The 144,179-nt window shown below is 45.5% G+C and overlaps 1 protein-coding gene across 11 annotated transcripts; it reads left to right on the top strand.

Annotated features, from left to right (window-relative positions):
- Positions 1–39,397: 39,397 nt before the first annotated feature.
- Positions 39,398–141,313, top strand: PAX2 (paired box 2). Of its 11 annotated transcripts, none has more exons than XM_038140487.1 (13): positions 39,398–39,607; positions 39,827–39,975; positions 52,443–52,553; positions 56,720–56,885; positions 58,197–58,394; positions 87,072–87,157; positions 89,191–89,310; positions 110,455–110,630; positions 112,419–112,545; positions 123,672–123,881; positions 127,524–127,625; positions 133,492–133,578; positions 135,524–141,312. In XM_038140487.1, exons 2-13 carry the CDS (start codon positions 39,951–39,953, stop codon positions 135,643–135,645), a joined length of 1,530 nt encoding a protein of 509 aa, XP_037996415.1. In that variant the 5' UTR covers positions 39,398–39,607; positions 39,827–39,950; the 3' UTR covers positions 135,646–141,312. The 11 variants fall into 11 exon arrangements, with proteins under 11 accessions (XP_037996415.1, XP_037996419.1, XP_037996425.1 ...); XM_038140497.1 differs by having other exon boundaries at positions 39,399–39,607; positions 135,505–141,312; XM_038140491.1 differs by lacking the exon at positions 52,443–52,553.
- Positions 141,314–144,179: the final 2,866 nt, after the last annotated feature.

Below are 144,179 nucleotides of genomic sequence, written 5' to 3'. Positions count from 1 at the left end.
TCTGCAGTACAGGATCCAGGCTGCTTTTCAGCTGTACAGTAACTACAGCAACAACATCCCACCCTGAGCTGAAACTATAATCTGCCTCAGCAATAACGTTTCCAAAAATTCCTATCTACCAGGACCCAGCATATTCCTGCCTTGTTGCCAATATGTCAGAAGCCATAAGCCAAAGTTACTCAGGGAAAGCAAAAACACCAGCTATCAGATTATCACTGCCCCTCTGCAGTGCAGTTCAGATCCATTTGAAGCTTTTATGAGCACCACCACCATTATTCCCTTGATTACCATATCCTTCACAGATATTGTGCTGCCCTAAGGGAGGGAGCTGAGAAACCTAGAGATACCCTTTGCTGGAGGGGGTCTCTAGTTGCTCAGTTTTGTCAATTAACTATTTCGAGCCCAGGAGGCATAAACTTGCAATTCTCCTACTCACTCAATGACACCTGTGTCAGCAATCCCATGCCACCTCAGATTGTTAGTTCTTTGGGCAAGGGAAAGCTTTGTACAAAGCCTACCACATGCCCAGGCCCCTATACCCCCACAGGAAGCAGCAGCAGCCCATACAGGTCCAGCACACTCACAGAGATGCCAGAGATCCCTCTGTGCCTTCTGTGGGTGGTGGAAGCAAAGTCAGCTGACATTATTCTGTCTCCCTCCACTTCCCAAATTCTAGAAACCTCTTGCTGAAGCAACATGGGGTTTTTTTTACTGACTTACACCCAGTCAACATCTTGCACTCTCTGCAAGGTGATGGAATTGCACAGGCCAGTGATCAGCAGGAAAGCCAGTTCCCGCTGGCCTGCAGAGGAACACCAGCCCCACTGCTATTTGTACACGTCCTCTGGAATCTCCACATTCAGCACTATTCTTGCCAAAGCCACCACAAAAATGTGCACATCATTCCCTAACCTCACTGTTCCCAGAGCTGGCACTGGCTGCTTGTTCTGCCTGCCTGCTCAGACAGCTAAATAGTTATGCAGAGCACTGCAGTGCTGGGGGGATCCCAGGCCTTTGGCACATGCTTTGGAGGTCCCCTTGTGGACATCCATCCTGAGCTGGTAGCCCAACTTGGCTGCAGCAGAACGTCTCTTGTAGCCTTTCTGGAGCAGGGGAGTCACTGCAGACTCTTTCTGGAAAGGGAAAAAGAGGCACCCAAACAGCTTAGTGGACCCTGTCAACCAGGAAAAGAACAAAATGCCAAAGGCCAATTGGCTTACAGCTGCTGCCTTCTCCTGAGCAATGCTATTTCAGTTTCTATACCTCCATTCTGCAGGCAGTTGTGACAATACAGAACCTGCTTCTGCAGGCAGAGGCCTCTTTTCAGGGCCTGCACATCCAACACCAATGTTACCAGTAACATGTCAGAGCAAAACTTTAGCAGTGAGAGGAAGCAAGATACCAAGATTTGATGAACTAATCTAGACCAACAGAGACTTTATTACAACTAACTCAAGACCTCCAAAACCTCCCCTCAAGCTCAGTCAGTCCTAAGCTTCCAGAAAAGTGACTTTCCATCACAGTAATATATTCCCCACAAGACACTCCATTTGTCATAGCTACCAGGTTCCAGCTTCTAGCAGAAAAAAATGCCAAAGCATCTCACTGCTGTAAGGCTTCCTGTTCTGATTTTTGTTCCCAGAAAAGGATTTGGCAAAATTTTCAATGATACTTTCCCAGTGATACTTTCCCAGTTTCTTACACCAATCTGGCATGTCTGTTTAGTCTGATCCCCCCAGTGACTGTCATTCACCTTCCAGTTGCCACCTGTAACATGACTCACACTACTGTCACGTGCAACACAATCTTCACATGCAGGTAGAGCAACGGTGAGCATTAAAATCCTTGGATATGTTTGTACAGTCAGGTACAAGACTCCAAGGTCACTCCTTGAAAGTGCATAGTCTGCAGCACATCTTTTTGAGCATAGGGTACTCAAGAGCACCAGGCACAGGAGCTGATGGCCAAGCAGACCAAGACAAGCTAAATGCAGCCCACACATGAGGCATTAGAAGGAGGGTCAGGAGGTGGTCTGTCCTTTTAGACCGGCACAGAGCCTCTATTCTCACCATGAGAACACAGAACCAAAAGCAGACCCATGATCTGAGAGCTCTGTTCTGACATGTACCCAAACAGCAATCATACCTGGTGCTGACAAGTTTTGATCCATTCATGGTCCTCCCCTCTCTAAGCTATGACAGTTGGGCCAAGCAGGATCCAAAACCTCCTCCAACCTGCCTTTGTCCCCACTCTGATCTGTGAAGTAATAAATAGTGATAAATCTTGACAGAGAGCATCCAAGTGTCTGGCACACTGTGGAGGGTGAGGGCAAGGCAGCTTCTGCTATAGGAGATGATCTCTGGCCTGCCTTTCTTGATGACCCCAGAGAATTCACACCACCCTGCTCCCTCCTCTTGAAAGGTGATAACAAAGGTGTGAGTTTCTAAGCCTGACTGGCTCATGGAGTTAAAACCCAGTGAACCTGACCAGATCAGTGATAAAGCCAGAGCTCTGCTGAATTGGTCATTCTCTTGCTCTCTCCTTCTCTTGCCTGACCCCTCTTTTGCATGGTTCATAGAATCGGCAAAACTCCCTGACACAGAAACTGGAAGACACTCGATCTGTCGGTAACAATTTCCAGCAGCTCTGACAGGAACAGGCAGAGCACAGGAAGAATAAAAAAAGGGAAAGGAAAAAAAAAAAAAGATAATTCCATCTGCCCTGTATTCTCCCTTTTGTTTTTCCTTTGGCTGCCTCTCTTTCCTTGCACTGTGTGTCTCCTTTCCTTTGTCTGCTGCTGGACAGATGAAGACAGTCCATGGGCCGCAGGAGGCATTCCAACTTGAGCCATGAAAGAAACTAAATCATCCCAGAGGATAGACTACACAGAGACTGGTAGATTAAACACCTTACTTTAAAGTCCCCACATCACCTGCAGCATGCTGGTTCCCTGTCCTGGTTGCCCACACTGGAAGTGAGGCTTGGAACATGTAAGGAAGATGAGGCTGGCAATGATTTATATCCACATAATATTTAGATTTTTTTAGATCACCTTTGCTGTGGCTCAGGAGGTGCTTTCATTCATTTCATTTTGTAGAGTTAAGTGTGGCCTGGAACCATCAGTGTGTTTTTACCCACTAGATGAGTGGCTCAGTCTTTGATCCTTCCTTCTCTCATCACTGTGGCTTCAAGCCTGATGCACAGTAGGCTTCAAAGGGTATTGGGAGTCTGTGAGAAGGCATACAGACTAAGATTTCTGCAGCCCTTTCTGAGCTGTACATCTGACTCACAGAGTGACACTGTCACTAAGGAGACTGGACTCTGAAACTCAGGTAGTTCCTGCTCATCCTGAAGTTCTGACGCCCTTCACTAAGCAAAAGTCATCCTGTCTAAGTGTCTAGGGAGAGGCAAGTACACAGTATGATGCCTACCTTTTCAGGCAGCACCCACCTTTCTAGCCAGAGTTATGGATACTGGAATCTGTGTTGTATCTTCAGAGCTGCATTTTCCCCATCTCCTTCTCCCACTGAGAAATAGGCTTTTCAGAACAGGCGATCTTTTGAAGGAGATATGTGAGATGATAGGAAGGAGAAGCCATTGCTCTGATGGGCCAAAGGCCAAGAAACAACAGCATTTATTACACAGAGCTAGCTTCCACCGTGACAGAACCAGATCAGCATATAATCATACAACCTGCACCTGCAGAAAATACACACCCTTGGAAGAGTCCAGCTTGAAAATTCAAACTTACATGATACAAGTCACCTGTATAGAGGAAGGAAGGGAGAGCACTGGAGGAGAAATAGAACAGGTGACGAGCAAAAACACACAGAACATACTTGATTACCAAAAGTCACAGCAAATCAGGATTTTACATTTAGCCCAGGCACCACTTGTGACATATCAGCAGGACACGATGCAGGGTGATATCACCAGCAGGGTGTTATCCACCATAAAGCCTTTTCCTTTAAAAGACAAAGCACATCTAGCTCAGAACTCACACCGTATTTTGTGTCCTAGATGACACTGGGCCCATGAGTCCAAGACACACAGATTGATTTATTCTTAACTCCTGACACAGGCAGAAATTCAAAATAAAAAGCTTTTACTCCTTCCTGTCTGGTAGGAACATCATCAGCGTCTATTTAAAGCAGGAATTGGTCTCAGAGTTGTAGAGAAGACTGAAATCTAACTTTGGAAATTATCAGGGAAGTAGCAAAAACTCCACAGCTTTTGGTGTTTACTTTCCCGCAGCTAGCCAGAGAAGCTACCATAACCTGGCTGGCGAGGCAGGTGGTGTGTGGTGCTGCAGACTGGCTGAGTGCTCCAGCAACTGCTAACAGGGGCAATGGTGAAATCTGGAGCAGGAGGGACAAGGGCTGGATGTTACTACAAGCTAGAAATGTGTGCTGTCTGCTGCTGTGACGAGGGGAATCCCAGAAGCAGGATACGCAGATTCAACAGCTCGATGAAAGAAAGACAAAGGGAGAGGCAAATTAGACATCTCATAGGAGCAAGCAGGAAGAGGCTGTAACAGGCCCCCACTTGAGAAAACTGGAACCTTTCTTGGAAATGCGGCAGCCATGTCATTTTAGACTAAACAGCCTTCAGAACACCTATTGCCTCCCATCACACTTTACACAGCACTCACCACCACAAACCCCAGCTGAGATGGGGCCACCAGGCCATGAAGAGCAGCAATGAAAATAGAACAGACAAACTCAGTTCATGGAACATCCCTCAAGCAGAAAGCACACACAGTGAGGCACAAATGCTTCTAGTGAATCTGAAAGCAAGTCCTCTTTAAGGCCAGAATTGGCCCAAATCACCTATAATAGCACAAACTGATGAAAAGCCTGAGTAACTCAAAACCTAGGGAGTCTTAGCCATGAAAAATCAGGGCAGGGAAAGTGAGGAAGCAAATCAAGCCCTCCTGGTACAGCTGCAACCTCTTGCAAATCAGCAGTGGGTGCTTTAAGATTCTATCCACCACAACCATACCATATTCAGACTGTGCCATCTTGGCAGTTTGTGAACACCAAGTGAAACAGTCAAGTAGCTGGATACCAAGGATAAATAAGATTTCTGCTAATCCTGCTTTCACAGCAGGATACTAGAAAATTTAGCTGACCTTTGTTAAATAAGCTCAATGGGTCCCTTGAGAGATGGTGAATTACTGTGAGTGAGCAAAGAATGTCTGCCCTGGGCTATAGCCTGCAGAGAGAGGTTTTTTTCTTACACAAGAGGCTGCAATCCACCCCATTTCACTGGACAATGTATTTCTTTTATTCTACAGGGAATAGGCCACCCCCAAGCTACTGCAAGGCAAGTCAGTTGTATCACATCTGTAGAACACCTCTCAGCAGCATAGGAGACACTCCGCACCACGCAGCTTTTCAGCTGTGGCACTGGAAACTCTCACCAGGAAAGCTGAGCTGCCAACAGAGCACTTCTTGCCCCAGGATGTCACTGCCATGGCTGCCTGTTTCCCTGCTCCCAGGTTTGCTCTCTGGACTGCCAGCATGTGCACCTGTGCAGGGTCTTCAGGGGATAATGGAGGACAGGCAACAACTTGGAGACAAGCCCATCATAGACTTCGAGGGCACAGGGTCCCTTTACTAACATACTGTGAATCCATTCAAAACATGGGCCAAAACAGTACCACAGCCAGATGTAGTCAGACCAAAATTTCATTGCTACACACACATCTCCTTTGGGAAATAAAAAATAATTTAACACCTGTCCACCTGTTCCAGTTTGACTAGCTGGAATTTAGACCACCTCATCTGATTGGCTGAGGAAGCAGATAAGACAGAGCAAGGTAACATGAAGCCTTTTCATCTGTGTTCTGGCTGAAGTGGATTTGATGAGACACAGAGGTCACAAAGGGTGACATCAGTTGAGACATTACCATGCTGCAGCAGAAACTGCAGACTATTTCCTTTCCAGTGTAATAAGACACAAACAGCATTACAAAGCTGCATCTAAGATCTTCCATTCAGCATCTAACAAGCTGGATCAGAAAGTCTGGGCCAACTTTTTTAGAGTGAACCGAGCTAGGACAAATCCCACCTGGAAAAGATATGTCCAGAACTACGTTTATGGGTATTCACAATTGCTCTAGGCGCCACTATATTTTCCTTTTACAACCTCAAGTAATAAGAAGGAGTAGAGATGGGAGAATTGCAATCAAACTATTTTTTTTCTGTTTCTCATTCTTTAAGAAACCCCTGAGTACCTGGATAGACAAATAGACCTGGGCTGCCCACTCATGGTGAATTAAAAACAAAAAGTATGCTTCAGACTGTTGACCTCCCTTTATTTCTCTCTCTCTCATCTCCCCAACTCTGACCTCTCCAAAGTTCTCAACTGAAACAGATCACAGATTCCAGTGTCCATAAAAACAGGAACATTTTTATTTTTGTTTTGAAGCCTATTTCAATGACCCTGCTGAGGTGGGGGTGGGTAAGGAAACAAGATCATTCATCGTGGCTGAGCAGTACAATTCCATTTGCCAGACTCTGAAATGAGAGACACTGCTGATGAAGTCAAAAAAGGAAAATGCTCCTCTGTGTCATTTTTCTCCTTTTCCTCACCCCAAGTCTTTTTTATGTCTTCCCCCCACTCTACCTCCTCAGTCTCCCAGCAGGCTCTCTGGAGATAAAGGGGGAGAGAAGCAGAAAGACTGGTATCTCAAGGGAAACCCACACCTCTCAATATTCAGAATATTGAATATGAAATGTCAGAGGAGTTATCAATCTTACTTTGAAAGCACAAGGAGCTTTATTTGTTAGTGCAGGATGCAAAAGGGGCCTTCCAGAGCCATTCACTGACTCTACAAAGCCCATTTCACCACTGGAGGTTTGTGATTGCTCATTCTACCTTGTGTCCAAGTAGGAAAGGAAGACACATTCAATCCTGCCAATCTGTCCTGGGCAGCAAAGGAGGGTGTAGACAAGTAGAAGAATATACAATGGCAGCAGAGTTGTGCAGAGAAGCAACATGAGGTGAGGGTCAATTCTTAGTTGGTGGAAAGTCATATGCTGCTTCAATTAGCTTCTAAGACATGATGATGCAGCTCAAAACATGTAAGGAAATTAAGCAACCTCTCTGCTGACACCAATGACCACAGTGGCTGTGAAACCAGTTGAGCCTAAACCTTTCCCTCAAGCTTAGGCTCATCCCTTGTCATCATCAAGATATCAACATTCTTCCTTACCTCTTCCTTAACTTTAGTGCATGCAGACTGAAGCCACAGTGAGGACCAGAGAGCAGCCTGAGATGTGACAAATAGCCCCAGCTCAATAATCACATACTACAAAGCAAAATGGAGAACTGGATCCTGGCTGACAGCAGAGCAGAGGGAGAGTGGGGATTAAGCTCCAGAGAGATCAGTGGAAAACACTACTGGTAGGGCATCTGCAAAAAAAGAGATACATATTTACACACACAAACTGTCAGTACAAAGTTTCCAAGTGAAAGACGGGCCAGCTCTACAACAAGCAAAGAGAGGGGGCAGGACTGCTCACTGGTGAAGAAAGATAGCTCTGGACCATAGGCTGCAGGTATGCCTGGTCTGTCTGGCTCCCTGCCTCCTTGTCAGCCCCACAGTTCAGGTAGCTGACATTCCTAACCATCACCTATTTTCTGCATTATGCAATCCACAGCCTTCAAGTTTGCACACCATCCCTCTCCAGGGCAGCCAGCAGGGAGAGGTTTCAGTCTTCCCCTAACTCATCCCTCTGACTGCTCCCTGACTTTACACCTAAACATTAGGGGTTGTATATGAACCAGACAGTATGCCAGCCAGTTCTCTCATCACTTGCCACCAAACTGCAGACAAACCACATATGTGCTAATTCCAAGGACCTTCAAGAGATCATGTGTGTTATTCTCCGACCAACATTTTCAAGCCTTGAAAATAAAGATTTGATTCTTAGTTGTACATTCTCTACTACTAAGAATATTCTGCTGCTCAAAAGTTAAAGTAGCACACCCATTCAGGGGATGGGATAGGAAACCTGGGCACCCCACAGTATTCAGTGCATCCTGTTTAAGAACCAACTTGAGGAGACAAGTACAACTCACTTATTCCCAGGCAGCTGCACTGATTCAAGCTGATTAGGACCTTAAGTTCTATGCAGAAAAGTTTGAAAATGCTGGACTGCTGCTGTTTCCTGCAGAGCCAGCATGTGGAAATTAGGTGCTGTTGTTTATGACAGACTACTGTGCAGAAAAAAATCTCCTGGTCTCAAACGTGACCTTTCCATCAGAGGTCACCAAAAAGTCATCAGTGATTTCATCAGATATCAACCAACTCAATTGCCCTTACGTGCACACACAGCAGTAGCAACGTACAGGTCACACTCATTTCCTTGTGTGAGTCAGTCGCTCTGAGCCCAAGGCCACCAGTTAGAAGAAAGAACGATCGTCTGAGATGCTGAATTAGATTTCTGCTCTTGGCTCAGATCTCCTTCTCAGAAATATGCCTACTGAGTGATTAAAGGAATAATACACCCAGTTTAGTGTTACAGGAGGATGTCCTAGGGACAAGGGGGCTGCACAATGGCATCTACCAACACCCCAACTCAGCTGTACTTGTGCTCTGGCATATTTACCCTGTGAATTTGTATGGCTGTTGCCCAATGTTAGCTTGGGAAAGACAATAAAGAGATGAAAGAATAATACAGACATGAGGGTGACTATTTTCCGAAGAGGAAACACTTGCTCTGGCTGCCAATGATTTACAGGGTCACGTTGTTCACTGTTGACATATTTTATTGTCATTATTTATCACACTCACTCCAGGAGCCCTAAGGAGCCCTGCACAGGAACTTGGGCCATGTAGCGCAAGGTGATGTACAAATACAGAGAGCTGTCAGGGGGGTAAAGGCACCGGAGTCCTGCCAGCTGCTGCCACTGCAGAAGATACTGCAGATTCACAGCAGGACATAAAAAGGCAGTAGGGGGAAGATGGCAGGTGTCCAGAGTGCCAGAGTATTTCTCAGCTCAGCATAGAATGAAAAGATTCTCTTCACTCCATCAAGTTTATAGAGTTAAGTTCACAAATGCTAAATGCTTGCATCATTTTTAATGTGTTCTTGCTGGCCACAAGGCTGTCAAAATGCAGAGTAACTGCCTGCGCAGTGAGAATCCTGAACAGGAGATTACCCAATAATAATAATTATTATTATTGGTATTATTAATAGAGATTTATATCTCTATCATGATCTCTCTATCAAGAGACACGTTGCACTCTCCTTGTGAAATAACATTTGCTTTGCTCTTCACAGAAGAATTAGAGGCTTTACAGGCAAAAATATACTGGCAAGTTACTCCAAAAGCACTCCAAGAAGGCAGAGGTCTACATCAAATATGTACATTTGCACCTGCTTAGTCTATGATCACTTTCGTAGTGGTGTAAATCAGGAGCAATGCTCCAGACACTGCACTAATACACATCAGTGCAGTTCACTGATTTCATATAAAAACCCTGCAGACATTAGACAGGGAGAGAGTGCAATCAGACCCTGTCCGAGATCACCCCGTGTCCATATGCTGTTATTCATTACAAAGTATGATCTCAGTGCCTAGGGGCTCCTAGGAAGGCCAAAGCCCCCTCCACTACATTCTGCACTGATCAGTAATGACATACAGCACCTGCTTCAACAATTTACAATGAAAGGAGACAGAAACCAGGTATATTCTGGATACATTCTCAGATGATGAAAATACTGCCAAGTCTTGCAATTACATGGTAAGCCCTTACAAGTCACAATTTTTCTTCAAGTCTCAGCTCCCAGTCTAGTGAGCTGATGAGATCTTGGAGAAAAAGGCTAATTTTCACCTAGAGAAGCCTCACAACTCAGACCTCCAGGCTGGCCTTTCTACCCATTTCTGATTTCCAGCTGCATCTTCAGTACATGGGTGAGTTGGCTCTCAGTTCTATCTAAGCTAAAGCAGTCTAGAAGGAATGAGAAGTCCAAAGAACAAAACAATGGGAAAGAAAGAATGGGTAACAAATGCCACTGCAACCCTTGTGAGTCAAAAACTAACACAAACTTTCCAAACTGAATTTTCAGTGTGCCTGAACTTGTCAGAATTTCCAGTTCAACCTGCATATTGATTTTACTTAATTGTTATTCACATCTAAAGAAATCATTTATGTCTGTCAAAAAAAGAAAGAAAGAAAAAAAAATACCAAAACACACTAGGAAAGAGAAGAAACACACCACTGCTCCAAGACAGTGGTGGGAGCTATGCAGAGCTGGCAGCCACAACCCTCCCTGCTCTGGTGGTACAGTGCCTGTACCAGAAGAAGGATCCCCTTCAGGACCTTTTTGCACCTCAGCATGAAATCACTGGATGAGGTCAGAAGGAGTTACGGAGACTGTCATATTCGACCATCCTGTCCAAACTAAGACCAACAAGAGGAAGTTGCTCAGGGCTGTGTCCAGTCAGTTTTTAAATATCTCCACAGATGCCCCACAAGCTCTCTGTAAAACCTATTCTACTGTTTGAGCACTCTATAGCAATTATTGGTACATGGCTCACATGTGGAGATATTCAGCCATCTCTTAGCCTGATTTGTTCGCCATGTGTCAGAAATTAAATAACTCCACTGTCCCTAGTCAGCATGTTACAGTAGTGCAAGAAACCTACTGCAATAACACTTGGAGCCCAGCTGGAGCTCAGGAGCCCATATGTTACATCTGTCACACCATGAACAGACCAGACACAGAAAGAGAGAAGAAACATGATACAGAGAAGTGGCATGGTTCAGCTCAGCTCATACAACAGACAGGTCTAAACCCAGGGTCTCTGAATCCTCTGTTCACCTCACAGCATCAGGAGAACCATACTAACACATCCACATTGAAGCATTTATGTTCTGCTTCGCCACCAACAATGGTGACATTTTTCATAGTAAGTATACAAGTTTAGCCTTTACCTTTTCCTGTTCATAGATCCAAAAAAGGCCATCTAGAAGATAGTTTCTTGTTTGAGTATTCCATACATAAGGAACGTGCTCAAGTCTCAATTGCAGCAATTCCCCTTCAGAAGAATTTTCATTCCTATATAAGGCATCTGAGGTCACTAAAGATATCTGCCCTTACTACTGCAACACGGATTAACCATGCAAAAAGCTAATAGCCACAAAGCAGGAATGTTCTGATGGACCAAGAGCCACATATGTCTACAGGCCTCTTAGAGGGCCATGGGTTATCTTCTCATTAGAACTGCCAGGTGCAAACACATTCCCCCTATGGTCTGTGATCTCACTGTCGGGCTGCGCAACCTCTCTGTCCAGGGCAGGGATATAGCTGCTCTGAGAAGTTCCACTTTTTGCATTTGTTGCCTTCTACCAGCACTTTTCTGGTTAAAGGCAAAGCTGAGGGAAAGTTAAAGAGCAGCAACAGCTGCTCCGGTGCCTTCCCCAGATGTTCAGCTATGTTCAGCCGGTTAACAGTTTGAGAAATCATTCGTCAGCAAAGGTTTTGCTGCCTTGCAGGCTTATCTCTGAAACAATATGGTACTTACAGAAAAACTCATTCTCACCCTGCCACATTTAGCACCTAAAAACCCCTTGTCATTTCTTAACCCACCACACTCCCTATTCTCTCTTTGGGTTGTAGAAATTATTTGGTGTCTTGATGAACAGAGATGTGAAGAGGCACCCAACCAGTAAAGACTATCTGCAGGCACTCACAAAGGTTAATCTGAATGTTTCATGAATTTAAAAACTTGACCCAGTTTTTCTGAATCCTGTGCTTCAGCATGTCTCCCTGCTAGAGCACTTTCTTCTGCTGATTACCATTCAATTACTGTTATGATTCTCTGTTACAGGGATTGATTGCAGAGATCAGTGAAAGGAAGATTACAAGGAGTGTTAATGTTGGGATTAGGGTATGGTGGAGATCAGGGTGGAGCAGAGCAGCTCATGTCCAAAGTTACAGCCAGCCAAATTACAAACAGCAAAGGGCAGTTTAAGAAGGCCAGAGTTAGGACCCCTTAACACCAGGTATCAAGGACTTGGAAGTGAACCACAGTGACAAGAGCTAATTGCCGGCGGGATACAGTCAGGACAAATTACAAGTGTTAACTGCCAATTAAAATGACAGGGCCACTATCAGGGCCACTACAAAGATCAATTATGGGATTACAGCAAAGGTCTACAAGTACATAAGAACAAAGCCCACCTGCAGCCACATGAAGAAATTCAGATGAGGAGCTTCCAAAAGTAGGAGAAGACTATTTTTGCCTTGAGGCAGCTGAAATACAGAGGCTCAGTCTTTCACAGCTGGCACAACTGAGGTTCAGGGAAGTTCAGGAAACAACACTGCTTTACTCCAGCTGGGGTTTCAGCTGTGAGGCCTTTACTGGTGGTAGGAGTAAGATATGACTTACCTTATGGTTGTAAAGACCTACCAAGAGGGGCAGGAGACAAATGTCTTTACAAAGGGCACACTGGAAAAAGAGCACAGAGCACAGCTCTATCAGCCTGAGGAACCAGCCAGGTGTGAAAACCAGACCTCCTGTACTGCTTCTTTGCTAATGTTGACACCAATGAATCTGGAATCAGAGGTTTTGGACTCAGCCTTCTCTTTCTGTGCTTAATTAGCTGTCCATCCATAAGCACATCATGTAGTGTGTGAAAAGGCTCCTCAGACTTCTGCTGAGCACTCCAGTCACTTCAGAGCAACAGACAGAGCTTTATGAATAACTTCAGAGAATTTTTCCTCTGTTTGCAGAGTGCTCACATTACAATTAGGACCTGACCCATATTCTGAGCTCACATAGACATTTTCACCCCCTTTGAAGGCATCTAGACGTAGCTATTGCACAATCAGGACAGGGGTATAAAAATGACAGCTCTCTTTTGTCCTCCAAAGCCATCTAGGTGAGGACTGAGGCCAGAGGTTAAGGTGGGCAGGTAGAGAAGCCACACTAGGCTGGAGAAACATATGTGTAGATTTCCCTAGAGCCTAAACTTTTATTTGTTCAAAGAAAGATGCCCTTGTTCAGGCATATTCCAATTGTAAAACTCGGTTCCAGGTTTGCTCTCCCCTTGTATCAACCCACCAATACCTCAGTGATCCCAGCTTGGAACAAAATTGCTTAGTGCCCACAGACACTGACCACATCCACCTTTGGAGCAGAACGCATCACTCCAGAATCTTTCACACATGGAGGAGACAGTGATTCTCTGCATGCCAATCCTAGAAAGATCAAATTACACAGTCCTAAACACCACAGAAGCTGCACAGATTTCTTTGCAGCTGCAGAACCCACACTGAAGTTAACTGCAATCCAACAGCACACCTGTCTCAGCAGCATAACAGAGATGACACCAAAAAGCCTGGGATTCTTACCCAAGCCTTGCACCTGCCCTTACACTGCCCAGCTCCCAAGTTATACTGGAGCACCATTTGCCCAGGCTACCAAACAATCTCCCTTTTACTGGCTGGACAAGATCCCCTCAGCCCTGTGCTGTGCAGAGGCAGCCAGTCAGAACAGCACTGCCTCCTCAGCTCACCTCCAAGATGCTGCTCTAAATCCAGAGAGAGATTATCTTACCTGCCACAGTGTTACCTCCTTGACTGCCAGCAACGGCAAAGGGACTGGTGAAAAATGCTGTAAATTAATTAACATCAGACCTCTTGTAGCTGTTTGTTACTGTAAACAAACATTTTAATATGCAGTAATTAATTAAATCTGCCATGCTGTCCCCCTCCTCCCATTGATCTTTCTTCAGCTTTTCTTCTGCTCTGCCTCATCTTTTTCGCTTGGTGAAACAGATCACTTGCAAACAGAGATACAGCTTTCCCAGTGGTCCAACAGCAGCGACCCAATTCAAAGAGATCACTTTCCTCTTCTCAATCAAATGTTGGACTCTTTTTTTCCCACACATCTGGGTTTTTTTTCCTCCTCCTGTGCACATTCTTTTCTCTCTCTGACACTTTCCTTCCCACTTACCAAATGCAAATGCTAAATTAATATTTTTATTAAAATTTAAACAACATCCCAATGCTTACCAGTTGTTCCCCACACACAAAAAACCAAACAAACAAACAAAACAAAACAAGAAAGCCACCATATATCAAATTACATATCTTGGTGCAATCCATTTCCCTTCATCAGAATCTTTCCAGCCCCCTCCTATTTCAGCTCATTTATTCTCTCAACTCCAAACTGAGCCCTAACTTTCCTCTTAAGCTGTAGGCAAGCTGTACCAGGCACTCAGAAAAAACACATCTTCCAGTTAAGTGTTCCAGTTAGCTCCAGCTAACACTGTTACAACGAGTAGAAAGTACAAGCCTAGCATTCCAGTCAGAAAGGGTGGAAAAGCATCAAGAAGCAGGAAGAGTAGTGTTGTTCTGTGACAGACTATAAACCAAGACGCAGAGGTGGCTGAGCAGCAGCAACACTCACCAGTTAGAGTGCAGTTTCACAATATCTAGACAGGACTGCCAGAACAGCAGCCATGAGCATTCCCTTGCCCCACCACCCAAGGTGTGTCTTCACACTTTACAAAGACCTGGGTATTGGCTGTGAAACAATCTGTTTACTGTGGGTTGACATGGGGCTATTTTAGGGGCCCACTAAGCCCAGGCACCAACATGGCATGGGGAGGTGGCAGCTAAGGTAGGGACATGGAAACACAATAAAGGTGGGATGGGAGGAACTCCAAGGACACTTAGGCCAGTGCCCTTTGCCACAATCACAGCAAATAACATTTGAACTGTGCCCTGCCCAGTCTAAGTTTGATTTGGCATGTTCACATCACTGCTGTGACCCAAAAATTATGGTAATATTTGAACAGTCAAAGTGCATAGATTTGTTGGACAAGGATCAGGATTTAGGAGCATCTCTGTATGTGCATACAGATGGAGGTAAGCATATGACAATGAATTTACAGAAAGATGTGCTCATATAATAAATGCTATGGCAATGGAATGAACAGTTTCATTGATAGGTTGTAGCAGCTTCATGTTTGTACATTTCCAAAGGTACTCAACAAAATTTTATTCCCATGGGGGAAAAAAACTCGTTGGTGTGTGTGGAGTTAAGCCAGCACTATTTGAAGTGGGAGGCAGATGGAGCAGAAAGGAACTGCAGCTCCTCACCAAGACTGGGTTATACTGCTGCAGGGAGAAGTTGCCCTTCCTGGCAACCACAACTACCTAAAGAACAGAGCCAGGGCCAGGAGCAGAGTGAACTGTGTCCCTTTGTGCTATCCTGGTCATTTGATGTAACCCCTATTCCTTCCAGAGAACAGAATTTCTGCAGACCAGGCACATCTGCCAGGCAGGAGACCACCAGCTCTGTTCCATCTCAGGGGGAGAGTGCCCTAACCGCCTTAAGGCTGCCGGGGTGTGCTAGTCTGCCTTATACTTTTCAAATTGTGGGCTTCACCACAAAAGCTGGCTCCAGTGAAGCCAACCACAGTCATGAGTACCCAGCCCCTCTAAGGAGCAGGCCTTGTATTTGCAGTTTTATTATCCATTTTTCTTTTAATGTCCTGCACACTTGAGAAACCCTGTGTGAGAGTCAGAATGAGAGAGGGAGAAAGAGAGAGAGCTCATCATGCCCATAAAAGGGACAGATTCTGATTAGCTGAAGTTATAAAAATGATTTATACTTGCAAACATTATTTCTACTTGTATTGTTTGCCTGCAAGCGTTAACATCACGTCATGGACACTGTAGCCAGGCTCAGTCATCCCTTGAGACAGGACAGATGGCTAACGTCCCCTTCCTATCAAAGAAACCCCAGAATGCAGAATTGGGGTGACCAGAAGAAAGACTTTGCTCTGGCTCTTGGCACTTCCGAGCCTCATGGGAACATTCATCCTCACGCAGCCAAAACAGAGTCCCAGGCATCAAGAAGAGCAATCCTGATGTCAGCTCCTTCTCTGTGCTTGGCATTTCTCGAACAGGAGAAGCATGCTGAGTCCTGCCTATATTGTGTGCTTTCCCCGCCTCCTGCCAGCCCAGATCTGGGTTTATTTCCTCATCCGTGATTATTGTAAAGAGGAGCAGAATGAAATGCAGATGCAAAACATGCTCGTAAGAATTTCCTCTCTCTCTCTCCCCCATCTGCCAGAGAATAGATTTTAATCTTTAATCCATGAGCAATCAGCGAACACTAGCGAATTGCAAATTACAGATGTTTTACTGTCTTTGGCATTTTTAGCTTCCTCGCTTCCCCACTGCCACTCAGTGTCTTTCTCACATCCTCCCCTCTTCTGCATTCATCGAATGCCACGCGCCATCACCAAAACCATATGACACTGTCATCATTTGGTAATTAAACCTTTACTCACTTTAAATACGCAAAGCTGGCTGGGGTAAGCAGCACTTAACCCCTTCCTGACAGGCTCTATGCATATCTGGAATGAAGGGAAGGGGGAGATGTTGGACAGTAAGTGAGAGGAAGCCCGAAGTTTGAAACCGTGTCCTAGTGCTGATGGCTTTCTCTGAAAGCACCCCTGCTCTAAGAGAGTCCAAAAGAGATGGCAAAGGTCTCTGCTTGTTTCCATTTACCTTCCATCAGGACTGTCTGGTGCCACTGACAGAGGGGAGCACAGGCTCCGGTCTTAAACAAACCCCATGGGCTGCTTGAAGAGGTTCCTGGTAAAGGACCTGCTCACCACAACTATAACCCTGCTTTCATACTAAGTAACTTTCATACTAAGTAACAACAGCCTCAGCATTGGCTGCTTCATTTATTAGCACAAACTGTCCCAGTCTGAGGACCAGTCTGGTTTGATTCTTTGCTGCTCCAATGGAGATCTCCAAAGAAAATCAAGTGCGAGGACAACAGGAAGATATAGGATAGATATAGAAGCACAGAGGTACCTCAAGAGGGGTAAAGAGTAGCTGTGTAATCACCCTTCCTGGAAGTAGATTTCAGCTGTGAAGGACAAGGAAGAACTTTTAGATTGTCTCCATAAGTTGCAAGCTTATGGAGAAAAGACAAAATACAGCATAAATGCTTTCAGCACGATCTGCTGCGCTGGCCTGGGTCTCTTATCTTAGGGTGGCTTCCAGCAGGGCTCACAGCAGGGTCCCCAGCACAAATGAGCACTCAACCCTACTAGTCTGAGAGAGATCTAAAATCTCAGTGGAAGTTAAATCACAATTCATTATCAAAGGAGTCCAAGGTAAATCAGAGCTGGAGAGAGTAAGACGTGGCAAGAAGGGAGGGAGGGAGGAAGGGAGGAAAACGTTGCTGCAATTATTTTGCCATAGATTGGCAGGGCCTGCTTTCCCTGTAAGAAGACTGCAACATTTGGGGAAACATAAATAACAGTTGACAAGAGACTGCGCCGTAGAGACAGGCAGTAATTGTTTCACCTCCCTGTGTGCCCTGTCCACTGTAGGCTCCCAAGGAACTACCTTTGTATCTTAGCTTGAGGCAGCAGCTCAGGGCCCCTCTGGACTAGGAACAGCCAGAGCCTTAATCATTTTCTACAAGTTTGTCAATTTAACAAGTGTTTGCCCAAGGGGCATCTGTCTTCCTGCCTTCCTTTATTTCTCTCTCTGCTTGCTTGTTTGTGAGCTGGTGCATTCTGGCTGCTATCACCAGCTTCACACAAGTCTGGCTCTAAGCAGGATGTGGCCCTCACTGGAAGCAATATGGTTAACCCCAGTTTCAGAGGTTACTAAATGGTATCCTCTCCACTTTCTGCCTTCACTTATTTTTTCCCTCTATCTTTCCTTTCTGTATATGTTGGCTGCAGCAGTCACACAGTGATCCTTCTCTCCTGCCTCCCTGCACCAGACTACCCCAAGGCAGCTGGAATTAAATTCATCCAAAAGCTGAGCACTGACTGTTCTTGAAAACAACATCTTTTAGCAAGTCCCCACAGGACCTGGGGCAGCACCGGGGAGCTCTGGTTCATCAAGGCATTTTAGCATGGCATCCAGCTGATGGGTGTCTAAGCTGAAGGTACAGCTGTGTCGGGTGAGGAAGAGGAGGAAGGTAGGAGTGAAGACTGCTGATGGGAAGGGGCTGCACTCCCCTCCCAGTGCCAGGTTCCCGGGCCCTCCCAAAGCATGACAGATTGAAACACAGAACTTGGGAATTTTCACAGTGCTTCAGACAACTGAAAACCAGGAACAGAATCATCTCTCTTCTTTCTCTTTGAATGAAGCAAATAGAAAAAAAATACCGTAAGAAAGTTTTCAGTGCCTGATTTTAAATGCATTAATTTGTTTCAGATTTCTCAGGTGGGGTTACTTTCAGAGACACTGTTCCTATTACCCATAATCCTCAATATCATTGTAATATGCCATTAGAACCACTCGGCACTATATCAAGAAAACAAATTACTCCCTCTCACATTACTCTAAGCTTCTGTTCTCAGAGAGTGTTCAACTGTGGTGCCCATGATTACCAAGACCTGGTCTTAACCCTAGCCCAAATCCTAAGCTTCAGGGTCAAGTCACCCATCTCTACAGTAAAGTAGAATGAAGGACACAAGTCCAAAAGCACCAGATCTCTTCCTTGTTGTAAAGGCCCAGCAGACTCTGATTAAAAAAAAAAAAAAAGAGTGTCCAATTAAACAAGTGATATCCAGCACTGTCATTCTGTAGTAAGAGAGAACAAAGCCCTGATGAGAACCAAACATCTCCCAAAGGATGACAACACTAAAGAACACATTTTGTCTTCCTCAACCTAAAACTTCACTTGAATTATAATGGACAGCTCATCCTTGCAGTCAAGAAAAATTTAAGACTCAGTAGCTGTGAGAGTTCTATAATGTCCGCATCAAACTTTGTTCTAGTCATTTGGATTGAGATGATTCTCCAGGCTACATTTCTGGCTGCAATCAGACTTTCATTCTAGTTTGGCTGTGGTACTACAAAGATTGAATCTTCTAGTTCAAAGCCCCATAGGACTGCTAACTACATCTATATAGTGCCATTCTCTCTTCAAGATAGGGCTGTGCTTGTCTGGAAGCTTTACAATATTTTTTCCTGAATCACTTTTATGGATTTGTTCTAGTATTGCAGCACCAAGACATTTTGGAGATCCTTACACAGTATCTCCAGGACAGTTATTGCTGTCTTAAAAACAGGGTAAAAAGCACAGAATAAATTCAGTCAGTTTCTTCTACAACACTCAGTGAAACCACAAACAGGAATATGCAGGAGGTTTAGATCCAATCCTAGATTTGATTTAGGTCTAAATATTAAATATGTGACCAAATTGTTTAAAGGAGTCAATAAAGATGGGAGTGAAAGGAAACTGCTGGCAATTACTCTGCTGTGAGATAGAACAGGGAAGAAAGGATTGATTGCAAAACACATGTGTTCCAGACTTGGCTTTTAAAATAGAACTGGGTGATAAGAGCTCAGGCAACATGACATCATTGCAGGCAAGCAGTACAGCAGTCCCAGGAAACCTCCCTGCCGCTCATCTGTCAGTATTTATATTTTTTTACAGGGGGGCTGGCCTTGAGCTTTGTACTTAGGTCAGACTTACTGATTACAAGGGAAGACATGACCATGATCCCTTTGAGAAAGGTGAGCAAAAGAACATCCACTTAAACACTTAGATTCATGACACATTGCATCTCACATAAACCATGAGAGGCAAAAAGTCTCAAGGCCAATGAGAAATCTACCAGGATGCTCACTTGTTGGCTTTTCTTGATATTTGAGACAGCAAAGAAATGCTTCACAAGAGCCACAAGTACCAAAGAAATGCTTTGTAAGTACCACAATCCCAATTGTTGGGATTGTCACCTCTGAGAATGTATCAGTGTGGATAATTATGAACCACAGATTTCAGTGTTTCATTTCAGCTACAAGAAACCTACAGTTGACAGCAGAATTTCTCTCTGTAAGTTGCCCTGTGTTCTCTATATGCTTGGAACTGCACCACAGCTTCTCCAAGACTTGCTGCCCTCAGGCCCTTCACATGCCAGTAGTGGCTTATTATCTCAGTCTCCTTACCACTGGCAGGCAAGTCTTGGAGAAAAATGGGTGAAAAACCCAGGAAATGTGTGTCCTTATTAATCACTGTTAGGGCTGACAAGGAAGAAGCAAGTCCTGGATCATATCTGGATACAGGAAGGAGAACTGGAAAGACCACTTCCCAAACAGTAAACAAGGCCCCAGAGGCAGAGCCCACAATTACTCAGATGCAATTAGAGAAGCTGGAATATGTTTACAGCTTCCCTTCAATCTGACATAAAGATGGACAGGGCCAAAGCAGCCATACCAGGGCATTTTCCACCTGTCACTTTGATCAAGAAACGTCTCTTCTGCCTTCCCCACCCACTTCTTGGTGATGAATATCTCCCTAGGTCATTTATAATGAAGATGATGGGTTTAAGAAGAGATGAGCAAACCACAACACATGGAGCCTTTGCCAAGTCCTGATAATAGGCTAGAGAGACAGAAACACAGCCACCCTCCCCATCAGTGGCAGCCCCTTCTCCAATGGTTATGGCCACAGCCTATTAGGTGTCAGAATGTTTTCCTCTGTGGCAAACTTATCTGCATGGCACCGTTTAATATTGGAGACCCCAGACAAGACAGAACAGGGATGGGATATGCACTTGCTCAGCACTGACCACTGTAGAATTAACAGGGAGATCAGTGACAAGTTTCTGGGAAAGAGATCTGATTATCCATGCTCTGTCCTCCCCACCTCCCTTCTACAACTTTGTCTGATTCACTGACATGTCTCCCTTAAGTCTTCTCCAGCCCTTCCACTCATCTAGCCTGGGCACTTTACTGGCACACAGTCAGCCTGTAAGAACAAGAACTGCTCCAGAATGTAACTTGAATCTTGGTTACATCTTGGGTTTCCTGACTATAGCTCTGGCTCTGTTAGCAATAGAAAGAATCTCAAATATCCAGCATTCTAGGTGAAAAGATCCAACAAGACATTTTGCCGGGGCAGGGCAAAGAGCTGCAAATGGGCAAGGAGAATAAAAAAGGAGTGGGAGTGCTGCAGAACATCAAGGCCCTGTACTTAGAGGGATAAATGATGATGTAGGTGAGGTGAAACTGAAATTCTGCCAAACTTCAGAGAGTCAGTAACTGACACACACCAGTCACAGTGCTGGGGCTTCATCTGTACTGCCATCAGTCTCCCAAAGCCAAACTGGAAAGTATGTCATATCCTGTTCAATACTGGGAGATAACTGGAGTCCTTCAGACTTGCAGGTCACTGTGCATCTATACCCTTCCCTCTAGCACACAAAAAGATCACATGAAATAATGCAGCCCCCTCTTAGCACACTGCCCAATAATACTCACCAAGCAGTTTCCACTGTGAACTGCAAGGAGAGATGGAGACTTCAGGATATTGCATGGACATGCAGTCCAGATGACTGCCATGGAAACAACTTGGCTAGCCTGGCTCCATCAGGAGGAATACCTGCCCAAGGCCAGCAACCCAGCAGGAATACTGCTCCATTGAAGAGAATAGGAGCCCATTTCAGATAATTTCTTCCATTCCTCCTGCCAACATCAGCTGTTCCCCTATTGTCAGGCTTTGGCCAGGTGCTTTCCATCAAAGTATTCTCGCAGTCTGCTTTCCATTTTCCCTAGGCCAAAGAAGCTGAAGTTACATAGGAAGATCCTGGAATATACAACTTATTGTTAAAGAGCTTCAGAAAGCAATGGAGATATTTGATTCTGGAGTACTTGATTAAAAAGAAGGTAGGAAAATGTTCTGAAGTATTTAACCTGACCTTCTAGCAAACAGAGATTAAGAACTCCTAATCAGAGTGTGTTAGGGGAAGCAATACAAACCACTTCCATTCTCAGTGCCTGTTTTTATCTCTTCTCAACTTTCCCCCTCCAGCCACACTTACCTCAGTGCTTTTAGACACATCTGTTCTGTCTCTACAGCACCTTGCACACAGCTGCAGCTTTACAGTAGTAACAGTGACAAACTCCATTGGCAGACAGTCTACTGGGGAAGTTGGGAAAGATCTGGGACACAAGTGACCTCGTATCAGTACAGGAAAGCAAAGTGGGAAGTCCAGCAGTATTGTCGTAGCCTTGAAGAAAGGGCCTGGCAAAACCCTAGTAGGAAAGCAGCACCAGATGGGCTTGCACAGAACACCATCCTGTGGACTGAAACCTGGCTGATGGCCCGTAACACAAAGGTAAGGCAACATAGCAATGATCAGCATGGGGAAGGGAACAGCTGAGTATCGTGTCAGGCCAACTCTCAGGTTTATTTACGACATACAGCAAAGGATATCAAACACTTTAGTAGATGATACCAAATTTTCTCCTTTGTCAGCTCAGCAATGAAGACAGGGCCAAGTGAATGCTCTTGTTTTATGCCTATGGTCTAGCACAAGTTCTTGTGCCACAGTTATGGTCACAGCACCCACTCTGTGATGATCACTTCCCTTGTAAGAATGAAATAAACCCCATCCTGCTCAGCATCCAAAAGGAAAAGAGATCAGTCTTCCTAGCAAAGCTGGAGGCAAGCTGGTGTGCTGGGGGTTACCTGAATGCTTGATGGTTGAATCACACTATACTTCATCATGATAAAAACCCAATATGAAAACAGAAAGGACACCAGCTGTATAAAACAACCACCCATGGGTGCTTTTCAAGACCTAGGAAATTCATAGTACCTTAGTTTTTTGGGTTTTTTTTTCTTTTATTATTTTTCTTTTTTTTTTTTTTTTCTGCAGGAAGCATTAAAAAATAAGGAATGTTTGCCCTGGATGACTTTGCCCTCATATAGAGTGCTGCAGGACAAGGACATGCACAGAACCTGCCTGAAATAACCAACGGTCAAGGCGTTCCCAAGGTCATTTCACCCCATGGTAACCAGTTTGGCTGAATCTCAACCAGCCACAGATGAGAATTTCCTGTTTCCTGTTATAATCGGAGGACATTTGAACGCCATGGCAGTAGCTCCCAGAAAGTAACCATCAGGCTGGTGGCCAGGATCTGCAATCAGCACTTTAATTAGTTTGGCTATAGGTCTGTGGTAAACACACACCAGTCACAGAGCAGGCAGATACCCTCCCACACCACTTTGGTGGCATTAGAGAAACCAGCTATAAAGAAAAAAAGGACAAAGGTGGTTTTCAGCAAAGTAGATGGGAAAGTCCCATTAGAAAAGACCGTGAGCTGGCCCTCAGCTGCAATGTACAAAGCTTATGAGCAAAGGAGGAGTTTTGTTCATTAATGGGGGAAGGAAGAAGCAGTATATCTATAGAACACCACGACAGAGGAAGATCTCACTAAATGTAATGGAAATGAAGCAAGCAAAAGTCAACTTGCAGGTTACATGGAAGTGCCCCAAGAGAGAGGATGAAAGCCTTGAGATTATTTAGGCCACTTGAAACTTTCCTGGATAAGGTATCTAATTACACATAGTGAAGAAAAACTTCTGCTCACCACTTGAGGAGGGATACCCAAAGGACAAACCCGTGCTCCCTGTGCGGGAGTGGTTTCCACCAGAACACGACTGGTGAAGCATTCAGCTATCCCAGAGCATTACCCAGTGGTTAGCAATGTAGCCAAGTGCAGGCAGAGCAATACTGAGGGCTCCTTGCAGGCTCCCGAAATAGTATTGGGAAGTTTGGCTCATCATCAGCCCCTGATGCGAGTTCCTTCCTTTGCCCAAGCAGACTGCTGATTAACTAGGAATTAAGCTGGCATGAGACAAGAGCTTGTTGATGTCTCTATAAAGCTTCAGCTGATAGACAAAAATAACTTTCATGTTGTCTATTCTGCTTCATCTTCTGCAAACATGCCTGGTTCTGCCAGACTGCCAGCCAAGGTCCCCCCCATACTACAGTTTTCTGCCCGTACTCAAAAGGAGGAGATGTGCAGCTTACTTGTGTTCCCTTACCCACACATCCTGTTCACCCATGTGCAGGCTCACATCCACATGTACCCCACTCATGACTCAGACACCTGCACGTATGTTCACATGTAAGAATCCCCAGGCTGCCTGCATATGGGTATCCACCACATGTTTGAGGATACACAGGGGAACTTACATTGTCACGTAGGCACACACAACTTCTCACCACACCCTCAGGCATAATTGTCTCCATATAAATGTGTGAGCATGTGTGATGGTGCCTTCACTTGCAGACATACACTCCATCTCCTATTCATTCACCATCCAAGCATTCACAGGCGCCACAGCACAGATTCCATATGCAAAGCCCATACCCTTTAGACATAAGAAAAATTAATACTCACACACAAGACATGCATGCAACATGCATATTTGAACATGCTTGCAGAGACTGCAAATACACTGCAAACCTACAGAAAGAAATAGTTTTAGGTCATGTTCATTTATGTATGTGCAAAGCAACCTCACTGAGAAATTAATTGCTGACATTTCTATAAGGGGAAGAGTTGCTCTTTACTAAAGATTAAGTTCTTTTTCTCTTTGCAGTTCATCGCCAGGGTAGAAACATGGAGCAGTCCTAAACTGCAAATATTTGTTACCATAATTAACATTAAGATTCCTCACAAACCAGTTCAAGAGAAAAAAAAAATCTGCCCTATTCCCTGTGCCCACCACTGCTACTTGTACTACAGCAGTACCAGGTGAGGGTCAGGAGCCCACAGTGAGCTGTACAGAGTGGCCTTACAGCCAGTATCTGAATTCCTTCCCGTGCAGCACGATAGGTGATGACAGTAGTAGGGCCTGGGTGAGCAGTACCTGCTTGCACTCTCTCCCTTTCCCACTGCACAGCTCTGTGCCTCCAGCGGCCCAGCAGACACCCACAGCTTTCCTCTCTGGACTCCCCAGCGGGCAGCCAGCTCTCGCCAGCCTCCGCAGAGTGATGGCGCAGATCTGCACGAGCGGCCAGGCAGCTGGGCCAGGGTGAAGATATAATGGTCTCTGACACACACATTTACGTCGTCAACACAATCACTGATGTGAATTTGAATCCTCAATTGCATAGAAGAATATTTTCCTCTCTCCAAAGGTGTTAGTTCCTCACTGATCTTTCCAAAGGGAATTTTTCATACTTTTTTGAAAGTATATATTCTTCACCAGGCAGTGATCTGCTAGTAACAGAAAAGCTACATGTATGCACTTACTTATTTCAGAATTATGTCTTCTCTTCTCTTTTCCCAAACTCTGCCCCCAAGAAGTATGAGGTGCTAAGTCCAAAACTGCTAGCACTTACACAGAAGATACTTCGCTAGATCTCTCTCTAAACCCCTTCAGCAGTCATAAGCTAGCTTCAAACTGCATATATATTTTTTTCAGAAGACAAGCAGTGAGCTTAAGGAAAAATAAAAAAATTATGAGGAAAAACTGCTGTATTTTTGTTGTTAAAATTAAGAAATTCAAGTTAACTTTGTTTCACATGGCAAAGCAAATACATGGGGGCTACTGTCCCAGAATAAAAGAACAACAAATTTAAGTCAAGGCTCGCAAATTTTCGTATGGTTTTTGGCCATAAGGGCTCATACAAGAGCAAACATGGTCATATTAGAAAAGCACCTAGCAATGCGTTCTTGGAGTATTCTCAGAAGCTTCAGGAAAAAAAGGTACTGGCACTAAAATATCCTAACACAGATGTTAAGTGGAGAAGAGGTAGTAAAAAGAAGTTTAAAGTCCCTATAAGGAATAATGAGAGACTACAAAGGTTTTGATCTGAAAAAGTATCCAAACTGTAAAGGGAAGTAGAAGGGGAAAAGGATTGTTCTTAGTACCTCCATCAAATTTTGTCTGACCAAGAATCCTTCACTGATCCTAGGAAAAGGTTTTGAATATTGATTTCACAGACAACAGAAGAGGGACATGTCTTAAGTGCCAACACTTCACAAAATATTACTCTCTTAACTTGCAAGTATTTATTGAGCTCTCATGGTGAAAAGCACTGAGGAGTATAGGCTTTTAGGTAATCTTTCTAATTCTTGACTGCTGCCAGGATAAAAACAAACAGTATCAAGAACCTCAAGTAATCCCTTGATGAAGCCTTCAGGCCTCTGTTTGCAACATCAACTCTCGAAAAAAAAAACAAAAAGCAAACCTCAAGAGGAAGCATAGAGAGCTGCAGTAGCTCTGTGGGATAAGCAAAGACACCTGTGAGGGAAGAACAAGGCCCAGCAAACCAGGGGCCAAGGGCAGCCCCAGTAGAGGCACACAGGGGTGGGGCAGGATTGCACAGTGCCTGAGCACTGCAGGCACAGCCAGGAGCTGCCAGCAGGCTCCATCAGCAGGGTCAGACAGGACTGGAAAAAACACTGCAACATGGGCCTGAAGACTAGGCAAAAGTCACAGCTAACAGACATAACTGGAGGTAAACTGTAAGATGTGTGTGAGGGGGGCAGCCAGGAAACCAGTACTTACAATGTAAGGCCTAAGTCTAGCCAAAAGGCCAGGAAAACAGACCCACCTACTGTATAAACAAAGCAAGGCCCAGGTCTGAGCTTAAACAGACCTCCTGGGCCCCAGCCCATGGGCCAGAGGGTGTGGGGCGTGTGAAGGCTACAGGTGAGGCTGTAGAATTAAAGTCCAGAGAATTAAAGTCCACTGAGACATTTGACACCATTTCTCAGGAGAAGGTACTTTGTCCCAGTAGGATGCAAGCAGCCTAACATGCCAGCCCTGCTCAGAACAGAGTGTTCCATAGGCCGTGCCACCTCATGGACATCCCAAGAAGGAGCACCCAAGAACTGCCAGGTGCTCCTGCAAGAGGAGCTGCTTCCCTGTGGGACTGAGGAAACCTGGTGTGACCTGCTGGTCTCTAGGCAAGAGAAGATCAAAGCTTCTCTTGATTTTGCCCAAGCCTGAGGAGGCAACTTAAAAATTTTGTTAAGTAGTTCTTCACCATATTAGCAACAACCTGGTTCCCAGATCTGCTACTCTTCTTCTCTGTGCCTTCCTTCTCTCGCCTTTGCTTCTCCCCAATAACACAGAAACACTGTATCTGTTTTTCCTACCAATCTGCTCTGTGCTAACTTCAAAAAACACTTCTGAAAGGCATCCCATAAGGTTCTCAGAGAGGTGTTTTGAAGAAAAATTCTTTCCTAAATGAAGACTTTATAGTGAAAACTAGTCTTTGCCTTCCAAGGTGACTCCAGAGTATTAACTAGCTAAATAATGACATTTCTGTTTAAATAATCTAGCCTACCTGCACCACTTTACTTTTTAAGAGAAACTTGCATCGTGTTCAGCTTCAAACAAATACATTTAAAAAATAATAGTATAAATGAAAAATATTTTTTTAAAATTAGGTTGTTTTTTATTTGCGTGTTCTGGTTTCAGGTTATTCTTCAACACTAACATACGAATTTATGTGATTACCCAGCTGTAGACTTCTAAGAGAAAAATTACACTCAGAAATTACTAGTAATCTTGTTGTGTGTTTTTAAAGAAGAAAAATGTTTTGATTCATTAAATACACAAGATTCCCATTGTCATCCCCAAACTCTGTATCAGTCATGAGTCAGTTATAGCTTGAGATATGAACAAATTTAGAAACTTTACATCCTTCTCATTTTATTGCTAAGGTTTGAGCTAGGCTTTTCCTCACAACTGTACTAGCTGAAAATACACTAAAGCTGAGAGTTGCATTTAATCACTCGACTCCGGGAGATGGGACTGAGACAGGGCAGCTTCTAAAGGCAGCTGGTAGGTAAGGCGGACAGGCAGCTCACACATATGCCATGCAATGAGTACAGAAACCCCTCCAGTATTTAACTGACACAAGACTCAGGCTAAGCCTGAGACAAAGTTCCTAAAATCTAGCGACCAAGGGAAATAACAGCATCCAATCCCTGTTCAAAATGCAGCCCCTCAGTTCACTGCTACTGCATGATTCCTTTTTCTGCTGGTTGATGATCATTTCTGCTTGCAAGTCTGATTAATTTTTAAGGGCATCTAGAAGTTGGGGAGCTTGTGGAGTGGGGGGGAGGGAGGGTGATTTCCAGCTTTATTTACATCCAAAGGGATTTATTTCATTAGGAGTCCAAGTGCATTTTCTGAACATGAACCTCTTATAGATGCATCTCAGACTACTCAGCAAAACAAACAGCTAGGACTTGGGCACCTCCAGCCCAGCTGAGGTCAACAGAAACCAGAGAGCCAGTCGAGCTCGACTGACTGACACCAGCAGGACTTGTTCTAAAGCTGCTGCTGCTCTGTGGAGCATCTCAATCAACCCACAGACAGAAAAAGGGAAGAAGAGGGAAAATAAGTGCCTAACTTTCCCTTCTTGTGGGCAGCCCTGAGAAGGCCTCCTGCTCATACCTGCAGCACAGCCAGCTTCCAGGCTGTCAGCAGAACACAGCAGCAAAGGAGGGGGTGGGGGGCAGAGGGACGAGAGCTGGACAGGCTATAGCCCCCATCCTCAGTGAAGTGACCAGGGCTGGGCGATCACCTCCCCTGGCCCACTTCCAGCGCTGCCAGAGGCACACCCAAGGGGCACAGCAGGGGGCAGGGGCTGGAGACTCCCAAGGCATCACCCCTCCCCGAAAAGGGAAACTGAAATAAAAGGCAGAGGGAGCCTTGTGTGTGTTTTTATTATTATTATTTCTGATTAAAGAGGAATTCATTTCATCTTTGCCTCCTGCCAGGGGCTGAGGTGCCGCCATTGAGGTTAACGGTGCGGAAGAATACAAAAAAATTTCATTGAGGAGGATTATAAAAGTTACTAGCTGGAACATTAACAGAAGAGTAACTTGTAAAAAATGCAATATTACAATATTCACAAGGACGGTAGAGCGTGGTAAAGCTATAAAATTCAACATTAAAATCTTCTACAGCCTAGATAACCTAGTTAACAAACATTGTATTGGAACTACTTTTTTCCGCGGTGCTGAGGTGCGCGGGGCCGGGGGCGGCGGGGCCGGGGGCCCGGGGCCGGGGCAGAGCCGCTCCGGCTGCCGCTCCCTCGGCGAGAGCAGCGCATCTGCGGAGGGGATGCATGAAGGCGTGGAGCCGGCGCGGCTCCAGCCCCTGATTCAGCACTGATGAACTTTATGTCATTAGCAAAGCGTGGGAAGTGATTTGTCTCATCCAAACCCGCAAACAGGAAGCACGGATTCGTGTCATTTGTCACCAGCACCTAGTGCCCACAAGAATAACAGCCAATATCTTCCCCTGCGCTGATGGAATTCAAGGGGAAAAACCAAACAAACAAGCCAAAAAAACAAACAAAAAAACCCAAACAAAAAACCCCACCAACCACACAAAAAAAAAAAAATCCAAAAAACACAAAAACCCCCACAAAACCCCAAATAACCCAAGCCCAGGGGAAAAAAAAAAAAAAAAAGGAAAGAAAAAAAACCTGAACTGGCAAGGATCAGATATTATTATCGCTATTACTATTGCTATTATTATTACTATTATTATTATTACTAATATTCTGCTCCCAATAATGGTCTCATGCAAAGACATCAACCTCAAAAATAAACCGATGCCATTCTCCCCAAATCGGCAGAGTTTTAATCTTTAGAGTCTCCTACATCAGGCGAAACTTATTTCTCTTGCGAGAAGCAGGTACGCATTTCCCCCTGTTGTGTGTTATTTTAATGCTGTTTGTCGCCGCATCCTTCTCCCCCCACCCCGTTCCCTCTGCGTCCTCGCTCCCTCTGTTCTGGGGGCTGCGGAGTCGCGAGAAGCAGAGAGTGTGAAAGGGCCGGGAGAGAGGGAGAGGGAGCGAGAACTGCTCTGAGCGACTGCGGAGTGGAATTCAGTTCCCTGGGGAGTTAGCAGACAGTTTGTGGAGATGTTACTCCAGAGTTTCAGACTATGATAAATATGATAATTTGTATAAAATTTGAATGGGTTCTTGTTTTCAGGGAGAATGCCTCCGATGATGAATGTTCATGATTTTCAGATAGATGGCTGATAAAAAGTGTATTGAATTGTTGAAAGCGATTTTAATTTTAATTCTCTACCTGCAGATGTCTGATAATAATAATGTCTCCTAATAAAATAGGAAGGTGTCAGTTTAAGCAGCAGTATATCGCTTCACTTCATCCTTCCCATCCCCAGACTGTGGCAACATTAACCTCTTCTTATAAAAAGGCACATAAAATTATTATAATTACAGAGTTATTAATTTTAAAAAGAGGGTTAGCAGGATTTTTTATTATTATTAATAGAGCTCGCAGAGAACCCCTGCAAGTAAATCCCCGTGTGAAATGATGGATCCGATTGCTAATTCTATTATTAGGTATTGCCTAGGAATTGCCTTTCGGGTTTTTAATTAGAGTAATTGAAACTGGAAGAGGCGGGGCTGATTATTTTTTATTTTTCCCCCTTTGTTATTATTTAAAAGTCATTGATAATGTTCCCTGCATTCAGATATCGTCTTCAGGAGACTTACAACAAAGCAACAAAGGGAAAACAGACGGATCCGCGGGTCTGGAGCTTGAAACTCCCAAGCCAGCAGTGTGCGTGTATTAGGTTAATTGGGTTTTGTGGGTCTGGGGGATCTCTGAGACTGTCCCCAACCCCGCTCTTACTGCCTCTGAGCTGGGCTGATGCTTCATGCGTGAGGGAAAAAAAAAAAAGAAAAAATAAAAAAACCAAACAACAACAACAACAACAACTCTGGTAACATGAAATCAATGACCTGGCAGTTACACTCTAATTAGCGCCTCCTGCGAAGCAGCCCAAAGCCAGCCCAGGATAACCGCGCACAGGCACCGCACGCCGGGGAGCGGAGGCAGGCGCGTCCTCGGCGGGCTGTGACTCTCCGAGCCGGGGGCAGCCTGGCTCCCGTCCGAGCCTTCCCCGCTGCGTCTCCCACCCGCGGCCGCAGCCGCCCCTCCGGCTCGCCCACGCGCGGCGCGGAGAGGCGCGGAGCGGGCTCGGCCGAGAAGGGGGCACCGGCCCCACCCGGCTCCCTGTGGGGCAGCCGCCGAGAAGCCCCCGGCTTCGCTCTCGTTTGCCCGAGCTATTTTTCTCTCGCCCTGAAAAGAGCAGACAATATTGTCCATTCATCAGAAAGGCAGGAATTTGGTGCTTCTGGTTGACTCCGAGACGGGTAATTCAGAGAGAAATGAAAGCTGGATAAATGACTCGGTAGTGTGAATTAGTACGGAGGGTGCGAGCCGCCTGGCAGAGAAGTGCGATTTTATAAACAACGGCATCATCTGGCAAAAGGGTAAAGAACTGCGCAGAGCTCACAGCTTTTCTAAAGCATCACATTGATATTTTATAAATGGAGAAGAGGGGGGGAGAGAGATACATGTGATATATGTTCATGAGCACAGGCTATGCAAGCACAAGGGAACATTCCCGTTCAGATCCCCACACAGGTGCATCTCGCCACGTACTAAATGCTCCCTAGCTGTCTCCAAAAGAAATAGCTATATGCAATAAAATACAGATAAATTAAAGTCTCTTCATTTTGATATAAAGATGCGGGTTTGTATTATACATTTCTTATATATTGCCACGTATTCCTCTCCACAGACGAATCTATTTTGGGTATATGTGCATAGTTGTGAACATAACATATATACTTATAGTTACACAGGGAATCTGAGAGTTGGCAATACGTCTAGCAACGAGAGCACTCGTTATATATATGGTTGCATAAAGGATCGTGCACAGTTACATTAAGTCCCATTAAGACAGTGAATGTCGGTCCGCACCGTTTCGCACACGAAATTACAATTACAAGTTCCTGACTAAAGACCACGAGGAAATTGTCAGAAGCTGGGGTGGTCCGGTCCCCCGGCCTGGTGCCTGCCACCTCCTTCTCACTGGGGTGCCATTGGACTTAGGAAACTGGAGATGGGGAAAGGTATTTATTCAGGGCAATTAGAAAGCAGGTACCGCTTCAAAAAATGGATTTATTAAGGGGAAAAGGAGTCGAAATTATTGTAAAAAAATGCGCATAAACGAGTCTAACAAAGTAGGGAAGCAGAAGCATATTGGCGTGTAAGGTATCACACTGGAACTGCTTCCACTTCAGACCTCGGGATTAATCAAAGAAATCGGTGCGGCTGATGAGGAGTTATTCAGCAGCTGAGCTCTGGAAAACTGCATCCCTGCTTTCTTTATACATTTTATTATTTTCAATTGGTTTGAAAAATTAGAAGTGTTTAGAAAAAAAGAAATACACATTTCTTCTTCCAGCGGGCTGGAAAGCTTTGATTTTATCCCCCATCCCCTTTCTCTCATCTTTCCTTCCCTTTCTATTTTTTCTTCCTCTCAAGTTTGTGACGGGGACCGCAGGGAAGGATGCTTTTGAGAAAGAAATTGAAGCACCTTTTTGGAGGGCACTGCTCTCCTTCGCCCCACCTTCAGCATTCCGAACTCCTGTTTTTACCGACAATGCCAGCCTGGAAGTCAGCAGCCCGGGCGTTCTGTAACCTCCGACGCCAGGCAGGGAAGAGACAGATCAGGGCTCTCCCTGACAGTTTCCCTTCATTGTGCTTTTAAACCTCCCCCGGCAGGGCTCAGCAAACGCTTCTTTGTCCGCTTAGGAGTGGCCGTGGCAGGGGGAGGCCAGTTCTTCCTCTTTACATGGACATCCGTCGATGCCAAAACTTTCTTAGGAAACTTGGAGAAAGACTCGACTTCTGACAATCGGGTAGAGATAACAACTGCCAGGGATGACCGTGGCCATTAGCTTTAACTTTCTCTCCTTTCAAAACAGATGGGAAAACGCCTCTTTTCAGAATGGCCATCTCTTCCATCGAGTGCAAATCTTTAATGCTGTTGAATCAGAACCTCTGTCTCTTGGCCGGTGCGCAGACAAAGTTGACAAGCTAAGGAGATGGTGGGGAGCGAAAGTTAGTGACACTAGTGAGTGGGACAAGGCAGGAGTGGCCGCACCCCTTCGCACTCACTCGCTGGGGTGTCACGCCTGGCCCTGTCCAGGCACATGGACCGCTCGGGAAATAATCCCCCGAGAGCGATTCCTATTGATCGCCGGGCGAAGAGCAGCGGATTGCATCTCTCCCCTGACGGTCGACGACGTGTGACGGTGGAGGGTATAGGGCGGGGAGGGGACTGGAGGGGATTGGGAGGGAAGGAGAGAGGGCAAGAGGGAGTTCTTGGGCCAATTTATCAGTTATTAAAGGACCCTTCCTGGACCTACAGAGCTCAGGGGCATTTCTCATCTCAACTCCAATAGAAAAAAAAAAAAAATGTAGTCAGCTATCTTTAATCATTGACTCGAGGGCACATTTCACATCATCTCTCAAATCTGCATTTTTTATGAAGTGGCCAAAACGTGTGCTGTGTGCCTAATTTTCTCTCCCTTACAGGCGTTAAGAAGAGTAATGAGAAATCGGCTGGAAATTAACTTGCTTCTGCCCCTGCAGCCTTCTCCCCTCATGAGAGACTGGAACTTTTATCCCCCTCACACACACTTTTATATCAACTGGTTCAGAGCCCGGGGGGTGCCGGGGTTGCAGGCAAGGGGGGCAGGCGGAGGGAGCTGCCTGCAGCAGAGTTAGGAGCCAGACCTGCAAAGTTCCCTTTTCTCTACAGCTCCCAGACCATAACAGAGATTCTTGTCAAAAGGACAATGGTTGTGTTCCCGGGAAAAGGTGAAAGGCACACGAGTTACGTCTCCCCCGGATTTTACTCTTCCACTCAATGTTCCCCTCTCAAACCTACTCCAGCCTCCAAAATACTGAAAACTCAGCGCGTTCAAGAGATCCGGGGAGCAGGGAGGCAGCGGATATAGGAGGATATTTATTTTCTATGCTTTAATATACGGAAACACATTATCATTGTTGTCATTATTGTTCCTCTTATCATTACTAGTGCCTGGAGTATTGGAGTTTTCCACCGAGGTTTGGAGTTTTCCACCGACGTGGAGATGGCGTGTAAGGACAGGCAGTCTGGGAAAGGAGAACCACTGCTTCCTCACTTCTTGCGCCTTGAGATCTATTTTTTGTTGTTCTCGTAGCCCTTCCCCAACACTCGCCCCCGCGCCCGGCAAGAGCCGCGCAGCAAGGCAGCCCAGCCGTGTCGCCGCTTGCTCCATCCCGGGGAAAGCCGTGCCGGGGGAAAAGCAGGTTCTTCCCTTCCCTCGACGTGCCGGGGAACTGTTGCTTCTGTGCACCGGCCCACACCGGCGCCTCCGAGGCAGCTGCGAGCCGCTCCCGCTGATACCCCCGGGACCCCCGGGCTACCGAGGGTGGCCACGGCTGCAGAGCCGGGAGCTGCCGCATCCCCCCCGGTGCGGAGGGGCCAGCGCCCGCTGCCCGCTGCCCGTCGGCCCGACGGGAGCCGCTTGTTTGGGGGGCAGCCGCTCCACCTGCTCCGGGGCACTCGCAATGAAAACTGGAAGTGAACCTAAAAAAGAAAAGTGCGGCGGGAAATAATTCTTACAGCTCAAAACAGCGTAAAGCTGAGATTTAGGAGCTCCATAAAATGCCAATGGGGAAATCACCTCGGCACAGGCTGCCATAAATGTTTCAGCTTTTCTGTTCTAATTCTCATGTCTACCAAGTGTTTGACGGCTCTTAAAAACTTCTTTACTTATTTTCCTTTTATCCCTTCCTCTCTTATCCTTTCTCTTCCTCTACCCCCTCATTCACTTCTTTCCGTCCACAAGCGCTAGAAAGGTGGGGGGTTGTTTTCCTCTTCTCATATTTTTTATTTTTTCTCCCATTCTGTTCATTTATCCATCCATCCATCCATCCATCCATCCATCCATCCATCCATCCCCCTTTTATCATCAAATTAAACGTTCCCTTCTTTATTTAGACCTTTTCTCCTAATATTGTTAAAGATCAATGTCTGTCTCTCTGTCTACCCATTCATGCTGCTTTCCATCTTTTCACTTAGTTCTATGCTTCTTTTATTTTCTCTCGTGGTTTTTATGTGATCTTCCATTTTTCCTTTCCTTTTCTCCAATTCTGGCAACGGCCAGTGGCAGCCTTCCTCCTACGTGTCCACCTCCCTCATTCCTATCCTAATCCACGCTGGGATTCTCCAGATTCCGGGCCCGTCCAGATTCCCCGGGCGCTGGGGACCCAGGCTGTCCCTAAGAACAGGATGTCCGTAGGCCGTATGGCTGCCTATGGCTGCCTTCCTTGAGATAGAAACTTGTGTTGAACTACTTGGAGAAGGAATAAGAGACTCATAGCGACGTCTCCCCAGCTCTCGGGAGAGTATTGCCACCCGTCCGCCCACAGCCCCGCGCAGGAGGCGCTGTAGCCCCGACCCCATGAGACTCCGCCGGGTTTTGCCAGCCGCCCCCTCCAACGGGGACCACCAGCCGGGGCCGTAGAAACATTCTGGGAAGCGCTTTTGAATTTAAACGTCACCACAGGGCAGCGAGGGATTAAGAGTGCCCGGCTCCGGGGCTGGGGCAGCCCCCCCTGGCCGGGCCGAGGCCGGGGCTCCGTGCCCGGCTCCGCCGATCTGCACTGCCCCCTCTGGCGGGACGCGCGGCCGAACCGGCCCGAGGCCGCCCTGCCGCTGGGGCCTCGGGAGCCCTGAGCCAGGGAAACGGCACTCTCCTCCCGGCTGGAGCTCCCGGCCTGATCTTGGCGGGGGACCTGGCTTCCCGCAGCCGGCCTGGTTTCGTGCCCCGGGGCGCCACCGGCACGCCCGCCCAGCCCACTCGTCCCTGCGCCACGTCCCGGTCGGCAACTTCATGCCAAGGCCCCTGCACCGACGTCGCCTGGCTCAGCTACCCTGGCTCCATCCCTCCCGCCCACCTCCCACCCCCGCCAGCACCCAGGCACCCCGCCGGAGAGACCCGAAAGGCAACGACCGCCCCTGCGGCTGCATCCCGCGGGCGGCCGGGAGGGTTCCATTCCACGGCAACACTAACCCACCGCCCCCAGGCATTCACCCCACCCACCCCAAAGTTGTCACAAAGCCACTCCGCTGCTCTGACACCAGCTCAGCTGCGGGAAAGGCAGCCTTTTCCCGTGCCAGAAACATCCCTGCAACTTTGGTAGCTCAGAGTACTCCTGCTCATCTCACAGCCTCTACGGACAGCCCCGGAACGGGCGAGAGGCTCACTCCTTGCCCTGCTCCTCTCACTTCTCCCTTTGTCCTCCCCCGTTCCGCCATCACCACGAAAAAGCACCAGGTGGTCAGCCCAACACTAAGGCAACAGTGCGGGGCAGAGCGGCAGCGGCACGGACATCCCGCACCTCTGAAGTCATCTCGAAACTCTCGGGAAAGGGCTGGATCTGCCCCTGCACGGCTGCCGGCCGGACGAACCGCTGGGAGCGGCCTCCGAGTGCCGAAGACCCCGGCCGGGGTCCAGCCTCGCCTCTGTCCTTGCCCATTCCTCCGCAGCTCATCTTTTTAATATCCTCTCCACCCTTCAAAGCACACCCAGGGAGAGTTGGACGAAGGGAAAGGCGCCCATTTCCTTACAATGCTCTCAAGCCAAACAGCCAAGCAATGTGAATTTCCTCCCGCCATTGGAAATCGTCCCTGCTCCCTGTGTCGCTACTGTCTGCCCTATTACCTGTTGCACCACTTTCTGTCTCGGATTATGGGGAAAGAGCCTGTCAGCCTCCCTTTTGCACACCACAGCCCCGTCAGGAGTTTATTCCTTGAAACACTCCGTCCTGGCTTCCTTGCTAAAAGGTGCAGGCAGCCAGAGCCCGAGCCCGCAGCGGAGGAACGGGGGGATTTTCCCGAGTGCTACGAGCGGCCGGGGGGAAGCGGCGGCCGGTGCTGGCTGGGAGCAGGGAGAGCCGCGCTCCCTCTGCCTCCGTATTTCCCTGGGAACTTTCTATTGCGGAGTTAACTATTAACTGCAGCAAAGCAGGCAATTTTCTTCGGAATGCGAACTATTTCCTTTATCCAGCAGATAGATGTTTGAGGTGATTGATTAATATGGAAACTGATATTAAAATATGTGTCGTAGAACACTTTCCCCGTAGTCACAGTCTCACGGCTACTGCCGCACGGAGGAACAGGCGTCCAGGGCAGGCAACGCTCCGAGCTGCTGCCGAGGGTTTTTCTGGTTCGCCAAGAAATGTTTTAATTGTGAAATACATGCAGATATAGTTATAATAGCTCGCATTAATATATCTGAACAGTGCTGAGCGAAAGGGCACACTGAAGGTGCACAGCAGGACTCACGCGGGGGAAGAAACGCCGGGGGTCCCGCCACAGAAGGGGAAGGTGTTGGGAGAATGCTTGGCGCTCCCCTCGGGAGCAAAGGCGAGGGTGGGTGTCCAACGTGTCGGCAGGGTAAAAAGCAGAGATTCACGTATACAAACAGGTACGCTATAACCATTCGTGGGGCACAAGTTTGCTGCAAGGGGAGAAACAAGAAATTTTACCGGGAAGTCTGTAATTCTAGACTCTCGTTAGATTATACTTTAGCACAGCTTTAAGGTAGGAAGAGTCGTGTGTCCATGAAGGTACCCATAGTCGTTCACTCCTGTTATCTGTAGCAGCACCTGCGCTTCTTGGTTATGGGTCGCAGTCTGACACCGAAGAGGACTGTTACACACTGGGAAACCGGGAAAAGTCCGGTTCCCGTTTATCCCGGCCCCACCATGTGTTGCTGTTCTCCCTCGGCTAGCTTCGTGCTAATTAACCTGTGCCCCTTTTAATTAAGAGAGGACTCTCTTGGCGGTGCCCCCCGCTCTGCCCGACGGCGCACAGCCGCACGTCGCCCCTGCCGCCCCCCAGGTGCTGAACCCCCGGGCAGCCCCAGCCCGGTCGCCCAGCACGCCCCAAACCCCCGGGCCGCCCGCCGACCCGCCCCATGGCCCGCAGAGGGGGCTGGCATGGGCACCTGCCCTGCTCGGCTCACTCGGCTCAGCCTCCTGACGATATTTTTCATGTTTCCCCCCCCTCCCTCCCCATTCCCTTCTCTGCCGATTCACACGAACATTTTATACAGGGAAGGGGGAATTTTCCAGTTTCTTTTGCTGCTTTCCCCCTCTTTCCCGGGTTTACCCCTCTCTCCCTTGCTCCCTTCCCTTCCGTTTCCTTGCCCCTCGCCCCCCCGCCGCCGTTTGTTTGTCCCAATGCCCGGCCGATCATCGCGGTGTATGAAGTTCTAACTGGTTTGTGTCAGGCAGCTCTCTCTAAGCAGTCTGGCGTGACGGATTAAACATCAACTAGTTAAATAAAAATTAATATCAACTGCCTCCTAACTTCTAATGTCATGTTGTTTATAACTAATGAACTGATTAGGGGATAAACACATCAGGAAGACATTTCTGCTTCCCTGCTCTTTCGAGAGAGATTTGCAGAATTCAGAGTAAATCTCCCAGAGTCCCTTCTGGGTTTCTCCCACACCAGTCTGGGGAGGGAGGACGGGGATTCCGTGGGGTTTGTTGGGGTAAAGTCGGAGGAATCTGGTGCATGTGTCAGGGTTAGCTGGACTTATTTAAACATCTCACCGAGGAAGCATTTCAGCGCGGCTGCGAGCAGGGCTCGGGCTGCAGGAGGTGAGGAACCACTCCAGGCAGATCCAGCGGCTGCTGCAAACCGGGCTGGAGACGGCGTCTGAGGCAAACACTCGTTGCTGCAATTATTGACTTTTGGTGCCCCATTTTAATATTTAAAATGAAACTTTTTTTTTCTTTGCTTGAAGAGGCAATCGATGATTTTTAAGTGATATGAAGGAAAGCGTTCCCTCCAGCTTCCTTATTTTTACAATTCTCCACTTGTCTGGGGCGTGCTTTTCGCCAGTCCGCGTTGTTAACATTTTCCTAAACACTTTAGAAAAAGAAACACATGCACACACATAACCCCCAACAGCCTCATCTTGGAGAGGTCCCAAGCTTTTAAATACTGTTTGCCCAGCACCGCCGGCTTTGACAAGACAATAATAACAGGGGAAGCTTTTTAAAACCAATTTAGCAAATGCAGAAATGTAATTTTAATGAAGAATCGATAGCAGAATGGTTCATTTTTCCTGGGACTCCTTGTTGGAGCTGAGAGAGACTTTCAATCAATGGGGAGATAGAAGGGGGGGAGTAGAAAGAGAGAAAGAAAAATATTCGTTCAGTGATGTCTTTAGCACAGGGAATTTTTCTTCTTTTCTTTGGAGCTTTGTTCTTTTTATTATTTATTTATTTTCAGTCGCAAAGCCTTTACCAAAACGTGGTCGTAAGAGCAAGACAAGAGACGAGTGGACAGATAAATGGATGGATGGATGGATGGATGGATGGATGGATGGATGGATGGATGGATGGATGGATGGACGGACGGATAAATAATCTCTCAGAGGCAAAAAGCTAGGAGCTCACAGAAGTAGACTTCGCAGGAGTGTCTTCTGTCTCCTCCAAACTAAACGGCGGAATCCCCATCCCCCGCCACCCCGACTGGAGTCTGCCCGGACCCCGAGCCGAGAGCTACCGGCTCCCGGGTGGGCTGCGCCACCATCCAGACCAATTCCCCGCCCGTCCCCGACGCGCTCCCCCCCTCAGCCTGAGCCCACCGCCTCCCTTTTCAACTTGGAGGAAGTTCCTCCTCTGTCCCGCGTCCCCCTCTCTCTTGCCAGCCCCTCTCCGAGCACATTTTTATGGTAATAAGACAACAAATTAATCTGCTGTTGCAACAAGACTTCCCTACAGGTAGCCAGCTTGAAGGAGGGGGGCAAGGGGAAGCAGATTCAAAGTCCAGGCGTTGTCCCCCCTCCCGCAGGATCCCCGCGGGACCCCCCCAGCCCTTTCCTCCCTGGCTGCACAGCCCTGGTAGACTGGAGCAGGTGAGCCCCTCTCCAATTTTATAAGCAGCAGCGCTGCATTTGCTTTGATTGTTATTTATTTTCCCCTCCTTTTAGCCTGCCCCGGCTCAGTAGAGCGGCGTTTCTTTCTCTGTGGCTGGCTTTTTTTTTTTTTTTTTTTTTTTTTTTGGTGGTGGTGGTGGTGCTCTGGTGTGTGTGTGTTGTTATCTAAACCGTTTAGTTTTGGGTGGTTGCGCCTAGATCTCGAAAGTCAGCGGGGGAAAGCAAGACACCCAAGCGGGGAGGAGAGAAGCGAAGAAAAGGCCGCGGCGGATCTACTGGCTTGCAGCCGTCCCGGGGAGACGGGCCATTAGGCAGAGGAGCCATGGCTCAGAGCTCAGGGAGAGCAGGTAAGGCGGGGGGGGCGCTGAATATTCAGCAGGGAGGGATGAGACCGTCACCCCCAACTCCCTCCTTTGGCAGGAGGCAGCCTGCTTCTGCTCTCCTCCACGCACACCCTCCTCACCTTGCCAGATCTCCCTCTAATATTTGCTATCTCACCTGAAAAACACCCCTTTCCCTTACGGGTGTCCGCTCCAGCACCCCTTAAAAGGGCTGGGTTCCCACCGTATTTATGGTGGCAGCTCGGCAAGGACCCGCAGCGGAGCCCCCCGACGCGAGCGAGAGCCGGGCCGCGCCCCGGTCCCTTCCCTCCCAACCCGGTCCGACCGCCAGCGGCCCCGGGCGCTGTGCCTCGCCGCCCTCCAGGCACCCCGGGAGGCCGAGCCTGCCCCCTCCGCCGGCCTTTGTCTATTTGCCCCAGTCCTGGAGGTGTCTCCCGTCCGCAGACAGTTCAGGGCATTGCTTAAACTCTTCCTTCACCGACTCCCTCCCCACCTCGGGAAACTTTGCTCGCCGTGCTGGCTCTGGATCTGCGTGGTTCCCGCCTCGGGCCCCTCGGGCAGCCCAGCGCCTTGCCCGGGCTCTGCGGGGGCGAAGCGCGGGGCTGAGGCGGTCGGGGCCGGCACTGCCTCGCCCCCGAGCGGGGGCTGCCTCTGAGCCCCCCAAACCTGCTCCGCCGACGGACGCGTCTCCGGATCGCCCCCGTCTCCCAGTCAGTATTTTTATGATTTGCAAACAAAGCTTCAAACAAACCCCGCCGGAGAGGTTTTCCTCGGCGCTGCCGCTCGCGGTAAAAGCACAATTACGCGGTTTGGTTCCCTCAAATTAAGTATATAAACAGAGCTTTTAATTAAGGGATTTTTTTTTTGGGGGGGGGGTGGGGAAGAACATTGAGGTTTAAAATACAAACCTCACGGACTGTCAGCACAGAGCCGAGCTGCTGTCCCGGCTGCCAGTCGTTTGCTGCAGGGTAGGCTTGGAAAAGAAAGGCTGCGGCGAGCGCTGGGAACCGAGGCTAGGAACCGGAGCTAACAGCGCTGGCTTTCTTTTGTCATTTCTGATGGAGTCGGAGGGTGAAATATCCCCCACCTAGAGAGGGATTCAAGTGCACAGAGAGACACGTACGGGAGGCAAATAAAAATATTCGCCCTTCAGAAAACCACATCTCTTCAATCGATAGTTTCCCCACATATAAATGTGTGTACACCACCTCTGTAAATCTCAATTTTAAACACGTTGTGTGTGAATATATATATATATGCATATACACGTGCAAGCTTATGTTTTCATAATCGAACCAATTAAATCTATTATATATGCTGTATACTATATATAAATATGACAAAGAATCACCAAACATGAAAGAAAATTACAAAGGCAACGAAAAGGGCCTCCTAAAAGAAAAGGCCACATAGGCAGATTTTTGCTATTCTGCACCGAAAATCTTCTAAGTCAAAACTGGAAAAAACCTTCAGAAAGTTTGCAAACCCCTCTGTTCCTTTTCCCTTCTGTGTTTTTAAAGGATCTGCCGAAGTCCCTTTGCATCTGAGGTTTAAATAGGGAGATCAATAGAAAACAGTTGTAATGATCTAATTAATTATGGCAAAATTAAAAGCGAGTAGAAAATCAATCTCTGATGGTGTTGAAGATGGAATTAAATTGATAGTCCATCTGTTCACCTCCTAGACCGTATAAATATGCAACCCAAGGACGGAGCTAATGGGATCGAGCTGCCTGGGAGACTCTCTCATTCTGTCTCTCTCTTCTTTTTACTTTATTCCTTCCCGAAGTTCAGCCCCGTAGCCCCCGTGTTCCCGCTCGCAGCCCTCTGTTCACCCAGAGTTCCCCCTCTCGCAGGAGACACGCAAAACGCAGCTAGTGTCGAGGAACTCAAACCGGCAGCAGTAGCCCGCAAATCTGAGGGTACAAAGCCGTGTGATTGGGAGGAAAAAAAGAAAGCTGAGGAGACAACGTTCAGTGAGAGCGTGCTCCCTATCGTGCTGTTTTTAAATCAAACGGACATGATGATGATGACGATGACAACGGAGTAGTTTGAGGATGTTCTCCTCCTTCTGAGCATCTTATTTACATTGGTCGTGGGTTCAGGAAAGTCAGCCCTCTCTGTAGCCGGATGTCTATAAAATACTGTGTGTGTTCTGTCAGGGAGAGGCGACACATTGAATTAGTTTCGTTGTCCGGTTTTCCTGACTGCGAAGCTCTAATAGCAGAGACCCAACGGGAGACCCTCGGTGCCGCCCTGTCCTGGCGCTGTCCCCCTTCCCCACACCTGCCCTGTCCCTGCCAGGCCAACTTTCCCCAAGTGGGCTCCGGCATTCCTGCGCCGGGCTGTCCTCGGGCTTCTACCCGCCTGCCCACCACAGTGACATTCTGCTGAACGACCAGCGCCACTTGAAAATAAAGGAGAATCGGTGTAATTGCTAAATTAGAGGCATAACTGCATTTGCCCGTAAAAAAAAAAAAAAAAAAAAAAAAAAAAAAAAAAAAAAAAAAAAAAAAGAGTAATAAATACCCCCTTTCCCCAATTCCGCGGTTATTTGTAGGTGTGGAGCATACGCTAACAGCAGGGAGAGCTAGGGCGAGCTGTCAGGCTGGAGGAGTTCCCCGCCATCCCGGCCGCTTTTTAATTGTGAAAAATTAAAGCAAGGGGCTGCGGTTCCATTGAAAAATAACCAATGAAACCGATGATACCATTGCCCGGGTTAGAGCTGCGTGGGCTGGGACGGTGGGGGAGGGCCGCCTAAATAAGTGAAGCCTAAATATAAATCAACTAAGACGGGGGGTCCCGGGCCCAGATCTAACCGCGTGTGCACACCCCCGCTATCAGGGCGAAAAAATTGACCGTATCTCACCAAGTTGTGTCAATTTAGTTCTGCCAAACCCCGAGAGCCGACGGAGGGAGTCCCGCCGGCTTCGCCTGCCGCCCCCAGCGCCGCGCCGAGGCTGGAGCCGGTCCCGGAGCCCCGCGCAGGGCCGGAGCGGGGGAGAAGGGGAGGGGGGAGGGCGGGTCGGGTCGGGCTCTGCCTGCGGGGACTTCCCTGCCAAAGTTTGTCTTCCCCTCACACTTCCCCATCCGGCCAAAAAAGAGTGCCTCGGGGGCGGGGGGGGAGCAGCCAGCAGCACCAATCGGATTTATTAATTGATGTATTGAAAAGAAAGATTGATTGACATCTCCTAATGGAAATTGCAGCCTCACTTTCCCGCTGCACGCTGCCCTCCCGGCTATCCCTTCATAAAGAAACCCTTGAGGCGAAAGGTAGATTTTCATTTAAAGTGCCCCAGTCCTCAATTTCACAGATTAGATACATTTTAAACACAGACGCACATATTGCAAATTAGAAGCTAATTTAATTATAAATCAAAACTGGGCATAAATCTGCACTCACCACAAAGGATCCATTTAGCAGAATGCAACCACCTCCCCTAACCCTGGAAAACTGCCTTGCAGAAATAACACTACATATACATTGCCAAAGTTATGGATTGTGCACAGTTTAAAGACGTCCACGGGAGATATTTTTCCCCACGCTGGGGGAGGGGGTAAAGAAAAATGTGTCAGAAATCAGCCGTTCACACGGTGACAATTTCTCCTAGAGAAAGGATTTCTCCGACAAATAAAAGTTTGCAGAGATGTAGAAGGTTGTAATTCTGAACTTACAGGCTAGGAGGGAGTCAGAAGAGGCAGATTTTTGAAGTCCAGCAGGTCAGGATCAACAACCACGCTCACACACGCACACGCACGCACACATGCACCCACAGAGCCAGGGTTCGTATTGATTGGTGACGTTTGGTTTGCAAACCTCAGAGAAGAGAGGAAGGAGGGAAGTACCGGGGTCCGAGTGAGGAGAAGGAAAGGCAGGCACCCGGGAACAACGCTCCGCGCTCGGAAAACCTCCCTCCCTCTGTCCGTCCCTCCATCCCGGATCCGCTCGTCCTCTCTCCTCTCTGCGTGCCACTCTCCCGCGCCCGCAGAGTTGCTCCCTGACTCCTCATCCCGCAGGAGCTGCCCAGATGAGGCAGCCAGGGAAACTGGAGGGATTTAGTGTCGGCTCACAGTTCAGTTCTTCCCCGCCCCCTCCACCTTCCAGTTCCTTTTCATAAGTTAGAATTCTCTATTTCCCCCACCCTTCCTTTAATCTCTCTTTCTCTTCCTCCACTACGCTGAGAGACCCCCCCACTTCTTTCAGCCCCTCCGTTTCCCCGCACACTTCATCCCTCTGCCTGTCCCTCTGTGTCTTCCTCCTCAGAGGCAGTAAACTCCGAGGCCATTAACAGCTGATGTTAAAGAGGCATGAGTCTTCCTGCCACTTTTTTTAATTAGGCGCCTAACTTGAGCTTTGGCGGCCCGAGGGGAAGGGAAGGAGCGAGCCCGTCTTTGCCAATGGCACAGGAGGAGAGAGAGCTAAATTCGCCCGTTTTCCCGGCTTTCCCACAAAGAGGGGTAGGGGGAAGAAAGTTTCCCCACCAACTTACGACCAGTTTCTCCTGAAGCCCTGCAGACTCGCATCTTTCCCCCCGCCGCCGATTCAAGCACTGCTCCGCAAGCAGGACCCCCCGCGCCCGGCCGGGCAAGCCCCAGCCCTCACCTGCGGCTCTCGCACGGGGCGGAGGGGCCGCGCCAGGTCCTTTGTTGGTGCGTTTCCAGCCTTTGTTTAGCGGTGGAAATGAGCCTGCCTTCCCCGACCCAGCTCCCGGCGCATCCCATCCGACCGGAGAGCCGTCCGTGGCGGAGGGAAGCGGGGGCAGAAGCAGGGCTCACAACAGGGCTTGGGAACCACTGCCAGAAACGCAACGGCGGCAACTTTCTCTGGGGAGGTGGATTTGTGTGTGTACAGAAATTGTTCGGGCTCAGCTTGGCAGGAAAGGAAAGGAAAGGAAAGGAAAGGAAAGGAAAGGAAAGGAAAGGAAAGGAAAGGAAAGGAAAGGAAAGGAAAGGAAAGGAAAGGAAAGGAAAGGAAAGGAAAGGAAAGGAAAGGAAAGGAAAGGAAAGGAAAGGAAAGGAAAGGAAAGGAAAGGAAAAGGAAAGGAAAAAGGAAAGGAAAGGAAAGGAAAGGAAAGGAAAGGAAAGGAAAGGAAAGGAAAGGAAAGGAAAGGAAAGGAAAGGAAAGGAAAGGAAAGGAAAGGTGGAGGGAAGGAAAGGAAGGAAGGAAGGAAGGAAGGAAGGAAGGAAGGAAGGAAGGAAGGAAGGAAGGAAGGAAGGAAGGAAGGAAGGAAGGAAGGAAGGAAGGAAGGAAGGAAGGAAGGAAGGAAGGAAGGAAGGAAGGAAGGAAGGAAGGAAGGAAGGAAGGAAGGAAGGAAGGAAGGAAGGAAGGAAGGAAGGAAGGAAGGAAGGAAGGAAGGAAGGAAGGAAGGAAGGAAGGAAGTCACTCTCGAGGCATATCTATCACTTCAGTGCATGTGTGAAGAAGTCTGCTTCCAACTTCCCCCGTCGGCCCTGCGGAGGGAGTGGAGCGAAGCAGTCGCCCCTCTCCCCGGCGGGTCTTTCTGTGCGATCATTTTTGGAGATGCGAATCCCAGGCAGTCATTACCACACTTTGGCCCCTCTGACTGCTGGAATTACCCTTTCCGGGGACTTTAATGGGCAAGCCATAGGGTTTTTCGCTGATCCGCAGCAGTTTTCGCTGCCTCCCCGTTTTTATGGGTGTATTATAGTTAGGGGTTATATAAATGTTTTTGCGTGTGATAACTGTAAATCCTAACATTTGCAAATCGCCCTGAGGCAAACTAACCTTGGACGGGCAGATAGAGGGAGGGAGGATCTCCCACTACTGCTGATTAAAAGGAGACTTTAATAAGCGTCTAATTCACTCATCGGGAGTTTTATGGAGAAATTACAGGACAAAAAAAAAAAAAAAAAAAAAAAAGACATCTCCAGCGTGGTGGGGGAGAAGGCAGTAGAGGGGGCTCCCACGCCTCTACCCCAGAGGCAGCCCAGGGCAAAGGCAAGAGACAGCTGGGCCTTGCCGGTGGCTCAGTCTCCTGTCACGAAAGAGGCAGGGTTCACATCTGGGCCAGTTCGTTTTTGGGTCAGAGGAGCAACACGAAACCCCCTTCCCTCTCCCCCGCTCCGCCGCTCCGGGGCAAAGAAATGATCAGGCAGACGACCAAAGAGGCTCTGGGGCAGCGGGACAGACAAACGGAGAGATCGGTGGCAGGAGTTTTGTAGTGAGCGAGCGCAGTCGGCCGTGGAGGCCGCCTCGACGGGAAACAGGTCTGGGGACCCCACTTGCAGCGGGGGCTCCTCCAGCCCGCACTGGGCGCGATGTTCGGGAGGAGGAATGGACCGAGAGCCCAGTTCGGTGCTGGGAGACGTGTGCCCACTCCCTGCCTGCCTGCTTAGGGTGGGAAGGGGCAGGCTGGGGCGAGCTGTGATGAGGCCGCCCCTGTCTCCATATGTCTGTGGCCCGGGAGGCTTGGAGACTCGCCCCAGCTCCGGCCGTCCCGGTGCGCTGAGAGGCGGCTTTGTTGCAGAAGTGTCTCTTCACATTGTTGGCTCTCCCCGCCCCCCCCCCTTTCTTTTTTTTTTTTCTTTTTTTTTTTTTTTCCCCTTTCCTTTTTATTCCCTTTTTTCCCCTCAATGAGGCTGCAAAAGGTCTTCGGCTTGTCTCGTTTTTGTGGCAAACGCTCTCTTGTAAAGAGGAGAGGTTAAAGTGTCGGTGACTGAATAAAGAGCAGCACACGTGGGCTATTACCATTCAGGGCAAACAAATGCAGAGAAGGGAAAAGCCAGCAGCAGGCAGGGCGAGGGGGGAGCGCAGCCCCCCCGGTACACACGCACCCGCCCCGCTGGCAGGGCCCGGCCGCCGGCCTCCTCGCGGCCCCGGCGTCCCCCAGACATGCAACCCACCCATGGCTCACAAAAGAGCTAGAGAAAGAGAGAGGGGGAGACATGAGGGGGTCTTAGATGGGAAAAAAAAGAAAGTAGCTTTAGGGGGAATGTGCTGTGGAGTGTGAAATTGCAGCCCGTGGTGCTCCATATTGTACCAGAAGCTCTCCAAAAACTCATCCTCCAACGTGACCAGAGGTGCTTAGAGGGGGAGAAAGAGAGAGAGGGGAAGAGGGGCTCGGAGACACAGGGGGAGGGGAAGGATGGGGCTCTTTTATTCTTTTCGCGCCCTCTTTCTTATTAATTGTTCGTTTAAAACATAACTTCATGTTTATTTGTTAAACTCGGCCACCAAGAGCAATCTCGGGTCTTCTGGGCAGAGCGGCTGGGGGCACAGGGAGGAGCAGCTGGACGCTGGCTGCCTCCCCCCACCCTGCTCGGCTCTGCCCGGCCCTGCCCGGCCCTAGCACCCTTCGGAAATTTCCCACAACTTCGGTCCTGTTTCCATGTCTCCACGCACCTCCGCCCTGCCCCATGAGCCGCTCCCCTCCGGTACGATCAGACACAGCGCCCATACAGCGAAGATGTGGATACCCCTCTCATCTGGGGGCTCGTTGGCGAGAGGCAGCAAGAAATCTCAGGCCAGAAATCATCTTGTCCTCAGACAAAGCACCCAAAAAGTCATCCAGGAATGTTTTATCAAAGCGTCCCCTTCCTTGAAGATCCCTCTGACACACACATATCGACTCCTTCCCTTAAATGCTCACATCTTTGGGTGGGGGGGTGTGTTATTTTTTTCCTCTATCTTTTCTCAGACAGGGATTATGCCACCGACTTTCTCAGGGTGAAAGTTAACTTAGTTGAGGCAGAAGCTATGTGTCAGAAAAACACACCTAGACAGTCAGCGTAGATTTATTCTGTGAATTCTTAAATATGGTGCTGAGAATATTAAGGGTTGCACTAAATCACCTCCAAACTACCAACGTTTAGGCTGTGTTTGTGCACTTGACAAGAGGAAGAAGACAGGCAGGGTGTGGAGCCCAGAACTTAGCAGCATCTCCATGGTGTACAAATCCAAAACTTCTACCTCTGCAGCACACGGTCCTGCATCCTATGGCCATAGGTCGCGTTTAGCTGTGTTCCAGCATAACTGGCTACAGACAACCCGTAGAAAATAGGGAACCATCGTGGGCGCAAGTCCTGGCTCTGGAGCCAGCTGCGATTGCAGGCACAACCGTTTGCTCCAGGCCTGAGCCCTCCGAGGGGCTCCCCGCTCCGCCCGACCCCTATTGTTCCTGGGCACAGCGCCCTTCCCGAGCGGAGAGAGGAGCAGGGGGAGCAGTTTCCGAGAGCAGTGTCTGTAGAACCTGGCTCCCAGGGACAAGGCGAGGCGGCAAGCTAGGGAAGCCAAGGCGGCTCGGGAGAACTTAAATGACTTCGAAGGGAAGCTGACAGGACCCTCGAGGTTATGTGTATTGGAACCAAGGGTGGGAAACAGGATCAATGGAGAAGATTTCGACTTGATCAGATGGAGAAAGCCGGCTAATGAAGCAGATCGAAAGATAGCTATCATTGCAACTCCCCCAAAAGTTTATTTTTCTTGAAATTTCCGCAGAGAGGCGGCCGTCTCTTTTGAAGTGTAAATGTTTCTAGCTTGGGGGAAGGCGGGGGGGGGGGGGGGGGGGAAGGCTGGGTTAGAGAAGAAGGGGGAGATCCTCAGATTCTCTTTGAGAAGAAGAAATAAAAGCAGGAGATAAAAAAGGAAAAGCAAGGCAAAGCAAAGCAAAGAGATTAGAAAAAAAGAAAATATTAATCTAAAGTGGGAGAGGGAAATAAGCACACAGGGCTCGTGAAGTGGAATAGATGGGAAGCTATGGGAATGGAAAGAGGCCCGTGGTCTTGGCCTCGCCCGGTCCCTCAGGGCACACGGCAGTGCCCGGGGACGCACAGACAGCCCGGTCTTTTTAATTTTGGTTGGCAGAAACTGTTCAGTGGATTTAAATGTTGACAAAGCAATACTTCTAGGAAGTCCAGTGTGGGAAGGGGCACCAGGTGATATTGTGGTACGTGTGGTGGGGGAAGGGGACAGCAAACGGAGAACCTTCCCTTCCCTTCCCTTCCCTTCCCTTCCCTTCCCTTCCCTTCCCTTCCCTTCCCTTCCCTTCCCTTCCCTTCCCTTCCCTTCCCTTCCCTTCCCTTCCCTTCCCTTCCCTTCCCTTCCCTTCCCTTCCCTTCCCTTCCCTTCCCTTCCCTTCCTTCCCTTCCTCTCCTCAGGAAGCTGTCTTGTTCTACCAGGCTCAGGGCTCCCCGGTTTACTCGGGGTACCTCCGTGCATGGGATTCAGGCTTCATGTTGCAGTGTGCTGGTTTTTTTGTATTTCTCGAGCCTGCTACTCCTGTCTTTCTTCTCGGTGATATGGGGAAATAGTGAAGGAACTAAGGCAAAAAACATTATCGGGAAGAGGTTTGGGACTCGCCGGCTGCCCCAGACCACCACCGAGCTGTTATCTCCTCACCGTACAATCGTCAGTTACAAAGGCTCAGAGCATCTCTGAGACAGGGTCCATGAACTAGCCAAGTATTAGTGCAGGCGCAGGGAGCTCCCTTGCACCCGGCATTGCCAGGGGCTCCTGCCCGCACCACCCGCTCCGCCTTCGGGCTCGGCTGTGTGCCTGAGCACGGCCCCGAGCGCGCGGGGCAATCGGGGGGCCTGGGGCGGAAGGGAGTAAGGCCGGGGGCGACTGCTGGAAGACCAAAAGCGACCGAGACCGGTCGGTGACGCAGAGTTATGAAAGGGCCGTTTCCAGCCACGGGCAGCGCGGGAGGCGCCGAGTGGCGGGAGGGGTTCCCGGCAGCGGCGATAAGCGGGCTCCCGGCCCCGCCGTGAACAGGAGACTCTGCTGCCGGTGGGACTCGACAGCCACTGTTGTCCCACCGATAGATGCGCACGGACCGTGCCGTGCCGTGCCGTGCCGTGCCGTGCCGTGCCGGGCCGTGCCGTGCCGTGCCGTGCCGTGCCGTGCCGTGCCGGGCCGGGCCGGGCCGGGCCGTGCCGGGCCGTGCCGTGCCGTGCCGTGCCGTGCCGTGCCGTGCCGTGCCGTGCCGTGCCGGGCCGTGCCGGGCCGGGCCGTGCCGTGCCGTGCCTTGCCGGGCCGGGCCGTGCCGTACCGTACCGGGCCGTGCCGTGCCGTGCCGTGCCGTGCCGTGCCGTGCCGTGCCGTGCCGTGCCGGGCCGGGCCGGGCCGGGCCGTGCCTTGCCGGGCATCCTGCCGGGCCCGCCGCCGGCTCCTGTCGGCCCTGCCAAGCGACCGGAGGGCTCCATCTAGAGGCCGCGGCGGGGAGCGCCGCCGCGCCGCACCTGAGCCCGGCCGCCCCCTCAGACGCTGCGCGGGGCGGTCCCGCCGCGGCCGGGCCGGGGCCGGGGCCGGGAGGGCTGATGCGGGACCTGGCGGGTGGGCGAGCTGCGGCCGGCGGGTCAGAGCCACGGCGCGTCCACGGTGAGCAGGGCACCCTGGCCCGGCAGCGGGGCAGCCCGCGGGAAGCAGCGGCCGCCCTTAGTTTGGCGTGCGGCGGGAGTTCCCTGGGAGAGACGGAGCGGTGCCTTTGCCTTCGCCAGGCGGGCGGCAGCGCAGATCCTGAGCGGGCAGCGCAGAGCCCCCCAGTCCCGTGGAAAATTCGCCCTGTGCAGGTGCTGCCGCGGGAAGGAGCTGCTGGCAGGGGCGGGCAGGGCCGCCTCAGCCGCGCCTGTCCGCAGCTCAGCCCCGCAGTCACCGAGGACTCACTTCTATGTAATCCCCGTGGTGTAACAAAAAAATTTTCTTTACCAGATCATCCCTTTTTTTGCACACAAGGGAAAGAGAGAGAGGAGAGAGAAAGATAAAACATCAGCTGAAGTGACAAAATGATTTATGAGACAATGGAAAATATTTCATAAAGATCTCTCAGACATTCTTTACTTAAAGCGGTTAGGGAAAAAAAGGGGGGGCTGTTTTGTGACAGATAAGCAGAGGGATGGGGAAGAATGAAGGAAGAAAAGAGAAGGAAGTATATTTCAGGTGATGGTTAACTCTCAAGTCTGAAAATCAAAATTGAGCTCACAGCAATTTCCGTCTTGCATTTTTGCGCCTAGTTATTACCCTAAGAAGGTGCTTCTTACTTGCTCTGTATTTCTCTGCTAGGTCAAAGCCATGTCTATTTAAGCAGTAGACTTATTTGTAAAATAATTTTAAAATCCCACTCTAACATTAAAAAAAAAAAAAGAAAAAAAAAGAAAAAAAAAAAAAAAAGAAGAGAGAGTGAGAGAGCGAGAGGGAGAATCAGCAGAGATGTGGAAAGTGTGAGAGTGTGGGTTTGGATTTGCTGTTATTTCCCCAATGCATGTGAGGGAAAACTTTGCAATGACTGAAATAGGCCTAATCTCTTAGTTTAAAGAAGTGCAAGAAGCTTGCTTGCTCTTTCGTTCTCCTGTCTCGTTCTTTCTTTCTCTCTGTCTGGCTTCTATTCTTTTTTTTTCCCTTCTTCATACATTCCTCTCTTTCTGTCTCTCTCCTTTTTCTTTTCCTTCTTCTCTCCCCCTCACCTCCTTTCTTTCTTTCTCCCACACTAAGCCGCCCACCACGGAAGCCTTGATGTGTATCGAATCCCCCTCCTGTCCCGCTTTACACCGAGTAAAGTCTCCGGTAAAAAACCCGGAGCGTGACAAGGGAGGTGAAACTAGCAAGGCGTGTGTGCTTGTGTTAAATAAGGGAGTTAAGGATCCTGGGCCGCAAGTGACAACAAAGCGGGGCTCACGTCCGTTCCCGCGGGCCGGGCAGCGGCGCCTCTGCCCCGCACACGCACGGCCCGGGGCGCTCCGGAGAGCGCGGCCGGGGCTCCCCCGCCGCCGGTCCCGCAGGCAGCGGCCCCCCCCCGCGCCGAGCGCCGCCGGCCCGGCCCTCCTCTCTCTCCTCTCCTCTCCCCTCTCCTCTCCTGGCCGCGCTCGGCTCGGCGCGCTGGCGAATCAGAGAGTGTCGGAATCTATTGCCTTTGTCTGACAAGTCATCCATCTCCGGGGAGGCGGGCGGGGGGCTGAGGGCGCTGCGGCTTTTAGAGAGACACACACCGGGAGCGGAGGCTCCAGTCTCCGGCCCCGGCTTCTCGCAAGCACTTCCCACCTCGGGCGAAAGTCCGCCGGGCGCCGGATCCGCCGCCCGGCCGAGAGGAGGGGTCGCGCCCGCCCGCCGCTCGCCGCTTTCCCGGGGATTGCTACTCTGCTTTGAACTTAAATGAACTAGCCCCGGACCGCGGGAGGAGGAGGAGGGAGAGCCGCGTCCTCCTGCGCCTTCTGCCGCCTGGCCGCCGGCCGCACCTTGCTCCGGCACCCCCTCCCCGCCGCCGGGGATGCTCTGAGCCCTCCCAGCCATGACACCCACCTGCCCCCCGGCGCCGCCAGTCCCTCGCTCTCACGGACTCTGCTGACTCCCCCAAGGCCGGCGCAGCCCTTCCGCCCCCCGGAAAGTACTTCGCTGCCCGCTCCGCCGGGCCGGGGGCCCAGCGCATCCCGCCGCTCCCCTCCTCTCCTCTCCTCCTGTGCTTTTTTTGTTTTGTTTTGTTTTTCTTTTTTTTTTTTTTTTCAATTTTTTTCTCCCCTAAGTCTTGAAGTTGAGTTTTAGAGGCGACACGGCGGCTTCAGCCGATTTCTTCCCCTTCCTTTGCCTCCCCATGGATATGCACTGCAAAGCAGACCCCTTCTCAGCAATGCACCGTGAGTACTGGAGCCCGGCTCCTTCCGCTGCTGTCCCTTTCTCATCCTTTCATTCTTCCTTCCCCAGCCATCCTTCCTCACCTGATCCTCCTCCAGGTCCACCTTTTCACCCTGGCCGATAGCGGGCTTAGAGAGGCGTTCAGAAGGCAGGACGGGCACTGCCGGCCCGAGCAGCAGAGCAAGGATGCCGGGCAGCCCCGAGCTGAGGGGAGCAGAGCTCCGCGCCGGCAGCGGGGCGGGGGCCAGGACCCCCAGCCCGAAGGCAGGGGACTGAGCGCTGCTGTGCCTGTGCTGCGTGCCCTGAGCGCGCGAAGGAAAGCCCCCTCCGAACCAGGGCTATGCTCCGCAAATACACTTTCTCCATCGCCCCTCAGACAACAAGAGTTTATTCCGACTCGTGTCAGCCCCCGGGACGGGCCCTTTCCCTGTCCGTGCCCAGCCGGGCCGGGACTCCCCGCAACGCTCCGCGGCTTTAACCCCCCAGATTTCCCCGCGATGCGATGCTGTTTGCTTTGATTTTGGATTTCAGTGGCAGAGAGGGAAGACGCCAGTTTCGAATTAATGGCGGGTTAGTCGGTGGCTGTTCTGTGAGTCGTTTTCGTTTGGCGAAAGGTTGGACTGCGGGAAAAATAGGACAATTGTAAGGCAGGGAGATGAAGTGGCTTTGGAGGCTCCCAAGAATTCACGATCCCTCCTGGTTTATTTACCAGATACCCGGTGTGAATTTTAAACGCATTCCTGATACAGAGGAAAGGGCATTCGTGCTACATTTTCAATTTTAAAAGGCTTTCTTAAGAGGGGCACGAAGGAACGTGAAAAGCCTCCTTTACCAGGGACTGTAACAAGGAATTTCCAGTGATTTTAATTAAACCGCAGGAGAGAAAATAATTCCGAGATTTAAATTGAAGAAATAAAAATACAAATAGAAAACCGAGATTGAGAGTATGTTGTGTCAGGAAATGAATAATTAAGAGCAATTTGTAACTTTTGACACCGAAACTTTTGAGGACACGCCCTGCCCGCTGCATAAAACACAAATCGAAAAGATAGAAAATGGAAATGCTTGAACTTTAAAAAAAATCCGATTTTGCCTTGAGAAGGAAGGTGCAGAAATACAAACCCACGATTAAATCCCCAAACGCGGATGTAGGTAACTGCCTGTTTCCTAATAAGTGATTTTCAGAACACATCGCTTAAAATGTGAGGTTTGATTTCCAAAGAGCTTTAACAGCAAACACTCCGTGCTTCAGACATTATTTTTAGTTTTCACCGGTGCAATCTGTTTGCAGACGCAATGTCAGTAATTCCGGCTCCAGTACGATCCGAAACACGTCAGCAGACGAAAGAGGCATTTCACTGTCGCTGATTTTTTAAAAACTCCGGGGACATTCCTGACCAATTTTTGGCTTCCGATTAGGGTGAAAAACCCCAAAAGAACATAAAATCTAAACAAAACAAAAAGACCCCAACAACATTTGATTCGTTTCCTAAAGTGTATTTCTAGAGCTACAGACCTGTATATTATTGAGCAATTTAAACAGACGCGGGCACAGGCTCCTGACATACAGACAGCACACACGATCGGTGCGACAGCGGCACGACTGAGTCTGTGCCCAAACAGATGCCGGCACTTACATGCGGATAAATGCACGTAAATATCTGACCGATAGAAAGAATCTTAGAAAACCACGGGGCAGAACAAAACAAACTCGTGTGAAAAATATCCGGACTGCAATAATTTGAATTATTAATTTTTAATCTTTTTGCATCTGTTGCCCTTTAATACTTTGTAATGCGAGTTATAATGGGTGCTTTGAATTATTTATCATGGAGTTGCCGAAGAAATTGCTATCTTGTAACTTTAGAGGCAACATGTGCAGAAGGGGTTCTGAACAAATGGAGGAAGAACACAACAATATATACCCGCGGGTTTTAGTGGAAGAAGATAAATATCCCCCGTCCCCTTTGAAACCCTAAATATGTTTTTAAAAAGACTAACAAAAGAATGCAAAACATAACCCCTGTTCAGCGGGGAACGACGGGAAAGCCAGCCGGCGCCCCGGCCGGCCGATGGGGCTGGGAGGGGATGTGTGAAGGTGTTACTGAAGGGGTGGGGGAGATGGGAAAAACTCTATTTGTACGAAAGGACTTGGATCGATCGCAGGGCAATGAGAGTTTCCACTAAGTTCAGAGCCAATAAGTCAGTGTCAGAAGCAGGAGAGAAAAAAACCTCAACGAAAATACAAACAGATCATTTTTCAGCAAACTGCAAAACGAACTAAGGTCTCCTGGCGAGGAAAATACAGGAGGTTAGGGTTGTGTGAAAGGAAAGCTTTAATACAGAGCGCACTCCACAGCTATATCAGCTGGATATTCCGGAGACAGAGACGCTCAGGTAGCAGCGCCCGCGAAGCTGTACCGCCTGCGAGCGGGCATCTCCCCATGCCCTGGCAACGGCGAACTGCTCTCGGCTCGAACGTAGACGTTTGATTCACAACCAACTGTCTTACTGCGCCCCAAAAGGAGATATTTCCCTTTATCCCCGTCACTCTGTTTCTCGTGTCCACTCTTAGCAGGTGCATACTTTTTTTTTTTCCCCCAAGTTATTTCTAGAAATGGAGAAAGACAGATAGGGGAGAAAAAAGCGATCCTAGAAGTCCTATCTGAGAGAGAGCAGGTTTTTGCCTGGAAAGAGGGGAACAGAAGAAAATGGAGAATTTAAATTCTCCCTGACTTAGATTTGTGTGGTGGGGAAAAAAAAAAAAAAAACCCAAAAAAAACCAAAACAAAACACAACCAAAAAAAACCCCAAAAAACAAAAACAAAAAACCACAACACCCCAACCAAACAAAAAAAAAAAACCCCACCAAAAACCACAAACACACACACACACACAAAAAAAACAAACCAAAAAACCAAATCCGGAACAGTACGAGTCTGTTATTTTTTTTTTCTGGAAATTTTTTCCTGTAAAGATCGAAAGCTAATGAAAGAGAGGGTCTGCCTGTAAAGGAGCACCAGATGCGGCACTCAAAATATTTTCTTTCTCTCTCCCTCCATTTTTTCCCTTTTCTCTTTTTCTCTGTGAGTCCTTTCAACTCGCATCCCAAAATAACGGGATAGGACTGCTTGCATGGGGGACATGCCGCGGGGTGAGGGAGGGCGGAGTTCGCGAGGAACTGTAATTGACAACGTGATAGAAAATCCTGGAAAGAAAATGAGAGAAAAAGCCCAGGACTAAAGAGAAGGGGGACTGCGGCAGAGTCCGCCCGGAGCCTCTAAGAGGTCGAGTTCTGGAGTTTGGGAGTGCATCGCTGCCCTGCTCTGGGGAGAGGAACGGGCGCGGGCGCTGTTTCCATGTTCGGCCCATCACAATGGCCGTGAGAATCCACCGCTCCGGCATCCCGATCGGGACCGCAGAAGGAGAGCGGCTCGGGGAGGGAGGGCGGCGTACGGGAAGGTGGAGAACAATCTTCCTCCGTCTCGGGAAAATTCATTCTGCCTTCCCTTTCCATCTTTCCATCATTCCTCCTCCTCTTCTTTCTTTCTTTCTTTCTTTCTTTCTTTCTTTCTTTCTTTCTTTCTTTCTTTCTTTCTTTCTTTCTTTCTTTCTTTCTTTCTTTCTTTCTTTCTTTCTTTCTTTCTTTCTTTCTTTCTTTCTTTCTTTCTTTCTTTCTTTTCCTTCTTCCTTCCTTCCTTCCTTCCTTCCTTCCTTCCTTCCTTCCTTCCTTCCTTCCTTCCTTCCTTCCTTCCTTCCTTCCTTCCTTCCTTCCTTCCTTCCTTCCTTCCTTCCTTCCTTCCTTCCTTCCTTCCTTCCTTCCTTCCTTCCTTCCTTCCTTCCTTCCTTCCTTCCTTCCTTCCTTCCTTTCCTTCCTTCCTTCCTTTCCTTTCTTTCCTTTCTTTCCTTTCTTTCTCTTGTTATCTCTTTCTCTCATTTTCTCATTCTCCCTGTTCTTAGCTCCTTTCTCTCCTCCCTGTTTATCTTCTCTCGCTTCCCCACGTCCTGTTCCCCACTCTCGACCCCCCGCCATCACCTCCATCCATCTGTAATGACTGAATTTGCAGTGCGAGAATTTGCAGTGCGAGTGGTAAAGAATCCACGACTAACGGTGTGTTTCTGGTGTGCGTGGGTTGTTGTGTTTTTTTTATTTCTCTTTCCCCAGCAGGGCACGGGGGTGTGAACCAGCTCGGGGGGGTGTTTGTGAACGGCAGGCCCCTACCTGACGTGGTGAGACAAAGGATAGTAGAGCTGGCTCACCAGGGGGTGCGACCCTGTGACATTTCCAGGCAGCTGCGGGTCAGCCACGGTTGTGTCAGCAAGATCTTGGGCAGGTAAGGAAAGAGGCAGCTCCTTCCCCTCCCCTGAGACTGAAACGTACATCCCTTCCCCGCTCCAGTATGACCTTCCGCCCTTCCCGCGGCACCGGGCTCTCCCCGCCGCGACCCCGAGCGGCCCCGGCACCTTCGCACAGTGGGAGCCCGCGGCTGAGCAGGGCCCCCTCCTCCAGCTGGCAAGGACGTGTCTCTCCCCCGCCTCCCCCCTTCCCTCACCGGCGGTGTTTGAAAACTCCTGGGAAGACGAAATAATTCGAGAAGAGTGGGTGGGAGGGCGGGAAAGAGAAGGAACGGGAGAAAGAAAACGAAAGAACGACCAAAAACCCCCAATCCATCACGAACAAAAAAAAGTCATAACTCACAACAAGCCGTAAGCAGCCTTACCAAATACACGGGTAAATAAACAAACAACGGGGCAAATAAATAAATAAATAAATAAATGCCCGCGGTAACCGATCATTGCCAAATGAGGTGTGCAATATCCCTAGGGGATAGTCGGGAAGACCCAGGGCCGCGGCCCGGCCGCTCGGATGCGGAGCGGTGTGAGCAGGCGGCAGTGCCCCAGCCGCCGGTGCGCTACGCGCGCTGCCGTGCCCGGCGGAGGCCGGGACAGAAATGCTGCCGGCAGCAGAGCTAATGGACAGCGGGGAGTGGGCTGGCGCTGCTCTGTACGAGCACCCCCTTTGGAGGGACCCCGGGGCCGGGATAAACCGTTCTCCTGCATCCGCAGCTCGGCCAGCGCCCCGATTCGGGAGCGGCCGGCTGGGAGATCCAGGCGGGGGAGTGCGAGCCCGCCACTGCCCGTTCCCCACGCCCCTTTCCCGGCCGCCCGGCCCGATCCCGCGTTCGGCGGGCTTCACCTCCGGACGGCTGCATCGGGGAGAGGGTTTCTGCTTCATTTCCCGACCCCAGGGCCTTAAAGAAGTGTGTGCATGTAAAGCGGGGGAAGGGGGAGGCAGCGTCCCTCGCTTCTAGCGCAGACACACGCACACACACACACACACACACCAAAGGAAAAAAAAAAAAAAAAAAAGGAAAAAAGGGAAAAACCAAACCAAAAAAAAAAAAAAAAAAAAAAAAAAAGAGCGAGCCCCTAGAGAGACGAAGGGATTGCCTTAGCCCCAGGTCATGCCGCCCGGCGCCTCGCGGAGCGGCGATATGCAGCGCCCGAGCGGCCACGGCCCGAGGCCGCGCACCCGCGGGCCGAAGCCGAGGTGGGGCACGGGGCAGGGGTCCGCGGGGTGCTCTGAGGGCCAGTGGGGCTCCGGGTGCTCGAGGACGGCAGGCCACTGACCATCTTTTGTGCAGGTATTACGAGACGGGAAGCATCAAGCCCGGCGTGATCGGAGGCTCCAAACCCAAAGTGGCCACCCCCAAAGTAGTGGATAAAATCGCCGAGTACAAGAGACAAAATCCGACAATGTTCGCCTGGGAGATCCGGGACAGGTTATTGGCCGAGGGCATCTGCGACAACGACACGGTCCCCAGCGTCTCCTCCATAAACAGGTAAGAGCAACCCCGCAGCTCGCGGCCCAGTCGTGTCTTTACGGCCCCATAAAACCCCTTCCAACAGCGAGGACGGCCTAATCCTTCCTCGGTCAGGGTACATCCAGCCTTCTCCGGTCCCCTGTCCGCAGCGGGACCCGTGGGCATAGCCCGCCAGTCCCCGGCCCGGTCCAGCGGGCGCTCCCTGGCTTCGCCGTGACCCCCGGGCAGCGGGACGGAGAACGGCTGCCCGTTCCCGCAGCAGCCGCCCCGAGCAGCGGGTGCGCGGATCCGTCCGGGGCTCGCTGCGGCAGGGCCGCAGCTTGTGCCCGCCGCCCGGCCCGGGGGCAGCGCTGCTGCCAGAGCAGCTGAGCTCCCGCCGAGCCGCCCGGCACTGCCGCAAGGCTTGGGTACTCTTCAGGCTGGAGGGTGACGGGCTGCGGAGCCCGGGGTTTCCCGTGTCCCCCGAACACCCCTACCGGGGTGTAGATGACCTCCAGCCTTGCCAGGGTATTAGAACTCTGAGCCGAAAAGCTGCCGTCATCTTCTGCCAAGCCGGGCTCACAGCCGCGAGCCGCTGAGCGCGGGAGGAAGGATTCCCTTGCACCCATTCCCCCGGCTCACTCCCCAGCGATAGCCGGAGGGAACGGCTGAATTTGCCGGGCGGTTCTTTAACCGGCTGGGGAGCGCTGCTCTCGGCGGTCCCTGTGGCCCCGACCCCCTCGGTCTGATCCCTGATCTCGCAGAAGGCTGGGCAGCAGCAGAATCTATTTCGCACTAGGAACCATTTGCCCCCCTCCGCCTTCCCCATTTCCTCCCCCAGCTGCTAGGGTGCAGATTTTGTTGATTTTGTTGTTGGAGGAACCCAGATTTGATCTCAGGTTTGAGGTGAAAAAAATAGCTATATGACAGGCAAAAACCCAGGATCGATGCAGGAGAAAAGGGAATAGATGTAATCAAGTCCTGACAGACGTCAAAGCGCTCAGACTGCTCACACGCCTGCACGTTCAAACACAACGTACATCAGATCTTCACACTTTGGCAACACAACACTCTTGTGCACACAGTAAAAGTAATTACACCGTTTAAGTGTTATGTATGTACGGATACCCTGACTGTGCCCACAGAAATACAGCCTCTAGAAACAGAGTCGTGCAAAGACATTTGCAAAAGGTACATACATAGGCATGAAATACCTCACCAGCAGAGTAAAAATACATGAAATTTTGGAAGCAATTCCAAATGTATGGTCTCCCCAGCCAAATAAATATACCCAGGGTATGTGTAAATAAGCATGCAGGCTTTTGTAATGTCTACATAGATAAAATGCACAAATCGGTATACTGGCCTTTTTGATATATAACAAATTCAGCCAGATTAAAAAAACAAAAACCAAAACCTGGTGTATTTATAGCAAGGGAAGCAAAAATAAATAGCAAGGAAAACACAGTGGTATTTTTTTGTCTTGCACTTTTCATGGCAGATTTATCAAAATATGTCTAATAACTCAGACTGTGTATTTCTAAATCTGGCATCCTATATAAATGGGTTTTAATATTTTGCAAATGATATGGAATTATCCCAAATCATCTTGAAAACAGCAGGTAGAATTAGCTAGTGGAATGTACCTTGGCTAAGAAAGATTCCCTCAGACACACTGTCTCTGTAATATACTGCTAGGCTACCCTAGGAAATTATCCCTGTGTGTGCCATCTGTATTAAAATGGTTATTAAGTTATGAACAGGGTAACATAATACTGATCGGCTAATTATACACCCTCCTAAAAAACCTCCAGGTCTCTGTTACTCTCTCAGTCAGGTATTGAAATAATAACAGTTTGACATTCAGACACCTTACAAAGGCAGCTGTGGAAGGACAGACATCTGTCCCTGCAAGGAATTGAACTGGTGGTATGGAAGTCCAGAGGAATGGCCATAGGCTCTTTGGAGAAATAGCATGTACAGACCCAACAAAAATTTATACTTCAGATAGCTTAAAGGATCTCGGCATCCAAAAGTCTCTGAAGTCTCAGTCTTATGCTTGCTGGACCCAGTGCCTCACATCTGGGTTGTGTTGTCTCAGGCAGAAAGCTGAGCACCAGATTTGGCTCCCACCATGCTACCAGTCTGCGGCGGGGTTTTGGGAGTTTTTTTACCTCAGTTTCCCCACACTGGAAATGAAAACTAATTTTTCTCAGAAGGAGGTGGAAACAGATGCCTGTTAAATTGTGCTTATAAAATACTTTGAGGACAAGTGTTTTGTAGCTGCTAAGTATTATTAAACTAGAGAGGCTCAGCTGACCCACCATGGTAATGGTATTTGAGTGTGTAGCCCCCAAGGCTCAAGAGCATTTTAGCTTCATAAGATTTAGTCTTTTCCCGTTCCTTTTAAAAATTCAGACCGAACTTCCCACTGTTCACCTTTGTATGAAGCTCCCCAAAACTCACATCTGTGGGGAAGTGAGCCATAACACAGGTCACAAAATTTGCAAGTTTGTCCTAGACAAGAATAGGACAAGAAAAAATTGCGGTGAAATAGGAAATATTGAGTATATTAGGGCCCAATTCTAGTGCTGTGGAGAGTAGTGTGAGCTTCATCACTCCAGTGACTTTCATGACTCCAGCTCACAGAACTCACAAAACACAAAGAAGCTCACAATTTAAATATACATTTTTCTCTCCCTCACTATAAAAATTCACATACAGAATCTGGACAGTTTCTTTGTAACAGCAAATCCCTTACCTGCAGTAAATTGTCATCTATCTGATCACCAATCACAAATTGGAGTTAATCTAACACTTAGTCTCTGAGCACCTTCAAAGAGATGACAATTTTAAAACCTAGCCATCAATAAATATCTGTCTTCTTACTTCTGCAAAATGTGGAGTTTCCAATGCAAAATCTGGTTTTACCCAGTGTCTAGAACAGTTAGAACTCCATCCAGGAGCGTTTTAACATCTTAAGGCAATTAGCAAGGCATTTACGGAAAAAGAAGACACCTATATCCCTAGACAAACTGTGAATGCTGTGCTTCAAAAATGGAGATGTCCTTGTAGACAGAAAAAAATTACTTTTGGTTATTATAAGACTTTTTGAAAATGTATTAATTACTTTTTATTTTCTTTCTAAGAATTAGTCTAACATTTGTAAAGGTCTTTGGGTGAGACTACATAACAACAGCTTCAATTCAGTTTTAAAATTCTCACTTAAACACTTTTTTTTTTTTTTTTTTTTAAATTTTGTGTGCCTACATTGCAGTGGTCTGTCACTATTGCACTAAGAACGGCAGGACACTTTTGGGACAACCTGTTATTTAGTTCTGAGTTTTATCAGAAACTTTTTCATTCCAAACTCGCGTAGACAAAGGGTAGATACAAGTTCTAGTGAAAAAAACGTGACTTAACTACCCTGCCAAGATTCAGGAAAAAATACTAAAGTCTTCTGCTATGCAGTAGATTTCTTTTAATTAAAGGAAAAATCTAGAGAGTATATGAGTTAACAAGCAAAAGTGCACCAGAAGTGACAGAACCGAGATCAGTTATCTCTGAGCCAACAGCTCTCCTGTTCCCACTTCATACATTAAGCACTATGCAGTATATACCAGTTGTGTATGCCTAGGTATACACATAAACATACATACAAACGTGTATATGTACATGTATATATGTAAACTCACACGCGTATACACAGCGCACATAATTGAGAAGCAGGCAAATGACAGAAGATGTTGATTCTTCGGTACACAATTGATGCTTTAAATTGCTCGAGCATCTTGCTTCTTGAGCACTCTGCCAGCCCGAACTTTCCCAATCTATCATATAACTATAAGCCAGTTCTCTTTGGTCATTTCAGGTTAGACTGTTTCAAGTGAATTTAGACACTGCTAAATTTATATGCTCCTTGTGGCATTCTCTTAAAAATGAACTTGGAGGCTGATGTCAGTGAGAACTTTCCTTTGTTTAGCAGAACATGTAGTTCACCTAAGAACACAGGTTTCATGAGATGATAATCATCCCAGAGAAATCTGAATTAGACAGTGTATGTTACTAGGAACGGGGGGAGCACGGCACGGAATACTTTCACGGCACTCAAAGTTATGCAACTGTTGTTTAAGCACTATTTCCTGCTTCTCCTAAATTAATGAAATATCTTGGACTAATGAATGAGGTCCAGAAAGGCAAAGCAAAACAACCTCCCCCTGATTTTCACCTCTATCCCAGTTCTTGGATGGCCAGGTTCAGTACTGGGAACTCCCAGCTAGTTCTTAGCCAACACATGTCAAAGGTAAAGCATTTCAGAGTTCAGTCAGTCTTCTGGATACACTTTGGACCCTGAGTTCCTGAGAACAGACCTAACTAATACCCCGCAGCAGAGAACAGAGTTTAGTGGATATATAATCTCAGTCAAACTGCTGGATGCTTTTTCGATCTTCTCTTAGGTATTGGGTATCCATTAATTTCTAGTGTTAAGCATATGGTTAAGGGAGATGTTTCCATTTTCACGATATAGCAATTGGCTAATGATGCCTAGTTAAAGTCTCCAGTAATGATGTGCTTTTAAAAATGCATATGGAAAGACACATACATTGACTCACGTTATAAGGACCAGTGAAATATACTTGTACATTGAAATATTATTGAGCATACGGCCAATTTCAGTGGCTGCAGGCCGGCCTGTAGTTTAGAGCAAGGAATGGCATATTCAAAGATCAGATTTCACTTACCAGTTCTGATACTAATTTTCTGACTTGGGCAGGTCGCGCGGACTCTTTAGAAGGCTGTTTTGCCATCTGTAAAATGAAAATAACAGCTTTTAGTTACTTTTGTAAAACTCAGTATGATCTTTCACTAAAAATTTCCATTGAATTCAACACATAGCAATAAAAAGTTCAAAACTGGAGCTAGATTGTTTTACATCAGCTGAGGCTTTAGCTCATGCAGTTGAGGTAAACGTAACATTTCAAGACAAACAGTTGCTGGCAAGAAGCAGGCGCATTAGGGCAGGGGCTGTGTTGTATGCAGAAGAAATCAGTATTACGCAAACAGAGCTTTCTGAGCCACCCTCGCTAGCCAGCAGCCCTCGAGAATTCCCCAAAGGACATCCCACCAAAGTCACTGTGAATCTTCTTGTTTTTCCTTCCCCCTGAACAAATCTGGAATTCTTGGAAGATAGGTATTGAGTCTAGGGAGAAGCTGGAAGAGTACAGAGTATCTCTAATGGCAGCTTGTTCATAGTGATCAAAAGCAGTGACAACTGCATTGTCTTCAGTGAACTCGGGGTGACCTGCCTGAGTTTTAACCTGCAAGCATGAGTGCGGGTGTGCGTGTCACACAAACCTATCACCACTGCTGGTATTTAGTAGGCACAAGTCAGTTTTCTCAATAATGACACCAAATATTCAACTCGTCAGATAGACTGGGTTTGCCTCTGTCTGACATTGTTTTGGTGCAAGGCAGGGGTGAAGAAAACTTGTCTGACGGTACTCAATGGAGCTTACCAGGACTTGTAAAGTGGCATTTCTTAGCGCGCACGGAAGAAACTCGGGATTCTAGCAGGAATCCTCTCTCCCAGTTGATGTTGAGTCTAAGGTTCCTAGGCAGTTTCCTGCATCAGGGCATGCTCTCAAGGTAGAAGACTTCTCCTGCCAGTTGTTTTCAGCTGAGCAAAGAATGTAATCGGGTCACACAGGGCTTCATTACAGGGAATATACTCCTTTAAATTCAGACTCTTTTCCATCAGACACAAACCTGGTATTATCTTCTTTTTATCATTGCAAATAAAGGACAGGCTCATAAAGCAGAGGTTACAGACAATGTTACTGCAGCTGAAAGAGTAAATGAATGCTCACAGCATTTCTCTTTGTCTTATTCATCGTATCTGGCCATTGGAAGGTTGTATGGGGGGAAGTACAATAAGCTAGCTGCATTTTTTCTAATTTTCATATTGCAGAGATATTAGCTCAACAGAGCCAGTCAGCAAGTAGAATTGGTTGTGCCTGGGAAGTTTTGAACTCCCTGTTCTGTGAACCTTGAAGTTCAGAACCGTATCGGCCCCTTTATCACTGAAAAATCCCAGCCCTTCCTTTTTCTATAGATGTACAAAAAGCTTGATTTTTGCTGGAAGTTAAATATTTTCAAGCTTTTGCAACTACTGAATTATTGCTGCATTCTGCCATAGAGGTAGCTGCAGTTCTGTGCTGGGTGAGTGAGTATTATGGAGCTAAACCTCACTTACCAGAATCAGTATTATGTGGAAAAAACTCATTTGACTTTGGGAGAAAAGAGAAGAAAATATAAGTGGCTTGGCCAAGAAATGATGAAGGGGTGAGAACAATATAGTGATCTGAAGGGCACAGTCCTTCCAACAGGAAAGGAATTATTCACATTTAAACAAAGAACTATAAGCAGGAATGAAGGGAGGCAAATAAGAAAGGAAATATTTAAATGGTAGCAGAAGGTATTCTCTGATAGGGAGGTCCATTAAAATGTGGAATTGCATCCCATAGGAATTCCTGATTTCTTGGAGTATATATAAGTAGGTGGCATAAATAACAAGCAAATATACAATAAGAAATAATCTTGTGTTGGCTAAAGAGACAGATAATGGTCTAGCAGGCCAGCTGGACCTTTTATGATATGATGACATGGTGCATACAAAACAAAGTCGTGTTTTCAGACATATATCAAATATCAGAAAACTCCCATCTCTAACCCCAAAGCCTATTCAAACAAAAGATTTTCATTTTACTTGAATGACTATATATGACTTCAAAACAGTTGAACGAGGCTGATCTTCACTTGGATTCCATTGTCCTTAATTAAGGCAAGGTGAAATTCAAATGGAATTTAAGCTCTCCATTTAAAATCAGCAAAATATTTAGACGTCACACTTTTGCTGTTGGTCTCTATAAATGGAAGGCTAGAGACTTCTAAAAGCATTTGCCATTGGTTTGATGTCCACATAGCTCACTGGGGGTTTAGGAAATCCCATCTGTGTGTAGATGGCTCTAACAATGATTACTACTCATGAAAGCATCAGAAAGGTTTGAGTTCTTCTCCCAAATGATTATTTTTTAAACTGAGACTAACAGGAATGAGGATTTTTTCCCACTGTAATTCAAATTAACCTATTGGAGCCTATAGCTGCATTGCCATATTTATCAGTCCCAGCTGTTCAAAAATGCCAAGGTAGAGCCTAAACTGTGTAATTGGCATAAGAATCATGAGCACTTGTAATACAATGTAGGTTTGTTTTCACTTGTTTTCCCTTTTCCACTCTAAATTTTAAAGGGGATTTGGATATCTGACTCCTATTAAACATCTTTTAAAACATCTTAACAATGCAGTCCTTTGAGTCTTGTGAGAGCTGACAGGTCCCTTTTCAAGCCCCCACAAGCACTGGCAACATACTTTATTAAATGAGAACTGAAATTCTCATGATACCACTTGAGTAGAGGAGCTGGAAAACCCAAAAAGCCATGGTTAGGCTTGTGATGAAATACTAGACACTATGATATTCAGCACTAGCCTCCAATTTTTTCTATTGCCAGTAACTGAGGGCTGATTTTGCAGCACTTACATGGCTATCTACCCAGCTGAAAATCACAAATCTAACCACTTGGTTTCCAAATTCCTCAGGGTGCACTTACAAATATTCATTTCCAATCAATTTACACCTGCTAATATTTCTCAATGCTTACATGTGATCACAGAGTCAGAAGAAATGCCAGTGCTTACTATTTCTATTGCAATAGCATAAAGAGGCTCTGTGCATAGATCACAAACCATTGTCCAAAACAGGCACAGCGTAAATAGGAATTTCTTTCAAGAGGCACTTTTAGAAAATCAGCATATACGCGTCTTGGTTTACACCAGCCCCTTAGCTTCTACTAGGCTCATAATTCAGACAGTCCTCAAGGTTTCAGGGGTCCTGAAACAAACATCTTTGTCTGTCATAGGAAATGAGATATGTGGGAAGGGCTCACTCGTCAAGTCCAAGTCTAGGTAAAAAGCAGAGCAAAACTGAAGAGTCCTTTCCTATGGGCTCATATTTGACAAGACGGAGGCTGCACACCAGCCAGGCTGAAAGAGCCTCCCCCCTCTTCCATGATAAGTAGGCATATAAATAAATAAATAAATGGCATCCTAACTGCACTGAGAACTCAATAAAACAATCACATCAAATATGAGGAGGTATAAATCTCATGTCTGCACAGGTAACCCACTCAATTGCTTTTATTATGGCTCAGCCTGACTCCATTTATTACCATCCGTGGCCTGGGTGAAGGATGTTTGCATGGAGGGTGGTCTCCTGGTGAAATCCTATCCCTGGAGCAGTGACAATCAGCCCATACAGAGGTGGATTTTGGTGGGGAGACCAAAGGCAGATCCATCTGTCTGCATGAAAACTAATCAATAACCCTGTAACTAGACCCCTTGTCACTGGGAAATGGACAACACAATAGTTCAATCCTGGAGCCATAGGAGAGGAATAGCTGTGGTTGGAGTATGAAGAATGACAGGATACATGCATGAAATGTTTGAGACATATGGAGAGGATATGTCTGTCCATACAGACATTGAGGAGGAGTGATGATATAGAAGGAGTGTACAGAGTACATCAGTATATGGTAGGCAGATCTGAAAAGTTGATGTGTTCAGAGATGGGTACGGGGAACAAAAAAGCTGAACTGCATTTTTTGCACAGGAGATTTATACAGGGACTCTAAGTGCAAAGCAGATAGGTACCTTTGGGAAAACGTGCCTGTTGGTTGGATACTACATACTGGTGTATGGTGGAGATCACGTGTCTGTGAGCAGGCATGTAGATGGTGACACAAAATGCTGGTACGCAGAAGGAAGCACATCCAGGAGTTCAGTGCAGTCAGGGAAGGATATTCCTTTGTCCTTTGTCTGGCTTGGGATTTATGTGTGTACTAGTTTTGACAGAGAGGAGGAAGAGTGATGTGCCAAAAGCCTGAGCTAACAGACTGTGAGTACACAGATACACTTCCCAGAAAATGCTATACATCAAACATTTACCCAAACCTCACTGTTAATTCAGAAAGGGGGATTCTGGTGGCTGGTCTCTGCCTCTATTGAAAACAGAAAGAGGACATTTCTTGCTTTTGTCATCCCTTAGCTCTGCAGTTCCAGTAGCACTTCTAAAACCTGCACAGCATACTGTTCCCCAGATTTCTAGCAATTCTCTAACACATGCACATATACATAGGTAGGATGGAGTTTGCCTCTAATAATTGTTCACTCCTGGGGGAAAATTTACTATTCCTATGTTTAGCTCCCTTTTCAACAGATCCTCCTCCTTCTAAGGTAAGAATTCTTCCCTCTCTTATGGGTCCAAGGCATAAGGGTTAAATAGCCATCTCTGCTTGGAAGACAGATTGCTTCAAGATTAGTGATCAGCTCTGCTCAAAATGCCCATCACTGTATTTCATTTGAGAATGGTGATACCCCATGTTTTGCAAGCAGACTGATGTCTGCTTGCTAATTTACACTAGGAAGAGCAGAGACTGCAACCAGTCACAAAAGAAACCCCCACATATGTGTCAGACAGGATGCCCTGTACCACCTCTAGTTCCAGGGTAGTTTGCATAGTTCTGGCAACAAAAAGAGCACTCATTTCATTGGTCAGGAAGGAATAATATTACAGCCCTTTGATTCCCAAAATCAATCCTCATTTGTTTCAAGCTGGGCCAAAATACAACAGCAACATCATTACCCCACTACCCACTTTCAAGGTCTCACTTTAAAATTGCACTAGATTCTTTGAGCACTAATATTTGGGCTCTTCTTAAGGGGATTACTGCCTTTCAATATACACGTTTCTATAAAAATTCTTTTAAGAACAAGTTTTGGTCATCTGCCTCTACAAAAAGAAAGACCACAGCATGATGTAGCTAGGTAATAGTGCCTGCTATAAAGATTTGCCTAAATTTAGGCCACTTCTTGGTTGTTTAGCTGCAGACTTTTGAACTTGAAAAATTAAACACATACATAAATTACACATACACAAAAATATATATTCATTTATAAAATCAGTGTGAATGGAGGGGATGTATAAGAGAAGAGAAAAGGGAGGAATAACATTTCTGAAGAAAAGGATATCATGTTTGCAAAACCGACTGCATGGAGAAGTGTATTTCAGGGACACACTACATACAAACGTGCCAAGGCAGTGCAAGCAGAGGCAGAGTAGAAAATGTGCAATGTCCCAGATTCCCTTACTCTATGGAACAAAAGGCAAATTTAGAGTTTAAAAGAGACAATATATGTAGTACTGTTTCTGACAGATGAGCGACAACATGAAGTTTCCAGAATAGGAAGAGAGCACAGCTGGGTGGGGTTGGATAAGGAAAGAACAAGAGATAAGGATGGAGTGAAAGACTAAAGCAGATTTGAATTGCATGCTGTCAAAATCAGACCTGCTGTGGCTTTCCAGAAGGCAGCTTGGGCCACTGTGCCAAATAAGATGCCGAGTCATTCAGTATTAACATCCAACTCCCTTATGTGGCTTTAAAAATTTCAGGCTGCATGTGTGCCCGACTTTAGGGTCTGTGAGTATGAAGGCAGACAGGATGGGGACAGAGTAAGTGGGTCCGGCTGCATGAAGATTCTTGTGAGGGGTGCAAGCTGGAGAGCAGGGAGGAACTGCAAGGATGAGTTTGTATGGTTGCGCATGAGAAAGCACGAACAAATTCGAAAAAAGATGAGTGCCATGATTCCAACCCCCCTTTGCAGTTTACATGAGTTTTTGTGATCTGCAAATATTTAAACAAAAATACACGTTTATGGTATACCTATTGCTCTTCATGCTCCACAGAAAAAAATGGGAGAGCTGCTGGCAGAGGGTGACATGAAATGGAAGGGAGTGTGGTCCATTTCAGGAGGATGTGTATACAAGGAAATGCCCCTGGCACAGTGAAAGACAAGGGATAAAATGATCCTGGGGAACACAGTCTTTTGAAGCATGCATGCATGAGGAGGATGCCAGCCCTGTAAATGAAGCCTTAGCACTGCTCAGAGCACCACCTTCCAAAAGGAAAGCACTTTCTGCACCTCTTGAATATGCTCCAGGATCACTCTGTGCACAGTGAAGTAATTTGAGCATGGAAACCTGGGTGCCTTTGTGCAGATAAACCTTTGAGTCTCTATTGTTCCACTAGACAATCTTCTCTGTAATGGATATTTGGGCGAGACATGCCCTATACCCCACGACATGTGTACAAGGAGGAGCATTGGGCATATCACTAGGGCAACATGTCCAGCTGGGAGTATAGACTTTTAGCAAGTAGGTATTAATGGTCTGTGTAAGAACTAAGAATAGTCTTATCCATGGAAACAACATCGCAACTCTGCAGTTACATGCAGGGAGTCGCAGCGGCGAGCAAAGGCACAGCAATACGCGGGACTCGGCACCACTGTGCCACTGCTTCCCGAGGGCCAGAGAGTCTTGTAAATGCACTGATGAGCTATGGCTCTAAGCAGATGCAGGGGGAGTCCTAACAGTGCTCATATCTTCACCAGCAGTTCTTTTGGACATATGTGGGGGTAAGGTGCTTTGGGAGCTGTACCACCAACGTGCTGAGGAAACACAGCTGGTGAGATGGGCAGCGTCAGTAACACAAACACGTGTGCGAGCATGTGTATGACAAAGTGGCATCTGCTGAGATGCGTGAACACAAAAGGTATATGACAGGGCAAATATGTATATAAAAGAAAATGTCATGCACAAATGTAGGGACACGTGCCTGTTGTGGGTACCAAGTGCGACCAAGGGAATCAGGGGCATATGTGGAATGATACATTTGTCAGGGAGTGGATGTGTGGTAGCTCACCAGATACATGATGCAAGAAGAGGATACCTGGGGATAGTGGGGGCAGAGGAGATTACACAAAAGGAGATATTTCTAATTATAGCTATAGTTTAATACTACACTGGACTCTGCCCTTCTCTCCTCTCCCCTCCCCTTGCACTCTTTTCCTTATTACCCAGGTTATCTTGTTTGGGTTAAGAGGCCAATTTCAACAGACTATAATTGAAGAGTGAAGAGAATCTGATAAGATAAGGAAGGGACATCATTCCTCAAGGGATCAATAGAGGTTTCATGTTCCTCCTTCCCCTGCTGTGTCCCTAACACGCTAACACTCTGTGTCCATGGGCCTGGTTTATTTACTCTGCTTGTCTGCAAGACTGGAAAGGAAGTGTGGGAGTAGAGTGGGGCTGTAGCCTGTCTGCCACACAGCCAGAGCAGGCAAGGGGGCATAAGGAAGGGACCACAGTCTCCTCTGGGACTCATGAGGAGGCAGGGAGGTGACAACTCTGATACCCTTCTGGCTCTGGCAAGGACACAGATTAACAAGGGAGGTGTTCACCTTTGGCCTTTTATCTCATCATTGCTCTGCAACAAAAGGATATTGATAATTTTTCTTTATTTAGACTTGCTTTCCCTAGCATCCATGTGCAGACAAGCTCAAGCTTTTTATAAGCACTCACAGGGCAACCTCTCAGGGCCCCTCAGGGTGACTGAGGCCTAATTATCCCTTCCACAAGGAAGGCTGGTAGCTGCTCCTGAGTAGGTTTATGTTAGTATCTGAAGTTCAGGCTTGACGGACCCAGTATCTCACAAGCTGTTCTTAGTAGTTTTTTGGACCAAGCCAGCATGTTTGGGATTGCCTTAAGAAACATGAAGCTGTCTCAGCAATGAATACAGGTCCTCGTGGCAGGGCTGCCACGGGGCTCCCACACCGCAAAGACAGAGTTTGTTCCACTCCTGACTCATGCTCTTTGGCAGGAAGATGTGTATCTCACAGAAGCAATGTGAGATTGCTTATGTGAGATCCGCAGGAACTCGTGCCCATGTGAGATGCATATGAATGTGCAGGCCGCTGGGGCACTGTAAAGAAGTCCCTCCAGGAGGCCCAGCCTCTCACATCAGGCAAGCTCTGTGGATGTTCTCCCATCCCTGCAGCTGGCATATGAATGCTCAGGCACAGGAAGATGAGCTGAGGGGTCAGCACAGTACAGGATACAATCCAGATCCCATACAACAGGGCTGGGCAAGTTGCTGGAGAGACTGAGACACTGAGGGGTCTAGGGCTGAGATATCTTCTTCCAGCTGATTTCTCTTTTATTTTTAACACCCAGAGAAACAGACGCTGAGAGCAAGTCAGTCATGCAGTGAGCATGTGGCAGAGTTGGGAATACAACCCAGATCCCCTGACTCCCAACCTCAGGCTTTAACCACTAGACCATGCTTCCCTCTAAGCCACCTTGAACTTTCCTCAGTGAGGATGGGGGCTACTAAGCCTCTGTGGGCTGCAGTTTACCAAGCTGTCAGGAGTGTGCTCACTGGACCGCCTCACCAGAGACAGCCTTCCTCACGCATGCTAAAAAAGTTGAAAAGAAATTCATTTCATGGCCGGTGGTTGCTTAAAAAAGGCGATTCCAGCATATGTATGTGATAAATGTTAACTGTGCATTAATCGCATTAAAGAGGACCCTATAAACTTTTCATTTCTAATTAAATTCTGGCCGGTGATTCTGGCGAAGCCAGCTCACTCCGGGCCTTTGTTTATGTGGAAAATTAAAATGCAAATACAATGGAATTTATTTCCATTACTAGAGTGATATGCTGGGCTCCTCTGTTTAACAGCCTCCAATTATTTTTCAAACAGGTCTCTCTCCCTCTTTCCCTCCCTCTCTCCCTTCCTCACTCCCTCATTTTTTTCCCTTCTCCCTGTTACCCTGATGCTGCTACCCCAGTGTGAGGGGTGGGATCTGGTAAAGCAGTGCTGGGGCTAAGGACCATGTAATCTGTTCAAGGTCAAATTCAGGCCAGAATACGAAAGAGAAAGTGGGGAAAAGAGCGTGAGAGCACAAACAAGAAAGCAAGGGAAGTAACAAGGCTTGAGCTAATGCAAGGATGAGTAAGGAGTTGCCTTTTAGCAACCTCACTGAAAAATATAAGCTAAATTCACTGGCTTGCTAAATCCCAGCCATATAGATGGCCTGACTGAGAGAGGTCATAGATCTTTCTCTGATGAGATATTTTGATGAGAGGGTACATGTGAAAACTCTCTCTGGAAGTTTTCTGGATCTTTCATGGCCTTCTTCATAGACTTTGTCTGGATGGGACTGCTGCTGGGCTAAATCCTGATGGCTGAGGAAGGACAGAACAGGCCCAGTGCCAGACACATTGCCTGTGTAGAGCAAATAAATTCATGCAGCAATGACACATAATCATCAGCTGAAAAATAACTGAACTCTCTTGCTCATTTCCAAGGGACCAAATGTGGCCACACTGTCTTAAAGCATTACTGCACAATACCTGCAAAGTCAGAAGCCATTGCACAAACCCAGAGATTCATTGTACGTTTAAAATTTCTTAACACATATATTTACTGCTAAATGCTGCTGACACAGAATCCCATTCTTTCTTACATATATGAGAGACCCAGGTCAATTCATACCTGGGAACATTGCTAGTCAGTCACACACAGATCAGAAGCGTCTGTTAACTGACACAGATGCCCTTCTGTGCATTAATGTAGAAAGTCATACAAGAAGACCCTTGCAAAGGCAAGCATGCACTTCACTGAAGACATGTAGTAATTTATAGATCCTTTCACAGACTCAGTCAAATCTATTTGAAACTGCACAGAATTGCCTTGCATGTAATTGTGAAGAACCTCATCTAAAAACGTAACTGAAAGGTCTTAGCAAAATCCCTGAGTACACCAGAAAACATACACACCTTGAAGCATGCAGCTGAGAACCAGCCAGACATGCCACCCCACGTGTCACACACACGAGAGACATACCTTTGGCATGCTCTGTGGGCAGGGAGAGCTCGTGAGCCAAAGGGATATTCTTTTAGTGCATGTGAGCATCTTAAGGAATCACCTAGTGTAAATGATCCTGCCCCAACTGAGACAGGGAAACAGGAGAAGGACACATTCACTTACAACACTGAAAAGAGGCCATTACCCAGTCAAACAACCCAATCCCTGACATCATTATTCAATACACAGGAGCCCTGAAATGCACACTAACTCAATCACACGATTACAAAATAATACTGATGGAATCAATGAGACAGACATGCAGACATACAAAGCACACCCAGCCTGGTGTTAATACACAATAACAGCCGCCCAACAAGCGAATACAAAACAGCCATTCAGGACCACAGGGCAAAACACCAAAACATGGGGCCACATTCTCAAGGGAGACTTGAAAACTCTGGTAACAAAACCCACCCTTGCCAGAGAGGTCTTAGGGTATGGGCAAAATCTGGCAGTTGTCAGTCTAGTGAGCAGCAAATAGTAAAAGCCTTTTTGAGCAGCACAACTGAGCACATTCATGTCCTAGTGAGGCTATGGACTCCCAGGGCACTCAGAACCATTCAGGATTGTGCCCACAGCCTTGAAATAGACTGATCTAGTGAAGTGACACCTGCTCAATGACCAAAAGATCATGCAGGCACTCTTAACACAAGAAGGGGTGCATGACATTCAAGCCTCACCAAAACACAAGCCATTATAAGAAAGGAAATCCTACGGAATATTACAAACAAAACAAATTCACACTGTGGACAGATCAAAATGCTGTTCAGCACCTAAAACCATAGAACCATCTCACAGACGTGCCTCTGCAACACAGCCAACTCTTCTTCCCAAACCACAGCAGCACCCCCAAACCTAACACAGCACTAGTGTCTTTCCTCTTCAGAGAGGAAAAAAAGCAAAGTGACATATAGAACAGGCTCATAACACCACAAATAATCAACCTTCCTTGTGCCTTGCAGATTGTGCCAGACCATGCTAACCCAAGTGCTTAACACATAGCCCAAACAGCCAGCTTTTGCAAATCCTGCATGATCTTCTTGGGAGGGAGATGGGAGAACCAGACTGTAAGTCCTTTCCCTGGCACAGCAGGCAGCAGCTCGTAGCAGGCTGCGTGCACAAGAATGTGCAGTTACTGAAACAGCCAGCAAGGCTGGGGGAAGGCTACTGTCAGTTGTGTGTGCCTGCGTGTGTTGTGTGTACAGGAATTCCCCTTCCTCTACCCAGTGCAGCTGCTTGTAGCCATTAAAAAGCCCAGGTCCTCATGCTGGGTGTTCAGTGAGTATTGATTCGGTCTGCAAGCAATTTTAATATTTCTTCAGGGACTTTCCAGCAACAGCACAAGTCATTAATTCACCCTCCCAAATTGCTTATTCAATAGAAGGAACATGGCTCCTGAATAAAGTCCCAGAATTTATGTGACTCACATGAGTCAGGAGGTCAAACAACTGTTATGGAGCGAAGTTAAAAATCCAAATAAAATATTGACACTTTTTTGGGAGTGAGAGGAGGAGGAAGGGGGAAGGGAAAGAAAAGGTATTTAAAATAGGGTTTTGTTGCAATGCCCCCAGGATAAAGAATGGAAAGAGATTGAAGACAAGCTGGAGTTTGTAAAATCAATGGGATTTATTGCATATCCGCTTGGCATTTAATAACTCCTTCCTTTCCATCTTCCCCTGCTCTGTTTGTACGTGGGGGAGATAAAAACTACAAATAGCCAGCCACAAAGTACACAGATGGACACCCCAAACATGAACACACAAAGGCAGGTACATGCAGGGATGAATGGTACAGGGAGGCAGTGGCACAGCATCAGAAGGTCCTCTCAGGAATCAGTATCTTGATTGAACCAGACAGAGCCATTCACACAGGGAATTATATTATGCCCATATAGTAGCAGGGAGTGTGTGTCCACAGACTCAGTTTAAAAAAAGGCTGGAAGGGGAAACTGAGGCACAGAGCAAATTAAAAGACTGCTCACTCACAGAGCTCATCAACAGGGATCCAGGTCTCCTGGTGCCCAGTTTGTGTTTTTGCAGCTGAATGATGGCGCCTTTTACAAGAATGAAAGCGCTCACACTGACCAGGCCACTGAGACCAGGCCTCAAGAAGACCCCCATCTCACAGGAAGGACACACAAACCACACAAAGAAATGGATCTACAGACACCACGCAAGCCCATCCATATGCAGATAGATGCACACACAGATACAAATACATACATGCTTTTACTAAGCTCATTGACATTCAGAAAGCAGCACAGCCAGATCACACATCCAGAAGTGGGAGCACACCTGCAGACAGACAGACCTGCAATGGCCTGTGTGTACAAACCCATGAGCACACACATACACACACTGGTACAGCAGTACAGCCCCACAGAGCAGCACAGCCACTCTGAAAGTCGCTGCTTCTGCTAGCCTAGGTTTCACTTACAGGGGCATCCTCTTAGCTAGCTGCACATAAATGGGTGCCCACATACACCGAAGTGCATTCTGCACAAGCATATTAATATAGAGGACTGTCTCCATATTGCATTATACTGTGACTGTTTCAGTGAAACCATGCTAATTTTCTACCACTCAAAGATCTGAGACTGCTGTAGCCATCAAATAGCACTATTCATAAGCAATAACTCCATAAAAACCAGCACACATAATATTGCCTTACCATCTAATCAAACAGCACTGGATGATTTGGTACATTTAAGCGGCTTTCTTTGATTTCTTTAGGTTTCTTCTGGGTTTTTTTTTTTCTTTTTTTTTTTTTTTTCTTTTTTTGGTCTGGTTGACTTTTTAGCAAAGTCTTAGGGCACTTGCTTTCTGAGATGAGATTTTCCTAAAAGAAATTTTTTCAAGGGCTTTTTTGCATTGTGATAAAGATATTTGACAGAATTTCTTTCCTAAGGTATCTTTTGACCAAATACACAGTGTGTTTTAAAATTAAGGAAGGTAATGAAAATTTTGAAATTTCCATAATGATGCTCTAAAAATACTAATATTCCTTCATTAAAATATGCTTCTGTCTTACTTCTAAGGTTATTTTGTTCATGGTTGATTTTGCAACTGCCTTTTAAAAATGACATGATAGCATCTTTGGTCCACCTTATGCTACCTCCTGTCTTCTTAGACTACAATACATTCAAGAAAAAATGTAAAGGGAGCCAAGTTTTTAAAGTACCCTTGCCTATGTCCCTCTATATTCCTCTGCCTATGAATCCTGATTGCATCTGATCTTGTTGAAGTTAATTTAGATAAAAAAAATTAAATACATGCTGATTTACAGCTGGAGGCATTCTGATTCATTAGGTGAACAAGTACTTCGTTCAGATTAAGGAGACCATGTTTTGAAATAATGGAACTGCATAAAATCCCTAAAATTCTCTAGGATATCATGATTTGCAGAAATAGTGTATCATAACTTGCAATATTGTATTCCACTGCAAAATCCTAAACTGCAAAATTTGAATAATTCAATACTGATAGCTCAGGTCTTCAGATAGTGCTAAACAATTGCTGCATCTCTTCTGTGTTTACCCCAGCTAGTGCCTGGTTCAGCAAGTCAAGCTCTAGACAAATCAGTCTTAGAGATCACTAAAGCTCACTGGGAGAAAAGTTGCCTGCACGGGGATGTAGGGATAAGGAAACACTTGTGCTTGTGGGAGGATCATTTAAACTGCTCCTCTTGGGAGGTTGGTTGTCAATTCGGAGTTGTTGAAGGAGCCTCAGCTGAGATGGTTTCATTGAGAGGGAATAGAAAACAGGCTTGTTTACACAGGGGCAAACAGGAAAACTAATCTGAATTAACTTTGCAACTACATTGGTTAAAAGCATTAAAACATTGTTCAGGTGCTCATTCAAAATTTGAGTGTCCTAAATTGAATTAAGTTCACTTCATTTCCAAAGTGAATTAAGCTAAACTAAATTAAAGCTGCCTTAATTCTAAACAAGGGAGTCAGAGGTGCAATGCAGTTTAACTAGACCACTTTAATTTCACATATTCAGTTAATTCAAATTATTTTGCAGAGCCTCATGTAGATAAACCCTTAATCTGCTAACTCCTATGGACAGAGACTGTACTCATACAGGAGCCAGAAAAAGGCGACCCAGAGGCTCAGGGTACTCCACCAGCCACTGCAACTGGAACAGAAAAGGATGGATACAATAGGTTGGTGAAGGCTCATGGAAACCCACAGTTCTGTAGTTAATCAGATGGAAGCCAGATGTGTTTTTTTAAGAGTAGAGCAGTTCTCATTCACAAACTTACACAATTATGCAAATGTACTCACAGGTATGGGCCTTATAATACAGCAAGGTTCCACATAAATTATGGATCATTCAGATATGTTAGCTATTACATCACAGATATTAAAGCCTTGTTAAAGACCAGTGCTATGTGATTGTGACTTACGATTTGTAATAGGTGTGTGCTGCACAAAAACATCCATATAGACAGCTGATGATGGTTAGAAGCCACACATCTGAATATTTTCCCATAAAAGTCTGTTAAAACTTGAAATGGTTGAAAAATATTTATGAATTCTTCATGGGACCTGAATATTTAATATGTGACCCAAATGTCTAACTCCATGTAGCTAGAGTTATAAATGCAGACCTATAGGTAAAGACAAACAGGTATGCTGGCTGTGTGGGGAATTAAAACATACCAAGAAACAAATGCTAATGCATTTGCCAACACAATATGGACACACAAACATGCAGCTTGTATCTCTAAACACTTGACCTGGCAGTGACTTACATGAGCCAACCAGACTGGTTACAGATTTATCTTTTCACTATAAAAAACTGGCTTTGTCCTATAAATATGAAAACTAGACAATCTTCTACAGAGACAGGCACCAACTTGATGCTGGGAGTCCATGTAGCACCCACACCCTGAAGTGCTCAGTTGTGCTTAACTGCTTTGGGTGCCACAATGAAGCAAGGAATAAATGACACCAAGAACAACAAGGACTAGAACAGCAAGGGAAAGATTCTGGTTCTCTGTGAATATTTTTATGTGTTTTTGAAACAGAACTTAATTAAAATTCTACATTTCAGTGTAGTTGGAACCTACTTTTTAAATAAAATCTAAACATGTTATTTTTATTTTTAGCATAGTCACCAATTCACCTGAAAAATGTAATTTTAAAGGGAAACCACACAATTTTTCCTCTCTAATAATACTTACATTTTTCTGACAATTTTGTTGATTTCTTCACAAGCTGAGGTAAAAATAACATTAGATTCAATAGACATATTCTCAGCACTGGTTTTTTTTTTTTTATTTTGACAAAAATCTTCAAATGGTAAAGGGTTCACTGTGAAAATTTTCCCCAGTTCTGAGGAGTGTAAGGGAGGCACACAAAATGACATCCCCGTGAAGGGAAACATTTACTTATCCAACACATGCAAGCATGCACTGCAGTGCAGCACTCTGCAGGATACAGAGATAATACACAGCTAATACACAATGCTGCCAAACCCAAAAGTTAAAAAGTCCTGAGTCATTACCCTTCAAAATGAAGAGACTGGCATAAAATTCCCAATGTCGTAAATAAGATTTTTTTTTCCTTTGCCTCCAGTTCTGGCCCCTTGGGAGTCAGCCAGGTCCCACTTCCACCTGGTCCTTGCAGTTATGAAAGCTAGAAATACCTTGGTATTAAATTAAAGCTGAACTAATTGTTTATCTTCAAGATCTGAGGCTTTATACAAAATACCAGGTATGGCATAACTTGCAAGAGGGTTGAGAATGTTATCTACATTTATCTGATTCCTCCCAGTTCAAGACTCCCTTCCTAGTACACACATGTCTTCTGTTAATCAAAATGAATGTCCACAAGGAATTCAGCACAGACTCCTGAATTTTAATAACTGGAAACGGGCTCAAAGCAAAGCTTTCAATTAAAACTTCCCCTACTCCAGATTAAGATATTTAACCTTGGCAAGCCCGTGTGTGTCTGTAGGTCTTCTTAAGTCACCCACTGGCACAGCCGCTGTTCTGACAGCTCCAGCCCGCGCTGCATGGCAGTCACCGTGCGCTGGCAGCTCGTGGGGCTGTGCCCTATGCCAGCTCCACGCTGCTGCAGCAGCACTGCTGGCAGGACTCAAGCTGGCCAGTCTAGAGGTAACAGAAGATGACACTTTGAACTGCAGAGTTGGCACTCTGAACTACACATCATTGCAGTGTAGGTGTAATCAGAAAACAATTCTTAATTCCTAAGAGGTCAAAAATTTCTGGGCCTTTTCATGGCAGAAATGTCTTGCTGGTGAAAGGTATTCTAGCTACTAGTGATGCTTTTCTCCTGTTCTCTTCCTGTGGCTTGTTAGTTTTACAGCTTTTGGTCTTCTGTTGCAGTGATTATGAATTTGTTGAGGGGGAAAGGTAGATGTGTATCTGCTTTGATGGATACTTTGATGGATGCTCTGAGTTGAATGTCTGTTCCGTGGTTGCTTAGGGTATTAAAATTTGGACTCGATGACCCAGGTGGTTCCTCCCAGGCCTGTGTTTCTACATCCAAGACCAGTAGTATTCTTTTTGTCATTGAAGATTTCCTTAATTCACCTTAAAACCAGGATGTCAAAAACCTAGGATCAAGTTTGCTTACAAAATTTTGGTACCTGTATGATATGTTCTAAATGTTTGGATTTTAATGAATTTCTGGAAGAAAGCTTTCCAGACATGAACTGAGTAAAATGAAAGTAGAAACACCTGCCTGAGGACATTTCTATCCTGCATTCACTGCTTGAGTGCAGTTCTTGTAGACATGCTTTAGCCACCTTTAAGCCAGCCAGCCTGGGTCCTGATGGCTCTGTAGCCACAGCTTTGCATAGCACAGCAAATATTCACGTACACCTGTTTCCCAGGTGGGCAAATGGTTCTTACAGCCTCATGCAGCAATTCATTCTAAGGGGTCAGGCTAGGCAACCTATCCACATGGGGCTGACCACTGTCAATCATCAGTACCAGGGCCACGAAGTTGCATACTATTGCTCAGCAGAACGAAGTGGCAGGCCAGCATCAGCATCCTTCCTGGCACATCTGCTGTCAGAAGGCAGACATTGTCTCCTTCCTTCCTTCCTTCCTTCCTTTCTTTCTTTCTTTCTTTCTTTCTTTCTTTCTTTCTTTCTTTCTTTCTTTCTTTCTTTCTTTCTTTCTTTCTTTCTTTCTTTCTTTCTTTCTTTCTTTCTTTCTTTCTTTCTTTCTTTCTTTCTTTCTTTCTTTCTTTCTTTCTTTCTTTCTTTTTCTTTCTTTCTTTCTTTCTTTCTTTCTTTCTTTCTTTCTTTCTTTCTTTCTTTCTTTCTACCCCTCTTCCTTATGTCTGCACTTGTACTATGCAGCACAGCAGAACTGGAATAGGTAGAGATCTGCTAGAAGCTGAACGTTAATGCTCTGCTCAAATTAAATGAAATAAAACCATATGGTGTCATCATGGGTCACTGATTTAAAACAACAAAAAAATCCTAGCTCCACTCTAAGCCCTTCAGATAGTAAAACTGATGCTGTGAATTGTGTGTCTTCTTAGAGTGCAGTCAAGAAATGCAGTGAGAGAAATGGGCAGGATTGGGCTTTCTCTCGTGTTCGTATTGAGCAGGCTAACCTGGAACAAAGTGACACTTTTCTCCCCATGTCTGCAGGCATGATGTCAGTCTAGCCCCAGTGAAATTGATGGACCTACACAAATTAACAGCACATACAGAGTCAATTCTTCTCAGAGAGGGCTGGGATTGCCTTTTGAGATATGTAAGGCATCTCCATTTTGACCTCTCATCTATTTGGAAGCTTTGGGAAACAGATAATGCCTTTTCATGTACCTTTTAGGACCATCAATCTAATCAATCTAATTAATCTATCATTGTGCTTATATGCTAACATAGTTCATGATCACTTGTCTTCTCTTTCCTTTTCCAAAAGGTAGGGAGAATGAAATGCAATTTTCATGATAGAAGCAAGTTTGAATGTGTGAATATTGCTTGTGGCCCCTGAACATGGCAGGGTTTGAAGGCATTCTGTTGCCTTGGCAGGGAGTGCCAGAGCCCCAGGCCAGCTAGCGAGGAAGCTGCTCCTGCCAATGTCAGCTGTTTTCTGAAGGTTCTAAGTGTTGCAGTAGATTTTGAGAGCGGTAGCTTCTACTGCTCCCACCCTACTTCCTGTGAGAAATTATTGGTTGGCTTTCATGTAGCAACTGCAGCTCTGATTTTCCCAATTATATCTGCTGTTGCAAATTCAAACACCACCACCACCAGAGCCTGTGCAGCTGAAACGCAATTCCTGTTGCCTCTGCCCATTTCCCTTCACATACAGCCACTGTCAGCAGGGTACATGTCACTTCTGCTTCAAGCAGGAGAACTAAGCCAATACTGTGCTACAGCTCGCTGAAGCACTTACTTGGCCCCTGTTTATTAGAGAGTCTGAGCCCTTCACTCCTCCTTCCAGCTGTCCTCACTGTGCCCCAGGTGGCACGGCAATGCTCCTATCTTCACACTTCAGGCAGGAAACAGAGCACAGAGAGAAATGCCATTTGTCCAAACGCTTGATGAGAGAGGTCCATGACAGAGCAAGAACTGCAGCCCTTCCCTAAATCGGATTAGGCTCTAACTATCAGACTTTCTATTTCCCTTCCTTCACCCCCCAAATCCCTTGGCTGTTTTTCCTCACCATGTTACAAAGCTTGCTTTCCATTTTGAACTTTGGGCAAACAAGATTTTCCCTCCCCTCTTCTTTTGCTCAACCGTGAATTCAGCTGTGTTTCAAACTACGCGCAGAAACATATGACTGTCTCCTATTTGAACCAAAGCCACATTCAGAGCTCTTTATGCCTCTGCAGCACCAATCTGCAGGTGGGATATTCTTGGCTTTCACCAAGACCCCAAAGCTGCTCTTCTCAGCCCATGCCGCCCCTCTTTGCCAGCATCACTGGGATGGTCAGGAGCCCTTTTGAAGGAAGCCATCAGATGCAGAGAAGGCTTGTGTCTCGCTCAGCCCTGCCCCGTGTGCCTTGTGCGTGGCGCCGGCGCAGCCCGCGGCTCAGCGGTCCAGCCCAGCACTAATTAAGCAGCGCGGCACAGCAGGGTGTGTGTGCCTTGGCCATCGCAGCCTCCCCTGGACACAGCGCAGAGAAAAGGCTGAGGCTTCACAATGTTAGCCTTCCAAGAACCGCTTTAATTGCCCAGTAATGCACACCCTGGGGTCTTGTAATGTGCTTCTAATATGGAGCATTTAAAATATGAATACTCCAAAACAATTACAAGGAGTTTGGTGCTCTGCTGAGTGTATCCTTCCACCCTCAAAAATAATCCACAACAATGGAATCTGATCAAAGTGAGGATACCAATGCTTTCTGAAATCTGTCAGGGTCTTCTTGAGGCAGCAGGACACACCAATCTTTCCTTCAGTTCAACTTCACTCTGTTCTTCTAGGATTAAGAAAATTGCTAGATTGTGACTCCAGATTATTCAGTCCTACCTTATCTCCCTCTGATCAGCCCTAGTATGATTTTTTAATTTGAGATACTGTCAAAACACTCTGCCAGCCATAGCAAGGGAGAGGAAACCACCGAGTATGTTAGGCTTTAAGAGAGTTTGGATAGAAATATCAGAGAAACAAGGTGAGTTTTCTGCGATCTCTTCTATGTTCTTTTAGCAAGTAATCTCTGGACAAGTTTAGAAGTGACTTTTTACTTGCTTATTTACAAGGAGTGAAAGTTCTTCTCAGAAAGCACTCTGGCTCAGCTAATTTTACCTTTTAATATTTCTTGTTACATCTCTTGATTAGAGCTTGTTACAATTGTAATACTAGAAGAGAAGATTTTTGTCTGTCAATCTGTATTCAGAATCAGGAAAAGGAATTCCATTAAAACTGACAAAAATAATGAAATAGATATCAAACATTGGAAATTCATGATCTAATGTTGAACATTTAAGAAAGTCAAAGGCATTTGGAAATAAGCTGTTGTTTTCAGCTGGTGCTGTATGTAATATCAAGTCTAGAAGGAGTTACTACAAGCCAACTATAGCAACTCATGAATTCCAGGATGGATGTATAATTCACAGTATGATACTATTTACTGTAATGACATTATATGCCATCACTTAACATAATATTGCATATTAAATTCAGATTGTGAAATGAAGTTCAGTTGCTTTACTGCAATCAAAGATCTATAAATGTCCTGTTGCTGAAACTTCAGAAGGCTATGTATTAAATCTGTTTATATTATCCAAAACTCAAAGTAGTCAACTTGTACAAAAATCTCCCACTGGAAAATGAAAAATAGGAATTTACAGTAAGTACCAGTTTATGTTCCTAATTAAATACAAATGTGGTTATTGGAGTCACTGATTGTGATAGAATTAGAGCAGGGATGAATTTAGTCCAAAGGGTCAATTTCTCTTGGAAAAAGATGTTTGAAAATATTGGCATTTATCTCAAGAAATCAGCACTGCTAACTGGTGTGCCGGGATTTCTGTCCCTTCTGCTTTTGGGAAGGGCTGAGGATGCGATCTGCAAGACTGGTCTTTCTCCAGGCTCTGAAGGCAAGAACAACCCATCAAAGACAACAAGAGGTGGTCGAGGTTTTGTGACCTCTTATATAGCAGTAATCCAGAAATCCTAGATTTGAGGCAGCAGAGCTGGCTTAGTGTGTATTTCAATCCCTGGTAAGGGTGAGAAGCTTTCAGCAACACTGAAGTTTAAAGACAGCATTATTATGCTGCATTTGTTGCTACGGGGCCAGGTCAGCTCTGTTCATCTTTCATCTGCTGTTTCATTAGGTGATCTTTTGTAGGACAGACTCACTTGAAGCCTCTCAAAGCAGCAGCAGTGCTGCCTGGCTATTCTGCTGTTTATCACTGTCCCTAAGTGAATCGACCCAGGGGGATGCACTGCCATGTTCTGTACTGAGCATTAGAGTCCTGAAATTTCCCCTCTTTCCTTAAAACACTGGAGTTGAGTTATGACTTTAGGGCAAAGGAACACTGCTGGGGAGAGTCTTTTCAAGACCTGCCTCTTCTTTTAGCCATAGAAAATATGTTCTACCAGTTACCTCATTAGGTTCATTGTGCATTTGATGCCAAAAATTATTTGACCCAAGCCACTGGAGGCAGCACAACCAGAAGTGCTCTCCTCTGCTCACGGTTTCCGGACACTTTCTTTTGACATAAGACCGGTTTCATTCTTAGGAATGGAAGGTTTGTGAACAGAGCCTTTCACCTCTGGGTCACTAGCAGAAATCTGGCCCTGCTTGGTAGTGACCGAAAATCATTACCAGCTGACAGCTACTTGGTGCAATGAGCTGGTGAGTCTCATTCCAGTTCCTAATGGACACATCTCAGTAAACACAGTCACAACTGGCACTAACTGGTGTTCTCAGCCAAGAGACCTCAAACTGATGGGAAAGGAAATTGAACCTTCCTCTTCATCCCCTGCCTGGGTTTTGGAATATTATGGACAGGCATTTTATACCTGCAGCGTTTCACAGGCTGTTTTTACTCTAAATGGGTTTTTGAAACTTTGCAATTTTCATGCAGCATGATTCAGCACAGCCTGATCTGCCATCTCAGTATAATTAGACTCATCTTATGGTTCCCCTCAGTAGAAGCTGAGCTGTCTGGTGCCATCTCCCAGTACAAATGGTAAATCTGATGTCATATCTCAGTATGAATGGAACCATCTGATGTCACCTCATTGCTAACAGGACGTTTTATAATATGTCATCTAAGGCTGCAGGGGAAATCTTCTAATCCATTCACTATGCTGCACTACAATAGAACGTAACACAGTATAATGTGTAGGTTAACTTAGACACCCTCAGGCAGATTTTGGATAGATGGACAGATGGATGGATGGATAGAAACATTTATACAAAGTATACATATATTATATCACTCTATTGATTTTAAAAAAGTTCCAGGACTGCCTAGCTATAATGAGATTTTTGAACTTTGTGTTGCGATCAATGAGGGGAATATTATTGGCGTGGAGAATTGATATACCCGCTCTCTGTGGCTTGTTCTGCTCCTGGACTGCCCCTGCCCCCAAGGTGTACGATTCCATCAGACACTTAACCTCTTTTACAGTGTCATCAGGCTAAAAGGAATCTAATAGTGACACGGGACTTGTGCTCAGCACTCTGGCACTATTGCTTTCCTGTCACAAATAATTTATAGCTTTCTATTTCCATCCCTTTGCCTGCACCCCATCCCCTTTTTCTGTTTCTCTGGGCTGGGGGAAATCAATAAACTCACACAACCAGAGTGGCACTTCAGGGGGTTTTAGGGGGAATGTGAGACAAGAGGGGAAAAAAGAAAAAAACAGAAAAGAAGAAAAAAAGTTATATTATTTGCTGCAGAACACATTTCAGATCAGCTCTTCACCTAGTACAAATCGTATGACCTCAGAATCTGGCCCTGAGGCCTTCAGACACTTTTTGTATAGGTTCTCAGCAACTATAGATTAGGGCATCTGGTACCACTGATCTATATGAAGTGAGGATCTGGATCTCCATTCTCAGCTAGAACCTTGACATTCTCTGTCTCCATCTACATCCCAGGCACTCCAGCTACTGGTCAGGCTTCATCAAGCCTGTAGCAGAGTTTTCTAACATGCTGAGGTGAGATGTTCTCCTTCTTTTCCTAAGAAGGCTTCATTCTCAGAAGTAGTGGTTTTTAAAAATTGCCCCCACAATGTCTCTGCCTATCTCTATCCATGCCATATCACCCACTAGCCACACATTTGCTCTTTGAAGTTTTGCCAACTTATTCTTTAGAACAAATTTTAATGGAAGTTCTCAAGTGGGCAGGATGAATCTTCTATTTGCTTTCCCTTTCTGGAGAGATTTTTGGGTAAAAAATAAAGCTAATATAGTGCAGGGCTAAGAGTTCCAGAAGCTCAGGCTGAAGAGAATCTGCAGCCTCCTCCCCAGCCAAAGTGGCTGAAGTGAGGAGAGGCTTGTTCTAATCCCAGAAAGGAAGTTGGTTACCATGGCCTTCACAGGTCATGGCTTATTTACTGAGTTCCTGGTGGAACAGCTCTTCCCAACTCACAGATACCCAATATCTGCCAGTAGTCAGGGACCTTGCAGTCAGGTACTAGGTACTAGTGATTTTCTTTCACCACTGGCCTCAGCTGGATTTAAACCAGTGACCTAGAGGTGAAAGATTTCATGTAACAAGAAACAGAGCCCTGACAATTACAGTTCAGTTTATCGTCATTCTGAGCTACATTATAAGCTTTGTGATGCCTTTTTGAGTTCCCATGCTGTGTTCATTCACCACCTGACAAACACCAATTTTTGCCCTGTTTGATGGACCTTTTTTGCCTGGTGATCTATATCCCATCACCAGTCCCTACAGATGCCTTCTGCTTTCACCTCATTTATGAAGGGCAAGGGCTTTGGGCAAACCTTCCCCAGTACAAAGCATTTAGTCAGTAAGAAAAGTATTTTTCAGGTAGACAACAAAATTAAAGCTACTCCATTTGTACATTCAGCATGTCTCTATTAGCTGTGAAGACTGCACTGTTGTTAGGCTCACAGATCAGACCGTAAATGACAACACAGCTGTTAACACACAGAAGATCCTAGCTTGCACACTGAACACCATCCTTATGCAGTGAACACCCAAGTTTGGGATAAACACGACAGAGCAGAAATAGGATGATTCTCTGAGAATTGGACTATTAAAGCAGTAGAATCAGGACCACAAGGCAAATGAAGCCACTCTGCTGCACCCAGAGCTCAGATCGAGCCTTCAGGTTCTGACACCTGGGACTGTGGGTCTGCAAAGGCACAGAGAAGAGGCATTTGAGTTCTGAATGTGTTTCACTCTTTTTCAGAATCATCAGAACCAAAGTTCAGCAACCTTTTCACCCAACACCAGATGGGAGTGGGACAGGTGTGACTGCACCGGGACATACTATTGGTAAGTAGACCAGCATCAGGGGTGGTGACAGGTCAAGTGGAAATGGGGATGAAGCTTAGTTGAGGGAACAAAGTCTGACAAGCAGATGCTAAGCAGAGCAAAAGGGAGGAGGGGTGGGGCGAAAGAAGCCTCCATGAAAATCAGAGTTTTCTATTCTTTGTCTCCCCTGTTGCATTGCAGAGAAATGAATCACAGAGAAACTAGCCCAAAGTAGGAGTTTGCCCAAGTGATTCTGCCTTAATGTCCATTTCATGTTCATGCTCTCTCCTTCATCTCCTTATAGAGAAGTATTTACTGCTGTCCTGTCTAAGCATCAGTCTTCACCTTTTCCCTTGTCCTTACTCTGACTCTTTTTCCTCCCTACCTGTTTTTCTTCTCTCCTCTCCCTTTGAAGGATATGGTCCATTTTTTAATGGTAGTAACACACAAACATACGTAAGATATTCCAGCTGCCTCACAACTAAGTTCTTAATTGTTCTAGCTCTGCAGTCAGGTATCCCATGGGTGTATTTCACTGAAAAAGTGCAATTTTTTTTTGCTGTGGGAGATGTTTTGCTGGTTTGTTGAGGTGAGCAGAAGATGGAGGCTGTAATACAGTGACCCAATGTCTCCTAGTCTGTTTAGAGGTACTGTGTTAGATGTATGATGAGATACTTTCTAATCTGTGGGCTGTGAGGTGGATGTGTCTGCTCTTGCTAGTGTAGCTTTATCTAGTGACAAACTAGAGCAGGAAAAACGTGCAGTATTCTGGGATATTGTGAAATACAGAGGCTTATTTGTGGCCTGAGACTTTCTTAGATTCTGTTGGTTATTAAGAATCTGCTGCTCCACAAGGATTTGCCAGAAAATGCTCATCTGCATGGGACAGAGCTGGTAGATGTCCTGCACACAAACTATATTCAGGATTACAATGGGCAAATATGGAAGAACATTTCTGGATGCCCTTTTAATGTGGACCTGCTCACTGGATTGGCAATCACTGATCACAACAGATGGAGCTGGCAGATTTCTTCTTGGAACAGTAGTGCAATGTCTAGGGAATGCAATGGCTGAGCAGGGATAGTGATTGTGAGTGAGTGCTTCTAGTGGAGTGTCATCGCTCTGGGACGTTCGAGGAAGTGGGTATACATTGGAGAGTGTTGAAAGGTTCTGCTCCATCCTGAAGGGCTTCTGTTGGATGTATTGATTGCTTCAGGTCAGTGCTTTATGAGCTGAATGATGAAGCCTGTAAGAGAACTGGGATATTCTTTCCATTACTGGGACACACTGGGACACAATAGGTATGCCTGCTGGATGCATAGGTCTACCTGTTCTATTTCTAAAGGCCTGATTATCATGAAGGGATCATTTCTAATTTGGATTACTTGTCACTTTTGATATATTGGAAATTCATGAGCAGTCTTGGACAGCAAAGTGACCAGAGCATTCTGCCCATTGATATCGGTCAGTACAAAAGGAAGGCACTAGAATTTCGTTATTCTGGGTGGTAGTGTGTATCACCCAGTCATTCCAGTAGGGAACTGAATTTAATAGGCCAGCACTGAAGTGCTTCTAACCTATGCTAAGAAGGTAATTTTTTCACTAAGTGTTTCAGGTGGGCATGTAAGAAGCTAGTCTGCCTAAGACAGAGCATGTGCACTCCTGGTGAAAAAATACTGAGAGGAAATGATCTGGTAAAATATGGATGGACTGTGAAGTCATTAGAGAATGTGGCCTATGCAGCATTTCACTCGATTATCTGGAAAGCCTGCTCTGAACTGGGATGTAACATTTAGCTTCTTGATGAAGCTTACTTGTTATCAATGGCCCTGTATTGGAAGGCTGTGAAGCTACAGTTTAGCAGTGGACAAGCAAAGCTGGGATGCAGCTTTGCTGGGATACAGTAGAGTAAGTCCTTCAGCATGACGGACCGGGAATCTGCTTAGTGCTCAGGCTTTCCTATTAGACTGGTGGCACGCACAGCTTTCAGCTGCGGATCCCTGAGTGCTGTGCTGCTCTCCTGATGGCCCTTTCTCCCTTTTCCTTTCATCCAGTGCCCAGCACAGCATCCCCTCCTGTCTCCAGTGCCTCCAATGATCCAGTGGGCTCTTACTCCATTAACGGGATCCTGGGGATTCCTCGGTCGAATGGCGAGAAGAGGAAACGTGATGAAGGTAGGGGGAGGGGAGAAGCTCGTCCTCCCTTTTATATTCTTTGTCCCCATGTACAGGCTCCAATTTCAGGCCAAGGTTTGCAGCTGCTCCAGGGGCTAGATCAGTTTTAGCAACAGAGACCAGTTCCCCGCCACTGCCCTGCTGGCTTGGAATGCTCTTCTTCCGAGGCCTTTCATGACAGGCTGCGTCTCCAGACATCTGCTCAGCAGGCAGAGAGCCGTCTCCATTGCTGGAGCTGATCCCAAGTTCATTCACTGCTGGAAATGGCTGGAACTGAGCTCCCCAGGAGCCAGCAGGTGCCCGGACTTTGAACTGTGGGTAAACATGGTTTGCCTGACTCACTTGATTTCAAACTAAATGCCATCTTGGAGAAGCACCAGCAATGTGGGAGTTGCCTTTCATTCCCCTTGCAAACAAGTTCCTGCCCTGTGATGTGCCATGAGCTACATTAGCTGGTGATCACAAGGGCCCAGTTTTCAATGAGTAGCATCTACCACAGCAGAACTGTCATGCTTACAACAGTCTGAAAGCAGAACAGGAGGTCTTCTAAGTACTGCGATCCTAAGGTTGTTTCTAAGCCTTTCACTAAGGCTGTAATGAAATAGTATTAGGCTTTCTCCTTTTGCATCCTACTTGCTGTGAAGTATTCAAGGCAAAGATCCTGAAATTAATCAAAAGCTGGAGCCTCAGGTCTAAATAAGCTGAGTCAGGAGGGGTGGGTTAAGTCTTGGTGCTCTTCTGGTGGCTTTCAAACACTTTTCCTTAAATCTGTCTTTTTAAATTTGATTTATTCTAAAACTGAGGGCCAGGAGGTGACCTTTTTAAAGAATACTGATGGACCAGTATTGGGTTCAGCTCTGACTTCAGTATGTTGTATTGCTTGTTGCATGGAAAGACCTCTTAGGACAGGTGGCTGTGGCTCAGTGTGCTGTGTGTGCTGTAATCCCAACGCTGTGCAGTGCAGGAGAACACGAGAGTTCTCTGTGATATGCGGTGAGAAGAGAAAACTCTCCTGAGACGGATGCTGCATTTTGAGGTTTTGCTAGTAATTTTCTCAGTGTTGGTTCTGGTGAGGTTCACATCTGTAAGTTTTTGATCCAAATAAACACAGTAATCCTAAGAATAAAAGGCAGTCATCATGTTCCCTTTCTCCCTTATACAAAGTAAAACGAGATGCAAGGACCCAATCCAGCTTCTGTTAAAGAAAATGGGAAGATTTTTGCTGATGTCATTGGAAATTGGATCGGGGCCCCAGAGGAAGATCCATTTCCCAGCTAGATGGCAGTAGGGCCCAGCTAAGAAAAAAATGTAGCAATGGAAGGGCTGAGTCAATGCCTCGAAGTCAAAAAATGTCAGGAATAAGAGACAAGTATTACAAACCTTTCCAGCATTTGCCATCACTACATATACAGGAAATAGTGACATTTCAAACCAAATGATACATTTCTCTAACAGTTGTGCAGATCTCCTGGCAGTTATTTGGGAGTTTTGTGAATCCCTGTTCTCATACAGTCCAATGTGGTGATCACCATCTCTCAACATGGTGCCTCCACATCTCATTAGAAATTAAGGTCTTCAATCTGGCTTTAGCTACTATTCAGGCTATACCTGGGAAGATCATCCCATTTTAGATGCAGCCACATAGTCACTTCCAGCCTCAGAACCTGAGCTTGCTTTGGAACAGTACAATTAAACACAGAAACAACACAGCAGCCATCTAAAACGGTGACACTTCACAATGATATGTGGACAGTAAGAACTATTCTTTGTGTCTGTCCTTAATTCATTCCAGATTTGATTTAGGCAAGTGACACTATGCAGCTCCTTGCTGTTGGCCAAGCGCCCACATATCCCATTAGGAATCAAAAAGGTACCAACCAGACAATCCTGCAGATGTTGCTTGTCTTTAGCTCTCAGAGTTTTAGGTGGCAGTTACACAACATGGTTGCAACTGCCTTAGATAACAGCCTTAATCCTGCCATCCCAGATACCTGCTGCAGGGACATGTTCTGCTCCTGACCCAGAGAAAGCTGACATGGGACCCCAGCTAGCTGCTCAACATCTCTAACCATGAGTTGAGTTATCTGGGCTCACACTAGCCTTCAGAAATGCTGAAAAATATTGTCCCTCGTGGGGCTGAGTCCTAAGGTTAGAAGGGTGAGAGGGGAAGTTTTGCAAAGCCAGTGATCTGCACTGATTCCTGGGCAGTCTCCTCTGTAGCTCTGAACATTCTGATTGTTTCTAGTTGAGATGGGGAGTAGGAAAAGTTTATCCAGTGATATAACGTATTTCTTTCATATTCATGCTGGATGCATACACCTTCTCAGTATTTCCCAGAGCTTCTGAACACTTTTTTGCAGTTTCTTTCTTAACTTCAGGTTTTATTCTCACACTGAAAAGCCCTTGTGAGCTTTGCACATCTACTTTCCAAGCATTTAGGGAGTGGTTCTTCCCTAAAGGAGGCAGAAGAAGCAGCACTGCTCTCTCTTTCTTTCCGCTCTGCTGGACCAGCTCTGCTGCAAGGATTCCTCTGTGAGGAATGCAGTTCAGCAGAAAGGGGAAGTACCAAGCTGTTCCTGAATCACCAGTTCTGAAAACCTTGCTAGCAACCTCTGTGAGGGCTGGGGGGAATAGGGTAGGAGAAAGACAGAGAAGCTTCTATGTGAGCACACCCCCTCCCCCAGGTCCTCCTTGCTGCAGCTGGTGTCTACATTAGACAGTAGCACAGATGATTAAGAAGAGGAGAGATAATTATGTGTCAAGATGATGTAGCAGAACTCCCGAGTTGGACAGAAGGAGCCAGCCAGATGCACGAGGTGGGCTCAGAGATGGACGCTGACAGCCAGGTGTGTCCCCCACAGGGTGTTAAAGGGGAGAGTGGGAATCCCAACCTAGCAAATACACTGGCTGCAAGTGCAAGGGTGGCCTGGGTGATGTATGACATTGAGAGAGAGCTGGGAAGCAGTTCTGAGTGTCTACTAGTCACAACAAGGAACTGTCGGCCATGAGTCTTTCCTCAAAACTCAGTATGTCTTCCTCAGGTGAATGCTAAGAACAGATGGCCAGGATTTGCCTTGTTAAGACCAAATTACACTTTTGTTTCAGCTTATAACCAGTGACTGCAAAACTACTGACTTTGTGATAGACTTGGTCTCCTACAATTTTGAAAATAATTTGACTGAAACATTTGACTAAACATTTGTGTAGCACTGTGGGCATTGCCAGTGGAGCTGTAACTTCCCTCTGACCTTACACCCACCATCTTCCAAAGGCAGAGTTCACCCTGCAGCATGTGATGACTTTCTCAAGACCAATGACGGTGTTACACTATCAAGCTGCATCAGAAAACATGAATTCCTGGCTCTTTATGATTTGAGTGTTCTAGTGATGGCAGGCCAACCATGTTCAGCAGGGTCTTTGCCAGACTAAGAAGCAGCAATACAATATCCAGAAGGACAAAGGGGAAAAATATGCAACTATTTCTGCTTTTTCATAACCCCTTAATGGACAGCTAAAAGAATGAGAACTGGGGTGACCTAGAGGCACTAACAAAAACTTAGTATCACTCATATTATAGTCTTGAGCACTGCACAAAGAGAAAAAAAAGGAGAAATGCAGAGAAAGTGAAAGACAGATAAATAGATAGAAAGAAAGATAGATAAATAGAGAGATAGATGGATATAGATAAATAATTAGATAACAGGAAAGAGTATATCAAGCTACTGCTAGCATACCACAGCATCTTCAGCTGGGTGAAACTTCAGCAATTTTTACAAAATGATTCTTATGAGACACAGCCCTTTCTTTCCATAATAGGTTTCAAACAGACTTCCTGTCTAAACCTAAATTCTCATTTGGGATTCAACTTCCAGTGAGGTTGGTGCTGTAACATTCTCAGCATTATTAATCTTGGTCCTTGACAGTATCTGTAGTATTTGACAGCATTACTGGCAATAATAACTGCAGTGGCAACAATGGCAGAGATAATATCCCCCAGTATTATCGACATTAGCAGGGATCATATCTGCAGCCTGTTATTGGTGGGAGCAGACGTAATGTGTCCAGTATTATTAGTATCAGTAGTAATAAAACCCAAAGGCTTGTTAGCGTGATCAGTGCTCATATCAGCACTAGGCTTGTGGGAGAGGAGGGGACGGAGTGATTGCTACTGTAAATGGCAATAATACTCATGGTGTTTGCAGTAAAGGAATCCCCAGCAGAGATGGGGGAGCAAACCGGAGAAGGCAGAAGTCTCTCCTTCCCATTCTTCACTTGCCATTTTGATGATTAGAGTGAGTTACATTGATGCCTAGTAATGCAGGGTTGTGTCAGTGCAGGGGGACAATGAAGAGTCACCAAGATTTCTACAGATCTGGTGGTTTCCAGGAAGTGTTAGCTGCATCAGTGCAGATGGTTCACCATACTCCTCAAATGGAATTGGGCTGTGCTGAACAGAGTGCTGACCACTATCTACAGGAGCATCTGCGCTGTTAATCCTGGAGCTATAGGATGGGCAGAATCACTGCCCTTCTCTTTGGTGCTGCTCATAGAATTTTCTGACTCTTATTGCCACAACAACCTCTACTGAAAATCAGTGCTTTTGTTACAGGTGGTTTTCTCTTTCCTCACTCCAAGTGGGAGGACTCTGAGTGCAGAGCAGTGTCTTGACAGTGTTTAGCTTGGGACATTTCCTACCTTGCTGTGATCTGATTTTCATATTGGGAAATTAAAAATGTCTCCTTCCGGTGGAGTGTGAGGCAGGGATATCTGTGATGGTCCCAGTACTGAAAGTTGTTTTTTAAAATACTGCCCCAGAACATAGACTGTTTTAAAGACTTGAGTTCAAAATTTTCCTCAAGTGGAAAGTGACACAGAGCAGAGAGGTGTGTAATGTGTCTAAGTTTTTGAGCAGATATACAGTAGCTGAGTATGCCACTGCAAATATGATCCAATTTGTGTTGTTCAGAGTAGCAGGGATAATACAGTTTGAGAGACTAGCTATGACGTTTCAGATGACTCTGTCACTGTGAGTGGCACACAGTATGTGTTTGCAGGCAGTTTGGTTGTGGTTATCCTGTTGTTGTAACTATCACTATAGGTTGAGGGTTTGTGATGCTAATGATGAGATTACCTGTATCACTACTTGCTCTGCTGCCCCATTACACTCAAGGCCGTTACACTCTTCACAGGAGCAGCGGTGAATTGTTTCTTGTGGTATGTTTGCATCACTGAATGCAGTAAGGGTGTTTCAACATGGTAATTGTTGTTCACTGGTGCAGTTTCTACTGTGCTGTCACTGCAATTCATAGAGTTGTTACTGCAGCTGATATAACGTGTTGGTTGAAAACAGACTGGCCATGACAGTGAAGTCAGTACAGCTGTGTCACTGCAGCACCTTGTTCACAATGGTGTGTTTTCATGAAGTGTGATATTAGTGTTCCACAGCATATTGGGGTCATTTCAGAACATACAGTGTGCTTATGCTGTCATCTGCAGTATGGTGATGCTTTGCTTATGCTGGAGTTGTACCAGAGCAGAGGTCTAGCTCAGAACTGTCCTGTGGGGAAATGCATTCATTCATTTTTCTATGCTGCCTGCATATCTTTGCTAAGAATATGAGTGAGTCATTCCACTTGACTGTGTCATGGCCTGATGTATGTTCATCTCTGGGTATATTAGGTATATTTCTGTTCTCCTCAAACCCTAATAATTGCTGAAGACAACAGGGTGTGTTTGGACCCCTGCAGGTGATGGAACAGCACTACTGTCTGTGGTGAGCCTGCATTGTTTCACAGTGTGATTTTTTTGTCACCACAGCTGACTTGTTTGTGTTATTCTATATGACTGCTTTATTGCAGGTCAGCAATAGTCTTAATAACACTGGAGACACATGCAGTTATATTGCCTCAGGTGCTAACCCCATGTTCCAGCCATCATACAGAGTTGTGGGGTGTACACACAGCAGTTTATGGATGTGCAGATGGGCTGAGCAGATTCTGGAGTCTTTCACACTCTTGCAATGTTTTTCTCCTACTTTCCCTGGGACTGTGCTGTTTTATGCAGCACAGATGAATTTCCAGTGGCTGGCAGCTTGCAGCAATGGTGTATCTCTGCAAACAGGAGCAGTCACAGGGGACCAGGCTTACTGTGTTTATACACACAAGCCTAGGTTACATTCCCTGCCATTCTAGAGGAAAATATAAATTGAAGAGGGAGTTTATTCTAAGTGATCACCCACTTCTCCCTCCTGAAGGTCTTTGGCTAGCAAGACCCCTGGAAGGACATAAGCACCTGCTACTCATCCTGCACCTCTATAAATAAACTGCAGGAGGATGTCAGAAAAGGGAGAGTATGTATAGGAAAACAGAGGAGGGGGAAACTGGATGAAGCAGAAGACAATGAATAAGCAGCACAGCACTGACAGAAATGTGAGCTGCTGCACCGGGAATCTGGAGGTCAGTCTGTAAGCAGGAGAAACAGGATACATGTATTTATATACATGTGTGAGCGTGTCTGCACACTCGCTGGGAGTTTGGGGAGTACACATTGCTCAGGATGAAGTCAGGTAAGGGAGAGTTAACAGCTTACATCACAGAAAGCAGTTTGGACAGAATGTCCTGCTTCCAAAGCTTATAGTGCTGCTTAGTTTGGCAGGGGCTGGTATTCTCTGAAGACAAGCTGGTCTGGCTTCAGTTTTATTTGTGTGCATCTCTGATTGTGTATTTGTGTCTCTAGGAATGCACGCCTGTTTGTTTTTTGTATTTCTGTGTTAGGACCACTGGTCTCTACTAATCTGTGCTTATGTACTGGGGTGAGTGGCAGGTTGGACCCATATTTTTGTGCATGCCTATGGAGACCTAGAAAATGTGTATGTTAAGCTGTGTATATTATTGCCTAGTAGGAGGATGGATACTGTGGATCATATGGATGTCTGGGCATGTATGGCTCAGAATTAGTGCTATGTATTTTTATGAATGCAAGGTATTTGTATTCACATTTTGAGCATATATGTGAATGTTGTATATTTGTATGTATATTCTGAGTGTATGTGTTGTTACATACTTGGAGTATCAATGTATCTTTGTGGTTGCTGGATATGAATATGTAGCCTGCTAGTGCTGTGCACTTCTGTATATAGTTTGTACAGATGTGTATTTGCATTGAGGTTATATATTTGTGCGTATGTTATATATATATTTATATATACACATATTGGTTGTTCTTGCCTGTATAAAGGCTGTTTATTTATGTAACTATTTTGTATTTGTTTACATTATTTGATTCTGTACATGTTATTTTAGGGAAATTACTTTGAGTTACAGGTTTTCATTTAGTTAGTGTATATATACTTTTGTAAGTTATTTGTTTATTCAGAAATTACATTTAATTGACATGCACCTACATTAGTACCTCTGTGTGTCTCAGTTTGCATTCTTGTGTCTTTAATGTTAATTTGCTATGTTTTGTGGGCGCTACTTATGCATAGAGCTTTTCTTTACATTTATTTGTGTGAGTACCATAAGTGTGTGCTTTTCTGACTGCTTTTGATGGGTATTTAGTTTGCGGTTAGATATTTTTCCACTTTTTGACTCATTCTTGGGAGCGGTTGTTGCAGCTAACATGTCAACAGGAGTCAGGCAGCTACAACTCCTCCTAGTGTCTCTGCCTCCTCAATGATTCTACCTGTGCAAAGGCTACTCCCCAGTTTTGCCAGATGCCTGGTTCTCTGGATCTTCTTGTTCACTTTAGATGAGTTTTACATTGGGTCTGCCTGCAGTCATGGAGGTGGCTGTTATATGTTGTCATGGATGTAAAGAGAATGGGAGTCAGAGGGAGCATGGTGTCTGAACCCCTGAGGGTCCCAAGTTAATGTGCAGTGGGTGACAGAATCAACTGCAAAAGGAATCAGAAATAGCTGGCAATGTGCAGGCAAATGGTATTTTAGAAGGCTGTTGGTATAACAGTGGATGAGGATGCCATGACCACTGAGAGATGACACTGGTTTGGGGTCAAGTGACATGGCAATGAGACATAAAGGCAATACTACCATGGAATAAAGGTGACATGGCACTAAGACAAAACATGGGTCATGGTGACATGCCAATGACCCAGGCTGATCTGTCAGAACAGGGAGAGCTGGAATCTGTCCATCAGCTAAATAAGGCAAGGGAAAACAGGAGAAGGAGTGTGAAGAAGATCAGAGGCAAATCAACAGACCTGAACCTGGGCTGTAGAACCCAGATCACCAGTGGTTTGGGACATGCAGTGTCTCCACAGGATCAGTTGTGTCCTGGTGTGAAGGGCCAGGGCAGCCTGTTAGCAGTGGCTGTTTGCTCACAGTGATGGAGAGCAGGGATAACACAGTGATGACATCAGGTGGTGGCCATATCCTGTGAAGGTAGCCATGGACCATGGGGACTGTGTGAGCAGGGGCATTATTCCCAGTTGCTGGAAAAACAAAGAACCTAACAGGCAGTAAAACAAAAACAAAGGAGACTTGGAAGCACCTGACAGCCCTAATTCATCACAGCCCAAGATTTTTTTCCCCCCTCATGTTCCCATTATATTTGTTTGTAAAAGTGGAAATCAATTTTGAAGGTAATTTTCTGGAAAGAATGGAAGGGAGGTGGGAGGGCCGGATAAGGCAGAGATGGCAAGAGGAAAAAAAAATTTAGGCCAGGCACAGCCCAGGGGCAGCTCTTGGCAAGGTGAAAGAAAATTGCATATTCAATCTCCATCCATGAATCTCCCTTGCTGCTGCCCGCCTCCTGCTCGAAAACAATGAAGGCTTTCTGCCCTACGCTGCACAACGCCTGAGTATCAGCGCTCACTTTAACTTCAGGGTCATTAATTCACCTGATTATTGCAGGAGAGGAGAGGGTTGCAGAGGCATCCATTCTAAAGAGCCCTCCCTTAGCTCATCCTTTGATTAGTTCAGGGTGGGGGGAGTTGAGATAATGTGTTGTCTTGGACACAGTTTAAAATGGGAGGGGTTGAAGAGGGGGTGGAAGGAGGTAGAGAGGGAAAGATGTGGCCCAGCTTGTTGTGGAAGGGAGGGTTGGAAAGCAGTCATTCTTGCATCCCTCTGCTGTGGTGTTACTGCAAATTAAAAGTAGCATGTTCCACTTCGTAGCTATCTTTCAGGGAGGGAGGGGCATGGGTATATGTCGGCATGGGGATGGGGGGGATCTTATCATTGCTTCCTCAGCAGCCCAGCGTAGTGTCACCCTGTGAGGTGACATTTGAATTTACAATTCCGCAGAGAAAAGCCATTAATTCACAAATTAACATTTCTCCCTCTCTCTCTCTCTAGCTCTTTCTCTCTCTCTCTCTCTATCTCACATGGATGTGCAAGCAATTGAAAAGACAAAGGAAATAGCCTTAAGGAAGAGACTTTACTGCTACTCTGTCTGTGCAGAGATTGCTACTACTGCTTCTAGATAGATAAACCAATTACCTGAGCTGCTCTGCTCATGGCAGCCTGCTATTACCTCCTTTTGTAGAGCTGATTCCATTGCCGGATTACACTGTGTGTATCTCATTAATGTAAACCAGCATGATACTGGGCGCTGTTTCTGACCCTTCCTGCCATAGCCCCTTGCTCTGCAGCGGAAGAGGGAACTGGGAGAGGAGTTGAAGAGAGGTGACAGTAGGTACAACATACTTCCTAGAGCAGGCTACACACAGAGCTCCTTAGAATACCTGTGCCAAGCTTAGAGGAGATGGGGGCTTCCCTTCTGCAGAGCAGATCACATGACATTAATCCTGATCTCTTCCATGTCTGGGTGAGCACTGAGGGTGCTGTGCAAGAGGCCTTGTGTTTGGGCACCAGGCATGGGCAGTCCCTTGCACTCTCAGCTCTACACGGAGTTTTCAACAGGTGTAGAAATGTGTGTGGCAAGCAGACAGAGAGGTGTGAGTACAAAAGCTGTGTATCCATAGCTATTGCACACGAGTGACTGACTCACAGAGGAACACAACAGAGCTCAGAATAAGAAGCAAGAGTAAGCACTTCAGCTTACAGAGTGAGAGGTCCAGATTTCTCTGTAGAGCAACCCTATTGAAAGCAAGTAAAGGATGCCTGTGGAGATGTTCTCAACTAGGACAAACACTAGACAATACTTCTACATAACCTTGTTGTCTTCTAAATCCCTCTTGTTGCTCTTTCTTGCCACAGTCTTCCTCACATACTTCTGCTATCACTGCTGCTATGGCTGCTTGGATGGCACACACACACATGTAGGCACTCAGCCACACACTGGTGCCACTGCAGGCACACATCTGTGACACTGCCAGCCTGGCTATGCAAACTCATACCTCTGCAGACACGGCTTCCCCCCACCTGCTCTGGTGAGGTCTCTTCAGTGGCTCCAAGACTACCTGCTGCGGGGCACACTGGCAGTCAGCTTTCTGAGCACCTTCTGGCACTCTCTGCAGACTGCAGTGTAGGAGCATGCTGGCTACCCTGCCTTTTAGCCTGGTCACGCAGCTACGTGTGTTTGGGGAGAAAATGTCCAAGCAATGTTGTTTAAATAAAGACTTGCACATACTAATGTGCAGTTATCCAGGTAAAAGAAAAATGGATCAGAATGGCTGCTCCTAGAAACCCTGTCTCCACATGCTCAGTGGTTGGAGCATGTGCCTTTCTTCAGCATTGCCTTGGGTCCTTAAATCTTCCCAAAAACTTATCCTTTTAACAAGAGCATCTGCCTCTCTGACATTCCCTGTGCCCCACACCGTGCACAGCACATGGCTGGGGAGCATCATCCCGCAGCTGGTGCTGGAAGACAGATCACGATCAGCGGAGGAATCGGCAGGCAGTGCCAGTAATTCAAACCATCCTGACCGTTCAGTGAACCTGAACCTGCTGACCTTGACAGCGCTAGACAGAAGCGGCCTCAGGAATCCCAACCTTTAGAGAGGCATTGGCTGGAGGATGGCTCCTGCTCTCTCCCTCTCTTTCTTTCTTTCTCTTCGTGATCACATCCAGCAGCCAAGGGGGCCCAACAGTCAATCCCCAGTGCACCAATTAGCTCCTAATTTGGCTATCTCTGCACTCCCAAGTCTACATCAGTGTAACGTTAAGCATGGCTTGCTGTTCATAGATGTAAATCGTTCCTATAGAGGAGTGTCTTCTTGTGCTAAAGGGAAACACTAAGCACCTTGTTCTCAATCAGGGCCACAGAAACCCCTCCTCCCAAAACGGGAGCTGCTGCTGCTGCTGTTTGGAAGGAAAGCAGAAGCTCTTTACTTCCCTAAGTAATAGTATCAGATCCTCTAGCCTTGTTTCACTGGATCCCTGGGGGAACAACAAGACCTCACCAAGCGATTAGCCCATGAGAATCTTGACTGGCTAGATGAGGGGCAAGGAGGCAATTTGATTGGAGGGGAGAAAGAAAGAAAAAACAGTGTGTTTATTTTTGTCAGCAGACCTTGCTTTAAAAAAATGCAGTTTGTGAACATTTTATGATGCTTTCAGGACTTTCAGGACTCCAGCTATCTCTGCTGATAAAACAGCATTTTGTGTTGGCCTGTAGAGGTTATTCTAAGCTCTAGGATATTGCATATGAGGGATAACTCTGTAAGTAGTAGATGGCTGGAAAGAAGCAATTACAAATACATATTTGTATCTAACTATTGACTCACACCAGACATGTTCTGTCTTCTGTCTGTCTCCATCCATAGCTCTTTGAAGACTATTTTTCCAAGAATCAATCAGATAAAATAAAGGATGCTTTAAACAGGTGTCAAATGCTATTCATGCTCATCTTAAGGCCCTTTAAAATGTCAGAGTTTTGTTAAGGGGCCTAAAAATAATGCCTATATCCACATTTTCCTTTCACTTTTCCTCCATTCATCCAAGCATCCTGCTGCTTACATCCCAACAGGTTCAATGTACAAAGGCCTCTTCCCACAGAGGTCAACAGCTACAGGAAAACACATGAGTACAGTGTCAGAACAGGAGCCAGGTCATGGGTCTCACAGTTTCCTTTTGGATGTACATCAGGTCAGGATTTTTTCTCTCTTTGGCCCTGCCTTTTTTTTGGTCAGAGGAGCTATTCTGTTTTTAAGCTAGGCATCTGCATTGGAACAGATCTGTAAACATCTGATAAACCTTAATGAGGTGACTGTTGTTATGAAATGTCCATCAAACCTTGAGTGCCTTCTAGTCCTCTCTTAAATGCTCTAGAAAAGGCTGTTATAAAGGACAGGTATACTTCCATGCTTGGTTTCCCAAAGTAGCTGGTGCTCTTTTGCTTTGGCTTTCGGCATCTAGTCTGAGAAGAGGTAGGCCTTGAACAGAAGGATTGACTTTCCAAGTAGATCAGAACTCTTCTAGAGTTTGGGACAACTTTATTAAATCCCAGCAAACGCTAATAATACTCCACTAGCTAATCCTCAAAGATACTTATGGCTCTTCCCTGCAGAGATCTCACTTGTTTGTGAAACTGAGTGCTGCCCATGGCTGGGCCCTCTCTTGTTTGGAGACTACCTCTTACAATTTGGAACATATCTGCAATACACATTTTATAGAGGTCACATCAGTACAGGTTCCTTCATGAACCTATAATGGCCTTCATGTGACCTCATGCAGAAAGATGACAAATTATTCTACTAATGGTTTACAGTTATTATAGGAATGAGGATTAAAAAAAAATTTTTGCATGGTGATACTTCAAGCAGATTGCCGCCTATTACAAGCCTGTAGCTCTTTTATTGCATGGCATTTCACAATTATCCATCCTGTATCATATGCTGTTTATTAACCTTCCCATTCTTAAGATCTCATTTTCTACTGAAATGTGGCTGACTCTCAGGTGGACCATGGCAGATGTTGAACAATACAGAGCATCAACTGTGAAATTTTGCTGTGCCATGTCCAAATGAAACCACAGGAGAATTAAGATATGCTGTGGGTAATCACTCAGGCTGGATTTTGTTCAGGACAGCCAGGTTAATGTCTGCACTCTTGCAAAAAATGCCATGGGAATTTTAATGACTCTGAGTGATTGGAGCCTTTGTTTTATGGCATGACAAAAATGGCAGCTCTCAAAACACTCTGCTTGAATACTGGTTTAGTGCTGACTCAGAAGAGCTTCCAATAACATGATTCTCAAGTATCTGGCTCAGGGGCAGGTACAGACTCCTTTGACTGATGAGGTTAAGGTAAAAGTGTACATGAGGGGAAATAGGTGGAATGAAAGGAAGGGAAAGTCTAGAGCAAGGGAAACAGAAGGAAAGGAGGCATATTAGTGGGGGACCAAGCCAATGGAACCAAGCAGTCTAAAGAGGAATTCATATTTTCTAGACTGTCCATGGTCTGACCCAGATCTGCTGAGTCTATGTGCCGGTGTTCTCTCAGTGCTCTCTGCTGGAATCTCAGGGATTCCCACAAACTGGGAGGTGGAACTGGATGGTGACAGTCCAGTTCTGGGCTCCCTGCTTTGTGTCTAGCAGTCCTGATAGCAGTTGATTTCCATGTCAGGCAAAGCACTGCTTGAGGAAAAAAAAAAAACCCTCCAAGTGTGGCGGTGTCAGCGCTCGCTGTTGTTCGACAGTGTAAAATTAAATTAATAAAGCCCCCAACACAGGAAAACATAACAGGAAATTAATGGCCTTTACTGTCGCTCTGATGCAGTCATTTGCAACCCTGCTTTCCGCACCAAAGACTTCATAAATGCAAGCAGTTTCTCTAAACAAGCATAGTTAGAGCTGCATGCGATGTAATTTTTTGTGTTGCTTCTGTCCTTTGGAGGTAACAAAAGCCACCCTTTTTTTAATCTTTTTTTTATGCTCACCAAGGGGGATCCTGCCAAGGAGTAGCTCCCCAACAAACATGCTTAGGAAGATGAGAGAAGAGAGTTAAGTCATGCCAATGATGCTAAGAGCATCACCTTCTCTGGCAGAGGGAAAGAATAGCTTCTGGAGCCCTGCTTCCCTGCAGCTGTGGCTGTACCCGAGGACACTGCACTAAAGGCAATGTTGTGGACACCACAACAGCATAAATCAGGATAACCCTTCTGATAACTTTTAGGATGTGTAAATCAGTATAACCACTGAATGCAAGAGACAGATTTACACTGACCAGAAGATCTGGCTCACTGTGTGAGAGTGCCAATTGCTACTCTGTCAACGTAAACAAAGCCAGTGTACTGGATCCTAGAGGCAGCTGCATTTCTGTTTGTCTAACAGTCAAACCTATTAGCACTAGTAAGAGATACTGGACCTAGGAAACCACTACCTAGGCTGAAACCCCTTACCTGCACACCCACACATGCTGTAGTACATGTTGTATACACATCTGAGACAGCTGCTTGCATCCTAACACCTGGAAAGACTCTTGCTGGCATTTTCAGTAAGGCTGGATGTGCTGATTTTTACTATCCAACACAGACTTAGTTTCTCAGATGCTCTTGTCCAAATTTGCAATCATACACTTAGATACAGTAGTAAATACATATGATTTTCATATGCATATACACACTCACTTCCTTAAATGAATTTTGCATGCTCCCATGATAATCCAAGGCAGATCTGAGCACACACTTCATTACACATTTGCACACACAATTCATTACATTTACATTCTCATTGGGCACTGCCATTTTTGCTCATGTAAGCCCTGTATTCAAGCTGCACTGTCCGTCCCTGCCCCATCTGGGGTACTCAGTAATACACAACCCCTGTTTAAAAAGCACTGCTGTCAGGCACCAGCACACATCTCACTCTTCCTCAGTCAGGCACACTCACTTCCATGCATGAGCAGCCTTCCTTACTCACCAATTCCTCATGTGAGATATACCCTCATTTCAAAACGTAAAATCCCTTGTTTCTGAGCCTTTCTGCTTTAAGCTTGAGCATGTAAGAAAGAAATACACACAGTCTATGTCTTGCCGACACACTTAAACTACAGAGACACACGGACCAGCTCAGTACTATCAATTAGCATACTGAAATTCAGGTTTTTGGATTCCCTTGAGGCAAATGGACACAGGAATCTGAACAACTGTGCAGTTCATGAAGGCTGATGGTCTTCCTTGAGGTGATAATCCTCCAGTATTTATGTCCCACTATCCCTATTTCTGCAGGATACTGTACATAATCTGAACTTGTACTGTATCATCTTTCACCCTTGCAGTGTAGATCCCTGATAACATTCCTCCTCTATGCATTCCTGAACCTTGCCAGTCCCTTCCATGCTCCATCATCTCTATTCTGCACTCACTTAGGATCCTTCCCATCTGAATTTGAGGTTCATCTTTCTCTCCATCAGTTATCACGATCAAAGCACTCAGAATTCTTGCAACACTACTACATGCTAAAACACAGAACTGACCCATCTAGAGATGATACCTTCTTTCACACTGTCTAAAAGACCACAAAAATTCTCCTGAAAGGAAATGTAATCCAAAATTACAGCCTTCCTTTACCAAACCTCTAACTAGTAGGGCAAGAAAGGCAAAAAGATCACCAGATTAGGGCTGCCAGTCCTTGCGCTTATCCTTACCTGGGGGAATACAGTATTAGTTTAATAATTATTGAGGATGCAAACAGTATCTCTAAAAACTATTGTGAAAGCTAGACTAGCTGAGCTTGTGTGGATCAGGACATCAGTACCAGACAATCCTGGCCATCTGAAAATGTGTGACCCATACCTCAGGACAAGGTCCTTATCCTTGGTCTCTCTCTTGGTTGGGGGTCAGTTCAGACACAGATGCGGGAGGTCTGCTATTCCCAGTGGGAGTTTGACACCAGGGTTGAAGGCCAGCCCTGCTAGTGCCGGGGTCCCTCGTGTTGCGCTGAACGCAGCGCGAGGGCCTGCACAGGGCTGGCTGCCGTGAATGACAAGCACCGGCTATCGATCGCGTTCTGAACTCGGCCCAGCCGATAGAAGGTAATTAATGACTCCATTTGCCTCAGTACCGAGGAGAACAATTGAGTTTGAAACTGCAACAACTGGCAGTGTGGGGAAAGGCCCCCCGGGATGGACAGGAAAGCTGCCTGACAGGCCCAGGCTGCATGGGGACACGGGAACACATCAGAGGGGGAAAAAAGAGAAGAGAAATCGGAAAAAGGGAAAGAGCAGTCTTAACACAAAAGTGTGATTTGGGAAGGGGCAGCACATGTATCCACAAATGCTCAGGGGGTGAGAGAGGGCTGTTCTGAGTTGAGCACCCTGGCAGGGATGGTGCCGGCAGGCTGCAAGAGAGGACAGGGTCTCCTTGCTGGTGCAGAGGGACAGCATTGCAGCAGCTAGCTCAGCACCACTGCATCAGACAATTGTGCTTCCCTCGGAGCCTTTGACAATTAGATGGGTTCTGCTGTGTCACCTGGCTGGCAGTTCTCATGCCAGTCACATTCGCTTTTGTTATGATTGTGATTTTTATTGGTAGAGCTGCAAGAGCTGAGATCAAGGCCCCACAGCACTGCAGGCAGACATATCATAGGGATGGTAACAGCCCCTTCCCTAAAAGAGAGCAGTATCTCCATGTTTGTATGGTAGCTGCACAGCTTCTCATGACCTTCCTAGATGTTTCTGTGCCACAGAGATCTCCCTATGTCAGCAATACTTCTGAGTTATTTGTTGAGATGGTCCTGTCCCACCCTGTGCAAGAGTTCTGTCTGTCACTTGCAGCCAGGGAAGTAATGAATTATGCTACTTTGTGCTACTTGTACATTTTGGTGTCTTTGTGGCTTCCACACCTGAGTATGTCTCTTTGTTTTGGAATTATTTAATGGGCATATTCCCTGTGTCAGATGTAGTCAAGGTTGTTCTGTTGTTCTTTGGCACAGCATTTCCTTCTTATCTGTCAGAATAGTTCTGTGACACCCATGGAGCATTTCTGTGTCTTGTGTTGAGGGTTTACTCTGAACATTCACTGTGTGTACTCCCTTGGCTGTCCCTCAGAGGAGAGATATTTCCTGTCACATGTGCAATGCCTGATCACACTGACAGCAATGTGTGCCTTTGTGAGGGACACAGTGATTGAGGCCATGGTTTGCCTCTCAAGCTGTTTGTTAAGATTCTTACGATTTAAAAGAGAGGTTTTCCTTCTACTAAAAGGGAACGGGAAAGGTGATGATGCTGCTTTCTATTGAGTACTTTCCTCTGAATAAGCCCTTTCTTCACTAGCACCCACAGCGCTCTGAGGGACTCCGTCTCTTCTCCAAAGTCCTCTCTGGTCTTTTCTGCCACCTTTGCTCATAACCACATGGCTGTCAGCTCTCATACTTTGTGTATTACACTATTTGACGCTTCTCCTGATAGTCCATCTTACAGAGTCATACCCTTAGATGAGAATTGCAACTTTGATCTAAAACCAGATATAAGTGTCTGGCCCTTGCAGTTTCAGGGAAAAATGAAAACATATCCTCCATAGGTTTTGATGTCAGAAGACAACACAGGGGACTTACAATCATTTGGTTTTGAAGAAAATAAAATGATCTGTGACTGTGAATGTCTCATCTTTAGCAACACAAGGCATACAAATCTGTCTTTCAGGATCACCTCTGTGAAACCTTCTCTGCTTCAAAGTAAAATATATATGCACAATTAATATAATTGCTCTGTGAAGTTTGGGATTCGTGCATTCTACTATTACTAAGCCAAATCCTATTGCAAGCTGTTTAGACAAGATCAGCCTTGAAGTACCCTACAGACCTCTGTCAAAAGTTTCCTTGCTTTTGCAGATTTTAAAGCATGGGCTAGGGCAGAGTGGCCCATCCCCCTCCTTCCTCCCTCTCCCCTCCAGGAATTTCAACCTAAACTAAAGTATTGACTTTCTCCTTACAACTTTTGTACCCCTCTCTATCCATTTGCTTGCTTTGATCATTCTTATTTCTTATTTAACCCCATTCTTTACCCTTCTGTTTCCTTCATCTTTCTCTGTCATTTCCCATAGACTGTACAGATGCTCTCTCATCAGCTGGTCCTGGATTTCCCAAATACACATACACGCTTATGTGTACACATGCACACGCACACACTCTGACATAAATAAATAAATAAATAGAAAGGTCAGTGAGCAGAGCAGCAATAACCCCTAAAACAGTACTATCAGAGGGACATGATTGATCAATTGAATTCCATAGCGGCTCAAAAATGTGGGATTAAGTAGTGTATTATACGCACAATGAGTTGAGGCATGATGTTCATTTCAAGTTCATTTCGCCAGCCCTCTGCCACCAGATCAGGCAATCAATAGGGGCAGCAGATATCATATATCACCTCTCTCCGTGCTAGGCAGAGAGCACCATAATCTCCCGCAAATTTAGAGTGACAGATTTGTCAAGATCTGAAGGGCCCCTGAATAAATGAAGGAAAAGAGACTCTTACAGCGACTCAGGAAAGCTGTGATTTCAGCTTCTTCACACAAAGGCATGGCCTGTGCACACGCAGGAGACACATGTGCACAGGGCTCTGAAGGCAGACAGAATTGCAAATACCTGTGCATGTGCGCACAAATCTGTGTAACCACTCAGGGCAACTCACTAAGGGTAAAAGCTAGTTTAATGATAATCAGTGAAAGTTTTACTGTGCATCAGTCCCTCACACCAAACACGATGTGGAGTTTAAGGCTGCCATCCTTGAAAATCAGGTATAGCCAAAACCAGCAGCCACAGACAAATGGCTGGTCAGGTATGTACCGTGATGCAGAATCTAAATAACAGAATAATTATCTACTGCAAAAATACCCACGTGTATTAGTGTCATGCTGTGTACAGTCATACACACTGACTGACTCGTCAAAAAATCCTCAAAGACAAACAGCTTCACAGGCTGCAGACAGGTTGAGGCTGATACAGAAACTTTTTTTTTTCTGAGTCTGGACCCAGGAGTTCTTTGCTAGCTTTCTGCAGGGAAGAGTTCTAGTCCTCCTGAAAGCCAGCACCTGCAGAAACAGCCCAGTGTCATATAAAACATGAAAACTGTACTGACCCACACAGCGTGCAGTCCTCCAAGCCTGATCCTTGCTTTGTTTTCTTAGTCAAATCTGTCATGAACTACAGATTTCAGGAAATGGATAACTTTCTCTTGGGCAAATAAGCCTGGGGAGAGGAGAAAACTCCAGGGATCAGTGCCAGTAAACAGCCCTGCTCTGGCTTGGGGTGGAAAAGAAAGAGAGAAGAGGCTGCTTGAGGGAAGGCTGCTGGCAGGGACAAATCAATATGTAATATTTTCTATGGTCTTGTGAGTGGTACTGTAGTACGCTACTGTATATAATGTACTATTGATTATATCATATCGTATAATCACCTATAAACGGATATATCTCATAGCCAGAAGGCAGCAAGCTCAGTCATAACTCTGGGCCACCAGCTGGGCATTAACTGTGCCAGGAAAATACCATCTTGGCACTATCCATGAGCTAAAAGAGGAAGCAGCAGAGTGGTATTGTTCTGGATGCTGCACAGTGAATGTCACTCCAGGCTCCTGGGAGCATCATGTGTCCATGAGCACCTCATGGTTGCATGGAGGAAGGAAAAGGTCTATACAGAACCCTGGACCAATTTCCTGACAGACAGCAGATTTCTGAGATTCACAGACTGGAGGCCACCAAGAAAGGCTTAAGTGTGAGGCGTATTAGTGAAAAACCAGGAAGATAATTACAGAACAAGAGGGAGAACCTGATCTTAGGTTAGTCAGGGTGATAAGGCAGTCAGACTTGTGTCTGATGAAGCACTGTAGGTAAGGATTCAGCATGGAGAGTATGGAGGTATATCAGCATGGATGAAGGAGGGCATTATTAGCAGGCACACCAAAGTTAGGCAGAGATGTGACAGCAGAAAGATACTCAGCACAGTTGGAGGAGATTATAATGAGAAGACTTGCCTCAGATGAGATGAGGGATTATGACAGAGGAAGATTCACTTCAGCTGGGACAGGAGGTTATAACAGACAGACTCACCTTGGATATGACAGATGCTAATAGCAGGAGACTTACTCTAGATAAAAAGGGGTTATAACAGAGAAAAATGCACCTCATTTGAGTTGGGGGATAAGAGAGGAAAGAAACCAAACCAAACCCAAACCCACATAGGTGATCAGATGGTTTATCACAGGAAAAAAATCACTTTGGATGAGGCAGGGCATTTATAATAGACTTAGCAGAAGGGATGTGTGGGCTGTAAGAGACGTGGGATGGTGCAACAGAAAGAGAGACACCCTGGAGCATGGCAGGAGGCACTGCTGTGAGATTGGACTGTGTCAGAGGGCTGTTGTAGGGACAGAGATGCACTTCCAGGGAAGCTTCTACCAGAAGGCAGCTGTATTCCTAGTAAGAACAAAGTAATACAAGGAAGGCTGAATCCCACTGAGCAGGTGGGAATTTTGTAATTCCCACCTAGATTTTGTAATACAATAATTCATTTTGGATAAGAAGGGAGACTGGCAGAGACAAAGATTCATCTCATTTTGGAGGGAATTTTATAACAGAGATATGGGTCATGATAAATCACAAGCTACACATAGGTGAATGGGACAGAAACCAACATATGTTGGATGGGACAGCTGCCCCACAGGGAGAGATTTGTCTCTGGTGAAACATGGAGTCAGAAACCAGATTTCCCTGTTATCTAAGGGGAATGAAAGGCTCATCTAGGATACGATCAGATGAAATTAAAACAGTGATAGCTGCTCATAGAACTGGGGAGCTACAACAGAGACTGGCTCCCCTCCAAACTCTAAGAGAGCCTTTTTCCCATTGCAGGTTCCCTCAGTCCTCTCCACTACAGCCCATCCTCAGCACTCTTGTTTCTCTGTGAACTGCCTCTCCAGTGGTCTTCTAGCGATGCTAATCGCTGTGTTTTGCTCCCATTTTATGCTCGGCAGTGGAGATTTGGCAATTTTTAACACTGAAAATCAGCGGAACCGAAACTCATCTCTGAGCTAAGCGCCATTCTCCACAGCCTCACTCATCCAGGGCAGGAGAATCCCACAGAACCCACTGGAGCAGCCTGGTCACTCCATCAGAGAGGAGGGGGCTCCTCTTGGACCCTTTCAGCCTCCTCTTCCCTCAGGAGTGGCACAGTGGGTGGAGGCACAGAGCCTCCCTCTTTCCCGCTCTGTCCTTGTCCTGCATCCATTGCCAATCCAAGCCAGGGTGGTGCTAACTCCCTGTTTTCTCTGTCTGTGCCCTGCAGATGTATCCGAGGGCTCAGTTCCCAATGGAGATTCCCAGAGCAGCGTGGACAGTTTGCGGAAGCACCTTCGTGGCGACACTTTCACCCAGCAGCAGCTGGAAGCTTTAGATCGAGTTTTTGAGCGTCCTTCTTACCCTGACGTCTTTCAAACATCAGAGCACATCAAATCTGAGCAGGTGAGGGCCTGGCCTGGTAATGGGAACCCACAGGCACTGCTCACCAAAATCCCTCTCCCCATCTCGGTCCCTTGTTCTGACACTGACCTGTTATTGCACATATCTTTTACAGCCCTGTCTATTTGTAACTGTATCACTGTGCTTATACACAGGCTTTATTTATCTCCTCTGGTAAACTTGCCATATACGTGCACACTGTGATCTCCCTACGTCCCCATGACCACTTTTCCCTCTGCACACAGACCTGTCTGTACCTTGCCATGAACATGCCTACCCCCCATCCATGTTCACTGGCAGACAGCACTGCATAGAAACTCCTGCACCCTGAGATCACGCCGGTGACCAGCGAGACACAGGGCTGGGTTTTAATGGATCGTTTTCCTTCATGGCCCAAAGCTGAGACTCGACTCCTATCTCCAACATAGTTTTCCACACTTCTGCAGCTCTGCCCACCTTTTCTTTACTCCCCCACTCTCCCAGCCTTTTATCCCAAAAGCTGTTTGTCTTAATAAAATGAAAATCAAAAGTCTTTTTAAACCGCCCCAAGCCATAAACCAACAAAGGAAGAGAAGGAGAGGTTGGCTGTGGACTCCCTTCATCCCAGAGTCCCTGGGTTTATTACAATGAATAACCTTTATTTACTTTCATTAGACTATTAAGCACCAGCACAGTCATTTTTCCCCCTGAAACTCTGAGCAGGGCCCATAAAGCAAATCCAAAGCCTAATTGAGTTCATTTTAATTTCTCTCCGATCACAGCGAATTACTCTGGTGATAAATCAGGGGGCAGGCTCACCCCCAGTAGAAGGCCTAATTTGCAGCTAATTACAAAACTGATTTCTACAGGAAGATCAATACAAGAAGGAATTGGAAATGACTAGGCAGTCCTAGCCAAGCAGGGACAGGGGCGGGGAGGGGGCAGCATGCGTGGAACCTGCTGGAGGAGGGGAAGATATGGGGAGGGGGCTGGGGAAGTGCATGGAAAAAAACAGAGGAGAAAGAGCAGAAAATCAGTTTTAATTTAACGTAATATTAATCAGAGCAACTTTTCCTGCTGTTTTGTAGCCTTCCTGGTTTCTCCAGCTCCCGCGTCTGGTCTGGAGGCTGCCACAATAAAAAGGCAATTACCAGAGCCTTTCGGACAGGACACCCTTTCAGATTCAATGGCTCTCCCCCTCCCACCCTTCTGTTAGCCATGTGGCTCCCCCCTCCCCAATTTCATACCCCAATGCACAGAGTGACAGAGGCAGGGGATGAGGCTTCTTTGTTTTTAAAAAGCTAGGACAGAGCTAACAGTGGAGGGGAGACAGGCGACCCAGGCAGAGACCCTGGCGACAGTGCACCAACACTGGCTGCTTCCTACAGCCTGCCTGTCCTAGTCATGTCATTATAGTCCTATGCCCCAGCTGTCCTTGTCACCAGGGCAAACACCTCCCATCTCCACTCAGCCAAGGGGAGGGGATGTGGATTTCCCCTTTCTTTTCCCGTGGGCTCATCCCCATCCCCACAGCATCAAATGAGGGCTCAGCCACACCATAGATAACAGGCCAGATCCCTCTCCTCTCTTCCCCTTCACAGCATCAAGCAGGCAGGTGGGATAGCTCATCCTAGGATACCCCTCCTCGTCCCCCTCAACCTTCTTGTCACTTTAACTTCTCCATTTCCTCCTCCTCCTCCTCTTCCATCTGTCCAAGGGTTTGCATCTCTCCTCTTCCTCCCCCCCATCTGTACACCCTTCCCTTTCTCCCATCACATCAATAGCAAGCTGTCTTTCTCCTCTCTTCCCCAGGGTAATGAGTACTCCCTCCCAGCTCTGACCCCTGGTCTCGATGAAGTCAAATCAAGTCTATCCACCTCTGCTAACCCAGACCTGGGGACAAATGTGTCAGGACCCCAGACGTACCCTGTGGTGACCGGTAAGCCGCCTGACCAAACAGCAGAACCAAGCTTTTTGTTTATTTCCCTCATCACCATTAGCTTCTGCTTTTTCTGCTAATGCAAGATACCCCTCTGTGGCAAACAAGGAAAGAGACAGAAAGACTGTGGAGAACATAAGGGTTCAATAGAAGTTTGAAATTCAGAGTGTTGGCAGTTTCGGAGACACTTAGATGTGTCCAGGTGTGACTCAAAGATAGGCAAACCCAGATGTGAATCACAAACTTGCGTGCCCAGCTGGGGCTTAAGCTTGGGATGTTGGTGGAGAAAAAAATATGTCCAAATATGCACTGTGATTTTTTTCCTTTGTATCTGAGAATAATGGGGTCATGGCTTACCCATGATCTCCACTTGGTTTTCTTTTGGAGAAATAATAGTTTAAATTTTATTCAGCCCTGGCATTTGGAAGGGCCATTTGCAAATTAAAAACTGAGATCTGCTGAACTGCAACTGCTGAACTCCCTCCTCCTTAAGTCCATGAGTCTCTTAGGAAAGCTGGAAAAAAATTTGCTCACAGCCTTTCCTCACATGTGGGCACATTAAACTCAGGTGTGTCTGGGAGAGTAGAAACTGTGAGCAAGCATGAAAGCAGACAAATTGGGATGCAGAGAAATAGGAGGCAACCCCTGTAGCACATACTTCACTGAAACTTCCTTTTTGCTGGTAGCATGTGCAGAACCTGAGTGGCACAGGTCGGCCTGGGGCCACGGGTCACTCCCACACTGTCCTGATCCTGGTGTAGGCAGCCTGTCCTGCATGTGTCTAGAGCTGTAAGGAAATATTCTGGTGTCACAGCCCTTCTTCCCAAGGCCTTGGTTGCCATTGGTGGCCGCTCACACAGCTACCAGACTTGCACATCTTCTCCTGGGTAGCTAAAGTGGCTGCAAGGCTCAAGTGACTTGCCCCGTTTGGTATATTCCCCTTTCTTGACAACTTTTGTAGCCCCTCTAGAAACCTCGTGGCAGAAGTTGAGAAACAACTCATGACAAAGAGGTCTAGGTCCTGTTAGCAAGGGAAGAAGCTTCTTGTCCCTTGACCAGAAAGTTGTCCTCTGATAGCACAGAATCAAGAGCATTGGAGTATGTATCTCAGTATCTCAATTTTTTCTTGCAGAAGTCCCAACCAATAACAACCCCTGATGTCAGGGCAGCTCATGGCTGAGGCAGACAGTCATTGCTTGTTCAGCAAACATTGAGCAAAGACATATTGTTGCATGCAACTTTCGGCTACCAAGAACTTTGGGACCAGGCAGGATTAGTAACAGTTAATTCAAACACAGAAGACATCCAGTGTGTCTGCAAAATCTCATGGAGAACATGGGAGATGAACTATATTATTCAGAAAGTATTACATCCCAGACCTTTTTCAAGGCTTTAACAGCTATCAGGCTTGATTCAGATTCTTTGTAGCCATGCAGTTTCTTAGCCAACCAGAAAAAAATGGCTTAGCTGTGGCAAAAGTGTTCCACCTTTCTTTGTATTTGCAAAACTCAGCTGTCATTCATCTACTATTTAGCAGATCCACTTCTCTTACAGAAAATATCTTCTTGTCTTTGAGGGGCAAAGCCAGTAGGAGAGCAAGGCAAATCCCCACAGCTAAATGCAGAATGTCTACGATCAGAGTTGAAGTTTAAAGAGGCCATGGAAATATTTCTTTTTAGTCCTTTTGCCTCAGTGAAGATGGTGCATTCTAGCTTGTCAGTGTGAGAGGAGGCTTCCTGAAGGCTGGAACAATAAACAAGCCTTGGACATGACTCTCACAAGGGCACAGCATGAGACAGATTTGGTCTCATAGAAGAAACTATAGGCTGAGGAAAAAAATTTTCTTCATGTCCCTCCCACCCTGTGTTACCCCTACTCTGTTCCCTGCCACACTCCCAGCTCAGCTTGAGAACATCCCCATCTGATCCATCTGGATCCAAGAGTGAGAAAAGTTCATTTCAGACCCAGCTTGACATTCCCAGGTGGCAACTTAGCACTAACATCTCAATCTGTATGCGACATTTCAATCAGTGCAGAGTAACAAAAGCAGAACTATTAGCACTGGGAGCTGTTCACTGGTGGTAATGATGGAGAAACTCAGAAACTGGAAGTGAAAAGGGGAAGAAAAAGCCCCTCAACAACCTGAAAGGCATCCAGGGAAGAGGGGCAGAGAATTTTTCCTGTACACTTAGGCCAGGATCCAATGTTTGGATTAATGGTGCCATTACCCAAGAAAGGACTTCAGATAATGCTCATTCTTAAAATGTTTTTGCTGGCAATTAAATGGTTGCAGGTATTGATCTTCATTGATCTGATGTTCTCAATTTGCATAATCTATTAAAGATGAATGATTCATTATATGTTTGCTATGGGGCTGGGCAATGTTTTCAGGAAGGACCAGAGATGTGAGGAACTCAGTCCTGCCTCCTGATCTACCCCTGCCAGGAAATTAAGGAAGAGGCATGCACATTTCTTTGGTATCACCCAGCTCCTGCTCCCAGGAAGGGATATTGGAGTAATAGTGAGTTTTGAATTGCTGGGTGCCTTTTTTGCTGCTATGCTATCATCCTTGAAATGCCTCACAAAATGTCCAGGGCAGTCTGTGAATTCAGGTGATACCTGACACAAATGTGAAACAAACCTACCCAATCAGGGTACAAATTCTGTGTGGAGTCACTTCGCAATGTGAGAATTAGAGCTTCAGTCTACAGGCAAGTCTCCCCAGCTTAGTCTTCCCAGACAGAAAAACGTATCACTAGGTCTTTCCAAACCATGGCTGTATGATACCAGGATCATACGGTCTTCAGAAAGTCTTCCTTTCTGCAGACTTCACAGAAAGTCCTTCTCTCTGGCTGATGACTAATTGTCCTCAGCAAGCTCTTTCAGCTCACACTATTCTGAGACTACACCCCTCCAAAAACCATCAAACTCTCAACAATCTCTAGCTACCTAAGATCATGAAATGTAGTGAGATAGTTAAGGAATGGTGTTGCTGAAGTCCCTTTATCTGTCTGGGAGCTTCTTGGAACTGAAGAGCTGGGACTGCTGCAAAACAGGCAGCCACCTCTTCAATGGGCCAGAAGGCCTTCCCCAAAGCCCTGGGCACCTATTCAAAGACACAGCTTAGCACCACAGCTATGTACAGCCCAGCCTTGCCTAGTACTGCCAATATCAACACTCCCTTTCAGACAGTTATACTACTTACACATCTTGGATGGCTCATTTATTACTCAAATCTCTGAAAGCAAGTAAACAAAACCATTTTTTAAACTATGGAGCAAACAGGTCATCTTTATCTCTCCCTGTTAAGTATGTTCAAGGAATGTCCATGAATGAGTTGTCTCTTAGTGACTTGCTGGGCACTAGGCTAGGAAACCTACCCTGCTGTCCTTCATATGGAACAGACAATGCAGAAATTTTCAACTGCCTTGTGAAGATTCAGAGAGACAAAAAAGTTTATGGATTTTACTTTCCTCCAGACCTCCCCTCTCTGGCATACAATCAGGGTTTTTTCAGTTTCTTTTTTTTAGTTAATACATTAATGTATGCAAAAAAAAGTTGGAATTACTGACAAAAAAGGATACTTGCTATAGAAAGACATAAAGTACTATTCCAATAGGATCTGATTTTCAGGAAAGCTGTGATGCTAATCATGGGGAAATCACTGGCTAGACACTTTGAAAGATTTTCTGAAATGCTAAACAATCCTTTGAGAACTTTAGCCTCCTGCAAGGTGAAAAGATGCTATTTCCTTCATTTCAGATTAGCAAGTGAACCAAAGAGAATTTTGTTCAGTTCGATAACTTGATCATTTAAAATGAAGAAACAAACTCAGATTTGAAAAAGCAGGAACATTTGTTTTCCTCAAATTAAGTGAATTAGAGCTGGTATGAAAGGATGAAATCTATTATTTTTAAAATAGGATTCTTAAACCAATCCAAATTCCTCCGTATAGCTATCCTTTCCTCCAGTTAATAAAGAATTTTTTAATGCAAGACCTGCTTAGAAAAGCTTGATTTTTCTGTTCTAATATATTTAGGAAGTCAGGGAGCTTATGGTCATTTTATTTAATTAGCATGAATAATTACAAATACTGTTTTTAATTTAATCCTAATTTCCATCCAAATATAACTTGACACAGATAACAAGCAAAAAGTTAATAATCTAATAAAATAATAATATGGACTCATCGTTCACTGTTTTGCCATGCAATAATATGTGAAGACAAATTATATTAAACAACATAATTGCTTAAATAAATGTGCACATGATGCAGTCCATCTACTTAGCAAAAACTGAAATAACTATGTTTAGGGTGAACTTTGTATTTGTCAAAATATTTTTACCTCCCATAAAATTTAAGCTTGTAGAAAACAGCCTCACAGTGGAAATGTAAAAGAAGTTGATACAGCTTGCTGTTGTAAATCATGACTAAAACTGACCATTACATTCAGTTGTACTTATAATGCTACAGTGAGAGGGGAAATATTTCCTTCCCCTTTTCCTTGTTTGTACTGGTGAAAAATTCCCATCTTACTCCAGTCTACTTTAGCCTCTGAAACCAGCAAGCAATGGCCCTGGTCAGGGCTTGACTCATCTGACTTAAAAAAACCTGTTTAGCAAACTGCTGGGGGGCCCAAGTTGGCTTTGGTGATGGCAGATCCCAGACGCTGACGCCGCTCAGCAGCCCAGCAGCACGGCTGCAGTCAGCAGCACTCAAACAGCCTCTCGGGCACAGCTCCGGGTGCTCCAATGCCCTGGAAGTGGAATATGATAACCATTCATGCATCTGCTACAAGGTTGTTACTACCCTGCCTCACTAAAATGAAGGCAGTATTTTCTGTGAGCAAGCCTCTCATATTGAAGATGAGGAACTGGCAAAAGCAGAAGTCCACAGGACCTCCAAGCTTAATCAACCGTTTCCCTTCTTTAAGAAGAGATAGCATCTTCTTATCTAGTCAAGGAATTTGTAAAAGCAAAAGGTGTTACTATTCTTCTCTGGGACCAAATGGCTGAGAGTGATAGATGGTCAGATGAATGATCCCTGAAACAGACAGGAATGGGGGTGACGGGGAAGGAGTCACATAAACTATTTATATGCATTTAGTGGAATTTTCACTGACAGTAACTTTATGATGATGAAGAAAGCAGCTGGTGGGCTTTAAAGGCATATTCAACTGAAGAACACAGAAATGGATGGGCCTAAAAGTAATAATATCTTTGCTTTCCTTAAATTAGTATTTAAGTGGACAATAGCAGTGAGTGAAAATAATGTCATATAATGACAATAGCAGTGAATTGGCATTCCCAGTCCAATTTTCTTCAGCAAGAGGCAGCATTGCAGGCTGCCACACTCTATGCTGCTGGACAAAAGGGGACTTTTTTAGAGAAAATAATTGTATTATATTGTCTTTCCAGCAATTCAAGTTTTGCATTTTCTTCTGAGGTTAAATGAAAGATCCAGTGAGTACAATTTTGATAAAAATTCTTATGATGTATACATATGTCCAGTGTAGCAGAGACTGTGCTTTATACCTGAGTTGAGTAGACATTAATAACTTTTGGTGTCCGTCAACTGTATTGCATTTAATCCGGCCCACTTTTTGTACAACCAAAATTGCCCACTGCAGTCTTTCAGAGAAATTGAGAGCTTAGAATAATCTTTGTCCCATCTTTTTAAGTTTACCACTGCTGTGGGTTTACCAAGGAAGAGCTACCCTATCTTATGATCTGTAAAATACCATTTTGATGAAACCTTGGAGTTACCTATAATGAGGACTGCATGAAAAGCTAACAAGTTTTGTATTGCCCAGTATATATTTCAAAAGCATTTTGTTTAGGAGGCAACACTCAAGGTGCAAAACAACAAGGAATAAGCGCATGCTTCATTTTAAGACAGGCAGAACTTGCCAGATCCAATGGGCTGGGACTCAAGAAAGAGGACAATATAAACTCCACTGAACTTCTCTGTTTGTCAAGTGCACAAGTTGCATGCATATCCTTCTCCCCTCCACCCAGGACTTCAAAGCATATCTTCCCTCTTCAGCTCCACCTTTAAATAAATGTACTGAGAGCCCCATGAAATAGACTCAAGTAGAATTCCCAAGTGATTAATTAGTATTCAAGTAGCTTCAAAGAGTAAGTCCAGATCACAGGTCTACGGTCTACTGGAAGCTCCATGTTTTAGTCTATATGAAGTGTATAAAATTTTCTCTTCAAAGTATTATACAGAGTTAGCAGGTCAGTTTACTCGGAAAGCAGCAGTTGATCAGATCAGACCAGACTTAAAATCTAGATTTATAACATTCAGTTTAATTAAAAAAATACAGAAAATACAGTACAAAATTTGATGTGGGATGTGATGTCACAACAGCATTGACTCTTAGGGGAAAGCAGCCCAAGGTTGTTAAGAACATGGGTGAATGTGTGCACAAACAGAAAAAAAACCTGAACACCCCAGGCACCCTCTCCAGTCAGCAGGAAGACAAGAAAGGTATAATGAGAAGCAGATTAATCTTAGCACACCTGTATGTTCTTCTAGCAAAGGTCTGTTATGATCAAAGAGAAAAAAACCTGGCTAGTATTTATTTTATGTGCAACTTGAAAAATGCTCTCGCAACAGAAAACCTGGGAAACTGAGAATAGGAAAGTGGTTATTCTGATATGACAGTAAGCAAAAGCAAACAATATGCTGTGTGAGTCCTGTCTGGTCTTTTATATGGCTTTTGGAATTGGAGGCAAGATCACCACAAGGCAGAAAGTGATGTAACTCCACTGCCTATAGTGTAAACTCACCAGTCCATGAGTTCTGAGGACCCAGTCCCATTCTGTTTACCACAATGAAACTTTTCTGAGGAATAGGGAACACAAATACAGAAAAAGATGTTTCAGAGGTGATGCAAGGATAGAATTCAAAACACCTGAGATAAGATTCAGCTTTGGCACAGGGTTCCTACACGAACTTGAGTATTCTTCTCTGGGCTCAGCTCCTCACAGATAAAAGAGTGATCCCTAAGCAATGCTGTAAGCATTGTTGTAAAGGGCGGGGCACTGGGATCCTACAAATATTTGATAGATACCTCAGGAAAAGACAAAGAACAGGAAACATTGTCAAGATGATAAGCAGGGTTGAGTGGGTGTGTGAGAGCCATCCCTCATGCATGGAGGTGCCATCTTGGTATTCTTTGTGTACTATAAAGAAAAGGAGCACTGCATACAGATGGCTTATCCTCCAGGAAACCAGCAATGAAAAACAAGCAGCTTATGTAGTCATGCAATCAACCCCCACCCCACTTCCCTTCAGCAGGAGAGGCCATGATAAAAGCTGATATGAGTCTCCATAGGAACCCAAAGCTGTGAATCTTCCTCTCACTCTGTCTGGCCAAAATCCCTTCATTCACAGTAGGAATTTAGGCTAGAGATCACTCGTTCTTGCTCTCCGCCAAAATAACAGAGGAGAGGGTTAGAATGGAAGAAAAACAACCATAACTCAGAAAATACAGTCAGAAAGAGAGGAGTAGGTGATTCACAAAATGTTGTTCTCCACTATATTTCCAGCTATGTCCCCACCCTGATGACTTTCAAGTTTCCCCCACCATGACGGGGGTGATTTTTTTTTTGCCACCTATAAACAAGGACACTGTTTGCCTTTTAGAAAAATAAAGGAGATTGGGGCAGGAATAGATTTCTGCTGCTTTGGAAAAGGGTTGCAAACTCATTCCACTCCACTCCCTTCCCATTTGATTTCAGGTTGGTATTCCAGCCTTAGGAGAAAGATACACCTTGGGATTCGCTGAAGGAGCCTTACTAAGAAACACTCCCAACAAAACATAGACAAGCCAAAATTGCACTGCTCGACAGCTTGCTGGCAGTAGTGGGACTTGGGATAGACAGAGGCAAGTTCTCCATCACAAATATGAAAGAATTAGAGAATGGAGAAAATCAAAATTGAAAACGTAAAAGATGCAGCTGAAGTTTGAGGTGGTTAAAATGAAAAATGAGACTGTGCCATTCACAGGTGGAGAGATAGATCAATCAATTGATTTCATATACAGTGACATGCTTTGGAGCTATAATTCACTGCTGGGGCAATTATTCCAGCATAGCAGTGGCAGGAGTTATACTAGAGACAGAATTCAGGTGCTTTTAGTCAGAGGAGAGTTGGACAACAAAGGAGTAAAAAATGGTAAATGCCATCCATCAGTAAAGATACATGGGATATAAATTATGTCTGTGCAGTTGCCAAGTGTAGAGGGAAAGATAGACAGATAAATAGACATATATAAGTCTGAGTTTTGGTTGTGCAATCATTTGCTGTCTGACCTTATCCTCGCCTCCTTTCCACTATTAGAGAGAAGAGTGTTTAGTATTATTGTGTTCAAGTCTCTTTGCCATGTTACTGTTGACTTCTTTATCCCCCCACACACTGAGTAAGTGGCGCTGGCTCTGGAAGGTGCGAGGAATTTTTCTTCATAAGCCTTGATGTGTTCAAGAGAGGGCTGGGCTCATCTCCGCTGTGAGTCTGACAGGGGTTTTAACAGCCTCACAACATTGGGACAAATAGCTCCTGGTCCCTTAACCCTTCCCAGCTTTGCAAGGCAAGGCCTAGCACAGTTGTTCCCATTGCAAGGGCTTTACACAGTCTTTCAGGCTGAAATCCTCTCTGTGGTGGCTGGGCAGAGCGGAAATCCAGGGGCTGGATCAGATTGGCCTAATGCTACAGCAGCTTAAGCGGTCTGTTTTACCAGAGATTATGGTTTCACTTACACAGAGCGCCTGAAAAATGCTGCGGTTTAGGAAGGATTATAGCTGAAAATTCCATGCTTTAAAAGAGAAATAAAGCAGAGGAGGGACTAGGAAACCCAACGTGCCTGGGGGCTGTGCAAACAGGATTAACCCCTGCCCATAGCACCTCTTGCTTCTGCCCACCCACGCTTCCATGTCCACCTTAATCTCTGCCCTTTCCTTCTCAGCAGCTCCCCATACCTGCTGTCTCTTGTATAATAAAGAGTGTTGAAATAAGAGTATGGAAAATGCCCAGGACCAAAGTGTCCCCAGTTTATTTACATATCACTGTCAAATGATTTCCTTGAAAAATATCCCTTCACTCATAGCCTGTGAAAGCCCAGGGAACTTTTGAGCCTCTGCCTGCAGATAGGTCTATTCATCCAAATTATCTTGTATCAGCATTATTTGGCTAAAGGCTTCAAGCACTCCCAGAATGCTGGTGGTGACCCTGCCTGTTTGGTCTGAGAGTAAATCTGTATTCCTTGCCTTGCAGAGGACAGAGGATGCAGGAGAAAAATAGCTTGGGGGGCTCTCGATCCACAGAGACTGGCTCTGGCACATGAAGGCTCGCTAGTGGGACAGTAGGACAGTGTATAGTTGTAAAAGGCAGAAGCTGGGTGCTGATGGGCTGTCTATTCTGGGGACTTTAATTAACTGTAAAACAAAATCCAGATACTCCAAGTTCCATTCCCCATATCCTCCACAAAAGGTCCTTGCCAAACAGAGCTTCATAGCAAAAAGGGAAAAGAAATTATGATCCTCACTTAGCATACCAGTAACTTCACTTAGTAAACTTAGTAAAGAGGAAGTGTATCCCTCTTGGCCAGGGCTGATCCTTCCCAATTAATTGAAACATGAGCGTATGTCTTTGCTGCAAAAAGTCTTGGTGATTAGAGACCTTTGCTGGCCACCCATTTAAAGGAACTTGGAGTAGAACACAGATGGCAAACTATCATTTTTGCCAGATAGCAAATCTTTAGGAAACAAATATCTCAGGGTAAACAGCATTCACAGAGAGAAATTGCCCAGCCCTTTATTGTCTAGGTGAGCACTACAGCCTCGCAACAAGGTGCCTAAAGTTAATTAAGCCAGTTCTACATTAATGAAGTCATATTTATGACCTAATTATATGTCACATTTCTATTTCTCTGTATAAATCAAAACCACCGGAACTAACTTATTTCATAGGCCATTGGCAATAGTTGCCATCACAGCAGAGAGATGGCTTTCATTTATTGGCTTGAATTTGTTTATCTGAGGATGGACGATTTGCTAGATAATTTGGATTGGATCTGATCACATCATCCATACTTTGCTTTCAGATGTCCAAATATAGGACTCTATTATTGCTGACCCAACAGCAATGGGTATTCTGGAGTACCCATGCTTTAGGTCACAGAGTTCTCCAATTCCCAAACATCCTACTTGGCAGCCAAGTTAGGAACAATGGCAAAGCTCAATCTATCAGAAATGGAGGCCCAATGCAAACAACAATGAAAATTAGACCTGTTACAAGTCCCCCATATTTCCTCTCCTCCATTATGTCTCTCTGTCAAGGTATCTATCTGGCAAAACTACACTCTGGGAACAGAGTCAGCCCTGACTCTTTTTATGGTTAAATCTCCAAAATGTGCCACTGTGACCAAGATCAATTGATTGATCTATCTGTCTATCCACCTATTAATTGCACAGTTCCATTTGTATTTTAACCTCAAACTCCAGCTATACCATTTTTGTCAAGCTTTTATGAAATTTGGGTAGAGAAGCTTTGGCCATTACACCCAGCAATCTGTTTAATAGATGCTCATAGCAAGGCTACTCTCCTGAGGAAGTTTACCTTGGGTTTGAAGAGAAAAAGTGGTGCAATTCCCTGGGCCAAACTGTGTAAGTGTAGCATCTTCATATGCCCTTGGCCAGCAAGAAAAAGCAGCAGGAAAGGGAGCACAAAAGCTTCAGAGCATTCTTCTTCCCAATCCTATGCTTGTTCCTGTCCTCCCTCTCCTGCATGTTCCCTCCCTCACCTCCTTCTCTTCTTGCCTCCCATTCCTCCCCTCTGCCACTGCACTCCATTCCCCTCATCTCCTGCTGCTCTGCAGAGGCATTCCTGCAGTCCGAGCCTAGCCCCCAGGCACATTTACTGCTGTTGTCTCAGCACTGGCTCCTCTGATCTACTCCTAGCCTTTTTATTTTTATTTTTGTTTTAAAATTAATTTCCCTGTAGATTTTAACCACTCCATTTTCATTTACCCATTTTGTTCTTCCTCTCCTCCCTTCCCCACCCTCCTCTTCCTTCCCCTGTTCCCTTTGTCTGTCTGTGTCCATCCCTTACCCTACCACAGAAAACCTCTCCTCTCCCCTCAGTATAAAGCAAGAGCCTCATGGAGCCTCTCTCACCCCTTTCACCCCCACCACGCCGGTCGGCTCTGGGCAGGCTGATCTTCAGCCCTTCCACATGGCCCTTTCAGACGATGCGTCCACGCCTTGCTACAGTGCCTTCCTTCATCATGGTGCCCACTTTGGGCAGTCCAGCAGCCAGCCTCTGATAGCAGGTAACCGGCCTTGGCCACAAACTGAGCGGGGATGCTGTAGGCAAGGGGTTCAGTTTCGTCTGATGGGGAGGCAAGTAAATGCTGCAAGCTCTTTGAGTGCAAGTGGGAACCAGAGCAACCATGTTCCAAGTCTGCATCTGCAGTGTATGTTCTCAGCTCCATGAAGAATCAAAAAGTTTTCATGCCTGTCCTTCATTTTTAGAATAAAATGGGAAAGGAAGCTGTAACTACCTAGAAGTGACTGGGTGTCCCAGTTGGATTGGCTTTGGGACTTAGTATAGAAACATGCATAAAGCAAAATCCTGTGTTGACTCAATAGCCATAATGTCCCTGAGTACTGCAGGCACAGAACACAGTGTGCTAGCCTAAGGTAGATGACAGCGGCGTGAAGATCCCAGCCAGCTCTAGGCCTGCCTGGGTTGTTCAACATGGGTTGCAGCTACTCAGTCAGATAGACACAGGCAGTTGGTGAGGACTATGCTGTGAGCAGTATTTGAGTCATCTGGTTTGGGAGTGTCAATGTGACCTGGTGCCTCCACACAGCAGACCATGCAGTTAAGAAACCCAGCATCATGTCTGAATGTCAAGAGCAGGAAGAATGTGTGAAACACTATGTTTTACTGCCAAAGGAATGCAGAGCTGAGGTAGGTGGCCTTTAAGGGAAGAGCAGAAGTGAAGAAATAGGTTGCAGAAGATGGCAACATTTATGAGCAGCAGGCAGGAAGGAAAGATGAGGAGGAAGGTCAAGTTTCTGGTAGGTACTAAGGAAAACTCCTGAGCAAGGTGACAGAAGCAACATTGCTGCAGAATCTCAGGAGTGACTTGGGTGAAATAGTGGGTATCATCTTGGGTGACCACGGACTATTTTTCAAAGGATGTAATCTGGGCTTTTTTAGAACAGAAAAGTCTTAGTGCAGACCACACTAATACTCAAGAAACATATCTTCTTCCTAACACTCAAGAAATGTATCTTACTTCGGCTTTCTTCATGTTCCTATATTATTTTTCTCTTTTGACTTAATATCCTTCCGTTGTTTTGTGATGTGAGATTTCCATTTCTAAACCTCCATGTAGGAAAACAGCAAGTAATAGCAGAGTAGGTTTGTGTTCACGAGACCATCTTGTCCTACCCTACTGCAGCCAGTAAGAGCCTCTGAGTTCTGGGCACTTCGTAAGCCAAGAACTGACTCCAACAGTAGAGATATCTGGGGATACTGTTATATACAACCATTTTCTAGCCTACAAGCACTGTGTTTCTTGAGAGGCACACGCCTTAAGACTCTTATAGGGAATTAGATGTGGGTCAAAGTGTTCAAAAGCACAAACAATGTCACAGTGATTCAGGTGCTGTTCCTCACCCAGAAAGTTCTTGCAGGAAGAAGAATTAATGCAGTTGGAAGCATGTTATGATCCAGCTTTGCCATAGCCCTGCAGTACAGGAATTTATTAATCCTGTCTACGTGTTTGTAATGAGAGAAGGTAATGGAAGGGGTCTTTTTGTATGTAACAGCATTTTAAGAGTTTCTCTGTGGGACTCTTACTGATGTTACTGATACAGTACTTGTTCATTATCTTCTTTTTCAAGACTGGGATTCTGACAAATGATCACTTCCCAACAAATTTTCCATGCTCAGTTTAGAACATCAACCTCTGTGTGCTCATGTCTAAATAAAAACACAGGGACATATGTGCACACATCAAGTAGCAGAGTGAGTGTATATGTGATCCCACCTGAATGAAAGTGTCAAAATGAATTAATTTTCCCTGCAGCTAGATAATGTTATCTCTAACTTTTCAGTGACACTGTTTTCTCACTCAGCACTTGTTATTTCTCAGGTTAGTCAATAAATGAAACTAAAATAACAAGAATTTTAAGCATGAAGGTTTCTTGCCTTAAACCAAAGTGAGAAAAAAATGACTACGTCTGCTAGGTGTTATTCATATGGTTTAACATAGAGCTACAAGTCACCAAAGGAATGATGGTGATAAAAGAGTAAAAGAGTGTAGAATATTAATTCCTGATACATTATGTATTTATTTTTATCAGTATTGGGGAGTGGTAGGAAAATGGCTCAGCTGTTGTCTAAGAGGACATAAGCTAGGAACTTCAGCCACTGATAGGGAACCTCTTCTGGAAGAAAGAATGAACTTGCATTTCTGTTTTCTTGAGTAAATCACCTCAGTAATCCTTACTCAAGACCTGTGAAAGCAATGACACTGGTTTAGCCTACCTCATGCCAGAGAAACTTCCTCCCTTCAGGTTAATGTTCCATGCTTATTAGTTTTTGTTTTGCCTTGTAACTGTTAATTATTTCTGATTCCACAGCCAAGGTTCATGCTTGTTCCAGGGCCTGTTTTTATCAGTTATCATTCTGCTGGTAGTAGAGCTAACCCAACACTTCTTCTTTCACTGGCATATCCCAGCATGGTTCTGGTGACTCCAGTGGTGTTAATGGGCTTTACTTAGCCTGTCACTCCTATAGGTGAATCAGGCTCTTGCCAGGAGAGACAAAATTTAACAAACAAACAACAAATAGCACAAACTTCTTGGTGAGCTATAGTTCACCTAGGGAATGTGAAAGGCTTTTGATGCCTGGAACAGGCTGACATCTCAGTAGGCAATGTTGGAGGTTGAGCTGTAAATCTCTCAGCAGCTGTGGGGGAAAGATTATCTTAATTTATTTAGCTTTTTGTTTTGTTTTTTTTTCTTTGTTTGTTTTGTTTTGCTTTGGCTTGAAACTCCCAGCAGCTTCTGAGATTATTTTAGTTCATTTAAATGCAATAAGCACTAACAGCAAATGCCCTTCTGGCTGGCCCATTTTCAGGCTAACCAGTCCAAATGAGGAAATGCCTCTGGCATCAACCAAGAAACCCCCAGCTGCACTTCCTAAGAGAGGAAAAATAAACTACAATCATACATCCAATCTACACCCCTCTCTACTTCTTTGGTGATGAAAAGTTATCACAATTTAAAGTATTATAAACAAAAACTTGTACCTGTGATAAAAATGAAGTGAGACTCAAACTAATTTGCATGACCCTATTATTACATATAGTACACCAGCACCTGGAAGGAGTCCAGCCATTATCGGTCTCATGTTAAGCACTGTGCAAATGTAGTGAAAGTGTGCTCTTGCACCAAAGAGTTTGCAGCACAAAAAGAAGCATAGAGAGGTAAAGTGACTTGCCTAAAACCATATGCAGGTGAATGGCAAAGGTGGGAAGAGAGACAGGCACAGGAAACGCTTGGATCACTTCCCAGTGCCTTGCACATTGATCATGCCCTAAAGCAACATCACCACAGTTTTGGAACCGCATCCACTGCATATAGACAGGACCTCGGCTACTCTGGCAATGAATATGCTGCCATTCTCTCTGCTGATCAGGGCCATTTTGATTTAGTTAAAACAGATCCAAAATCAAACCAAATTCTTTAGAGCCTCATCAAAGCTAAGTTTTAACATCCATCCTTACAGTGTGAGATCAAAAGTGCCCCAATCTTCATCCAAAATTTTCAGTGGGTAGACAGAATTCATGTAAGAGAAAGCTGTGCAGTAGTTGCCTATCAAGTGGTGTGACAGTGGGACAAGAGGTGATACCAAATCAATATTGATCACCTGTCCTGATTCTTTCCCTTTCCAGGTCGTGATATGGCGAGCACCACCTTGCCTGGCTACCCACCCCATGTCCCCCCAACTGGACAAGGCAGCTACCCAACATCAACTCTTGCAGGAATGGTTCCTGGTAAGTCAGCTGCCAACCCTCAGTAATGGTGCACACATGTCTGAACGCTTACCAGCATTGTGAGAGCTTTCACAGCTGGCTTGGCTATTGCTTTGCTGACATGAAGAGCTATTCTTTTCATAAAGAAACCATCAGGAGCCTATAACCAATGTAGCTAACAACCCTTTTTGTAATGTATCTCTTTCCCCCTAGTAACTGATTCACTGCTGCTATGGGCAGCTAGCTAGCTATAACCTGTGGCAATTAATTGGTAATTAATTAACCCTAGTATTCATTAACTAATGTAATTATTTTCCAATGACCCATGCAGATTATTATGTACCGTTCATGGCTCAAGATACTCACCTATCCACTAACTAAGGGTGACAACTCACCCTCTGTCTAAATCCATGGCCATCAAGCTGAAAATTATCAATGGCAATTTAATACCTACAGTATTTGAAGACCTACTGTCTATATAGCCTAAACTTACTAAGAACTCAGAATTTATTAACAACATTTCACGAGAAACTAACTATTCACTCTTAGCAACCAACTACTTAACCACCTCCTGTTTGTAAAATAGTGCCTCCAATCCAGATAATTAACAACCTAATCCTACATCCAAAGACAAACTCTTTCTTTGATACCCAATGCTTTGGAGAAATACCTTATCTCGGCATATGGATTCTCCCAGTCTTTCAGAAGAAGAGAGAACCGTTTACTCTAGGACAATTGAAGAGTTTATTACCTCAGGCTCTATTACCCACTCTCCTCTGATGACAGTTGTCCCCAGTAGATAAATGAAGATGAAGGATTTTCTTTTCTCAGACATGGTAGCTCAGAACTCAGAACTCATCTGCCACTGATTTCTGCTTTTCATGGCCCATGGCTGTGAGTCATGATGATGAAGAGGCAGGTACACAGCCCATTCTGCAGCCTCTGCTTTTGGAGAGATAAGTCCAGAACTGAATCAGCAACAAGTTGAGGACAGAAAGCTCTTAAATTACTATCATATGATTTGCCCAGGCTTACGAGTGGAAAGCCTAACTTAACCCTCACCTAGGTCTCAGAACAGCCAGCAAAATGAACATTAACATCAGTGAGGACAGTGAAAATATTACTCTTAGGAAATGTTTTCAGGTCAAAGTCTTAACATCTTAAAGTGACAAATCATAGAACTCCCTGAGTTGAAAGGGACCTTAAAGATCACCTAGTTCCAACCACCCTGTCATGGGTGGACATCTTTACGGGATGTGCAAAGCGCCATCCAGCCTGACCTTGAGCACTTTCAGGGATTGGGTATCCACAACTACTCTGGGCAAACTATTCCAGTGGCAAATTTTAGGGCATGTCCTAGACTAAATTATTCAGGAAGGTGGTTTGGCTCCAGAATCAAACATGCACTAAGACAATATAAAATCAACTAATACCCCAGTAACAGTAGATAAATTCAGTTGACAATATTTAGATCATTTATGGTCAAAACTTATAGGAGGTCACAGCATATAGAAATGATTAATAATATCAAAATAGATGGCTCTTTGAGTAGAAACTGTTCGGTGATTGCTATGTAATTTTAATGTCCCCATGACAAGGATGATACTGACTTCTAAAGTGGGAAAAAATTTTAAGACCACTAATATTGGAGGTCATTTATCCAAGAATAAGGTATTTCAGCTCCTTGATGTGGAGGCTGCATATAAGATATTAGTGTCCAAAAAAAAACCAAAAAAAAACCCCAGAAATATTCCCCAAAAGAAAATGAATAGAATAATACAGTAACAAAGTCTAAGTTATACTTCGAAGTTAAAAAAATTATTCTGGTCAAATGGATGTCTTCACATTAAATCTGATGACAACATTCAATCAGAGGGAGTTTTTCCAGTGGCCTACTTGGGCATCCTGCAGTAGTTACTGCATCTTTCAACAGAGCATCAGGTTCTGGCTGTTTCAGTCATACCCCACTGGTCAGACCCTGCCAGGAAGCCCTTTTTTTCCTGTTTTCTAGTGTGACTGAAGCCAACAAGATGGAGATAAAGAGGCTCCCTGGGAAGAAACGGAAGATTTTGCTTTAATGGGTCACTCTGCAGATCTCTGCAGCCACTACTTTGTGTCAGGGACCAACAGGGGAAATATGAGGAAGGGTGTAAGAGTAGAGTAAGCATGTACTGGTACTTTCTCGAAAGAAAGTACCAGCCTCCACGTTGCAGCTAAGAAACTTTTTAAGCCAGACTTCTTTCTATTTAATATTAAACCCTTGATAGGTTTTCCCTCTACAAATGTAAAAAATGTCTCCTGAGCCCATATAAGTCTTTAACATGCACAGAAACCTTTTGCAAGAAGTTCTATAGCTAAACTACATATTTTGTGAAAACTGTATCACTCACTTTTTCTGAAAGTAAGGGATGTAGCTGGCCTGCCACCTGCTAGGCTCACTTCATGCCTCATCATTTCTGTATTAGAAGACTAAACCAATAAGATTTAAATACAGATGCCAAGAAATAGCGTTGGTAAAGATTCCCTGAGCACAGACTGCACAGAATATAGGCCTCCTGAGATCAATCCTCTGTGCTGACTTGCAGCCTCTGTTAGGAGTCCAGTTCGGACAATCAAATGCAATGGTGCCGATGGTTTGTTATATGCCCTCAGGCCAAGAAAGTTCAGGAGCCAGTGCTTTAACTACACTGGAAGCAAGAAGCCAGCAAGATGACTACCCAGGAAGTATCTTCAAGAAACATACTAACATGCAAACAAACCTATTGTTCAGATGTGAGAAAACATGGGAAAGAGGCTCTGTCTTCTTTTAACAAAGGTGCAGAGCTAAACACGCAACTGTTCAGAAATCAGATATCTAACCCATTCAAAATTCTGATTCCTCGATATTTGCTTTCATCTTGCATTGGTATGAGGAGTCAGAACCTTGCAACAGTTCAGTTTGCAAACATCAGGATGAAACATTTCCATAACATCAACATGTTCTAGATGTCAAGACATATTAAAATAACGAAAGAACTGAAAGGAAATTAAATGAAATGAGAAAGGCAAAATGAAACAAAACAAGAAAGTTGAAACATAATACTTTGTTTCAATTTGCAATAACTTCAGAACTTTTCTTTCCAAAACTCTATTGAAGCTGACAAGCTTGAGCAAAACATTTCCATTTCAATGAGACAGCATTTTCCAGTGGAAAACTGTTTCTGAGAAGATTGCTTTACCAGTGCTAATCAAAGCTGCTATTTTCTACCCATGACAACCTTCCACTAGACTTCTACTCACATAGTCTAGAGAAAAGCTCCTGTAGCACTACATTCATGCAATATGGCAAGCAAATGCAAATGTCTCTGAGGTTTATGCAGATGATGTGACAAGATACATATTCTTGCATTTGCTCTTCCTGTAACTTCAGGACCCAGGCTGTAAACATGGACGAAGGCCAGTGGCCCTGAGCACACACTTGGAAAAGCAGGGGTTAGTCACTCACAGACAGATGAATCAGGGATTGGGCCACACTTAACCTACATATCTGAGAGAAGTTTCCCACAAAAGTAACAGAATACCTTTGATCCCTGTCTCAATTCCTCTTTCCCAGAAAGGACATCAAGTTTCTGCAAACTGTTTTAGTGAAGTCAGCATCCACTGAAGGAACTGAAGTTTACACAGAGCAGCGCAGAGCCTGCAGAGGGCTGGGGACGGCAGCGGCAGGGAGTCGTTAAACAGAATCCAATGTTGATGAGGAAATTACACTTGTTTCATTAGTGATCGGGGAAGGCGATAGCTCAGTTCCTCTTGGTCACAGTTGAGCTCAAAAGCTCATTATCCTGCTGCATGCATGCTTTCACTCCTCGTCAATAAACACTGTTTCCAGTGGCTGCCCTCCCTCCTCCCCACGCTCCATAGCTGTGGCTCTTTCTCCTGTGCTTAACCCATGCTTTAGCGACACTATAAACAGTTTAGGGTGTCAGCTCAGCAGGGAGTGAGAGAAAAGTCTTGAAATATCAGAACAATTTCTCTCCCTACAGTAAAGTTATGTCATATGAAGCACTTCAAAAACAGAAATTCTCATGAGGATAATTTTTTTTCTCCTTCTTTGGGAAGGAAACCAATTCTAGTATATTCCACAGAAAAGTCAATTCAGTAGAGAAAAATCTAGACTGTGCATTGCATGGTCATCTTCGCGGGTTTCACCTATTCCTTCCCAGCTAGTTGTCAGATTTTCCATGCGGGATGTTTCTAGCTATGGAATTATGCTGAGTTACCATCATTAAAATGGTAGTTAGCAAGATCTCTCACACAAAATGAGGTTTTATACTGAAACTAAAAGCTACTGTGACTGAAATACCTTTGGATGATTATTTGGTTTGATTCATACTCATTTTTGCACTGACTACTTTTGTTATCACCCTGAGTACCTCTAAAAACCTTGCTGGAAAGATACTCCTCAAGTTTAAAGCAGTACAAATCCCCTAACTTGAACAGACTTCATTTCCACCATCTGAGAATCTGTGGTTTTGGCTTTAACACTCCAGTGAGAGGAGATTTGCAAAGATTATGCCATAATTAATTGACATGCTTTGGTAATTGTATCACAGGCATCCATCCCATCTTGCATTACCTCCTTTTCCTGTTCCATGGTATCTTAGCAGGAACCGCCATGTGCTTCTCAAACACTTCTGTTGTAACAATTCCACAGTTCTACCTCTGCCTTCGGGCACACCAGAAACTAATACTTACACTATTCTTCCACTGCATTTTAAGCACATAAGGCCTTTCAGATGGCCTTAATTGTCCACAGTTTGTTGATACTACATTAAATTGAGCTTATGATCAGATCATGTAATGATTTTCCATAATAGAAGCATACATGTTTAAGTTTGGAGAGATTTGTTTATTTTGAATGCAGCACTGGACCCCTTCAGTTACCCTGCACAGCCTTCTAAGAAACAGGGAGACTCAGCTCCTTCTGCTCAATAAAACTGAATGTTTTAGAAGACTCTGCACCACCCAGATCTTGGTTCAGAATCTTACTAGGTCACAAAATTTGAACGTATTTTGGTTTGGGTCCGTTTTCCTAATGTGAAAACGGGAGCTGTAGCACAACTTGTCTTTCAGATTCAGCACAGTACCTAAAGTGCTAATCATTAAAAAAACATTTTCCAGGGCTAGAATGCAGGAAGCTTTCTCTATAATTCACTAACTAAGCATAAAAGAGAGGTTAATCATGTATGAATCACTTTTCTGACTAATACCATCGTCCAGAGTCAGAAAGAAACGGATTCATGTGTTTTCCATTTTGTTTTGTATTTAAGCACAGCCAACTCAGAACATTTCCAAAAATGAATGATACTCTTCTCCACAAATATGCCATCACCCTCAGTACCTTAGTAAAAAAAAATTAGCAATACATATTGCCATCAACATCACTGCTAGTTCCAAAGAGCTTCTTGTGAGCTTGTTCCATTAACCTTCCATGCCTGCTGTCTTGACACTACTGGAGAACCTTCCATGTTATTAATAAGAAAGCTGATAATTAAGTGCATAAAAGCTTGCATATGCAGTCCTACTGCAGCTTGAGAATTGAAAGACAGAAGGGAATGAAAAAAAAAACAAAACACCCCACTTAAATAATTTATTTGTATTATTGAATTAGAACTGATTTCTTGATTGTGAAGAAGTCAATCTTGCGATGCCTAATGATATGGGTAAGCAACTTTGCACTGAACTGGCATGGCAGTGACTTGAAGGGAAGAGTTCCAGTTAGACAGAAAGCTACGTACACCAGTTTTCCTGCTGGCAAATGGATTCAGCACGAACACTGGTCTGACGGACCAGCGGACATTAATCTTTATTCCTCACTGTATTTCACACCTTGCTTGGTTTCTTCCAGGGAGCGAGTTCTCAGGGAATCCCTACAGCCACCCTCAGTACACGACCTACAATGAGGCCTGGCGGTTCAGCAACCCTGCATTACTAAGTGAGTACCTCTTTCCCACAGCACACCCCCAGCCTCGCGCTCCTTCTGTTTGTCTCTTTGTTTCCTTTTCTTTGTTCTCTTTGGGTTTTTGTTTGTTTGTTTGTTTCTGAAAAGGGGTTTCAAGTATTTGAGCAGATGAGAGGCCTTTTTCCTCATTCTCCAGTCCAGTTTGAAATGGGTATATACCTCATGCATATTTTGTACCAGTTCTGAAGCAGATTCCTCTTTCATGAGACAGTTCTGAACTTAAGTGCTGGCTCTGGCTTCTCCATGGGCTGCATCCACAATTACATCAACAAATTATATCACAAGCTAAATTTAAGTTCTGCTACTCTTAGGCCACAACCAGCATACTTTCAAGGCCTGGTTAAAAATTCAGATAGGGTTTCACTCCTCTCCCAGGCTAAATCCAGAGTCAATTCCTGGGAAATCTTTAAATCCCATAGAATTTCTTCCTACTGGACCAGTTGGACTAATGTCTAGAGTGGGAGACAGGCTGCATCACAAGATTTATAATAGCCAGTAGAGTTCTCTTGCAGGGATATATATCCATCTCCAGTCACTGATATGCTCAAAAATAGTCAGGGTTTTTTCAGAGCGGAAAAAAACTCCTATGAGACTTTAGCTTCTAGTACAACATTTCTTTGCAGGGGACTAGGAAGAGATTTATTATATGAAAAATAAATCATTTGTGATTATTACCTATGTATTTACTGAGGTTTAACAACTGGATAGATGCACATTTTATTCCAGTGCTGTTAAACTTCAGTAAATGTGATCTTAATAATCAATCACTATTTAACACACATTCAATAACCATCTAAAGAGCTTTCATGCCAATTGTGACCCAAATCCCAATTAACAAAATGCTGTAATTTTGTTTCATTTCTCCCCTACTGGTTTTAAAGTCACTTTGCCAGGTGCACTCAGAACATCTGGCCCTGACACTTTCTTTGTGGCTACGGATCAGGAGGGGCATATCGTGAGGCAATGTTTGTTGTGGTTTAGCCCCAGGCATTAGCCAAGCCCCTTGCAGCCACTCGTTCATTCTTCCACCAGGAGGATCAGGGAGAGAATTAGAGGGATAAAAACTAGAATACTCCTGGACTGAGATAAAGACAGTTTAATAGGGAAAGCAAAAGCCACACACACAAGCAAAGCAAAACAAGGAATGAATTCACTCCTTCCCATGGGCAGGCAGGGAAGCAGCCATCCCCAGGAGAACCGGGCTCCATCATGCATAATGATGACTTAGGAAGACAAACATCACTCCAAACATCTCTCCTTCCTCCTTCCTTCCCCGCTTTCACATAGTGACCAGGATATTTTCTGGTCTGGAATATCTCTTTGGCCAGTTCAGGTCATCTATCCCAGCTGTGTCTACTCCTAGCCTCCCATGCACCCCCAGACTCCTCACTGGCATGGCAGCATGAGAAGCAAAAAAGCCTTGGCTCTGTGTAAGCCCTGCACAGTAATAACAGAAACATCTCTATACTATCAACCCTGTGCTCAGCACAAATCCAAAACACAGCCCCTTACCAGCCACTGTGAAGACAACTAACTCTGCCCCAGCCAAAACCAGCACAAAGGCTCATGGGCTTACTTCTTGATTGTCAGAGGATGCAAAAGGATCTCCTTCCTGTAAAGGGGCAGCCTATCCAGAGGCCACCAAAGCATCTATCGACTGAAGTATGGCCCTCAGTTGGCTTCCACTGATTGCCTTTCCCTAATCCCATTAGGAGCTCAGTCTCCAAGTTTTTCTTTTGCTTCTTTTGCTTTTCTTTCTTTCTACCTTTCTTTTTGTTTTCAGTTGTCCTTTATTTCTTTTCTTAGTTTGATGGTTTCTGTTTTTTGTTTTGGTTTGTTTTTTTTTGTTTACTGTTTGTCCTTTCAACCAGTCCATTCTTCTCCTGTGTTAACTTTCAGGTTCCCCTTATTATTATAGTGCCACATCCCGGGGCTCCGCACCTCCCACTGCTGCCGCTGCCTATGACCGCCACTAGTTACCATGGAAACCACATGAAACTGCAGGGCGACAGCTTAGGCCTCCACATTGTACCTGTCTGATCACCTCCCTCCATCCCTGGGAAGGGTGAAGAGACCTTCTCCGTTCCTCCCCACAGTCCAGTTCCTTCCTCTTCGCCACGAAGGCGCCGGACCAAGCGCTCACCACATGAGACTGAGACCCCCTTGTTCCCCCTGCCCTCCACCCTCGCCAGAAACAGCCTGTGGCCAAGTGGCTTCCCCTGCAGGAGCCCTCCAACACCCCTGGGTAAAGCTCAGCCATGCAAAGTCCCCTCGGCTTCCAGGACTCCAGGGGGACTGGGAAGCAATGCAGCTGGCAACCATTGCCTTACAGGACCCCTTTCTGGGAGCGGTAAGGGCCAGGGAAGCTGGGGAGAACGCCGCTTGTGAAACACTGTTCCCCAAAGATATACTCTTCTGTGGTGGACTCTTGCGTGTGTGTAACCTGTGATGCTCACTCTGTTTCCCTGGACAGAGGGAACGGTCTGGCTAGAGCAGAGATGGCAGCACCAGGCCCATCTGGCAAATGAAGAAAGGACCAAGTAAAGATCTGCACCCCATGAGGGGTTCTCTGTGCACCTCATCCCCACTTTCCAGCATGGATTGCCCCCGAGTTGGCTGCACCTCACGGGTGGTGACTTTGCAGGCCAGAGTTGGGAGGAACCTCACACATACACCCACAATTTCTGTGACACACAATCAGCTCAGACAGGAGGATGGAGCAACATTTGCAAACAAACCGACGAAATGAAGAAATATATAAATAGATATATAAATATAACTGTGTTTTTATGCTTTGTCATGAAGGTCTGTAAAAAGGAACAAAAAAATCCCCAATTTTCTAAAAAACCCAAGCAAACAAAACCAACAAAAAAACCAAAATAATAATTAAAAAACCCTACAAAAATAAAACTCCAAGTCCCATCTCTCCCCACCACCTGAATGGCAGACAGAGTTCCTCTGACGTTTGATGCTCCTCTTATACTCTAGGGTTTTGTTTCCTTTCTGTTTTGCACTACAATGGGATGATGGTATTGGAGAGGATTGGATGCCAGCTCCACCCGGTCGCCTCCTCCTCCCCCTCCTTTCCCAAATCCTGTCTCTGGGGAGCAGTATGGACAAGTCACATCTGACAAAGTTACCAAATACATCAGTCGACAAAAAAAAAAAAAACAAAACAAAAAACACTCTGAGGCAACAAACGTTTTCCATGTCACTGGTTGGCAAACAAAGAAAACAAGCCCAGCTGCGCTCTCACTGCGCTGTGTGGTGGAAAGTGTGGGGCTTCATGTGGGCCCATCTGATTGCCCTCTGGACAGCTGAGACTGAGATGGACAAATTCAGGATTGGCTGGGATAATTGCTTGGTTCCCTAGTCCTTAGCCTTCAGTCCTTTTATCTTAAACTCTGTACCTGTGATGACTTCAATTCACCTGCATCCCAACTTTTGCAATTTTAGATATGCCCAACACCCTTTCTCCAGATCTCCACTGCTGGTGACAACCACCTCATTATCTCTGCCCAACACCTAATTTCCTAACCATTATAGCCCTGCTATATGGGCCCCCCTTTGATTCACCACCCATCTGCTCAAACACCTACTAATTTATAGGCCTCCATTCAAATCCATATGCTTGCATCCTACCAGCCAGACCCAATATACAGTCCCATCTTTTCATCTTCAATCCTGTATTGTGCACCCTAATATTTACCCCTTATCCCAAATGCTCACCTGATGATTCTCAAGGGATTCTCTGCTCATTTTGGCTCCCAAGTGATGGACAAACACTGTTCTGCAAAAGGCTAAATGTCAATAGAAATGCTTATTATCCTGTATTGTCAGCAAACTCATAAACTGTTCCTTGCACTGACACTTCCTCAAAATTACTCAAAGAAAACATGAAGGCAGCTATAGCCTGTCCCCAGGGCACCAAGTCTGCCAAAGTAGTTCCTTGTTGTTTTAGAGAGGTTTCAGATAAAACTCGTGGGCTCTTGTCCATGGACAAAGACAGGATTGAGAATAAAACCCCCAAAGGGCATAAAAGTGAACAGTGGAGCGATCTCTACAGCCAACATCATGTATAGAATCCAAACTCCTAAGCCTCTGAGGAGATGTGGTAGTGGACTTGGTATTCTGTCTCCAAGTTTAACTTGTATGTATGAAATCCACCATCAGTAAACAGCTGTGTTAATCCCAAAGGCCCCTTTCACTTAACTTTTTCAGCCTTTGCATGGCTTTAGCTGATTATAGGTCTGTGTCTTCTTTAATGGGTGCCCAAATGATAAGGGTGTTTGGGGGAACATTTACATAGAAGATATAGAACTAAAATCTGTTCCTGTACAGAATAAAATCCAAGAGGTTACTTCTGATCTATTAAAAGTGTCATTCTGCACATCTTACCTCTGAGTAACCAGCTGCAAATAGCAAAGTGGTTACACTGTCACCACGACCAGAATTTGGCCTGTTGTTTGATCTTACTCTATGAGAGAAGAAAATTCTGTCCAATTTCTAAACAAATGCTGTCACCACTCCTCTTTTCCTTCACAGACACCAGATAGATGCTGAATCCTGTTAGAATGGTCTCTCTTTTAGTCTCTCAGTACAACCTCTGCTCTACTTGTGCACCACACAGATTCACTCAGCAGGTAGTCAGTGCAGAGGCAAGAAATCCCAGGACCAGCAAAGACAAGCTCCTGAGGAAGCCAGAGAAAAGGAGACTGTCACACGTCACACTTGGCCACCTGCAGCCCAGGGCCCAGGTTGAGGGAAGCCAGAAGCTCAGAAATGTTTATTTTTCTAATGGTGTTTCACTAAACTTGAGGACATGAGCTAGAGTCTGAAAGCAGGATTTAGTTGTCTCACTCACAGCTGGCTTGATTTGACCCTTGGAAGGCCAAATCTATTGTTGGTTTAACTCCACTGGTAAAAGAGGATTTCCACCAGGCATTGGATTGGTCTGGAAAGTTCATAAGTACAGCATGTAGTTTGACCAGGAAAATTCAAAGGAAAGAAGAATAATGCAAAGGACTGGGCAGTCTAATCCTCTTCCACCACCATCTGTAGACCCTCATGCGAATGTACTGAATTACATTTGCCAAAGAGTTTCTTGTGTTGGTTGTTTTGATTTACAGTCAGTGGATGCATTGTAAAGCAGTATTATAGCCCAAGTCTAGTAGCTGACATGGGGATTTATGTGGTGATATTATGCAGAAGAAAACCATCAATATTCATCTAGATTCCATTAGACTGGACTATGCAGGAAATGCAAAAATTCTACCAATTATTTAATATTATGTTATTTGCAAAAAAACAATTGCTGCTTTGTAGGAAGATAATGTGTGTAATGTGAAGGCAATTCCTCTTGTATATAAGTTCATCTCCATCTTCATCATGGTAGTTATTAAAACAGCCTCGTCTCATCCTGTAGATAAGGAACACGCTGTGTGTACTGTGCAAGTCTCGTTGTGCTCACTGAAAACAAAACAATGTGTTCAATAAAGCACAGCACAAATCCAGAACTTGAGGGAACAGCCAAACCTTGTAAGGACCCTTTCCCCAACAGGCCAACAGCTGCTTTGCTATAGGTGGGGGGTTTTAATTATTTTCCTTTTAAAAGAGTTACAGGAAAAAGAACAAGGATTGGAGGAAGAAATCATAATGCAAAATCCAGTGAAGTCTAGAACATAAACTTCTCCTCCATTCTGCTGTCTCTTACCTTTCTCACATTTCTTTCTCATACCCTCTTTCCATTCAATTTCAATCCCTCTCTTTTATTATTTCTCATTCCCAATGCGCTTTTCTATCCAGAGAGAGAAGAGCATAACTGATATGAGAACAGGTTTCTGGGACCTCAAACACCCTAGTTTTCCTTGTGGCTCTAAAAAACCTTTGTCAATTTCAACTTTCCCACACACCTCAATTCCAACACCATAAAATGGGAATAGCAACAGTTTCTAGTTCACAGGGGGATTGCACAGCTGAATTAATTAGCACCGGCTCAGTGCTTTGAGATTCTGGATAGAAAATTCTATCAAAATTTTAAGCATTATTGTGAATAATTAATGTTTCCATGATGTTTCTCCGTTTTCCTTTTTCACATAAATCATTATTTGTTTCTTTATTCTTCTTCCTCAGCTCTCCTTTCACTTCTTTCTTCTCAGGTCATTCTTAGTTCTGTTGCTACGTTTGCTTTATCTAACGGACCAAGCAGAAATGTGAGACTGAGTCTCCTCTGTCTCTACTCAATCATGGGGGAAGAATCTCACAAAATCTCAAGTGCTGTGCTTGGCTGGGACCATGGCATTCAAAACTGGGCAGAACCTTTGAGTCCTGCTCTCTGAAGCTCTCATCCTTTTGGCCCAAAGGGATGTGGGGAGGGTTGCACGAGGTGGATGCAGTGAAGCTGACACTTTGTGGCCTGTAAATCTATTGGGGAGAGTTGATGGCAATGAGCCCTTCTGTGGAAACAGGGAAAAGTCTGCATGCTGTCTGACCCATCAGTAGCGATGAATCAAACTCAGAGTAAGACTTTGGAATTAATCACAACATAAATGTGAGGATGTTAAAGATGAAAAGGAAAGCAAAAAGCCCTGTACCTCTTTCTTCTCTTGAGTATAAATTTATATATGCTCATTAACATTTTCCTAAGGAATTTTTGTTTTGCTGAACTGTTGGAAAAACTCTACCCTTTTGTCCCCAAGGAAAAGCACCCCTCTGGAAAAAAACCATAAGAATCATAGCTGAGCTGCCCCCTTTGGCACTGACATAGTGAGGGCTTCCGAGGGACCCACAAATAACACAGAGTGCTCCTTGGCTGAGCCCAGGATGGTGGCAAACTTGCAAAGCAGGAAGGAGGGGCCAAAGCAGCAATTACAGAACTAATAACAAATGTAACCATAGAGCAGCTCTGCTGATGAACTCCAGGCTAAGCTAGACATGAGACCAGGGAGGGAGGGGGCCAGTGCCAGGTGCAGGGTCACATCCATTCTAGGCTTCTGCAGCCCCTTTTGGCTTTTCCTCATCACTTCAGTTCTGTTTGACTATTTTCTTTTCTCTTTTTGTGCACATGAGAAATAAAAGCAATTTTTTTTTCTATGTCATTTTTGTGGCTTCTGGCTTGTTTCTCTTTCCCTCTCCTTCTTTCTTCTCTCTTCCTCCACTCCCCCAACACTTCGCTCTCCAATAGATTTGCCTTGAGGTCTCTGGGAAGTTACATATATTGTTGCACCTGGCACCCTTTGGGCACCGTGTAAACAACATTATGATGGTTAACAACCACCACGCTGCGTGATGGACGGCACTGCACGTGCCTGCAACACCCTTCAGCACAATCCAGCCTCTGAGCCCCCACCAGCCACCACACGCTGCCATGCATTGCCAGCAGGACTCCCTCTTCCATTGATTTCACTCAATTGATTCCAAATGATCCATAACACATCAGGTAGTTCAAAAAATCAAAATGCCACTGGGTAGCCACCATATCAGAAAGATGTGGGGTAAAGCCCAGAGCCTCCTTCCCCTTTAATCCTGTTTCCTCATAGCCCCAGCTGGGAGACTGTCTAGGTGAACTGGGGAATAAAACCCAATGTAAAGTCATAAATCACCCATTCTCCAAGCTATTCATTATCCACCTAACAAACAGCTGCACATTATATTCAGGTATGCTATAAACATACCAAATACTGAGGTATTCAGTCCATTTCTCCTCAGTTAAGCATTAGTTCTCCAGGAAGTCCTATACAGTTTAAGGTCATAGAGGCAGACTAAAAATGTAGCAAGAAGTCAGGCTAGGCCAAACCAATTTTGCTCCTACAATTTTTAGTCATTATAAAATATTTTCACAACTTCTCATGAAAGCCAGTGGGCCCCATTTTCTGCCAGTGCATGTGTATCTTAAGGCAAGCCTGCGCATAAGTGCTGTCATGAAATCAAATACTTTTGCTCATCAGAGAGTTAAAGCACTGCCTTTTGTTTATTTTCTATTTTTCCCTTGCAGTATTAATAGCATAGGCTGAAAATCCCCCAACAGGACATTTTCTGTAAGTGAAAGTCAATTTATTGAAATCCAAACAAACTGTAAAAGCAATTCAGTTTTCACAATACTGCAGGAAAACTGCCAGGCAACTCTCCTGAAGCTGGAGGCCTAAAGTTCCCAGGGTTTGCTGCCTGCAAGAGAGACAGGCCTGGGATGTGATGTAGGGATAGGCTTGCGCTCAAAATTGGAATAAAACCGGATTCCCCAATTCGGACACTTTTTATGCATCAGAATTCTCTTTCTCTACCAAAGTTTTGGTGATAAGACTCAAAAAGCAAATTGATAAATGAATCCTAGATGTTAAATTGACTGGAATAAAAGGAAATTATTAATGTACATTCACTCTCAGAGGTGGAAGACAGGCTAAGAATCACCAGATATATATGTCAGACAAATGCAAAATGCAAAAATTCAAATGCAAAATTCATCCTGGTAAAATAATCTTACAAGAATGATTTAGAAACTAGCATGATTATCTCATTTGTATCACAAAATACAGCCTAGAGATCTTTACCCTGACATTCCTGTGTAAGTCTCTATAACTTGCAGCAGAACTACAGCAAAACTTTTGCAACTTTCAAGAACTTATATATCTTGCAAAAATAAATACTTGCATGAAAGAGCTATTTCCACCACTCAAACTAGTATTATGTTCCTTTAATAATTCTGCATAATTAATGGGAGTTCTCAGTGTGAAAATGTTATGTGATAAAACTAAAAAGAGCACCACAGTCTGTCTCCTAATGAGGAAAATGATATTGTGAGGGTTTATACAACACTAAGTAAGGAAATCCTCTTTATGATTACTCTTACAAGAAAAATAAAGTTTGAACATTCTGATATGATGACAACCTTCTTTAAACACACTCTTTAATGAGTGTAGGCAAGAAAAGGTAATACACCTCTCAAGGTATTCATTTAGGTAGCAGATGAATTTACTGGACACAAAATCAGTACTGAAAAACTATAAGAACCTGGGGAGTGGCAAAAGTGGAAGAACAGCAAACATGACATCAATGGAAAGGAACAAGGAAAAAGATCATCCTGAAAACTATAATCTAGTAAATCTATGCAATAATGTCTGTATCCAAAGAAAAATGCTTTAAAATATTAAGGCAGGGATCCACTCACTAAAAAAGTAGCAATTAATGAAGATCTGCCTTGTTAACTGTCCGTATATAAATTTTTCTCTGCTTTAGATAAAAACTGGAAAAATCCTCAGGACAGTTAACTTATATGATTCAGGCACTGTCTGCAGTGAAGTAAAGAGTGTTTGTATTGTCAGCACCTCATACTTAAAAATCATGAGCCAAGTACAGGCAAACATCACAAGATACATTAGAAATAACATAATTTGTATATAGCACCATTTTGTATATATGTATATTTATATACATGTATATAAAACAAATACAGAATAACTTTTATTTTACTTCTAGTTTCAGTGTTCTCAAGACATCTACAGATACATTATTAATGGTGCCTCTTCCTCTGTAAGAGTCAGAAATTTACTTCTAGTGAAAAGGAAGCATCTCATTACATCACAAGGACCTTGTGGCTCAGTGCTTTTGGAAACAGCTCAAATGTCACAAGACCTGGAAATAGCTCAGTAACTCTGGCAAGGCTGACAGGGCTGGTCTGATACCAAAGCTTATCAAAGGCTTGGGTTTTTTCCTGTTTCGTCCTGTGGGACATTTTGGTGGAAGATGCCATCCAAAGCCTATTTGATAATTTCAGGTTCAAAAATCTACCTGGAAATTCATTCTATAGTGGCAGCTTGGAAAGGACTGTCTTCCACTGGTTCTTCAAGAGAACCCCCTCTTGTCAACCTTGGTTGCTTCTTGCAAGCCCTGTCTCCTGCCATGCCTTTCCTTCAAGATCTCTTTCCATGCCTTGCCAGCTCTTCTCCAGGCATGTTGACCCCTGATATTGCTCACGATGAGGAATACATGGACTCTCTGTAACTCTCTTTTCCTCCTTCTCTCCTCCTACCCTCCTAGGTATAACCCCCCACATGTTTCTTATCCATCCAGCACCTCACATTCCATGCTCTGGAGAAGCCAGATACTACTGGCTTCTCCACACTACTCCCTTTCCCCCACACATTCAAAGGACTTTCTCTATCCTTACTGTTTTCATTGTTCTTCACAGTCCCCTTTAGTAAGGAACAGAAGGTTTCAGGAAGGAGGCAGTATTCATCTTTACTACAGGCACATTAACTTTCTGCTGCCATTTGTAAGCAAATGCTGACCCTCTGAAACTGCAACTTTCTGTTGGGAGAAAAGCTGTAGGGGACTGTTTTGAGGGGTTTGTTTGGTTTTTTTTCAAACTCAAAGAAGATAGATTTAGACTAGATTTCAGGGAGTAATTCTTGACTGTGAGGGTCAGTTCACTAGAACAGGTTGCCCAGAAAAGTTGCGGATGCCCTGTCCCAAGAAGTGTTCAAGGCCAGGCTGGATGGGGCTCTCAGCAACCTGGTCTGGAGGGTGGCATCCTCACCCACTGCAGGGGAGTTGGAGTGAGACAAAATTTAAGGTTCCTT

The sequence above is a fragment of the Motacilla alba genome, chromosome 6 (genome assembly GCF_015832195.1).
Source record: "Motacilla alba alba isolate MOTALB_02 chromosome 6, Motacilla_alba_V1.0_pri, whole genome shotgun sequence".
Lineage (NCBI taxonomy): Eukaryota > Metazoa > Chordata > Aves > Passeriformes > Motacillidae > Motacilla > Motacilla alba.
The sequence above is the reverse complement of the archived record's forward strand: the minus strand, read 5'-3'. Positions and strand labels throughout refer to the sequence as shown.

Excerpts from the sequence above, each read along its gene's own strand:
- PAX2 (XM_038140487.1), top strand. The coding sequence starts at position 39,951 with ATGGCTCAGAGCTCAGGGAGAGCAG. Across the intron at positions 39,976-52,442 it reads TCAGAGCTCAGGGAGAGCAG|TCTTGAAGTTGAGTTTTAGA; the intron begins GTAAGGCGGGGG and ends TTCTCCCCTAAG. Across the intron at positions 58,395-87,071 it reads AGCGTCTCCTCCATAAACAG|AATCATCAGAACCAAAGTTC; the intron begins GTAAGAGCAACC and ends ACTCTTTTTCAG.